This window comes from Gallinula chloropus (assembly GCF_964237585.1).
Source record: "Gallinula chloropus genome assembly, chromosome: 3".
Classification (NCBI taxonomy): Eukaryota; Metazoa; Chordata; class Aves; order Gruiformes; family Rallidae; genus Gallinula; species Gallinula chloropus.
Window position 1 is genome coordinate 74,026,445 of NC_140087.1, and position 144,179 is coordinate 74,170,623.

At 46.0% G+C, this 144,179-nt stretch overlaps 1 protein-coding gene across 1 annotated transcript; it reads right to left on the reverse strand.

The window, feature by feature from the left end:
- Nucleotides 1–43,737: 43,737 nt before the first annotated feature.
- Nucleotides 43,738–108,049, reverse strand: SYNDIG1 (synapse differentiation inducing 1; the record flags this gene model as incomplete). The annotated part of the gene is made up of 3 exons (XM_084261031.1): nt 43,738–43,896; nt 92,579–92,716; nt 107,570–108,049. 3 exons carry the CDS (start codon nt 108,047–108,049, stop codon nt 43,738–43,740), a joined length of 777 nt encoding a protein of 258 aa, XP_084117157.1.
- Between the last annotated feature and the right edge of the window lie 36,130 nt (nt 108,050–144,179).

A 144,179-nucleotide genomic window follows, 5' to 3' on the forward strand; every position in this document is an offset into this window, starting at 1 on the left:
ATCCCTTTTTTGGGTATTATCCCTCATTTTCAGGTAGTTACAGGAAACCCAGAAGATCATAAGTGAAGAGGTTTTGTTGAATTAGCTTTTCTTATCAACAACAACAAAAAATATTTGAGTATATTTTAGGCCAGTGGAAAGGATCGGGTGAAAAAAAACATAGTTCTCCATGGAGTTACTTTTCAAAATTGACTTTGTCATTGATTTCTATTTTTCAGAGGCACTTCCTGACCAATTTAAATTCCTCCTCCAGGAGCTCCAAGTATCTCTCTATGCCTGTTTGTGTCAGGTGTTGCCTCTGCAAGAAGTAAGCTTTGTATCGCAGCAACAGCATCCTAAATAGTTCAGTACACAGTCTTTAATCAGCCGTTACCTCAGGAGAGATTTTTTGGAAGGGAGGGGAAGGAGCATGAGATGGAAGCCCTTCATCCTCTTCAAGCAATGGGTCCCAGCAAATGGGGCAGGTAGAACCCAGCACAGGTACCACTTGTTGTGCAGGCACAATTGTGCACAACAGAGCAGTGGTTCCCTTCTGTCTGGTGGGCTCACCTGCCCTGTTCTGACTGCTGCCTTCCTCCAACCAGCCTGCAGTTCTTTGGATCCATTGCTGGTCAGGGAGGATTTGGACCATCCTCATCCCTATTAGTATGGTTCCCTGCTGCCCTAAGTCATTTTGAGGTAAGAGCTTGCCTCCTTATAGAGCTGCTGTGGGCTTCCCAGCAAAGTAGGGTGCTTGCTGAGACCTGGGGATCAATGTACTATGCATTGTTAATCTGGGCTTCAGCCTCCTTTTGCTCATCCAGTCTCACCCCTCTGGGCTTGACAGGGAGTGGCCTGGATGTCAGGCAAGACAATGCCCAGGACCATGAACAGTTCCTTTCCAGTCCCTGTGCTCCTTGGTCATTACTGGCTTTTGGTTTGGCTTGTTTTGGTGTTTTGGTTTGGCTTTTTGGTTTGTTTTGTCTGATTTCCTTTTGCTGCCTCCATGCCTCAGACCACAGTCAGGCTTTCTCAGTCTCTCACAGGCAGTTGAAAGGCTGCTCACATGGTGAAAGAAGAATGCCAAAGCTGAGATTGCTGTTGAATTTTAATTCTCTTATTGTCCAGTGGCAGGGAATTAGCCTGTGAAAGTCAATGGATGCTGATACTTTCCTGCTAGCCCAGCATTAAACTGATTGTTTTAGCAATGACAGCCAATCCATGCTCGGCAGTCCCCCAAATCTTACCCCTCTCTGCCTCTTTCCTCCAGCCTTGGGGCTGAAGCTGGCTGGATGTCCCTTCCCTTCCTCTGTTTGGGTGCTGGTTCCCCGCTAACCGTAGTGTGTGCAAGTGTGGCAAGTGTGGGCGACCCTGAGGAAATTCTGGGGGCACAAATATTTTCTATTTAATTTACTGTTGTCCACCAAGATTTGGTTTTGTGTTAATGCAAACTAAAAGTCACACAGTAAGGAGTAAATAAGAGGAGAGCAGAGGGTGTTGTTCTTGCACCAGTGGCAGCTCCTTCAAAGGAGGAACCTGGGGTAACATCGTAGCATGCAAAGCCATGGGAACAACAGCATAGAAAGAAAACATGTAGAAAACACTGCCCCAGAGGCTGTGGACAAGGCTGCTGTGGGAGATTTGGTGAGAGGCTGCAGATCTGGGAAAGGCAGGCACGCTGCAGGACTGCAAATGGGAAGCCCTGAGTGTTGCCAAGGTGAAGGCACTATCCAACCCCCTCCCAATACTGCATCTCCGCTGCTCATTTGTGCTCACTCTGGTGGCTGACAGGTTCTGAAGAACAGCCTGACTTAATGAGCGTGCCAGGAAATGGCCATGTCCCAGGTGCTTTGCCTTTCTGGTCTCCAAAAGCATCAAGTTGATGCACATTGAGAAGAGCAGTACTGGGTGTTACTCTAGTTAGTGATGCCACCCTGGTTCTTTGCTTCTGACTTGACTTGGCTTTTCTCTGGTTCGTGTAAACAGGGCTCTATTGTATCATCCCCCGTTTATGTTCCAGGGAAGGATGTGGTCTCATTAAAATCCAGCTACCTATTAACCTGTATTAGTAAACCCAGCACCTCCAAATTTCTCATGAAGCCAGGGAAACTTTGTGCATCCCCAGGACATAATTGTGCTCATAAAAAATAGCAGCCAGTGTAAAATGGGACGCACATGAGAGTATTCCTGTGCAATGGGCCATTCTTTTCCTGCTCTGCCATGGCTTGCCACAGTGCTTTCCCAGGCCCGCTCAAGCAGTGTGCAAAACACGCTGCCACAAGCAAGCAAATACCAAAACACAGAAAGAAAGAAGGAACAAAAATCTCCTCTCCTGACCCCAAAGCAGAAATAATGAACTGTGCTAATGATTTCTCAAGAAAATGAGGGAGAATGGAGATGCCAGCTTGTGTAAGCAAGCAGACATCAAGATTCACATTTTTGGGGGCCAGAGAGGAATGAAATTGCAGGACTGTTGAGAGACAGGTTAAATTTCCTAACCTGTAGAGCAGCTTACTGCACAGAGACTGTGTCATTACACCATAAATGATGCTACAAGAGAGACCAACGGACCGACACCAGAGCTGCTCTGAGTGAATATAATGAGCCCTGCATGGGTGCCATGCCTCTGCTCTGCGCTCTGTGCAGCAGGGAACATAAAAAGATGATTGAAAGAATATTCCATGCTTCAACATCCTCTTCTGTTAAAGCACAGCTAATGTGTGCCTGATGCAGTACGCCATGCAAACGTTTATAAGACCCAATAATTTGTTATGCACATGGCTAGGTGTGTGCGTGAGCACTTCAGAATGTGAAGTGCTTTTCACTGCCCCTCTGGGCTATTTGGGTACTCCCCCTTACCTTCAAACAGGGCAAGGGATTGCTCAGTCCAGCTGACAAAAGGTGACTATAGTGTTGAATGTTTGTTCTGTGCTATTGATTTTATGTAATACAAGCTCTGTTTAGAAGTAGGAAATAAAACAAGGTGAGAAAAGGTTTTATGAAAATATCTGAAGTACCTATATGCTGATGAAAATACAAAATGGGGAGGATTTTTCGCAGCTTTTGTCTGAATTGTCCTAAATCAATTAGGTACAGAATTGGACACTGACCTTTTTTCCCCTCTTTGATTAAATAGTGACTTACTTAATTTTGATTCCAAATCAGAACACAAAGGATGAAAGGGAAGGAGTGGGAATGGCACATGGCACTAGTGATATCAAAATGGCCTCTTTTCCTAAGGAAAATTCTGGTTTGCCATAAGTGGAGGGAGGAGTATGGAAATAATTTCCTGCCCAGCTCTTCTTGTTTCCATGGAGAGAAGCCACAGAGGGGGAGCTGTGTCCCAAGGGTCAATGTGCCTTATGGATGCCCACTCAGAAAGTGGTCACTCAGTGCGGTGCCCCCGCAGTGAGAAACCTCTTTGTCTTGCTCTTCATGGCTACTGTAATCTTCTTGCTTGTCACACTATTTCTATCTCTTTTTTTCTTTCCTGTGCCCTGTGGTTGCTTCCTGCCCACCCCACACACTTCTATGACCAGTTGCAGTGGTGGTGACACAGATCTGAAGACACATGGGGTGTAATCATTTGTGTCTCAGGGTGGCCTTTCACAGCAGCTGCAGAGCTTATCAGCTTGGTTATGTGCTTCCTCCACCCGCTGCATTACAGCTGGGACTCTACAGCTCAGTGAGCTGACAAAAGGCCCTACGTCATCCGTTGTACTTATAACCTATCCTAATTCAAATGACAGCTCCCCATATCCCAACATGCTTCAAGCAAGAGTGAGGGAATGCTTTGTTCAAATGAAAGACCAAAAAGAGGACACTTCTCAATCTTTCCGTAAGATGCCAATGAATAGATTGCCTCAGAAAATGTATTCTGGGCTCCACGAGTAAGTGCTTTAATTTTGGGGTGGAGACACACATAAGAATGAGGCTGATTCTCTGCTTCCAGTGCAAATTCCTTCGTAATTGAGCTGCTATTAGCAACTCCGGGGCGGCGCACTGTGTGTTTTTATGGACCAATAATAGATGTCTAGGGTGATTGGAGGCAATCAGCCTTCAGCCTAGAATGTTACAAAGCCCCAGATGTGTAAAATGATAGGCCACTGAAGTCTTCCCTTCTGAAACTTATAAATAGCCCATGCTCTGGGAAAGCAGGCCAGCTGCTGACTAATGGGGAGCAGGCAGAAGACCTGTGGTCATGGTGTTGTGTATGGCCTGGGTCACTGCCAGCTGAATCAGAAGGGTTGTCTGTGATTCAGCTGGCTTATAATGTCTGGCTGGAGTTCATTGTACCAGTTTGTGAGTAGTGGTGAATGGACGAACTTAGTGGAGTGTGGTAGATGTGGTAATGGTTGGTCTGTGAATCCCTTACAGTGGCAAAGAGGTTTTGTATGTTCAAAATTAATCCATTTTCATAGAATCATAGAATGGTCTGGGCTGGAAGGGACACCAAAGTTCATAGAGTTCCAAGCCCCTGACACAAGCAGGACCACCAACCTCCAGGAATGATCTAGACAAGGTTACCCAAGGCCTCATCCAATCTGGCCTTGAACACCTCCAGGGACGGGGCATCCACCACCTCTCTGGGCAGCCTGTTCCAGCACCTCACCACTCTGTCTGTAAAGAACCTCTCCAATAATATCTAATTGAAACCTTCCCTCCTTCAACTTTAATCCATTCCCCCTTGTCCTGCCATTGTCTGCCCTTTTAAAAAGTTGAAGCCCCTCCTGTTTGTGTGCACCCTTCAGGGACTGGAAGGCTGCCATGAGGTCCCCCCACAGCCTCCACCTGGACATAAAGCCATTGACCACTGCGCTTTGTCTGTGTCCTTTTAACCAATTTCTTATCCACTGGATGGTCCACCTGTCAAATCCACATCTCTTTTTTGCCAGAGCAGGGCATGGCCTGTCACAGTGGTGACTCTCCTGGCCAATCTGGGACGGTATGTAAATGCATTTTACAAGCTACCTTTCAGGGCTGGGTACTACCACTGAGCCTGCTGCAGAGGTATGCTCTTCTTGTGCCGGAGAATACGTGGTTTCATGGCCCTGGAGCTCAGCCATGCAAAATAGTATTGAATCTGGAGGTGCTTTCTCTGCTAAAAGCAGTCTTTGTGATCTGGCATTGCCTGGCATAAATCAGGGCATGTCTTGCTGCTGCCTTTCTTCTGGTGCCCAGGAATGGGTGAAAAACATAGCTGTCTTCTCTCTGTGTTCAGCTGCCATGGGCACACACAAACCTGCATGTTAGGAGGGGAGCTCAGCTGTGGTGTTCAGAGATGCTGTCCAACAGTGCAAGTGAGCAGTGTGTACAGCAAGGGCAAGCAGGATCCTGGGTTGTATCAGGATGTGGTGGTTCAGCCCCAAGCAGTGGCTGAGCACCACATGCCGCTCAGTCACTCCCGGAGGAGAAACAGACAGAACCTCTGTGGGTTGAGATAAGGACAGTTTACTGACAAAAGCACCGTGAAAGTAGAACGATGACAGCCCACCAGTGTAAATTTCACTCACACCTGGTGATAACAGAGTACCTTATTGAGCCAATGATAACAGAGTACTGCACAACATGAGGACTGACCCAATGCCCCAGCTGCACTAGGACTGCCCTGGAGGCACCCAGGCCCCTCCCCAACCAGCCCCTTTTATTGGGGAGTGATGACATATGCCTGTGGAAAACAGCCCTAATTCAGCTCACCTGTGCTGGATGCTCGGGGAAGTTAACTCTGGCCTGACCAGAACCAGGACACAGGAATCCCAGTGCTGCTGCCCTGGAGCTTCCCAGAAGACCCAGATGCATTCCATTCTCTCACAGGCAGTGAGCCTTTTGACTTTGAACCCATCTAGCAAATGGGAGAAATGATGGATGCTAATATAAAAAAGATTCATCTGATGGAAGGAGCAAAATGGGGATGCACTTAATGTTTCTCAAGTGAGAAATCACTAGGGAAAGAGTGAGCAAACTGTGCTTGAAAATAGATGCTGAAGTGTTTAAAGCCAGAGGAGAAACTCAAATCAAGGCATTCTCCATTTTGGAAGTGCAATGAAGACAAATTTCCAATACTTTAATAAAGAAGAGTCTATTATCCATAGCCTGTGCTTACCAAGGGCACTCAGTTGTGCTGGAGCGGTGTGAGATGAATAGCTTTGCGGTCTCTCCCTGAATTGATATTGCACAGTGTTGCTAGATGCAGAGCTAAGATACTCCTTTCCTGGCGGTGCTCTGCTTCATCCATGAAGGGGCTTGTGCCTCTGTTGCTTTGTGCTTTCTTTTGTTTTCCTAGCTGAAATCAGGTTTTAAGTGAGACTGTGGGGATGTAAGAACAAGCAGAGGTTCCTGGTGTATTTCATGCCTTGGAGCTGTGTGAGATGATGAAGGAAGATGTGCTGTGAAAACCTTACCTGGCTCAGAGCTGGGCTTTCTCTTGTCAGATGTAGAGATGTGGGGATTTCTCTGTGAAAAAAATAGCTGCTGTTTTAGAGGTATTCATGCTATTAAGAGACTAGTTAAATAAGAAGGCTCACAAATCTGATCTTAGGCTCATTAGCCTGTAGGGTTATGGTGACTGGGAGTTTTCCTTTTTTGACTCTTTTCCCTTTTTTTAACTATTGTATCTCTTGGCAAAAGCATTTGCTCAGTGTGGAAATGCACTGTTATCTATGGCTTAGCAGCTGTGTTTCTCCCCATGTTGCAAGGGAGCTTTTGGTTGGTCGGAAGAGAACTTTGGGTGGAAGGCAGCATAGAAGTGCCTTCTGGTTGAAGAGCAGAAAGGGGCCAAATGAAACCTGCGGTGGTCGCTTTAAGACATAAAAACAAATGAAAGCATAAATCTGAGCCCATTATGGATTTGCAGTAATGTGGTGATAAATCAGAGGCAGCTGATAATGTAAGAGTAATGCATGTTTGCAATACAATCACCACATGATATTAAAAGATAAGTGTCCATTTACAATGCAATGATGAAGCAGTTCTGGATGACTTGAAGATCACCTTGTAAAACTGCTAGGTAAAAGGAAAAGGTCCCTGTGATACAAAAGAAGTGTCAGAGACACTGGAATATGTGAAAGGCAAGGCTGGCCTGAGGGATGAGGATTCTGAGCTGATGTCTCCAACTTGCGATTCCAAACCTGTCTTGGAGGTGAAGTACCCTACCAAGTGGGAAGGACAATGGTTTGCTTGCCAGGTTGAAACTGTGCCTAAAAAGTACTGTGAAACTCTCATAAAGCATGTTGTAAATATAAACATCAGTTGTGATTGTGATGAGATGAAATGAAAGCAGTAACTAACAGCCAGGATTAACAACCAAAAATTTTGTGTTGCTCTATAAACCTTGGGCTAGGCAATGAACAGGGCTGCATAATTACAGCCGTAAAAGTGCAAGTGTTCTCAACACACTCAGAACAGAAGAGTCAGATGAATACTGCTGAGCTTGGGAAGATGTTAATTTGTTTCATTTCTGTAAATTTCCATCCTGTAAACTGTATCCTCAGCTGCTGTCCTCACAGCATAAGCAGCAGAGTTCTGGGCACTTGCATCCAAGACAGTGGCTGCTGCAAAAACGAAAGCAGAAGTAACTGCTTAGGTCTTAAGGCTGGATGGGTTCATGATGAGTCTTATATCCTGCCCTTCTCTAATAAATGAAGCCTTGAAACTTTACCCAGTAATTTCTATGCCTAGCACATAGCTTGCAACTTACTTGGGATGCATCCTTTAGCCAGCTCTCTGTAGACCTCAGGTGATGGTTATTCTACTGTGTCCCAAGGGAAGTTGGCAAGGGATCGATTTACTTCACTGTTAGATATGTTCAGCTTTCAGTGTTGAACTGTATTTTGCTTTTTTTGGAGACAGAATAATTCATACTCCTCAGTAACTTTTATAACCCACATTGAAATAATTTAATACGGGCAAGAGCTTTGCAATACATTTTTCTTTGCCAGAACTCTGATGGAGTTTTTTGCTCTTTTTTGAACCATTCTTTTTTCTTTAACCTCCATCTGGAAACATAGAGACAGGATATGTTACAGCTTTGATCCTATCTGTTGTTACTGATGGCTGGACATAAAAAAATTTGCCTGAATTATTATTTTTTTCTTTTAATTGAATTTATTTCTTCTCTTCTGTAGTCAAAAATGAATCTGAGGATGGCCAAAGGTTTTGCTGAAAACTAGTTCTGTGAAGACAGAAATATTTTTTAATGAGTTCTTTTGCTCTCCTCTATCTCCTTTCTGTTTCTGTCATGTTTTGCAAGACACTGTCTATTAGAAAAGTGAAATATGTGGGTCATTGTTTTCCCTGTCTTGATCCATTCATTTTGCTGTCTGTCTTTGAGGTAGGCTGGCACCTTACCAACCAAAGTAAATAGCTCATTAACAATCTTGACAACATTAGCTAATGACCTTGGGTTCTTCTGGAGCAGTTGGAAATTGAATTGCTGCGTGTGATCACAGCACTAGTTGTTCCTCTCTCATTACTTTGTGCTCTGGGACCACACTTAGTGGTTAACAGCACCTAAGAGAGATGCTCTGATCAAACTGAAGTCTTATATCTAGATTTTCTTTTCCCTTGTCTTCTCTGTTCACTAGAAGTGTTTGGCCTTGTATTCGGTGTCATGTTGTGGCCTGATGGCAGGCACATGGAAGATGTAGAACTGGAGAACGTCTCCAGTGTCACTGTATCCACTCCATGTTGAGCTGTGTTTTATGTTCACCAGTTGTGTTGAAGGGCTGCTCCAAGCTGGTATTAAGATGATACATAAAACCATGAGGAGAACCTGTGCTTAGTTTACAGCTCTGATCAGTCAAACTTTCTGTTGCAGTTTTGTGTGGCTGGGTTCTGGTGGAGAAGAGGGGGCTGCAGAGATGGCTTCTGCGAGCAGCAGCTAGAAGCTCTCTGCAAGCCCCAGAAAGAAAACATCGGCCGATTCGAGGCCAGAGTTGTTGCTGACCAAGGCTGAGCCAGTCGGTGATGGTCACAGTGCCTCTGTGAATCACATTTAGGAGGAAAAAAACCACAGGCAGCTGCACTTTGCCACCAGAGAAGGGAGTGGGAAGATGCAAGGAGCTGTGCAGACACCAAGGCCGGTGAAGGGTGGGGGAGGAGGCGCCCCAGGTGCCAGAGAGAATGATGCCCCAGCAGCCTGTGGAGAAACCCATGGTGGAACGGGTGTCCCCCTGCAGCCCACGGAAAAGGCCGAGACCCCACCTGCAGCCTGTGGAGAGGCCCCACGCTGGAGCAGGTGGAGACATACAGGAGATGCTGTGATCCGCATTGGAGCAAGCCCCTGCCAGCACTTGCAGCCCATGGAGAGAGACAGAGACACAGAGATGAGCAAGGGTGAGATTCACACTGGAGCAGATTTGCTGGGGGGTGGGGCTGGTGACCTATGGATGACTGGGACTGAGAGGCTCAGAGATATTGTGATTTATGACTGCCCACCCTAGCAGTGACCCACACCAGGGCATCTGGTGAAGAGCTAAAGCCCTGTGGGAAAGGACTCACTTTGGAGAAGTTCGTGAAGGACTGTCTCCCATGGGTGGGACCCCACGGTGCAGCAGGGGAAGGGTGTAAGGAATGAATGCCCCCCTGGCCAAGATGGAAACCAACTTCTGAGGAACTGACTGAACCCCCATTTCCCCAGTCCCTGCCCTTCCTCATGACACAATGTGGGGGGAAGAAGGGAGTGAAATCCTGACTAAAGTGAAGTCTGCTAAGAAGAGAGGGGTGGGGGGAAGGTGCTTTAAGATCTGGTCACGCTTCTCATTATCTGACTCTGGTTTCACTGGGTGTGCAGTGTAGCATAATAAATTTGTCTTCTTTCCTTTATTATGTGTTGAGTGTGTTTTGCCCATGATGCTGATTGTGGAACGATCTCTCCCTGTCCTTATCTCGACTCCTAAGCATCTCAATATATATTTTCTCCCATGTCCAGGGAGAAACTCCAGGTGGGAGTGATAGGCTGATTTTGGTGGGCATCTGACCTCCAGCCAGGCGTAAACCACCACACTTTCAAATTTCCTCAGTTTACTCTTGTAAATAATAGGAATAATATCTGTCTTCTCCTTGAGGAACTTTGAAATTAGAGGGTGGAAAAGGTTTTAGAAAATGTACAGTCTTATGCATATGTATGAAGACTTGACAAGCGTCCCTTGGTCAGATTAGACATGTTTTGAGCAGATTGATGGGCTAGCTGACCTCTGGAGGTCCCTTGCAACCTAAATTGTTCTAAAATTCAATGAATGTGAGTCATTTGAGGCTGTGTTGTTATTTTAACGTGTATGTATATTTTTATTCTGAGACTAACAGTTGTATCTACTGGATTCGCTTAAGCAACTGGCTTGACATTTTTAATAGTCTCAAGTTACTTTTTTTCAAGTGCCTTAGTGAACCAATAAGAATAAATTTTAAAAACAAACAGATAAATCATAAAACATAGTGGAGCCTTGCCCCATGATACCCAATAAAGCAACCAAGGTGTTCAGTTCTGGGTGACCTGAACCAGTGCTGTCTCAAATAATGAAACAGAGGGAACCTTTGAGATGTAGGTTGGCCTCCTTTCTCTTCAACCTGGATCATTCAAATCCAGAACCACTCTGTATGCACATATACCAGTCCCCAGCCCTTGGTCTTTCCTGTTCCTTCTCCTGAGGACTCTGTGTTAGGAACTGTCTGTTTGCCCATGTCACCAGGTTCCCACCCATTCAGCAGCGGGCCCACATTTCCCCTAATCTTCCTTGTGCTGCATACATGCTTGCAGAAGACCTTGTGGCCTTTGACACCCATTACCACATTTAATTCTGTGTGGTATTTGACTTTCTTAAGCACATCTCTGCATGCTCAGTGTCCCTGTATTCCTCCCAGGTTATCAGTCAATGCTTCCAACTTCTGTATACTTCATTTTTCTGTTTGCTGTTTGCTGGGAGTTCCTCGATTATCCATGCCGATCTCCTAGCACTTTGCCTTGCTTGTCAGGATGGACAGCTTTTGAGCTTCAAGAATCACAGAATCATAGAATCGTAGGGGTTGGAAGGGACCTCCAGAGATCATCAGGTCCAACCCCCCTGCCAAAGCAGCTCCCCAGCTCATATTGCACAGATAGGCATCCAGACGGGTCTTGAATATCTCCAGAGAAGGACACTCCACACCCCCCTGGGCAGCCTGTCCCAGGGCTCTGCCACCCTCACTGTGAAAAAGTTCTTCTACATGTTGGTGCAGAACTTCCTGTGCTCCAACTTGCAGCCATTGACCCCTGTCCTGTCTCCACAGACCACTGAAAAGGGGCTGGCCATTTCCCCCTGTGTTCCATGCTTAAAATATTTATAAACATTAATTAGGTCCCCCCTTAGACTTCTCAAGTCTGAATAGTCCCAGCTCACTCAGCCTTTCAAAGAAATGAAGTCAGATTAAAGAGTTCCTATACCCGTAGGTTTACGTTTTATATTTCTCCTTTGTTTGAGTTCTTCAGGTCAAAATTTGAAATTGCTTGCTCTCCATGGCAGTTAAGCACTTACCTAGAAGAACACAAAATTGTCATCTTGGACTTAGTGGGCTCCAAAATGTGGGACTTAAAAAAAAACCCAAACCCAACCAACACTACAAAACAGCAAATACAGATTTCGTCATGAGATGGCAGTCCCATTTGTGGTGAGTAATTTATGCCACTTTTAAAAAGCATTTTGACTCAGTTTTGTTTTGATGGTCAAATTCAAGCTTGTCCAAACTTACCCTGAACTTTAACCAGGCTGTATCAGTTTTGATCAACTCAGGATGTAATTTTCAGTTCCTATACCCTAATGCAGTGTGTTGATTGTGGGTATAGCACAGCGTAAGGGGCATGCATCCTCCATGTCTAGATTGCCTTGTTTGAACTTTTGTACATTTTTCTTGAGAGCTTATTTGGAAGAAAGTGGTTCAATAATTTAAATGTGGATGAAGCTATCTCTTTCTGGCAGGTCTGATCTTTTCTGCCTTCTTTTTTAGCGTTCAAGATCTACTACAAATTAGTTTCTCTGGGGAATGTGTGCCTTAGCTCCACTCAGAAAACTTACTTGTTGAAAGAAAGAAACTGTGTAAATAACCTTCCAGCTCAGGCACCCTGGCCAAGTGCCTTACAGCATTTTTCTCTTAGAATTTAATTTGTTCTAGTGATTTAAAGTGCAGCATTCACACTGAGCTCAGAAGCCTCCGTGCTTCCTTTCATCACTGTCTTTATCACGATCAAATGAGCCCTTATGGTGTACAATGAGACTTCTCCGCATTTTTAATAACAATTCAGACCTGTAGAGATCCTGTTTGTTTCTGGCAGGGGAAATCTATCTGCGGTGGCTTAGGAGCAATCGTAGCCCTTTGTGCTTGTAGGTGAGCATCAGTCAGTTTTATACACACTGCAGTTTCGCACAGCCCCTGCCTCCTCAGCCAAGGAAGAACACCACAAAAGGCAGGAACGTGTTTTTCAGCTTGGCTGGATGTGGAGCCTTCAGGAGGTGTCGGTGCGCCATTGCAGGAAGAAAATCTGCAGTGCAGTCACTTTGAGTTGTACCTGATGTTCAGACAGTTAAATACACTTAATTAGCACTCTGCTTTCTTTAGCTGCTATGAGCACCCTATAAATCTCTTTCAAACTGGAAATTTGGGCTGACTCTCAAGCCGATCGACTGGCAAACATCCAAGGAGGATTTGCAGGGTCTTTTCACAAGTAATCATGGCCAATCTCAATAACTGAAGTGTGCAGGGTTTTTTGATGTGTACATTCATGTTTCATAAATGTGATCTACTTGCAAGAGAAGTATACATTAAAAGGCTCTTGGAATTCAGAGGTATTTATAGTGTTTTCAGGTTCTTTTTCTTTGAGATGTTGAAAAAACCATCCCAGCCTGCAGGAGAGTCTACTGTTGCTGCCTATTAAGTATACTAAACCATACAGTCGTTTAAGATTTTATGCATGATAGATGGCTGCCTTGAGTAAAGGAAAATAATTTCCCTCTTGTTTTTCCCCTATTAAAATGTAATACGTCTCTAAAGAATTTTTCTAATGTGAATATTGTTGGCTAGATGTAAATCTGAGCAAGACGTGAGTAAAGTAAGAAGAGATCCGGGTTACAGTTATAGTTATCTTCAAAATTTCCACTATAAACATAGTGATGAATTTTTAATCGGAATTTTGAAAGTAGGGGACAACATCTAGTTTCAGTGTTGTGAGTAGTACATTTTAGGTTTCTGGAAAGATCTGCACCATGCATTTTAGAAGTGCAAGGGTTGGCTGTTGGGCACATGTTTATTCTCATGAGAAGTAGGAAAAAATAACAGATTTCATCCAAGCGATGCTTCAGGTTACGGGCATGCAGGTGTAGCTTGCCACATCACACCATACAGCTGCCCTTTCAACCCTGCTGACCCATACACAGGAGAAAAAACATCTTGGCCATCTACATAGACAGTTTTCCCACACTGTGTGATTTGAGATTTAATTTCTGGTAGTTCCCACCCAGACACCTCCTCACAGCCAGCCTTGTTACCTTCCCAGTCCTGATGGAATTCCCTCCTGAATCTTCCATCCCTGGGGTGCTGGGGCAAGCTTCACTTGCTTTAGCTGGATGAAAGAACACCCAGTTGCATCCTAGTCTATGAGGCATGTGGACAGGGGTAAGGCAACTGTTAGCTTCCTAAATGTTTTTTAATAAAGCCTCTTATTTGATCCCCCAGATAACGGAGAGAGATTTTCTACACATGCCCCAGTGTGATGAGTTCATTGTTCACCAGCAATGAAGGCCTGATTGTAATGAGTATGTGATGCCTGGTACTTACTGTGGGGCAGCAAGCATGTTTGTTTCTGCACATCCCACTGCAATTTAGCCTTCCCTGAGATAGTAGCTGTTGTCGGTGTCTGCTGAAAAACATGGCCTGCATAAGTAATGCTTGCTGCAGCATGGATGCTGGAGGGGGAAATGAGACAAAGATATGGATGGGAGACAGCTTGGTACCAAACAGACAGCTGATGAGGAAGGGCTAAACAAGAAAGCTTCCTGAAAAGTCTTGTCCTTGGTCGTGCTGTTAAAAGAGCCTGTTGACCATGGTCTTACTGATAGTAAAGTTCCTTGGCTCTTTCACCTTTTCTGTTGTCCAGTTCTATGACAAGTAGGTTAATTCTTGAGTGTTTGAAGAAGCAGCAAATTGGATATATAGTGCCCGTTTTATCTTTCACATTCACTGGTTTTATTTCAGACTCCTTTGGTTTGCTTTGAGCCATTTTGGTTGTTGGGGCCAGTTTGCAGCAGTAATTGCATGTGCTGCTTGATATCTCATTTAGCTTTGTTTGCTGTGTAAGCACTGCATCTGTTGAGCCCATGTGCTGGGTTGGGCTGGGGTAGAGATGATTTTCTTCCCAGCAGCTGGTACAGGGCTGTGTTTTGGATTTGTGTTGAAATCTGCGCTAATAATATCAAGATGTTTTCATTGATGCTGAGCAGGGCTTATATGGAGCCAAGACCCTTCCTGCCCTTCACACAGCACTGCCAGCAAGCATGCTGGGGCTGTGTGAGGCACTGGCAGGGGACACAGCGACCACAGCTGATCCCAACTGACCAAAGGGATATCCCATGCCATATGATGTCATGCTCAGCCTATAAAGCTGGGGGAAGAAGAAGGAAGGGAGGACTTTCAAAGTAATGACGTTTGTCTTCGCACATCACCCTTAGGTGTGATGGAGCCCTGCTGTCCTGGGCACAGCTGAACACCTGCTGATGGGAAGTGATGAAATAATTCCTGGTTTTGCTTTGTTTTCACATAATGTTTTTCCTTAGTTATTAAACTAGCTTAATCTCAGCCCATGAGTTTCCTCACTCTTCTGATTCTCTCCCCATTCCCACTGGGGATGTGTGCCGAGCGAGCAGCTGTGTGGTGCTTAGTTGCTGTCTGCGTTTAAACCACAACAGCCCAAAAGGAGAACTGTAGCATTATTGCCACACTAACCTGCAGGTTTTTGGGGCAGAAGCTGGCCTAGCAGTAGTGACATGCATCCCAGGTCTTTGGTGAGCTTCATCTATGCATGGGTGAGCTCTGAAAAACCAGCCTATCTTTTTAAATGCACTGATAACCAGCTTCCCTATGCATAAAGTGTCCTGCTTCTGTGAAGAGGAGCACCGAGGTCCTAATTTTCTTTATGTCATCTTTGTCAGCACAATGGTCCTGGAACAGTGTATTGCATCCATGGGGCCTACTCAGTGGAGTGGAAGATCCATCTCATACACAAGGACCATAAAGGCTTATTCTCTGCAGCGTCTGGAAAAGGAGAGAAGGCTGCTCCCCAGGAAGGGTCATCCATGTGGGAAGATGGATGTCTCATCACAGCTGAGTTTTCATCTAGCAGAAAGGGGGAACGCCATCCCAAACAACCAAAACAGGCAGGCTCTGTGTTGGAAGATGATGGAAGGACACACCCCCCCTCCCTGCCCTGCAGCTTCTGCTACTGACAGCAAAAGAGTCTTTTTTCCTCTCTCTTTGTGGACCTGGGGCAGGGAAAACACTTCCTGAAGGGCATATAACTATGAAGAGTGTGTGGGAGAAGCGAAGCCAAAAAGCTGAACAGCAGGATGGACAGCAGAGGGATACATGGTCTACACTTGTGATGATGTTGTGCATCCTCCAGAAACTTTCTTGTCTGCCTTTTTAGGAAGGAGCTGCAGCTTTCTTAGTGAAGGGCTACAGGTTGCTATTTCCCTTCTCTTTTCTTACTGTATTTCTTATTTTATCTTAGGGCTTGGGTTTGTTTTTTTTTTCCTTCTTCCTTAAAAGAGCAACAAAAGCAAAGAAACAACAAAATCCTCAAAGTAATTCAGTCTGGCAGTCTCACGACGGCACTGCTAAACTCACCTTGGCAAGCTCCACTTGGTTAAGAGACACGTTTGGCAGCTTCTTGCTGCTTTTTTTTTAAAGGAAACTCTGCCCTTTTTGGTTTGTTAAGCACCTAAAATGCCCGGGTGAGATTACAACACTGGCTTTTAATGATCCCAGTAGAGGCTTATGCTACTTTTTCAAGGCATATACTGCCCGTCTTGTAATTGGTAGCAGACAATTGACATGCAAGTGTCTCATTTGGGGAAAATTGCAAATTAGAATGGTTATGATGCTGCAAATTAGAGAGAGGTAGCAGAGCCCATTATTTCCAGTCCTGCTTGTGTGACACAGTGCACTGCTGAGGCTTGAATATCACCAAGACACTCTGAGTGATGTCTGCAGATCTCCCCTACCTGCAGTGAGGAGCTGTGTGTGAGAGGCTGGGTCTGGTCTGCAGAGTCCATATGGTCACAGGGCTGTGTCAGCCCAGAGGGGCTTGGTTGTGGGTGGACATGGCCTTTGCTCACCATCTTGTCTGTCCATCAGGTAGAATGAGGAGTCCTCGAAGCTGAAGGGCAATGCTCAGGAGAGATAAGGATGCATAGGGGGAGGGTAAAGGCCTGCTGCAAAGCTCTTGGTAGCTCAAGCTTGTCTGAGCCTGTCTGCTGATGCATAATTCTCCCTGCCCCCAGTCCCTAGATGGTTCATGGAGCCCTTTTCCTCACTCTCTGCCTTTTCTGTCCTTTCTTGATCTCCAGATGCCAGAATGCTGCATAGTATCCCCGGATTGGTCTCATCACAGGATGAAAACCACAATGCGGTCTGTTGATAGACAAGGATTGTATCTCTTTGCCAGATCCTCATCCTGGGAGGTGACATTGAGTCCTACAGCCATTGCAACCCCAATTTTGGGGTACAGTCCCTGTTCTATGTGTTTCTCCTTGCTAGTTACATGGCTTTGCATATCCAAACTGATTCTGGGTGAGGGGTGCCCACTCCCTCAGTGACCCAGCTGCTTTGGTAAGGCAGCCTCAGCCTTATCACTCCGAGCTGCTGGCATTTGTGTCATCTGCCAGTTTTATCTGCACCAACTCCCAGAGCACAGCTGAGAGTGGCAAACCATTCCAGGCATAGTCCTGCTCCTTGTGCCACCTGACTGGAGCTGTTCCTGTTTAATGCTGGTTGCCCCTGACTGGTTGCTTCTTGTTATCCGTCAGGTAGGCAGTTCTTAATCTGTTTAGTTCATGCTTTATTGATGCTATATCGTACACATTTTTTAAAACCAAATGTCATTTGATACTAAGTCAAAAGGCCTCTAAAGACCTAAGCCTATTACATCTGGACAGTTCCCTTTATCAACCAAATTTGTAATCGCATCACAGAATGAAATCAGGTTTGTTTGACAAGCCCTATTTTCCATAAAAACAGATAGATTTGCCTTGTTGTAGTCCCTTCTTTAATTCTTCAGAGAATGGGTCCTGTATGGAGTTTGCTACAACATTGTCCTGGATTGATGTTAACATCCCTTTCCCTCTGCTTGTGTTTTTGCAACATTGGCAAGACATTACTGTTCTCTGAGGCTATTCAACTGGCTGTCCTGCTCTGGGAAGATCAAAGAAGTGATTTCTCAGAAATCAGACTCCCTGTTGTGCCTCAGTGCAGGGGAGGAAGAGCTCCCATGTGAGGCAGTTTGAAGGGCAAAGGAGCTTAGGAAAGGTGACAGATCTTGATGGACATAATTCTCCAAGTGCAAGAATGGGCCACTGTGCTATTAAAGACCCACAGAACACCTCCCACCAAGGCACTGGGAGCCAGGTGGCAGAGCAGGTAGTGCTCTTTCTTTGCATTCCTTAATGAGTCCCGTACTCCTAGGCAGTAACTCCCCTTGTGACACCCAGAGAGGGTTGCCTTCTGGCTCATGGGGCTGATGGCTCTTTTGCAGCTGTTCTGGGAGGAACTGGGACAGGGATTCAATGTTCCTTACCTGACACTCTTCCTTTACAAGCTGGAAGCAAGATTTTGTCATGTAACCTACAAACTGACACTCAGAAAGACGAATAGATGTGTCAGGAAACTGGCTTATCTAGGCAGGGGAATCATTATCTGGCCTGTTTCATGCTCACCAAAAATAGAAAGGAACTGAACTGGAACCAGTTGTTTTGTGGGAAGTACAAATTCTGAGATGTGTTTTTATAGCACTGAGCACCCTGGGTCTTTGGGCCAGGCTGGGGATAACGGGTGGTTACTGCAGTACAGACAACTCACCTGACTACTCTCTAGTTTATAGCTGTCCTTAGTCTCCTGGAGTGAGTGAACCAGAAAAGCCCAGATGAAGGAGCTCACATTGATGGGAACCAAGGTGTTAAATACAGCTTCTTGGCATCTTTACCTTGGTTATCAGCTCAGAATAAAGCCAAGCCTAACACATTAGCAGTGACAGTGGGAAGTCAGCCTTAAGGAGACCTTATTCTAAGAGCTGTCAATAAAGATTACCTTTTGTAATGCCTCACAGGTAATCTGCTCCCTGCCTGCCTGCTGGATGATAAGGCAGCACAGGGAAGATCACAGTGTGGTCAAAAGTGATACCCTGATGAATGCAGACTGCCCACCTGTCTGATGCAAGACAGCTTTGATAAGCAGTGTAGGGAGGCTTGGTGAGTCTACATACCCCTCTGCTACAGGGCACACTTCTTCAAGCTTATCTGTGACCATGTCTTTTTTCCCAGCTTTCCCTGGAAATCCCTTGTTAACCTCACCTTTTCCAATGTGCTATTTTGTCTACTTGTGATGGCTTCCTTTTGGATCGCTCCCCAAGCTTGACTAAAAGCTGGTGTTGGGGTAATGCCTCCCAGGGCTGAGCAGAGAGGTTGCTTTCCCCACTGTGCTGGCAGTTTTTCAAAAAGATGAAGAAGGCAGATGTGCTTGAATGCAGCAGGTCAGATGCTGATGCTACACAGAGCTGCTTCAGTGGAGCAGCTTCTCACCCTCCTTATTGTCCCTGCCTGCCATCTCCTGTAACCAGATGTAATGGCTGTCAGGCAGATAGGTGTATTCAGCTTTCAAGTAGGGGAGGGGAAAAGATGCTATGGGGAAAACGCACTTGGAAGACTGGCCAGGGATGTGGGTTTTTTCTGCCAAAAGGCCATCAATTTTTGTCCATCTTACTTAATGGATAGGCTTGTATGTTATAACCCTTTCTCACTGCCAGTGGGCTGCCAAAATTTCCAGATACACAGCTTAGGGAAGGAGAAAGGCTCACAGTAGAGGAGATATGAGAGGGTAATGTCTTGTGGCAGGGCTGTGCTGGATGCTGTTTATGCTGCAGTCAACTGCTTTTGCTATTCAGCTTCACATAGAGCTTGCTCAGGTGGGCTGGGTCAGTCCTGAATGCTGAGGCCCATTCCCAGACATCCAGCCAACTTACAGAGCTGGACACATGTTAGAGGTAACCTCCCCAAGCAGCCAGCCCAGGTGAACTGAGTTGGCTCAGGTGAGCTGAGTTAGCCTGGGCTGTTTTCCACACCACCTGTCATCACTCCCCCATAAAAGAGGCTGGTTGGGGAGGGACACTCCTGGGTACCTCCAGAGCAGTCCAAGTGCAGCTAGGGTGTCAGGTTGGTCCTTGCATCATGCAGCACTCTGTAATCATTGGGTCAATAAGGTACTCTGTATTATCACAAGGTGTGAATGTAGTTGGCTGTTATTGTTCTACATTCACAGTGATTTTTGTCAGTAGACTGTCCTTACCCCAGCCCATGGAGGCTCTGCCTGTTTGTCCTTTGGGAGTGAGTGAGTGGCATGTGGTGCTCAGCCATTGCTTGGGGCTGAACCACCACAATGTGGTGTGATGGAAAGGAGGTCAGTGCGGAGTCCTCCTCAGGTTCACCTGCTCAGCAAACAGGAGATGTCAGAAGCAGAAAATCTTCCTACAGGGTGTAGGAAAAGTCTGGGGGAGAGGAAAGGCATTTCACTGCAAAATGAGACATGACTATGACTGGTTGTTCTCCACCACTGATGAATATGGCCTAAATTACTGTCACACAGTTTACATTGATGATGATGAGCTCAGTTTTAATGACCTGCACATCATAACTTGGGCAGTAGCCACACAAAACAGAGCTAGAGGACACGTCACCAAGAACAGCTAAAACTGGGGCAGCCACCCCCAAGGCACAAGGTGTTGGACCAACTCTGTTCTCCTCCTGCTACCTCAGCCCAGGACTTTAAAATCTATTTTCATTCCAGTTTGCGGATATTACTGAAAATGGGAGGTCAGTAGTGGCTCCATCCAGTTAACCCTGTCATGTACCCATCTACATCCAGATGTCTTCCTTGGCCTTGGAGAGAGCAGAAACCCAACCTGTGGGAAGAAGACCAGAGCCAGAGAATGGCAGCAGACTGATATTTGTGGGTAACCCCCCCAAAACCACCTGCCTTCAACCTCAGAAGTCCTGTTAACTCATTGTTTGGACACAGTAGCTGCAACTTTAGCCACCTTGGCCAAGACAAATATCAGAAACAGAGCTGCAGGTGAATCAAAATTCTTTGACTGATTTTTCTGGGTTTTTTATAACTCTCTCCAAGTAACAGGTTGTCTGTTGTTAAATGCTTTGTGTCTGTCTTCAGGCAGCCTTGGTGGCTAATATACATCAGAACTGGGTGTCACCACCACAGAGGACACAGCTTTTCTCCTTAACACTCAGGATGGGGTTGGGGGGTGGGGGGGGGGGGAGGGAGGGGTGAGACCTGCAGCAGCCAAGCTGTGTTTTGTGTGGATATCCACATCTATATAGATGTCTAGATGTCTATAGAATTTTCACCATATCTGTCACCACGTGTGAGCAAATCTGGACTGTCCTTGCTTGGGAACGTCCCTCTTCCCCAACACACATCTGCCACAGCTCTTTACACTTCTAGCAACGCACAGTAGCTAACGTCTTCTTTCTGAAGCGTTTTGTTTGCTTTAGTGACTCTGACACAGGGTCTGCTCCTTGCTGTGCTGACATACAGCAGCTGTTACAACCAGGGTGAAAGCCTGGCAAGACTCCAGCTGGCCTGTGCTATCAAAGATATTCCCACCACCTCACCTGGTGCCTGAGCCAGCTCCATTTGGCCCTTGTCCTCTCACAGTATTTATCAGCCAAACATCTTTTTCATGTGGCTGGGACTGCTCACACAGGCCTCTTTGGAGATAGAAAATTGATATAAATAACCTCTGAATGAAGCTTAGCTGATTTGCTATTTCTCTTGGCATCAGAAAGTCATGATTTAACCAAAACAACTGCAATTCTGCTTTTTTTCTTGGCAGCAGTACTGAGAACTGGGTAGCAGAGCAACTCCTTGACTGACTTTGCACAACCAGACCTTTGTGACCTTTCATCAGAGAGAGAAAGGTGGGAGAATGTGTGTGTCCACAATGTGTTTTATTGGAATTTATAGTGGAAATTTCCTGACTGGAAGTTTTCGTCTCTATTTCACTTTTTTGCTTATGTGTGGCATGAGAGTAGTAAAGCAGAGGAGGGAAACTGGGGTGATGTTTTACAGCAGTCTAAGTGACTTTGGTGCCTCTATTTCCTGGGGTCCTGAGACTGCAGACTAGAGCCTTAGGGTATCTAAGTGTAAAAGGAGGCTGCAACATACTCCTGGAAGTGCTTGCAAGAAGTTTTGCACCCCCGCTGGGCACCTACCTCATTCAGGTTGGCTCTTGAAGGACTTCTTATGACTCTAACATGCTTAGGAAGTGCTAAAAATACTGCTGGGAAGGGAGCTGCACCTGTAAGTCCCCACAGCAGTTAAAGAGCAGATTGCTCTTCACTGCAGGAACTGAGACAGATGTGTTTGAATCAACCTCCTCTTGGGAAAGAGGCTTCAGTTTCAAACTTTGTATTTCTGAAAAGAGTATCTGTGACTGGTGCCTCCAAGCACCGACTACAACACTTGAGTATTTTGAATTCATCTCTGTTTTGCTTTTCCTGGCTATTTAGAGGAAGATACAGTCTCTACTAAACACATACACAGCACCAAGCCCTCAGATCTTGGTGGGTGCTTCTGTCCACACTCCCTTCTACTGGCCTAAGCTACCAACAGGATTTGCAGGTTTTCATGTAGTTTGAAGTTTTGCCACAAAACCACAGTGAACTGTGTGACTTCAAATATCTAAACTTTGAAGATCTACCCAGTACTGAGCACAGGATTTCCTGGCAGCTCCAAGGTTGCAGAAATCTTGGTGAAAGTTAGGGAAATATGTCAGGCTTTTGAGAAGTATAACTTTTGGGCACAATGAAACACAACAGATGACTGAAGAAATAGGTAAGTATGCAAAAACGTCTTGTGTGTGTGTGTATTTAAAGGATCCATAGAAGGCACCTTTGTCAGTTCCTTTGCTATACTCTGCTTATTTTGTGTTGCATTTACTCTTTGTCCATTTTCACTTCAAGCTTTACCCTCAATGACATCATTTCCCTGAGTCTTTCCCCCCACCCTTTAAGAAGTAAAGCATGACAGAATCAGGATAAAAACAAACTTCCTCATCTCAGGAAACTGTGCAGCCACAAATTTTGGAAAACATGACTCCTGACTACTCCTCTATAATTTAAAAATAAAATTAAAATAACCTAACAACAGACTCCTGTTTATAGCTTGAAATTAAGTTAGAAAATTAAATGCTGCTTTTTTGGGCTAGATTTTCAGCCAATTTAAACTGCTCCATCAGAGTCAGAGAGATATGCTAATTAGCAGGAGCTGAAAATCTCTGTCTCTGCCTAAAAGCATATAATGCTGTTAGCTGAATTTTTAAACTAACTTCGTACTTTTTGTTTCATTAGCTAAAAATACATGCATATGTAGATATATATATACACACGTACATATATAAACAGAGAAAGAGACTATTTCAAGAGAATAAATTAATTTCTCAGTAGCCTTATCATATTCAAACAAAACCTATGTATCCTAGGAGATAAGAAGACTGCCTCCTGTAACTGGATTTTTACAAAATAGTGTTGGGATGAATAGCCATTATCTTAAAGAGTAAAATCACTAAGCACAAGTGCATGGAAATAAAAATGAGCATTCCAAAGTCCTCTGCAAGCGTGGGCTGTTTTAGCTTTGGAATTTGTAGGATTCAGGATATAAGGATGCTCAGAGGCTCCCTACAGTTTTCCCTATAGAGCTGATGGCTGGAGAGTAAGACAGCTCTCCCTGAGTCTGATACTATATGGTTTACTCAAAATTCCTAGACCCCCCCACTGTTACATGGCTGTCTTTAATCTTCCTTGTTTATTTTCCTAAATGATACTTGGGGTTCTTAAAGACAGAATCCAGGCTGTGCCCTTGGTCCTACTCATCCCTTCTCCTTTTTTCTCCTTACTCTCCCATGAGCACAGCCCCAAAAGCCTCCTCTTCATCCATTCCTCAGTCTTGGGTGTGGGAAGTACTGCTTTGTCTTCCTCCCCAAATATGCTTCCCCCCACCTCTGTCTCGCAGGAGGGAAGGCACAAGAAGAGAAGCCTGTTTGTCCTCCTTTCTGGCATCAGTGAGAGATGGCAGCGAATGGATCCCTTTCTATACTGTGTGATTGAATGTCTCATGTAACCCAAGAACAGCAGGAAAAACCCAGGCCAGGAGCTCTCTGGCTGCGTAGCACAGATGACCATCTAAATACTGCTCAGTGGCAAATGGCTTTCCAGCTAAGTGGAAGCTGCTCAGGAAATCATCTCTTTCTATAACAGCAGAACCGTTACTAACAACATAAAATACCCCAAACCCACCTCAGAAAAGCCAAGCAAGCAAGGTATGATGGTATGCACTAGCATGAAGCAAACTATTTCATGCCAGGCACCTACACCCTACAGGTATCGTGGTTTGAGTTTCTGGCTGTCCAAGCTCCATGGTGGGATATTCAGAGCTTTCTTGCTGATGCAACCCACATCAGCAGCAGTGGAGGAAATCAACAGAAAGGAAGAAAGAAAAAAAACCTGAATCCTGAAGAAAGGAACAAGGTATAGAAAGAGGCAGAAGATGCTGAGATATTTCAGGTCCTGCCTCCGTTTCGGCTTTCAAAATTCATAAGGACTCAGCTGACACTCTACAAACAAAAGTACATTTCCCTTCACTCAATTTTTAAATTCTCCAGAGGTAACAAATGTTGCAAACAGTCAGTTCTTGGTATTAGCTCTATTGTACATGGTGAATGCCTAACTGCACTCCCACGCTTGTGCAGAGAAATTGAACAGTCAAAGCAGAATCTAGTTATACATTCCAGATATATCTACTGCTCGGTTCAATATATTCATTACCTGTTATTGTTCCATAGTCGCTTTCATCAATAGACATGAGCAGTGCAATATACAATAACGGTAAATTGGGATTCATATGGTTATGTAGATTTGATAACTCCCTAAGCAAACTGTCAGTGGAAGTCCTCTAGAAGGGATGAATCTCCACATTTCTCAACAGACTGGGTGCAGATGGGGTCAGAGTATGCAGAGGCTGCCCCATTCCCAGGAGAAGCTGGGAACCTGCTTTATCTGCTGCTCTGCCTTGTGGGTTTGGGTCCAAAATGCATGGTGAGAAAGGAAGCCACTGAATTTTCCCATTCACCTGTGGATGGTGGTTGTTCACCTGTCTTTTCCCTTGCGTGGGTTTCAACACTAAACCTGAGAAGAGCAGCCTTGCCCTAGGGAGTGCCTCAGACTACTTGCAAACCAGAGTGCAGGAGGCTGGGAAGCTTTTGCCTTTGCTGCAGGACCTGAGCTGGGATGGGAAAGAAGGACTAAATCTTGGAGGACCTCAAGTCTGGGGAAGAAACAATTACCATGAGAGATTTGGTGCTTATAAAGAACAGTGCATGCCTGGAGTTTGGTTGGCAGCAACTTTTGCAGAAAGGTGTGTTCTGAAGGGGGGCAAAAATAGCTTGCTGGTGGAGCACACATGAGGAACACGGTGGGAAGAGTGTTGCAGCTGCCCCGTTTTGGCTGGAAGCTGTATTTGGGATTCATGGGCTGGCTGGTTTTACATGGTTCAAAGGAGGTATGTGGCCACAGCACCACTTTGATTGCATGGCAGAAGGGCATGTGGTAACTTTTGCTATACCAATGATAGGGGTGAGACAGACAAGTTGTTAGGTGCGTATTTGGCCTTTCCCAGGTCTAGAGCACCAGCAGCAAGCCTTAAGCCAAGAGAGTTTGGAAACAATTCTGCTGAGTTTCTGCATCAGGTTTTGCCATAAGAAACATCAAATTACACTTGTCTCTCCCCTGCCTCAGCATCCAGGGTCCACCAAGCATCGCTGAATGCACAGGCAGCCTTGTGCCAGGCACCTGTGCATGGCTGGGCAGTGGCAGTAACTCCCCAAATTTACCCTCATGGGCTCACCCTCTACTTTCTGTGCTCTGTGTCTGCCACAAGCTGAGGTGCACCAGAGCAGGGGTATCTACAGCCCTACTTTACCACCGAGGTATTGAGACAAAGTGGCAGTCCAAGGGTTTCACAGAGATGTGGTAGCAAGAGATAATGATAAAAAAAGAGCTATAACTTCTGATATAATATACAAGTAATCTCAGAATAGACCCCTCAGAACATAAGATGATCCTTTCACCTTTTGCTAATGACAAAGACCAGATACTACCTTTCTTGGCAGAAGAGTTGGCAGGACAGGGGGTTACAGTCTTGGTGGGCAGACATAGTTCTTTTGCTGGGGTGCAAACTGTGGCAAATACCTGGAATATCTGAGATAATTCATCCTGCAGAGTGGTGTAATTACAGACTTGGCAAAGAGTATCAACACATTCTTTGGTGGTATCACAGGCTAGCACATGCCAAACTCATGGTGAAGTTCTGCAGACCCTGGTTGTATAGTTTTGAAGTTCAACATTTTGCAACTCTAACATTGTGTGCTTCAATTTAAAAATGTTGAAGTAGGATGTATTAGACAATGGAGTGATCAAGGTTGCCTGGTGTTATTGGGAGCTTTGGATACTGTCCAGGATGTTGAAAGGATCAAATGCTTTGCAATTTGAATGAACTGGAAAAGGAAACTAAGCAGCTGGTCACACAGGACAAAAAAGAGGCTGCTGACCCAGAACTGTAAAATAAGTCTGAGTCTGAAACAGAACCAAGGTGTCATGCAGCCTGAACAGGGCAGCTTTCCATCAGGGAATGATGTACTTTCTGGAGAAATAAGGGTTTCCAGCCCCCACACCTGCTCTTAGAGGACTTTTGCCTGACATGGCTCCCCTCTTGGGCTCCTTCCAGATGGGCTGTCCTTTAAACCAGCAGCACTCCACTTCCTTCTTGCTCACAGCCCAGGGGTTCTGTCTTCATATCTCATCAGCCTGGAGGAGATATTTGTAGAGCAGCAGGATCCAAGCTCTGGATCTGCCTGTACTTCACAAAAGGTTGTACCAACTTTGGGTTTTCCAGATTTTCCCTAAAATTAAAGAGTCAAGCCTTCTGGGTGTGTTCAGGCCAACAGAGAAAGATTTTTTAAAAAATGACAATAAAGAGTAGGAGTTGATACCATCAACTGCATGACACTATTTCTACAATATACTGTGTAGTATGTCTTGGGTGCCATCTAAAACTTGGTACGTTTCACAGGAGGCGTAGAGATGGTGTAAAGGGATGGATGCCTACCAGTTCAATTTCTTTTCATTCAGGATGAAGACCTCACTATGGTACTTTCTTTCTTCATTTTCTTCTATATCTATTCTTCTCACTACTCCCTGGAGTGCTATTCCTAGTCTCAGCTCCCATGGTTGTTGTGGTAGGAGTGTTAAAGTCCATCCTGCCATGAACTGGGTTTACTACAGCTTGGAGGAAGACACAAGCAGGTGGTATGCCTGCAGCTTCTGTGGTGGAAGGGAACAGGCAGAAGCAGAGGACCTGGCTGAGCACTCACCTGCACCTTGTGGTCTGTGATGAGCTGTCTTGCTCCAAAGAAGATGCACCTGTTATTTTCCTTCCCTTCATTAGTACTGACAAGAACCAGGAGGACAGATCTGCAGCACTAACACAGCAACTGTGAAAGCTCCTGTCTGTCACTGCAACCCTTGTCAGAAGAATGGACTCACACAATGCCATTTCCCCTTCTCTTTACAGTCTTTTTCAGAAGAAAAACATTTAAATCCATAATGCAGCCTGCTAAGAGATACTGGAGTTGCTGAGGACTCCAGTTTGCTGTGGTCTGAAACTTGCTATTGCAAAGAGAGAGGAGCCAGAGAGAGCTGATGAGTGGAGATGGAGTTAAGCATGTGGCACTGGTGGATTACAGCCTAGCTCAGTGCTGCCTGGAAGGCAGAACCTCTCTTTCCCCAGTGGTGCTTGTCCTTAAAGGATTTGGTTGTACTGGTGCTGTACTGTGGGGTCACAGTGCTGCCCTGAGTCATTGCAGTGCTGAGATGGGATGGTCTTTTGGCAATGGATTCCTGGTTATTCTGGCAGCACCCAGGACTAGGAAACATGGTGGAGTCCTGTAAAATCATGGCTACTGGTAGAATGTGAGCAGGGAACAAGCCATTCAGCATCTGTTCCACAAAGAACTTCTGGACTGCTCTCTGAGATGCAAACATCGCAAGTGATTGAGCTGTGGCGTGCCCTTTAGAGAGGCTCCTCAGAGTTAAACTGCTAGAAGAAAAGGTCCAGTGCTGTTTCCCTCCTGGGCTCATGTATAGAAAGGCCATGCTCCATTGCAAACTTGACCATAGGTTCCTCCTTTCATCCCAGTCAGGTCTCTTTGAGGTCCCTTGGCTTTCCTGCCTGCTCTTCTGGTTCCCTACTCGACCAAACCAGAAACAAAGGAGCGCAGCGCTCAGCTCTGCAAAGACTGGGATAACCAGTAAAGCCTGTGTTGAGGAAGATGTGGTTCTAGGGACACCAAAGGCTCTCAGTTTTTTCTTCTTTGTTTGTGGGTTGGATTTTTATTTTTTTTTAATTTAGAGGGAAATGGTTGATGGCATCAAAAACCCTTCTAGATTTGATGACATCTAAGTAATAGAAAAATCCATTTGGAAAACTGACATTTCAAAGTCTTTTTTCACTGAAAGGCATTCCAGAACAACCACAAAATCACAAGCTCAGAGTTGAAAGCAAGTATTGTGGCTGACCTTAAATTTTTCCTTTTGCCTTTTAATCCCCTGGTAGTTAGAGGATGAAAAAGGGGGATTTCTTGTAAAACAGAACTTTTTTTTGCCTTGTGTCCTCTTTGATTGGAGTTGCCTGGAGAGAAAGGGGCCAGTTTCACAACTAGGTCAGTTCTTTTCCTCAGCTTCCATGCAGTACATAAACCACAAACATGGACTGCAAAGCAAGGTGACTGATAGAAAAAGGTTTACTTAGCTCCAGATTGTCCAGGGACATTTAATTGGAATTCAGCCCTTGCCAGTAGGAAGGAAAGATGCTCTGCAAGCATGGGCTGAGGCATGAGACCTTGCATGGGGCTAATGGATATGTCAGGGCACCTAGATGAGATGCTCATCCCCTCAAGGGGTGGCTTGAGGATGGGTAGGTCAAAGGAACCTGATGGGAGCCCTGCCAGGGTCTCATCCCTTGTCCCCATATGACACAAACCCGTCACACTGCCCATTGTCCTCCTAGCTAAAGTGTTCCAGCTTAAAATACCAGAGAAAAATCAGGCTTCATTGAGGGTCACTGTCTTTGGTGTAACATATGTGTCAGTGCTCTGTCCACCACCTTACCAAGTGACTGCACTGCTACTTCCCTCTAGAAATGTCTCAGAAAAGGAAGTTAAGCTACAGAACAGCTTCTGCAAAAATGTAACTTAAGTAGGGTAGATCACTTCAGCTGTTAAAATAAAAAGACAAAGAATGATGAAGGGCAAAGAGAGGCCATAAAGTTCTACGTCCATCAAAATACCCAGCTGTTGTCAAGGTCAGAATGAACAGAGAGAAATGGTTCTTCATAGACCATGTAGTTAAACTATTTGCTGCTAGACAGTGTAGAACTTAAATAGTGTAGAATCACAACTTTTCTTGTTTAAAATCCTCCCAGGAAGAATTCTTTTTAAAGGCAACCACACCTGGGAACTGTGTGCATCATTCCCCTACCTGATTTGTGACAACTGCCCATCTCTTACTGCACAATGGTGTGGAGCCACAGCTTTTTTCTCTTCCAAGTTTGGCTCTCATACAACTGAATATAGAAAATGGGCTCATATTAAAATGTGAACATTTTAATTTATGCATCTGATTGATATTATGCTGTAATTAAATTATATTCCCGTGGTGCGCATAACATCAGGGTTGTAGTAATACAAATAATTAGTAATTAACTCTAATCAGATCAGTTAGTAAATGGCAGATTCCAGATGAATAAGCTGGCCAACAGTGTGTGTGGTGAGGAAAGCTAAGGATGAATAAAGAGAAGCTAATTTATGCTGATACATAAAGGGAGAAGTGAAAATAACAGGAAATTTATTTTCAAGAGAACTCCCCAGCCAAAGAAAACAAGTATGCGATCTTAAAAGACTCTCCAGGGAACCATCTTCACCCTGCAGCTTAGTTCTTGGAAGACATAACACTTTGACCTGTTGCACCCTGCTCTAAGTCCCTCAAAGAGGCTCATGCCTGCACTTTGGTGCTGAAGTATATGGAGAGCCAGTACAGCAGCATGCACAGAGTACCTTCAGCCAAAGGGACCTTCCTAAGCTGCCTCCCAGCTGACAATCCCTTGATGATGACCAGTGACAATGGCACTTCAGTGCTGTCCTCAGCGTGCCAGCAGCACCTTGGTATGGGAATTTGGGAATGGGTTCCTAACCAGCTGCTCCCACTAACCTCCAGGTAACTTCAGGGCTTTAGAGGCAACTTTCAGCAGCAGAAATGGCTGGAATAGGAAAGCCCAGAGATGTGTGGTAGGGAAGAGCTGTCTGAAAATGCACTTGGGCATGAGACTCGGGAAGTGCTGCAGCACAGGTCGTGGGAAATGGGAGTAAGTATCTTGATGGTGCTGCAGACACACAGAGTCCAACTTGAGCACACCAGAGTATGTTTCCCTCTCTTCTTGAGCCAACAGGAAATCACATCCCTCCAACAGAAAATTCAGAGCATTAATTTCTTGCTCTGCACTACCCCCAGAAGGCACTGATACCTCTCTGTTAATGACTGTGGGAGTCAGCAGAGACTAGTCCTCCTGGGCTGAGTTTGGTTGTTAGGAATCCCTTTCCCTGAATGAGTCCAACAACATTTCAATATTGTGCTGCAGCACAGGCCCCAGAGATACAGGTGTGATCTTCATTTCAGCTCCACAGATGCTGAACTAGCTCCTTGGCAAAATGAGCACTCAGCAAATAGCTGCAAGTGGTTGGAGCTCAGGGTCTGGCAAGATCCTGATGGCAGGAAAAAAGATGCTGCCTGGTGACCTTGCAGAGCCAGGGCGTCATGTCTAACCTTCAGAAGGTTGAAGTCAGGACTGGATGGGAGCCAGGGTGGGAAGCATGGACTGCACAGAGGGAATGTGTGTCTTGGTGTCTGCAGCTTCTCTTCTGAGAGCTGGCGCTGCTCTGCTGTGTCCTCAGTGCCATGAGGCCCCAGCTCTGTCCAGTGTGAGCCCCATCAACCATCACTGAGAGTTTTTTCCTCTGAGCTTCTGTTTCTTCTCCAGATGTGTAAGGGGAGACTGGGGAATGAGAAGAGTAGATGAGGAAGACGTGACCAAAGGATTCAGCTTGGAGCTTTTTCCACATAGAGATAATTCTAAGGCCCTGTTGGCAGGGCTACATCATCCCCTTCAAACTTGGACAGTCTTTAGGGTAGGGGAAATTTATGGAAGGTATGTGTTAGCAAGCAAAGAGGTTCTGCCATCGCATGCACTAGGGAGTCTTTCCCTGGCAGAAGTAAATACTCCTGGAGACATGGGTAGCAGAGGCCAAATGCCATCACAGGAAGTCTTCTCAGTGCTTCCCTCACACTGTTGATGAATGCTACCTCAAGATGTGTTTCCACTAAGAAATTCACCCTATTGCTCTTTCTTTCCTGATTCCCTGCCTGTCTCTTCACCAGGTGCAGGCTGAGCCTGGGCAGTGTGGTGTGGTCCCATTGCCAGCTTCCCTTCCAGATTTTAATGCACAACACAAGGTGTTAGGAGACCATCCTGTGATCCACACTACAGTGGCACGAGGAGAGTAAAGCACCTGTGCCTTTGCTGCTGTCCATAGCAGAAACTCAGCTTCATGTCCCTGCTGAACAGGGGGCAATCTGGGTCTGACGCAGATGACTTGAGACATTCTCTGCTTTCTTCTCAATGTGGTGCTTCAAAATGTTTTATCTGTCCTCTTTTGCCTGACTTTATCAAGAGTGCCTCTGTACCTCAGTCTGCTACAATGTTTAACCCTCCAGCTCTAGGATCTTCATTGCAGAAAAAGAGGAGTATGTGCTTCCAAGGATATAGATTACTCAATGCAGAGGGCTTAGGACAGCTATTCTTCATGGGACCAGGGAAAATTTATCTACAGATCAATGAAGTATAGAAGACCTGGGAATGGGGCTTCCTGTGTGGTAGATAATACTACAATCTGAGCATCTGTTTCTGGCTCAACGCAAAATATTGCATTTTGGCAGTTCCCTCAAAAAAACCCAACACCCCCCACCCAACCAAGCAAACCCCAACAAAATATTTTTAACAATTTCAATTTGGATCTGTCAAACAAAGTTTCAATTAAAAGAATATTCAAAGCATGCCCTTGCCAGCTGAAATACAGTTTTATCTGCATCAAATATTTTAGAGGCAAATAATTTCAAAAGAAAATAGTCGGTGTTATGTCTCAAAAAGGTCAGTGTGAAATATTCTGCCACTGTGAAAGGGTTTTGCTTTTTATTTTCTCAATTATAAAATGTCCTTGAAACCGACATCTTCCTGCAGCCAAGCTTTCCTTTTGATTAAATGGCATTTGCTGATGGGAAATGTTCTAAGCAAACATAAATTGATTAGAAAATGTGACCAGCTCTAATTGCTGCTGTGTGCCAAGACTATGCCAACAGGTTCTTTCTTGGAGGGCAGCAGAAAAAGGGATGTTGCCTGGTTTGGTTTATTTTATTTTATTTTATTTGACGACTCAACAAGTCACTGGCTGCTCAAAAGTTACTGGTAAGAGTTCACAGGCAAGTCTCTAGAAATGGTTAAATGAACTAATTATCCAAACAAAATAATGAAGGAACGTGAAGACAGGGCATGATGGGTTCAGTTCCTTTCCAGAATCCTACTAAAATACAAAGAAATGGGACAAACAGGCACATTTGTGTGTAGCATTTAAAGCAGGAGCAAGGCTCAGCATGCCCATATAACATGATAGGCAGTGGGGTTTTGAGGTGTTTGATGATACTACAGAACAAAAAGAAGCCTTGTACCAATGTGTCTATGTGTATCGCTCTACCTGTACGTGCAAAAATTTATTGAGCAATCTGCTGAACCAAGGGCCACCTGCATTTTCATGTCTGTCTCCTTTCTTGGCTAGAGAGGGTCTCCTTTGTCTGCTTTGAAGGGGTCCTTTGATTGGGGTCCTTTCCCTGCTTTGATGTGATGCAGGAAGGTGGCATAACATCAATTTGCAGTACCTCAGTCTCATACCAGATTCAATGCCAATCATTGTTCTCAAGGCTCGGGTCACCTAGATACTTTCAGAGATGTCTTCTTCTGCAGCTTCTACTTAATTGTTTTCAGAAGTGCCAGTGTTAGGTGTCCCCTTAAAGGTTATTTTCCTCTTGTATGTAAGCAAGTGTGAAGTTTTCATGAGGTGTTTTGGGTTACTTATTTCATGGCTCAGTTTTGTGGGTTGACGTTAAGTACCAACAACATTTCTCCCTTGCAAACCTGTGGTATGGGAATTTCTTGGGGCTACTGGAGCATATTGTCCATGGGCGCCCTCTTCAAGGGCACAGGGAACCAGGGCTTGGGATTCCCAGCCTTCTGACTGAAATCCAACAGGTCAACCCCTCCTGGCTTTCCACTGTTTCAGAAAAGAAATCAACAGTAGTGACAGAAAATTCCCTGGGTCACCCTTCCCACAGGGATGCTGGTAGACTTTTGCCTTAACCATGCATGCCAGGAAAGCCTGAGGATAGCAAACAATGCAGTGGTTCATGACAACCGTTGCTTCAGGGATGGACCACCAAGCACTGGAGAAAGAGCTTTGCTCCTGTCTCTAATCTACACAAGGGTTGTGTCTGTCATCCAGGGAATGGGGTGGGGCACACAGCCATTGATGGGGTCCTAGATACTTTCCATGGGGTTTGGCAACAGGTGACACAGGTGATGTAGGACACTGGCTCTGTGATGCTTCTCATCACACCCAGATTGGCTGGCTAACAGCTGCAGCTGATGATATTCACTGTGCTTCAACAGGGCTTGGGAGCAGGAGGGAAATACCCTTTTAATTGTGCTATAGACAAGGGAATTTGCACCTTCCATGAGAGCAACAGGGCATTATGCAGCTGAGAGATGGCCTGCAGTCTGAAGCCAGCCCAGCCGAAGAAGGGGGGAGTGATGTGCAGAGGTGGACCTTCACTGTCAGGTACAATTTTCTGCCAACTCCCAAGGGACTGTACAGGCCTCGCACAGAAAGTACTTGGGTAGAGTCCAAGAGGAAGAGGAAGGTCCTGCCCTACCTAGACAATGGGAATAAGGATGATTTTTCTACAGATCATTTTATTTTACCCTCTCATGTGAGATTTTCTTGTTTGACTAGTCCACCTGTAGTCACAGCTGGGGACACCCCCAAAACTGCTTGCTGTGGCCCATGGAGGTGGTTGAACACAATGCTGTGTGACCACATACATACTTAAGAAACTTCTGAGAGCGCCTTTTCAAGCCCTGGGTGCTTGCTGACTGACCAGCAGCATTTCTGCATGCATGCTGCTTCCTTTATGTCAGTGTAGCAGGTGTATCCATGTTCTTTCTCCTCTCCACATGCTCTCACTTCCTTGATGAGGCTGTTACTCTGTCGCGGCTATTAAGCTGCTCACAACCAAAGCACTGTAGTAGTAATAATACAAGCTGTTGCTTCATGAATCTGTTTTTAAAAGAAAATATGTATTACTTGGCCTGCATATTGGCTCATTTGAATAAAAATATACTCTGATCAGTCTTGCCTTTTGGGTATGTCTCAAATGCATAGAAAATAATGAATATTCCAGCATATAGTAGGTGTTCTTAAAATATAGTGGATAAACCAGTTCTAGGACAGAATGAATAAATCTGGCCCCAGTTCTATATGTGAGTCAATCCCAATCCCTTGGGTGCTCAGATTATCTTTCAGTTTGGGGGAAATTCAAATAGAATAGTTGTAACTTCTTCTGGAAGAGCACATGGTCAACCTACGTGGTTTTTATCTTTTTGTTTGATTTGCACAGGAAAATTATAGTTTCTGTGGGCCACACAACAGGTTTGTGGAAGATAGAGGTTTGGGTAGCAGGTAGGACAGAGCTGACGTTCAAAAAGACCTGGACAGGCTGGAGAAGTTGATTGATATGAACATTGTGAAGGTCAGTGAAAGCAAACGTGAAGCCCACATCGGGGACATAATGACCCAGTCTTGTGGAGTGGGTGGAATTAACTAGGAGTCAGGAGGCATCCCTGCAACTTGGGACTGGTGAGATCCCACCCAGTCTGGAGCTCCCCAGTACAAGAAACAGAGGAACAAACTGGAGTGAGTCCACCAAGTGAGTGGAAGTCAACAATCCACTTGTAGGCTGCAGCACAGGGCATTGAGCAGGAGGCCAGAGTGGAGACTTTCAGAAGTCCTTGAGAACCCCACTTATCCTATGGTCCTAGAAGCCATCTCCAGGTCCCAGAGATTTCAGGTGACAGGGTGACTCCAGAAAGCTGGTAGACAGCTCAGATGAGCTGTCAGTCCCTGGAGGGCAGTACAGATTCTAGCAAGGCTTATCTAAACACATAAAGGAAATCCATGGTAAAGCTGGATCAAGATCTGCCTTCCTAGGGGCTGGGTCCTTTCTGCTGCAAAACAGTGGGCAGCAGGCTGCTCAGGATGGGTCAGTACTACCTCCATGCATGACCATCATCTTCCCCCAACCCTCAGTGCTAGCAAAGATGAACTGGGCAAAGGTGACATGGAGAAAAAAGCTACAGAGCTGACTGAAAAGCATGTAACAGGGAAGCAGTGAAGCCTAGGTCTCATGGTCTGCAGTCCATTTCATAGACAATTATCAATCAATATTGTTGGGGGTTTTTCTTTTGAAATCCACTGCAGCATTCTGCTTGATGGAGAATAAGTCAACTGATTTCTCTGTGTCCTTCTGTTCAGTACCTTGCATATACATGCATGTGAGATATGTATATGTATGTATACGTGTACATCTGTATATGCATATGTATGTATACACCTGTATGTGTATGTATGTTTGTATGCACATATATGGCACTGACTAAGAAGTGGCATGAGTCTGAAAGAGGGGAAGCACCTCTGAGTTTCCTGAAAGGAGAAATTGAATCTGAGAGGTATGCAAATACCTGACCTTGTGCTGGGAAGGGAGGGCTATTGTAACTCCCCAGGTGCCTCACTTCCCATGCTTTACCTTTGCACAAGCACAGTCTGCTGCAATTTGACAGGAAAGTCTGTAGAAGGAGGGTTTTGACCCACCATTGATTGAGTAATTGGCCAAGAGAATGTAGCTTTCTCCTCTTGCACATGACACTGTGGTGGTGTCCAATTGTAGATTCAATGCAGTAAATTAGAAATTCTCTCCTACCTGCCACATCATAAAATCTGTCTCCCAGAGCCATTTCCCACCCCTCTGCTTCCTTCCACAGACAGCTATACCCCACAATGGCTACAGCAGCCTGTTGTAAGCACACTTGGGTGTGCCCAAAGAGGAAAATATGGTGGCAGAAACAAGTAGCACTGCCACTCAGACCACTGCATGCAGCAGGGTCACCAGAGCTGCCTCATGATCAATAAAGGAGACATGTAGTCCTCATCCTACCACCATAAACTGCACCAGTGTTGGCGGCTCCTGCTTTCTTTCCCTTGACACGGCTGTGATACTGGTGCCTGTAACACCGAGTCCAACCTGTGATGTCCGAAGCAAAACCCAATACCCTGTGTTCCCCAAGAGAAATGGGACCATGGGCTACAATGACCATACTGCCTGGGGAGCCATACCATGTTGGTAATGCAGCATCTGTAAGCAAAGCCACAGAGCTGGCAAGGAGCATCCTTTGTGCTGGCCTTTCTCTATCAACAGAAAGCAGAGTTGGTGCAGGATGCCGAAAAAGGCTGGATTGGTTTAGCTGAGAAAACTGGCACTGTTTTTGTTGTCCATCTCCATCTCTGCCTCTTATCTTTGATCTGAAGTCGTCTGAGTGCAGGGCTAGCTACTTGGACTGCAGCTTGCCCTGAAGGAGCCAGGCACATAACAAGGTCTCTTAGGTGCAGCCCTTCTGGCAAATATTCACCCTGTGGTCTCGTGCTGCTAACAGGCAAGTGTAACAATACCTGAGACTAACAAAACCTGTTCTGCAGACTGTGCATCATGGCCTGTTGTGCACTCAGAGAAGCTCCACCACTGGTTGGGGCTTTTAGCAGCCTCAGTGTGTGTTCTCTGGTCTCTAATACACAGTGCACTCCCTTGAAGTTGTCCACACCCTCTGTAAAGTACTGTTGAAAGTATCTGCTAAACTGAAAAGTCCCTGTGGTTAGAAACACCCAGTTTCTAACAGCCAGTCATCACTGTATGTGCTGATGGGGGAAAAAAAATAAGGGGAGATTACAAAGGAGTTGCTGATTGTTGGTTGCCTCTGCATTTGCTTTGCAACTTACCAGGTGACATTTCCTAAGCTGTGAAGGGTGCATGGCAGCCAATGCATAGAGAAGGTGGTTGCCACTGCCTTGGGTGGGCTGGCTGGTGTCAGCCCTCCACCTGTTCCAGCCTTGGTGAACAGTGATGCTCCTAAGCAGCCCTGCTATGCCCTCTTCTTGCCCCAGCAGGGAGCTCTTTCAAACCAGCCGTATGGTGGGTGTTGTGTGGATGGTGGGAGAAATTAATTTCAGTGACAGAGCAATATAAGATGCTCAAGGCTAGGAAGACTCCCAAATGAAGCCACTGAGAATCAATGGAGGTATCAGGGGGTTATGAAATCCCGTCAGATGGCAGATGTAATGTGTAATTAGTCTCTGACCCAGCACATTATTTGCTCAAAGTCTCTCTGTTCCCTTGAGGTCTGAGACTTTCACAAAGAGGGTTTTTTTTTCCTTCTCTCTCAGTGGCTCTGCAGCACTCCCTGTGCATCTTTTGAGGTTAATCCACATTGGCATCCTACATTATATGATTAAGTTGGAGCCTTCTGACCCTGGACTTTACAGCTTCATATTTTTCCTTGTACTAAATCTTCACAATCACTACAGCTTGTCATCTAGTGAAGATATCAATGCCACTTCTTTGACACCTCCTGATTGAGCCAATATGGGATAAAGGTCTCACTTCAGTGAGGCAGCTGTAGTCTTCGAGAGAAGGGCTTCTCTCCTTTCTGTCTGGGATGGCAGAGCTCTTTTGTAAACTAAACAGGATCTCCTTGTGTCCAAACACAGGGGGGCTGAGCACTTTGCTACCCCAAAAGTGATGTTTATTAAAAATAAAGTTACCTTTAAGCATGGAGAGAGCATATAATGAGCAGTAGCTTCTGAATAACAGGTAAGTTTAAGGGGAAGTTCAAGTCAAACTGAATGACAGGCATGTTAATTCAGTTTCGAAAAGCTGCTTTGAAAAAGGAAAGTGCCCAGAGTAATTTTCTTGGTGTCAACTCTATTGCCAAGGGTCTATCTTTACTTGTCAGTATTCCCTTCTGACTTCTTCCAATTCATCATTGACAGCAGATGTAGGACCCTTTCTCTTTGTCCTGGTCACACAACCCTTCCTTTCCCAAAGGTGGTACAGAGAAGAACCATCAGAAACAAGCATCCAACAATGAATAATGACCATCTAGAGTGCTGACTTGGTTCGACGACTGCTGACAACATTTCCTTGACAGTCTTGAATGGCACGGCTCTAAACAGCAGGGGGAACGACTACAGTGATTTATGAAGATACATCCCTATCTGACAGTGATTTTGCAATTCATACAGGTTTATACACTGTGGCTTCACTCAGAAATACCACTGTCATAGTGGTCAGGCAGATGCACATACTGGTCTTTCTGCCAAATTTGCCCAAGCACACCATGGGCAGTTTATACCAGATTTATTCTGGCTGGGGGAAGGCAGGTGGGACCTGCCCTGACACAGAGCTTGTATGTGGAAAGATAACACAACAACTTATTTTTTAATACATCTGATCCAGTGGAGCAATGGTCAGAACCATGTCCTGTAGCAGTTTGGAGCTGGAACTCAGAAAACAAAAGCTGGTGGTGTGGTTTCAGTTGCAGTGTCAGCCAGGCAGGCTGGTCTCTGTGAATAACAGGACACGAATCTCACATGGCTACTCAGCTTCACAGCTGTGTTTCCAGTATAAGCAACAGGGACTTCATTGTGATTTCACTTGCACACAGACCCTCCCCCCTTCTACAGCTGAAAAAGCATAGAAATCCCCATGTGTGGGTTTGAAAAGCTGTTTCCTGACTTTTGCAGCCTAACATTTTCATTAACATCAAACAAGGTCATGGGCAGCCCAAGGCATCACTTTTACCTTTGGTTCTTGCTGTTCCTCTTGCTCTCAAGATATCTGATCAGAACTCAAACCACGTTTCTCTCAGGTCTTCCTAGCTGGGCCCATCAGGACAGCAGGGCTTGACACACCCCCTGAGTTTACACAGAAAGAGGCATTGGTATGCAGTAGAAAGAAGTATTTCCACAGCTGGCATCTTCCTGGAGCATCACTGCAGATGGTGAAGATATACAGCACACCTAAAACTGGAAAAAGCCTCCCTTCCTTCAGAGAGGCCATGTACACATGCAGACTTGAAAGTGTTTGTTGTTCCTTGTATGTCTGTGGATGTGCACTGACTTCTTGTGAAACCACACATCTCTGCAACGTCACCCCACTCTGCTCCTCCAGTTCTGTAAGGGTCAAGCCCTCCTCTGGCAGGATCTCCCCACTGCTGTGTTGGCCTGAGGCTGCTGGCCCAGGACACACCACAAATCTGCAAGGAAGTTTGTTTCAGGTACACAGGTAAAGCAAAGAGAGAGACCCTAAAATTTGTCTCTGCAACAGGCTTCTCCAGTGTCTCGGGTGGTAGTTTATAGCATCCTCCTCAGTCTGGTGAGGTGATGTGGACAGTGTTTTGAGAACCAGAGTTTAGAAAGGCCGCAGCTGAAATGCTGTATCAGCTCTTCACAGCTCACTGCAGACCCAGCAGAAGATACTCTTGCATGAAGAGAATCCTCCAAGGCAAATGCATCCTCCTGCGAGCAATGAGACATCACCAGCACACCCCATGTCATTCTTCTTGCTCTTTCATGTGCTCAGAGGTCGTTCCTTTGCTCCAGCCACATCACAGCATGTGGCTACTCCAAAGCCTGAGCTGAGGAACCCCCAAGTCAGATGCTGCCTCTGCAACATTTCCTTCAAATTTCTCCTTTCTTCATCAGAACCTTTTTGACACTGAGAAACAAACTTGTTCCACCCAGCTTCAGGGGTCCTTGCTCAGCAGAAGCTCGCACTGTAGTGCTGGTGTTGGTGACACTTTGTAGTCTTCATGTCATTGATTTTTCTTCAGAGGGTTATATCTGTTCTGCTGCAGTGGGCCATGCCAGAGATGCTGCAGTGGGCTGTGCCAACATCACTTACCTTAGAAAGAAACTGGTCCCTGACCCACAGCCGTGGGTAAATACCTGTGCCCCAGTTCAGCACACCGGACCCATACTAAGGCATGAGAGCAATCAGCAGGAGCTTTATCCCCACTTTGGGCTAGAGTGAAGCCCAGGTTTGCATCCCTGGGACACTGCTCCCCTTTAGGTTCCTTGCTCACCCCACTGGACTGCCATGCAAAGTGCTACCCTCATGGTGGGTTGCTCTGGCACGTGCAGAACAGAGGCACATCCTCAACTTTCAGCCAGGTCTCAGGAGTGCTAGGCAGGTCTTTCCCACAGCGCTGCTCCTGTTAACTGTCCCTTGGGAGTTTCTAGAGGCAGGTAAGCCTGCACTCCCCAGTTTAGGATGCTATTTTTAAGGCTAGGTGCAAGGCCCTCTACCACATTTTTAAGGCTGTCCATCTGTGAAAATTTCTTTTAGCTCCATGGTTGTCTTTTTCATCTCAGGTCAATATTTAGCCTGCACAACCATCATCAAAAATCCCCCTCAACCACAAGACTGGTTTAAAAATGACATCACCGTTATTTTTGTTGAGCATGTATAACCACAGAGTCTAATATTTTGAACTCCAGCTCAAGTTCAGATTGGGGATTGGAAATATTAGTTCCTTTCTTTTTAAATGAAAAATTTGAGTTTCTTCTTCAATATCATGTGCTCCAAAGTTCAGGCTTTGAGAGGAAGAGCTAAGCCCCCACAAATCATGCTGACAGAAGGGAAGAGCACATGACACATGGCAAGCCACTTCCCTGGCTGTGTGGGTCTTTGGGCTGATGTGTGTCAGGGGCAAAGCACAGGACCCCGTAGTAAAAGCCAAGTCCTAGCTGAAATGTCTTACCTGGCCCAAATTCAAGCTCACTGAGCACCTACATCTTGCAAAAGCAAACATGTGCCTGCAGGGCTCACTGCACATTTTGCACACTGTGGCTTTTAGGGTCTTCACACAGGACTGTAGGATGGTGTCCGTGGAGTGCTAGCTTGAATCCCAGTCACCATTCTCCATTCTTGGCGTGAACCACACCCAAATACACTTAAATATGAGTTATTTAGCATATGGATTAGTTGTTGACATGTGGTACTCAGCACCGGGGTCTTGGATGGCGATTATATGGCCCCCAAAGACTCCCAAGGCGGTGATGGATACCAGGAGTCCACGCTCCCCGGCCTGGATGTCACCCGTGGGCTGAGACAAAAGCTCTGCTCCCAAAGCATGGGGCTTCTGCTGAAGGTTGATCCCTCCCATTGATATGCAGCTCCCAAGGACCTCCAGCCGTGTACATCACCCACCCGGCTGACTGGCACAGGAGTCACCATGCAGAAGGGCTGCATCTCTGCCCCATAACAGTGTGAGACCTTGGCCTGGCTGCTGAGGAACATTAGGTAAGGGGTGATACCCACACCTGAATGCACAGGCCCAGACAGCCCTGAAGGGTTCCTGTGGTGTACCTCAGACCAGACAGCCACGACAGTACTACTAGGAGTGCAGCTGAGGGTGAATGTGCCCCATACTGCTGCATATCCTCCCCCTCACCCACAGGTCTTTCTGCTTATTTTAGATTTTAAAAAATGGGAAAAGGCTGAGATGCAAATCTCCTAATTTAAATAAAATAACTAATCTGTATTTCCAATCCTTGTCTTTGCTTGTTAGATACAGGCTTTCCTAGCATCAGACCAAGTTTTCTCTCAAACAAGGCATTACTACACTATAAACTGAAGCAAAATAAAACTTGGTCTGAAATACATATGCATGACACAAGCCCAGGCTGAGAGTACATCACTTTGTGGTCATCCAAGTCCACCAATATTTCACCCCACCCTTATGAACAGCCAAGAAAGAAACCTCACATCCTTCCTGAATGGGAAGAATAGTTTGAAATGACTTCCACTGGGAAGTGAGACGAGGCCTGCAACACACACACACACACCAGCTTTTTTTTCAAAGGCATGACACTGCTTTGAAGAACTTGCTGTAAGCACTGTAGTTGGAAACCCTGTGCATCCTCCTGGAAGAACAAGGAGGCAGCAAATTGTGCCCTTGGCCCTCTCCCACCCAAACCCAGACGCTGCCCACTGGGCAAATACAGAGTGTGGATTCTAACTTGCCTGCTCACTACTGCGTTCCTCCAAAGGGAAGGTGTCTCCACAGCAGCTGATAGAAAAAAACAGCTGAAGGGAAAACCCACAGAATTTAATTTACCTTAATAGGTAAATTAACCTGGCCAAAGACATTCACTGACTGGGCCCTCAGCTTTAGCAGTGCTTGAGAACAGATGAAGATGACTACAAGTACATTGCTAGCCTCCAGACCTGGTTTGAAGCCCAAAAAATCCGTGCAAAATAAAAATAGTCAGTGAGAGCAATAGGCTTTTGGGTCAGGTACAGTATGGGATGGTCCATACAGGTTCTTCTCTCGGTAGCTGAACTCAGGGGACTGAGGTAATTTTTGCTCAGTCTAACACTTCACATCCATCCAAAGAAAGTGTCACACGGACCAACAGCAGCTGTATACCATGTCTTTTAATAAACTGTATAACTAGCAGAAAAATAGTTTTGGATGTGTTTGTCCTCCTCCCCCCCTAAAATAATAATAATAATAATAAAAATAAAAAATCAAGTTCAAACCAAAATAAAGCCAACCCAAAAAGCAGAAGGAAAAAATTGTCCCAGAGCAAAGCTGACACACAATATAATGTTTGAAAAAAAGATTTTAGGTAACATTTTTGGGTAAAGAAACTATGTTTGTAAAACACAAGGTACTGAATAATAAAATGCTTATTGTTTTGGTCAGTTTTTCTCTCTCTATATATATGTAGATACATATATATCTATCCTGATACACCATTGGTGAAATGAAATGATACATCTGTAAGACAAAAGAAAAGGGTGCCTGTGGGGAAGGAGTAAAGAAGAAATTAAATGTATCGCTTCAGTCAGTGAAGTAAGGACAATGCTCAATTCCCTTACAACGTACCATTGCACTACTTCTCGAGGGACATGCTTTTCTCTTCATGGCTGTGCTGTGTCCCTGGTCCACGGATGAGCTGTGAGCTTGTAATCTGAGTGGTCTCCTTCACCGCTCTGTGTATGAGCAGTACCCCAGAAATGTATGAAGCATTCCTTCCCCTGGTTAATTCCCATGCTTTACCATGATTTTTACTTTAAAATTGATTAGCATTTCAGTTTGCATTTCCCCCCTGCCAGGTTTCTTGCACTGACTGCTAGGCACACCTCCACGGTAAGGTGGGGCAACCCAGACAAGCCACGTGCCACAGGAATGTGCCGTTACCACGATGGAACTGGATGGAGGAATTCATTGTACAACGGGTCCCGTGCTACTTCGACCTCACACTCAGTCTGCGGAGCCAAGTCATGCAGTAACCTCAGCTGTTCTGCATCGGGTGGGCCTGTGGGTCACATCTTAACCCAAAAACAAAGATTAGGAAAGAAAAATATTTTTTTTTTTATTTCCTTTTCTCCTTCCATGGAAACCTACCCACACGGGAAGAGTAGGCAATACGATTCTATGCTGAGGTCTCTGCTTCACTTAGGCAAATGAGTCCTGCATTCAAAAAAAAAAAACCAAAACAAAACAAAGAAAACATATTCTTCCTCCTGTTGTTATATTGCTCTTTCAGAGAACCAGCCACTGTCCATGCTTTCCCAGATCTCAGTGCCGTGCTTAACAAGCAGACTAAGCACAAGCTCATGCTGGCTGCAAAGTTCAGGTGACCAAGAAGGTATTAAGAGAACAGCTCAGTTTGCCAGCTTCTTGTAAACACCATATTGCAAAGAAGGCAAAGGCAAAACACCCTCCACACCTCCCCCAGCTGCCTTCCAGGTTTTTTTTTTTTTTGGTTGGTTTGGTTTTCCTCTCTTTTCTTTTTTGTTCTTTCTTTTGCTCTTTCTTTCTTTCCGTCTTTCTTTCTTGTACAGGGGTTCATGAAGAGAAGCAAGACTTGTGCATCACAAATGATGGAACTATCCCCTCCCAGCCAGTATCCCACCCCAGTAATGCACAAGCCCCTCTTATCCGGTACCTTTTCCCCAGAAGGTGTTTGTTTGTCTCTTGATCTTTCTGGAAAATCATGCAGTCTGATCTGCTGGGGATTTCTGCAGTGCAGGTGCTGGGTGGCTGGTTCTCCCCCTTTCCTGAGGCTCATAAGTGATTGTTCTTGGACAGATAGGCAATAAGAGCCACAGCCACCCCAACGTAGATGCCAGTTCCAATTGTGATGGACAGGACAGCCAGGAAGAGTGCTCGCCGGGAGCTGGAGCTTGCATGGTGGAAGTCCCCCTTGGCTACTGCTTTGTTTGTCTGCAAGATATACAACAACAATGCAATAATTTTATTTATTTCATCTGGAAATGAAGATGTGACACTCATTTCTTGGATGAAACATGATTCTGGGATAAGACAGTAAACTGGTTGGAAATCAAATACTTTTTTAGTCAACTGAGTTTCTTTGCACAATTAGGATGATGATGAAACCAATGGCATCTCAAGTGGTACTTTTAATTGTCTTAGAGCTTTAATGTATCCTAGGATTTAATACTATGCATCATGATGATCTTGTGAGGTGGCTCAGCCTCCCCTGAGAATGTGGACAGATGGGCTGTGAGCCAAGGATCTGCCACATCCCCTCCAGACATAGCTACAATCCAGCTTCTGAGAAGTGGCTGTAAGGAGGCTGGATTCCACCCTGACTGGGAAAGCTAACAGGGGAAAAGACCTTTAAATATGTTCCTTGCACAAAAACATTCTTCCAGGTCAGGTGAAATGTTCAGTCTGTTCTTACCTGGACAAGGAGAAGTTGAGGTCAATTTATCCTTCAAGTGTAGTGCTTTTGAGACTAATAACTAGGTGGAACAACTGGCCTAATTTCATCACCACAGAGATGCCAGACACCACTTGCTACCTTGCATCTGCCTCAAGCCTGAGCTTTAGTGCAAGACAAACACCTGTAAAAACAGAGTCAGCAGACACCCTTTCAGCCTTGATTCAGATCAACAGTTATGCATATGAGCAGGGCAGTTCCCTTCATTATCAGAAGGATGACACACATGCTTACTGTGGCTATTAGTGTGGGAACCGTGGCCTTCTTTCTTGGGGGCAAGGCATTCAGCTGGATGTGTCAGCTAGAGGAGGAGTTTCCATTCTGATTTCATTAAAGTGGCTTTTTGCATCCCTTGCTGTGGTTCCCAGTAGCTCAGAAGACTAATCCAAAGCTTTGGTAATTGTATCACATCTTCTAGATAGTTTTGCGTACCCTGGCAGGTTCCTTGAATTCAACCTGATTGGATGGAGTTCCCAAAGCTATATGCATGGCATTTAGGCTTGAGTTACAGCTCATTAGCAGAGCTTTCAATAATGAACACAGAAAGCAGAATTGCAGCTGTGTGGGCACTGTCTCCTGTGATGATCCCACAGTCACACTGGCATCAGCAGGATGGCCACTGCAGCAAGCTACATCTGGAGTTTGAGAAGTGTTCAAGCATCAGTTCTTCCAACACAATTTACAGGCACCTTTAAGACCAGGAGCCAAGACAAAGCAAAATCCCTGTTCAAAACAGGTAAAGGAAAGCTAAAGTTGTATAGGACTGATCTGCCCATTGACAAGAGCACCTAATGCCTTTTCAGTGGCTCTTAGTCCTGCAGTGTGATGAGAGAGTTATTTTTAAAGGCCATGGTGTGGTATCAGCAGGCTCACCTGGCAGCTGCTAACAGATCTGTTACCTACAAGACACATCTTGTAGATGCATATAAGCTCCACAAGCACTGAGACAGCCTTTGTTCCCTTGTTACAATGATTGAGGAATTCATAATGCTTTAATTGTATTTCTCCACAAATGCTCCATTTGCTGGGACACTTTCTGCTTCAGAGTCATCTACTGCTCTATTTTTGTCATCTTTTCACTATTGTGCTACTCAGAGCAATTTACAGCAGCCAAATGACAAGCTTCCATGCTGAAAAGAGGGCTTCTGGCCTTTCTGTCAATGACTTTATTAGGAGAACCGTCTCTTCTCATTCATCAACCTAAATTTTTAAGCATAATGCCTTATAAATGTTTCAGGCAGAAACCATGTCATACAATACATATTAAAAGAGAGAGAGGATAGGCTGCAGGCAGGGGAAAGTGATCATTTCAAAACCAGCAACATATAAACAACTCCCAGGTTTACACCTAGTGTCACAGAATCATAGAACAGTCTAGGTTGGAAGGGACCCCAAAGATCATAGAGTTCCTACCACCTGCCACAGGCAGGGACACCAACCTCCAGGCCTGGATCTACACAAGATTGCCCAGGGCCCCATCCAACCTGGCCTTGAACACTTCCAGCGATGGGGCATCCACCACCTCTCTGGGCAGCCTGTTCCAGCACCTCACCACTCTCTCTATAAAAAGCATCCCCCTAATATCTAATCTAAATCTTCCTTCCTTCACCTTTAATCCATTCCCCCTTGTCCTGCCATTGTCTGCCCTTTTAAAAAGTTGATTCCCCTCCTGTTTCTCTGCTCCCTTCAGGGACTGGAAGGCTGCAGTGAGGTCTCCCCACAGCCTTCTCTTCTCTAGGCTGAAAGAGCCCAGCTCCCTCAGCCTCTCTTCAAAGGGGAGGTGCTCCAGCCCTCCGACCATCTTCGTGGCCTCCTCTGAGCCCTCTCCAACACTTCCACATCTTTCTTGTATTGGGGACCCCAGATCTGGACACAGTACTCCAGATGGGGCCTCATGAGGGCAGAGTAGAGAGGGACAATCACCTCCCTGTCCCTGCTGGCCACCCCTCTTCTATGGAGCCCAGGATACCATTGGCCTTCCAAGCTGCTGGAGCACACTGCTGGCTCATGTTAACTTTCTCATCCACCAGAACCCCCAGGTCCTTCTCAGCAGGGCCACTCTCAAGGAGCTCTTCTCCCAGTCTGTAAATACGTCTGGGATTCCTCCGGCCCAAGTGCAACACCTTACACTTGGCAGTGTTGAACCTCATTAGGTTCATGTCCTTGAGTTTAGATGGGGAAGCCATCCTACTTGCTTTGCAAAGAATGTCTGTCCAGGCCCCTCAGCATGGTGACCAGGGATTTTGTGAGCTTCTTGTCTGGGATATCCAAACACTCGAGCCCTTTCCAGAAAAATACCAGGCGCTTTGGGGATCATGGAAATATTCCTTAGGGTTGCTATAAAGTCTTGGCAAGGAAAGCAGAGAAAGCTTTAGAAAGAGCTGGTCGTTGGGCTCTCCTCAAAAGATTTTCTTCAGGCATCTGCTACCCACCACAGCACTAATGAAAGGCTTGAACAGAGCGGCTCCTATTTGCAGAAGTTAGGCTGGATTTGTCAGGCAAAGGTAAATGCACAGCACTGAAGCGTTTTGAGCCTTTGGATAAAGTGAAGTAAACAGTTTCGACCCCCAAAATGAAGGGAAGTCTGAAAATGTGGGAACATTTCAATTTGACAGTTCTGAAATGTGGTGCTGTGTTATGGGAAATTCTGCAACCTTTTCAGTTGACCTCTATGAAATAAAACTTTGTACAGTCTCAAACCAGTATTTTTTCACTTGAAAATAGATGGAAACTCAAAGGGAAAAGAAACCATTAACCAAAATGTCAAATAATCTGAAAACTTGACAGTATGTCTTGACTGGATTCAGTAGGAGAGGTTGGATCTACCCAAAATGATGTGTTAAGCAACCCAAAGGAATTCAAAAAGCTGGTTTGTCAAGCACTAATAGCCTTTTCTCTGATAGGATCTTCAATGTAGCAACAAACTTGCTCACAAAGAGCAGCCTTTTTTCTTGATGAGCTTTTTGAGGACAGCCCTGACCTTTGTGAAAGGATTGGACCTATGGTGAAAATCCAGTTTCTCGTTAAAATGTCCAGCCCAACCAACACCAGATGTCTTGTGTTAGTCACATGCTGCCATAGCCTTGCTGAATTTTGCAGCTCCTGTCATTACAATTGAATTTGCTCAGGGAACAGACTTGTGCTTTCACAGAAGTTCTAGTTTCCAACAAATTACCTAATCCAGCTGTTTGGGGTCTTAATTTTAACCTAATGCATATTCTGTAACTTAGAAAAATCAAATTCTGAACACTGAGTGAACGTTATATTCCTCCTTCACTCCATTCAGAAATCATCAACACATAAACCACCCTCCATCAGTGTAAGACTAGTCTGAAAGGATATGCTTATCACTAAGAAAACTCTTTGTGGCTGTTCCCTAATTAGCAAAAGCATCCCATTACTTCTCAGTGTCACTATACACAAATTGCAGCATTTCTGCAGGTTTAAGCTAAGCAGATTTGGAAAACAGTTACTACACAAAATGCAACTGAGGCCAATTTTAATAGGTTAGCATATGGTAACTAATAAGCAGTTTTTCTTGCTTTTCTTTTTAAGCAGGGATCAGATCTTCGGTATCTCTGAGCACTTTGAGAAGTCCCTTGGTTTTGGTACCCAGCCAACAGTTTATGACCCAGTGCATTTGATGCCTGACACAGAGAAAGGACACTGTTTTGGGACTTCTACACCAGGGTTGCCTGTGCTCTAGCAAACTCCATGTGGGAAATGGGGACAAGAAAGGTCATGTGTAGATCAGAGAGACAAGTCAGACTCAGTCTCACCAGCTTTTCCTTGATGTGGTAGAAAAGCTGCAAGCAATGGTCATTAAAAGGAAAAAGAAACCAAGACATCTAAGTGCAGACAGTGGTCAGGCTGCTCTCTTGTCTTCACAGTGTCTCCATCTCGAATACTGCTAGGTGAAAGATAAAACTTACCTGTTCAGATAAGTCCAGTCCTCTACTCAGGACTGGCCACCTATGCCCATGATCAAACACCATAGACAGAGAAGCAGATGTAGTGAGCCAAAACAGCACTGGGACTTCAAGCATCGAAACAGACTCAGCTTTCCTTTCCAACATGTGTTTTTGGGTCAAATGATAAATGTTTTCACAGTGCCACTGTGGTTAAAATCGCTCAGAAAAAAAAAGCTTATAAAAAAAATGCAAATAAATATATCAGGGAAAATAACACAGCAAATATTGGTTAAAAATGAGGTTACATTTTTCTAGTCTGCAAACTAGTGTAAGGCAGGTTGTTAAGACTGGTTCTGTCTCCACTGCCCCATCCTGGATGCTCACAGTGCCTGTGGTGGACATGCTCTGTGTACCCCATAGGTGCCCCAGGCTGGTCAGAAGCCTGGTCTGAAATGACAGAGCCCTGCATTCATCCAGGCATTTCTGCTCACTCAGTGGTGGGGATGGGTTGACGTGCACCACCCAGGGCCCTCGCCAAGCCCCCGGGGCTGACATGCCAAATGGTGCAAAGGCACTGCTAGTCCAGCCATTCATACCCAGCCTGGAAAGGGATTTTCATGAGCTCCTCTTGGCAGACTCAGCTCTGGCCTCATTAAAGCACCATTTGCTTTTTGTTACTTCTTTCCTTTGAAAAGCAAAGCTCCAGCTATGAATATTACCCCTCTGAATACACAGCTGGTATTATTCGGTCGGTCACACTTGACTCTGAGGGTAATGCAGCCAGGACTGGTGCAAGAATGAAGATGCAAATACCCTACTAACAAATGGCTTGATTCACTACAGCCTCTTCAAGCTAAGTGCCTTAATTTAAGTAGTAAGGAATACAAACAACTATTCTAATGGGCTGAAAAGTGGCTGCAGAAGCAAGCACATTTCCTAATCAGAATTATATTATCTGTGGAGTTTTACGGTACTTCTATCCATTCGTTTCTTCCTTTCCCTGGCAAGACTGTGGCTGGCAGCCAGATGATTGATGAACCAATTTAATACAGTCTTTGGGCAGCAGCAGGACCAACAGGTTTGATAAACAGACCAGGGGACAAGTGCAAGACATGGGGTGAATTATGAGCAGGGGATAATTTATCACATAGCACCAGGCAAGTTCCCTCACTGCACAGCCCTTCTTGCGAAGGGTTTGCATTGCTGGACTACTCCTGTCTTTTGGTTTTCCCTTGGTCTGCATCCTCTGGATGCCTATATGTGACTACTGACTTGCCAGGTGCTGGCACAGGTTGTGATCAAGGCTGGATGCGAGCAAGTCCCCAATCAATCCTGTCTTCTAGATGCTTTGGAAGCAAGCCAGGAAAGTGAGGTAGGGGGGGGGAAGAAGGGGCAAGGAGGTTTATCTTCGTTTAACTAACAAAATTAATGTCCTGTTGTTTAGAAACACCTTCAAGGAACTTCCCTGGAGTTTCCACTTGAGCTTCAGCAAAACATATTCATCATGTCTCTGGGCTGTATGTTTTATAGGCCAAGAGAAGATGAATACTGCACCTCCACAGCTGCAAGGCCAAAAAATTCTGCTGCATCCCACAGTGACTCATATATCATACTCACAAAATACCTTCTGGTACTCTGTATGTGGAAACAAGAAACACATTGATCACAATTATTAATCTCGCCTCATCTCGCTGAGGCTGGAGAGCAGGAATGGTTCCATGTAGGAGGAGAAGAGGGTATCCTGACCCCTTTGGTCAGGTGACAGGAGGATTTCCTTTCACTTAATGGATGAAAATATGATGCATGGCCTCCATTCAGCCACTGGACAGATCCTGAGTGTTACTGCTTCAAGTGGCATGCAAAAAAGCCACAGAATGAGGAGTAACTCATACAGAAAACGCTTCTGCTCCCCTGTCTGCCCTTCCTCTAGGCAAAGCTCTGGCCACTGTTTTTAACTAGCCCAACTTGTACTTCTTCTGGTCTCAAAGTTATGGGCAGTATCTTCCACCTTCAGGCTAACACCACTTATTTTCAGTGATGGCGAGGAAAAGACTCCAGAGTCTTTGCTAAAGATACAGATGGAAAAAAAGGGTGAAGTCAGGATTTCCCTATGGACCATGAATAACAGCAGGAGGTGCCAGTCAGCAGGGGAGAGCACAGGCCTGGCAGACACCCAGCCCAAGGGTTGGGATGTGGCAGAAGAGCTTTCAGTCCTGAGGAGAGTGTCAAAGAGACGATGGAGTCCCATCAAACAGCTCCACAGGCAGAAAATGTGATCTAAATAAATGACAAATGGTTCTTTGCTGTCAGGCTTTTGAAAATTCCATTATGTCCCCAGTATAATAGAAAACTTCAGCCTGTGACAACTTGCCTTTCAGGTACCAAAGAGCTCTTCTGGAGGTTTCCACCATTTCTGCTGCTCCCTAGGCACCATTATAGGAACTTCCAGCCTGACCAAAATCCCACAAGCTCTGGCGTGGTGAAGTGGCCTGAGTAAAGGGATTGCTACTGCCACCAAATGAAATGATGCTGCGTTGGTGAAAGGAGTAATATTTATTCCTGGAAACCCATGAAAGACTCATGAGAAGAGAGTGTGAATGGGGAGAAGAGAGTGTAAATGGAGACCAGCATGAATTTATATCTTCTGCATGATCAACTTTCGTAACATCTGGGTTTGAGCCGTCATTCTGGTATCAATGTTTTCTGCTGGAAATTGAAAACATGACGTTGGTAAGGACATGATTTAGTCCCTGGTTGGTGCTGCCTGTGGTGTTTGATTGTGTATTCAAATGCAGATAAAACTATAAATGTCCGAGTGAGATTTCAGCACTTGGAATAAACAAGAGCATAATAATGAGAACAGCAGGCATGAAAGGCCTGAATGAGCAGAATGTTTTTAGACGAGCTCCACAGCAACAGCAGTTCATCTGATTGCACTTGAGAGAATGAGACCTCAGCCTGCGGTACGAGGGCAATTCTGTTTTCCTGGCATACACAGGAATTTGGATGTTTATGGTAAAGAAGATGATTTCCCTCCTCCACTTTCCTTCCAGCCCTTAAGCAGATGTTGCAATTTAGTGAGGAAAGAGAAGAAAAATTGGGAAAGGTGACATGTGGTGAAGCCTGGTTTTTACACACACACACACACACACACACACACACACACACAACTTGCCCACACAGACTTACACACAGCTGACATGGGTTTGTGTCCACACACACAGGCATATGCATGATCTGCCTGGAGGTTGGGTGCAGCTACCTAGCTACCATTTAAGTCTATCAACTAAATATTAGCGACTAATTCAGTCTCAACATGCTCCTTTCTCACTTAGATGTCTGTTTCTTCTTTATTTGAAGATAGAGAGTTAAAAATCTGAGTTTCTCTCAGGAAGGGAAATCTGGAAGTGATTCCTAGTTTTCAGATTTCATTTTGTGAGTGGTGAAAAGGTGCCCTCAGCTCAGGGGACATCTCAAGGTACTTTTTGCCTGTGATCCCCCTGCCCCTGCCTTAGGATCTGGATTGGGAACAGTTGGACAGTGACACAGATGAGTCTGCATTTCCTGACTGTCAGAGCCTCCTGATATTGAATCTGGTGTGTGTCAGCACCAGAGGTCACCAAGAGGCTGCGGAGTCTCAATTCTCTGACACATTCAAAACCCCACCAAACACTGAACTGAACAACCTCTTCTACCTGTCCCTGTTTGAGCAGGGAAGATGATCTAGATGAACCCTCAGAGATCATGTGCAACCTGAGCCATTCTGTGATTCTGTGATTCTGTGAAGACTTGACAAAGTTGTGCAAGGTTATTCAAGTGTCAGTTTCCTTACACACAAGCACGCCAGGAGACGTTTCTCACTTGTTTCACAAGCAAAAGCAGGGCTTTTAAAGCCCTGTGATGGCTTTGTTAGGAGTTCACTGAAGGACCAGCTTCCTGAATTGGGAAAAAGCTGCATTCATATCTTTCTACCTCTGTGTTGCTTTACAAGGTTGGTGTACAGAGTGTATTCCATCTGTCCACATCCAACCCTACAGCCCCATGACTCTCCAACTCCATCTGTATCAATGTTCCTTGTACGGTCCCAGCCTGGGTAGTTGTATATCTCAGACCTTACTTTTGGGACCTTTTCTGTCCACGAGGATGGCCCTATGATCCCACACATAAGCCATATGCGTATGTGTCTCATGTGGAGTGATGGCATCAGTCCCCAGCTACAAGCTGTAGGCTCATCATTTTGGCCTAATTTGATATGCCTTGGGACAGATGAACAGGCCAAATTCAAAACATCCACAGTGCTAAGTGAGAGGGACAGTGTGAGGCACCAGCTCTGAGCCATTTGTGGTGACCTGTCTTTGTTTTGCTCTAATTTTTCCTATCTGCCCCTGGGCCTGTTCCTCGTTAGTGATGGGAGGAAGACTGTGTTGCTGGGTACTCTACATTCATTGTAGCGGCCCTTGTCTCTCTTCCTGCCAACACAGCAAAGGAAAAGGCAGAAGATGCTGTCTGGTGCTGCCAGGAAGGATCTCAGCCCCAGACCCCCACCCCCCATCCTGGAAACAGACAAGAAAGGGGTGATGGGACAGGGATGTGATGGGGGTTTCTCCCTTGGGCACCGAGTCACATTTGGGAGAGGGCAAGAATGGGGAGAGAGTGTCAGAGATACTGCAGTTTTGAAAGCGTCTCTGGGGTGGTTTCTTCTCCTGACAGGAAGAGATTTGATCAGAGAATGAGTTCCTCCGGTTCCAAACTCGCTCTTGCCTGTAGGTGTCCCTATTCGAGCTGAAGCTAAATTTCTGGGTTTTAAGGGAATTATACAATCTCCTATCTAAAAGGTGATAAATGACTTTCTGAGGTAAGGTTAAGAACTCCTGAGGTACGATTCACTCTCGTTTGCTGATATCAGGAGCTTCCTCAGCTTTGTGTCACAATCGGCCATGATTTCTCCACATTTAATCTGTGACACACTCTTCTTTATCTACCCTGTTTCACATGCTGAGGACATGGAGAGCAGCTCCTTCTGATCTGTTGTCGGCAGAGCCTGGTTTCCATAGGACATGTTTTTCTATTTCCCAGGTTGGTTTCCCACCACATGGGGGGAGTACCACATCAGTTATATGGGAGTGTCTTCCTAGGATTGCTTCTGGGGCTACCATTTGTCAGACTGTCCTGCAAACTCTCCAGTTCCTCTGATCCCCACTGATGCTGTGATGGCAACTTTCTAGGCAGAAGACACAACCCAAGCTACTTCTGAGGAACATTTTGTCATCTGATATGTTAATTAGTACGGCAGGAAGTTCTGTAGAAAGCTAGGAAGTTATGAGGTAGTGTGGACTCTGCAGCATCCAACAGTAAATGTGAGGTCACTTACTCCTCTTCCTTCAAGGAACATGTTTACCTTGAATGGACTCTGCTCTTCATTAACAGGGTACTTGAGACATGTCCTGAGTGTCACCAGAGATCAAATGATGAAGACTACCTCTTTCATCCAACAAGACCCTTTCTCCCTTTTCCATTCCTTTCACTTTTTCAAAGCCAATGAGAAACCCAGTATTGGGAGGGGGAGGGAAATCCCAGAACTGTATTTTTTTAACAGTTCTTTATTCTCTTGTTTTAAACCTTAATGCTCTTTCAGACCCTCCTTCAGACCAAATGCCCAACAGGGTCAGCTCAGTAGGGCTGCTGTGACCTCTGCTGGCTGAGGATTTGTATCTCAACAGACAGATGGTGATGCTCGATGTCAAGGATATTCAGAAATGTAGCCCTGCTTGTTGCTGGGGAGTTGCTCAAGATAAGGAGAGAGACAGCATACTGCTGCATGGTGCCTGCATCACTTGCTGGCATTAACCAAACTCTTCATTCTTCACCCTAGTCCCTGGTCTTAATTTAAATTAAAGTATAATGCCCAGGTTTCATTCAGGTTTTTAAATCAGCCAAAACACCTTAATGTAAAAACAGGGAAACTGAGGCAGGGAGGGAGAAGTGGGATAATCCTGCAATGGAAGGCAGAAGCTGCAGCAAATCCTGGTTCCTAAAAGGTATACTGATGGCACTCATTTTATTTGATTTTAGTATCATAAATAAATCTAATTAAATCACAAAGGCTTCAGACAGTGTCTACAAAGAGTATCTGCTGGTTTAATTGTATTGCTTTAAGAGGTAAACCAGTTTACACTCCCAGAGCATGTGGGGCAGTGGGAAACCCTGAAAGAACCCACACACACTGGGAAACACTGAAGGAACACACACACACACACACACATACACACACTTTCAGATCTGACCAGCAGCTTGGATGGTGGGGAAGAGTGGTCCAAGGTGAGGAATGGGATGGGCTGAGCCTTCTGCTTATCTGGACAATGAACAGACTTCATCATCTAGAGGAGCCCTACTGCTCTGCTTACTTCATGTGCAGAACTGGCCAATGGATTGAAAAGTTGTCAGTGAAGGCTGATGGACAGATGGACAGACAATTACAAAGGCCACCAAAAAAAACCCCAAAACAAGCTGAAGATGTCTCTTGTGCATGGGTTATGTGTCTGTGGTGCCAGCAAGGAAATGCCAAGCCTTGACTTGCTCCTGACTGCAGCAGGAATGCCCCCACAGACCACAGAGCTGGACAGCAGCTGGACAGCAGCGAGCCGTAAATTCGATCCCTGCAAGCTGCGGCAGGTCTGCTTTCCCAAGGGGAGCAGGAGGTGCCAGCTGTGGCCCTACAGAGCCCAGGGCGAAAAAAACAGGACCCAAACTGCAGAACTGTCTCTTTCTACCCACCACCCTTTCCCAACAGTAGCAGCATCTCACTGCTCTTGCAGTCAGCACTTTCCTGGCTCCTGGCTTTGGCTCCAAGCCCAGATGACAGTAGCAAACCCATTGGGGTGTCATGAAAGTCTTGTTTCAGGTGTCTCAAAGCTCTGGGATCCCCTGTGAGCAGTGCCAGAGATATAAACAGCCCTGGGCAAAATTAACTCTTTCTGGCAGACACTGAGGTGTCTTGCTTTGATTTAAAAACCTGATGTGTTATCTTTCTCTTCGGATTACAATGATGATTTTTTTTTTAATGCTTGCTTCCCTGAAAAATGCTGAAGAAGACCCAAAAGGACACTGTCATTTCCATATCCTGCTACCTCTGACACTTGTGATGTAAAGCTGTAATTTTTTTTTTCCCTATTGAACTCAACAGCAAAGTGTTTTCTTTCCAGGGACTGTCTCAGAGGGGAATTTCTTAATTCATCATTAAAATTTCACCAATGCACATACCCTGGATATAATCACATCAAGAAAGTATTACAGCAGTATATTCCTGCTCTGTCCTTAAAACTCTCCCTTCCCATCTGCCTACAGCACCGCCAAAGAAAGGCTGTTGGGCTGGATGGACCCCTGGACTGAATCAGAATTGGGTGATAATGCAGGGCGATGCTCTGAGTTAATCCATTATGTTAATATGCTATTCCTGTATTCATTTAAGAAAAGATTGTTTGTTTTGCTGACATAAAAAATTCATCTATTTAATGTAAGAGCTAAAGTCACTGCATTTTGATTAAAAAAAAAAAAACCCCAGTCTGTTTATTCTTGATTGAAGTATACAAAAGGGAATCTGAACTACTGGGTCCCTTAAGATTTCTGCTCAGACTTCTGTTCCCACTCTTACCAGAAACTTCTCAGTGGATGACAAGTATGGGAATAAGGCAGTGGGTTTCTGTCTGTCTAACAGACATACTTCTTTTAAAGCAACATGCAATGAATTTTCTTTCTCTTCCTCTTCGTTCCTCCACTTTTTGACTCCTGTCTCTGCTAGTACAATGGATTCTAGATTTACATGGGAAAAATCCCCATGCTGATTAAAGCCCCATGGAAGACACAACTGTGACATTTCAGAAGATAGGAACTTGGGAGGAAGGTTTGAGAAGTTCTGGGGGAGAAAAGAAGAAGGAAGAGATCCTTTAATAAATTTAAAACAACTCGAGCTGCATTTAAGACTAAACAGAAATACAGGCAAGGAACTAAGCATGAAAAGTAACACTTCTTTCTGATCAAGAGCAGGACAGTGTCAAAAAATATGTTGAACACAAATGTGTTCTATTAGAATAAAAAAAACCCCATTAATTTAAGCACTTTATGTAGACAGTTTTGAAATATTTCACATTGCTTTTGAGATTTTCTTCGTGGTTTTAATATATATATGTACACACATATACATCAGCAAACCTTGCAGATGGAAAATTTATTTCCAATTGAAAAAAGGGATTTGTTTTGTTCTGCTTGAAAATGTATTGATATAGGATGCTCCAAGCTTTTCAGAATATTTTTTCAAAACTGTCTGAGACACAGAAGTTCTCAACAATTATTTTCTGAAATGCATACTACACACAAACACACAATCTTATCAAATCAGCAGAACTTTGGTGGATAAATTCTTATTTGACTCCAGTATCAGACATTATGCATTCATTTTTAATTGCTTTTCAGTAATCAACACGTTGCTGCTTCATAAACGTGGCCCTTTCTGAGGAAGCTGTTTGGTGCTGGGATGGCCTCAAGTGAACCAACTCCTGTGGTTCGGTGACCCTCCTGAGGTGGCATGGCATGGTCAGGACCTACTGGGTATTTTGTGCCTGCTGCTGCTGGATGCAGACCTGAAGCTGACTCTGATGCCCTGGAAAACACCTAGAAGGGGGATACTAAGGAAATTATTCCTGGATAGTCTGCTTGTATTGTGAGAGAGACCTGGATACTGTAATCGGTAGGTGGTGTGTTCACTGCAGTACAAAGAAGATATTCTCCATCCTGGCCCCCAAAACCGCCCTTGGATGGGGAAAGATTGAATAAGGCAGAAAAAAAAAATGTGCTGTAAGACAGGCAACCTACCCAGACACCCACCAGCAGATACTAATGCCAGCAACACCTCTGCACAGGCTGAAGAATCTGGCGGGCATGCTCATCTCTTGACTCAACTCCACACTCTGTACAGGAGGACTCAAGATCTCTGTTTTTCTACCACAGGGAAAGATCATCAGCTGACCTGAAACAATTCATTTGTATTTGTCACCATTGCTGTTGGCATGGAAATGGAAGGTCTAACCTTGTATTAAACTGTCAACACCCTGAAATGACTGCTCTATCTTTTCTATGACTCAGTGTCTGCAAGACAAGAACTCCATGTTCTCCAGCAATAACACACTGCAGTGTTCTCATGCCAGGAGATACCAGTCCCTAATCTCTTGTGCACCAAAGTCCTCCCTCCTGTAACTACAGGTCCTGTGTTTCAATGGCTTCCATGTGTGGGAACTTTATCAAAGGGCTTTATCCCAGCCCTTGCTCTTCCCCAGTAGACTTCTTCCCTTTCCACCTCCTATAATTTCTGCTTCTCTTGTTGCTCTTATGCTCCTGGTTCACCCTCTCTTTCTTCTATCCAAACAGCAACCCTGCTTTTGCACTTTGTTGACATTATCTCCACCCTTTCAAATGGGTGCAGGCAAGGGTGGGAGGTGTGGTACTTTGTATTCTTATGCTGAGTGTTTCAGCAGGAAAAGAGCTCTTTCCAGAGCTGCGACGTGGGTGTACAGAAGACACCCAGGCAGCAGCACTACCTTCCCAGGGGTGGGCAGCTGGAAGGATCCCAGAAGCAGCCAGAGAGTGCTGGAAAGGCTTTGCTCATCCTTCTGCTGCTCAGTGTGTAGGGCAGAAAGTTGGTGAGGGATCAGGGGAGCTCTCCAGAAAAGCTGCTGCTGAGGATTGAGTCATCTGCCCAAGCACTAACAACAGACACTCCCAACCCAGTTTGTCTGCTGGCGCCACAGGAAGACCAGTAAGACCCCACACCTGCAGTGCTTTAAGCAAAAGAGTAAGTGAAGGGCCCCTGCAGTTCTGGCAGCACAGAGATGCTGCTTTCACCTCCTTGATGGCAAGAACATCCTGCTGATGTGCCATGACTGTGCCTGAGTCAGCTCCTATTCCCGCGCCAGCTAAGAAAGCAAACCGGTTTGAGACATGTATCCCTGAGATTCTCTAGCTTTGGTGCTCTCTTTTCCTCTAGCATCTTACTAATATCTTCAATAACCACCTTATAATATTGTTTTCTCACTGCAGGCTTGCTTCCTGAACCTCCTATAGCCATACGAAGAGAAAGGAGCAGGATGGCACAGAGCTGCAGCAATTCTTACATTGGCGTGCTGGGACCGTTTTATTTGTGATTCATGGGGCCCCCAGTCAGATTATTTGCTGCTTTGATGATAACTGGTGGAAAGAAAAGGCCATCCCAAAGGTCTCTTCTCCCTTTAACAAACTGCTCTGCAGGGGTCGGGCTCTTCCTCAGTGGAAAGCCATTAGCATACAAACATAAGTCCTGATTGTCCAACAGGGAGAGCACAGATTGCTAATAAGCATACTTCTTAATGGCTCTGAGGGGTCACCAACAACCCAGCCAAGTTTTTTCACATCAAATTGTTCCACAGTGTACGAGCAAGAACATGAAGTCTGCTTCTTCTCTCCCCCTCTCCTTCATTCTGCTGCACACGCAGAGCAAACACCTCACCCCGTGCGATTGAATCGGCCTCGCTGTGTCTGCTAAAAGTAACGATTAACGAAAATCAAAAGCTCCCCTCTCCAGACAATTGGCTTGTCTAGCAGCAGGCAGGTCAAGCCTGAACAGCAGCTGCGAGAGAAGGCAGGTCCCTGCCAGCGGGAGGGCGATGTATTTCTGTGTGTGTCTCTGCCCGCACATCCTGCGCCGAGCGGGACCGCTGCGGAGAGGCAGGGAATGCACAAACACGCTCACTGCAGGAGGATGTGGCCCATATGACACACTCGTCCTGTGAAGAGGGATAAAAGCACAGGCAGGATGCCCTGGTTGAACAGAGGACTCCTCCTTTTGTGAAATTCAAACCTCGGGAGTCAGACCGGGGTCCCTTTTATTTTAAAGGACTTTGCTTCTTGCTCTCCAGTCCTTTCCCTTTAGAGTACTGTGAGCAGAATGTGCTACCCTGGGTGTCTGACAGGATGACAGCCACTACAGAGAAAATCCCTTTCACATCTAAATCCCTTTAGTTTGGGGATCTTGTGTCCAGGACTCTCCCATCATGTACAGGCCAGCAGAGGAATGCTGTAAGCCTGCCTTTGCTTTTCCTGCAAAAGCCAGTTGAAAACCCTTCTTGCCCCTTAAATACAGGACTCCACTTTTCTTGGTAGGCATCAGCATCCCACACTGCTACAGCATGAGTACTGCTGTCCATCAGCTGTGCAAGAGCCAGTGCCTTTTGCCTGCCCCAGTTTGCCATAGTGGGTGTACAGGGGAAACAGCCTGCATCATGGGCTGAGCTAATGGGCTTTGCCACAGCCTGGGGCAAGCTAGGAACCTATCTTAAATTTACTTGAGCCAGGGTTTTCCCAAGCAAATCAGCCAGCTGGGGGAAGAGGGAGGGTGCAAGTGATGGCACACTGCTGTAAAAACCTTCCTCCTGCATGGATCCCTGAGTAAGAGTAGTGAAAAAGATCTGGTCCTCTCTGAGGAGCAAGTCTTCAGAACTCATTTAGAGCCATTTCAACCATGTGGTGCAGGGGGTTGAGGAGCAACCGACCCATCTCATTCATGCAGCAACAGTTATACACAAGAGGATATGGGAGAAAACAGACCATGTCCAGATGTGGTTCCCAAATGAGCAGTGATGCCGGGATACTGGGCAGAAGCTTAAACATCTTCCACACTGCAACAGTGGAGCTACAAAAGGAGGGCTGCGCTACTAAGGCACAAAGCCTACCCTGGTCTGATATCTCTGTTGCATTTGTCCATCAAAAGATTTCAGGAGTCATTTACACAGGGAGGGGTTTGACAATTAATTATTTCAGAGCTTGATCATTCTCCTCTCCTCCTCTTCTCTTTCATCTCTCTGTGCCACTGGGCTGATACATTCTTCATGATTGAAACACATCCTTTCTGACAATATTCCACTAAAATATTCATGAACAACTGTTTTCATTATTTGCTCAGTACTAAATGACTTCATGATAGTTATGCAGCCAGAGGTCTAAACCAGCCATCTGCCATGGCGACCACTGCCCCCCTGCCCCACCTCCTTTTGCTCCCTCCCTGTCTCTCTCTCATTTTCTCTAAGCTGTAAGCCCTTGGGGACAGGATGATGCATCTTCCTTATAATTTCCAACGTTATCTTTGGTTTGTAGAGCTTCTAGTACTATAGGGATCCTTGTCCCAGACAAGAGCTGGTGCCAGTAAAAAATACAGAGGTGTTATCTAAAGCATTGTGGCAAGACTAAGTTAACTGTCCACTTTTCTCCTCCACTAGAAAACAGCACAAGGCCAGGCTCTAAACCTTTTTGGAACAGGATACAAATGCTATTACAAGGTGCTCTGTGAGCCTTTGTTCCCTTTCAATTCAGAGACAAGGGTCTCCCAGTAGCAAGGAGGCTAACCACAAAAACACTCCCAATCCTAGGGTAACAGAGAGTGCACCTTTCCACCACATGCAAAACTTTCAGTGAGGGGAAATCACTCCCACAGGGCACAGCTCCACCCCTCCTGATGGCAAGTGTCTCTTATACATTTCAACCCTCCAGCTGAAACAGATTTAATGCTCTGTGGTCTCCGCAGGCTGGAGCGTGAATGAAGTGTCCACTTGAAGGAACCTTTGCAGGGGATGTAAGCAAAAACATCCCACTGGCTGTTACTGGGCAGAAAGAGGGACTTCAAGTGTCCAGAGGGATGATCTTGAAGGACTGGAGCATCAAGAGATGCCAGAAGGCTTCCTGACATCTCTGAAAGGTGATGTGGAACAGACACAACTTTGCAATTTTAGCAGCACTGGGCAGCAGGAGAGACTGCTACAGGTGTGCACACCACTAGAGATGCCTTGGTGTGTGTTGGACTCCAGAGTAGGCTGGTTGTGTCCCCCACCTCTCCACTGTGCCACCTCCTCTCTTGGGCAGGACCATACATTGAAGCTTCCCTTCTGCAGTTCAGTGTTAGGCAATATGGCGAAGAGCCCTGGGCAGGGGAAGGGGGATATTGTGGAGACTGGTCACAGCAACCTGCAGAAAACCCCCCAAAAATCTGTATCACTGTCTCTTCAGTGCCTAACACAAGGGGGTCCCAAGTCCAGCAGTCTTCCAGATATCATAGAATGTCTCAGATTGCAAGGGACCTTTAAAGGCCATCTAGTCCAACCCCCCTGCAGTAAGCAGGGACATCTTCACTAGATCAGGTCACTCAGAGCCCCATCAAGCCTGACCTTCAATATCTCCAGGGATGGGGCCTCCACTACCTCTCTGGGAAACCTGTGCCAGTGATCCACCACCCTCATATCGAAGAACTTTTTCCTAATGTCAAACCTAAATCTCCCTTTTCTAGTTTAAAACCTCTACCCCTTGTCCTACTGCTACATGCCCTTGTGAACAGTTCTCCAGCTTTCTTATAGGCACTTTTCAGGTATTGGAAGGCTGCTATAAGGGTCCCCCAGAACCTTCTGTTCTCCAAGATGAACAAGCCCAACTCTCTCAGCCTAAATATGGGTGAGGTCAGGTCCTTGACCTTCATGTGCCCATACTTGGCCCAGGTATACAAGGATGATGGGGGCCACCAGTTCATTTGATGGGAAATAATCACAGCCAAGCAGGAGCTACCCTGCTTACCCCTGAGGAAGGAGGTGTGTCTGTGAAATGTGCTTTCCATGCACAAACAGGAGGAGCAAGGTACAGGAGCAGAAGATGGGGCTTTGGGGAACATCTTTGCAAGGAAGGCAACTTAGTCTCTCTCCCAGTGCTGTGTCTTGACTCAAGACTCTCCAAAACTCCTTGCTCAAGTTCTGTGATGCTTCGAACTTGCACGAGATGCTGAAGCTGCCAAACTATCCATGGGAGGCTGCTAATGTTTCTACTGTTTCTTCTCCTGAGAAAGCCTAGGGGGGCAATATGTTCTAGTGGGTCTGAGACACACTTGAATGTTCACCTGAGCGGAGAACAAAGGACTCAAGGAAGTGCTCTCCAAGCCTCTGGGAATGCAAACAAAGACAGGGATGTAGCGATGGGCATAAGCAATCCAGGTTCATGCAACAGTGTCTTCTGCTGGATGAAAAACTGGATATTGGGTGTGCAGGGTCTTCATGGAGAATGAGAGAATGTGTTCATGGTTTGGTGGATCAGCCAGGCAGCAAAGGTATGTTACTAAGCTCTTCACTGGGTGATGAGTGACGAACGGGGCACCCCACATATGTACCAAAGCAGGGAGAGGCTTGCTGGCACAGCTAGCTGAGCACTTCTCTGGTCATCACCACTGGACAGTGGTTGAACTCTTAACCAGCTGAGACACATGGCTCCACAGAAGGAAAAACATCAATACTGAAAATAGAAGAAGCTGTGTCACCAGACTGGAATGAACCCCCTTTCAAATGAGCCCTTCACTAGGGAGAAAGAATGGCTTTATTATTTGCAAGTATGTGGCTAGGAGCAAAGCACCAGGTCACGACAGCAATCTGGAGCGTGTTTCAGTTGCCATTGCTGCTGTTGGAGCAATTAGGCTGAGTCACTTCAGTGCTCTTTAAAAATCATCTAGCTTTCTCCAACTTCATAGGAGAGAGAACTAAGGTTCTGGCCCTTGCCCGCAGTAAGAAAAGTAATGAAAGGGATGTCTACAGCAATTTGAGGCTACCTTACTCTCTGCTTTCAGAGTCCCAGTGCTTTTGGAGAGCCTTAAATTATTTCTAGAGGAAAACACTGGCTTTCTTAAACACCTGAGTGGTGCAATGCATATATTCTCAGACACTTCTTTGCTTTATTTCTCCCTCTCTCTTCGGTCCCTAAAGGTTTCAATTTTGCAAAAATGCCATTGGGAAGGTAAAGTGAGGGACCTGTTCTTATTTTAAGTGGAACAAGGCTGATTTACATCCATCACTGTGTTGTCTCCCTGCCTTCCATGCAGTAGCCTATAACATCTCTATGACATTCTGTCCCTTCACAGAAGTTGGATGGAGGGGTGGGTGTGAGTTTACATCACCAGTCTCATAGCCTTTGAGGATAGTTGGTTTTTGAAACTTGCCAGCAACAGAGCATATGAGGTCTGCTGACTGGCTCTGAGTGGGGTCCCAAGCCCCAGCCCCTTTCCCAAGATGCCCTGTTCAGTTCTGGCTTTTCTGGGGTCTGTTCTGTAGCTAGGTGTAATGGTTGGGACACTTCCCACTGCTTTGAGAAACTTTAAACAGGTTCCTTAGAGAAGCCCTTTACATCTAAATTCCTTGGTAGGCTTGTGCTCATTTTTGGCACAGCTCTTTTGGCATCTCCCAGTTTTGGTCTGGAAAATCATTGTTTATTCTGGCTGGGGTGACAGAGAAGAGTTGGTAAAGTGTACATAGGAAATTATAATCCTCTTAAAACTGTCCATGTGTGACTTCTTATAGCCTGGGATTATATATTGATGAGAATGCCTTTGGTCTTCAGCATTAATACTAATTCCTTCCTTCTTCAGCCCAGCTGCTCCTTTCTAATACTGGAATTCCTATTTCAGCAACTGCAAAGGCAGACTGACTAGGTCAATTACAGATGAGAGTAGTGCTCAATTTTCCCCTTTCTACTGAAGAAGTGCTTTGCTTTCATAGTAGCAAGGGCAATGTGAAGCTTATCCATTATTGTGTCTTGCTGCTAAGGTTATTCCAACAGGATATCAGCCTCTTCATGTCATATGGGCATTCACCTAGGGACAGCGTTTCCCATGCCCGACTTCTTGCTTTGCTTTCATTAACATTTTACTGTGATTTATTGTGTTTGCAATTTTCAATAACAATTCTTAAGTTTTCAATGCCTTGTCAAAAGAGCAGAGGCACTGGGGAGAATACGGAGGCTAAAGAGAGGGGACCCAATGCATTTACATAGACATCTCCACTGGGCTGGAAGTGTTCATTCACAAGGAAGTCTCCCACTGAACTCCACTGAGCACTTTCTTCTGTAGTGTATGGGCAGATGAGGTAGGACATGCACATGGTGCTGTCAAGGATGGGAAGTGATGCCTACAGCATCTTCACGAGGCACCAGAACGCTTTCATGGTTTGGTGGATCAGCCAGGCAGCAAAGGTATGTTATTAATCTGTGCACTGGGTGATGAGTGATGGACAGGGCACCTGTGACCCCCACATATGTACCAAAGCAGGGAGAAGCTTGCTGGCACAGCTAGGTGAGCACTTCTCTGGTCAATCACTCCACTACTGCAAGGTGGAGGGTTGCCTACAGCAAAGCATCAAAGCTGAAACGCATCTCATGAGACTGTGCTACAAGGTCCCACTGGCACTTAGAAAACAATCATGTATTTAAAAGGGAAAGGAGTAAATACAGAAAGTGGGACAATGAAATGTGCCAGTCTTCCACTCTCCCCCTTACATAAAACATCCCTGTGCGCATTCTGCATCAGTGCTTATGATGGGATCCTCCTCTAAGCAAAGTGCTGCCATCCTAAAGGTGAGTGGCAAAGCATCATTTTCCACGTGTTGGAGGATGGAGATGGACTTGGTAAAAGCAGCTGCACAATAGCTTTATTCAAACATGCTGAACAGCCAAAATATGGCTACTAGTACCCAGCAAAATGTAAACACATGCTGTGGTTTAACCCCAGACAGTAACTAAGTCGAATGTTTGCAAAATCAAGACTTTATATGTTTTATTGGCTGACTGTTGCCACCATTCTGTGGCTGGATGAAAGTTAGGAGCATTTCTGCTCCTGATGACTGACAACTTTGTAGAGACATCAGTTTTAAAAGCAGCATTTTTTAAGAAGAGAAGAGAGCTCATGATTCAAGTTATGGTGAGTGGATGGAATTTCAATAATTTATCTTTTTTCCACCAGTTTTTACAAATTACGTGCATTTGTATAGTTGTGGCTCTCAAGGCTAGAAGGCATATTTAACCAGTGCTGGGCTTTGAGAGGTAGAATAACTGCATCTCACAGCGTACTGATTTCAGGCCAGCTACACTCAAGAGTAACATTAGGAACATTCCTGGGCCTGTATCTTAATTAAAGGTCTGAGTTTTTATATTGACTGGAATTACATTCAAATGAATGATGCATTTATGGAAAGAAGGAACAATTTAGATTCCTCTAAAGGCAATGCTTGTCTTGAAGTGAGTGGATGAGTGACAGATATATCAGCAGCATAAAACCAGTGTCACTGTAAACACTGGGCAAATGATACAGTTGGTTAACAATACATATTGGTTTCCTTCTTGAAAAGGATACAGTTATTTAAGTTGCAACTGCTGCTAACATTTTTCATTATTCTAATTGACTTACTAATTCCAGGCAAGCTCTTTTCTAGCTTATAAAGGGCCAGAGCACAACATGTACTTTGCCTTACACGCTACCAAAGAACAGGTGAGCAAGCAAGAAAGCTCTTGGAAGGGTTCCCCAGGGTCTGAGGATGCACAGTCTGCCAGCTCTCAATGTTTCTGCTATTAAAAATAATGCTAAATTACCTCAGTAATAACATTTTTTTTTTGTATGCCAGGTGCCACAGGATTGCTGAGGAATAGAAATTAAGTGGCATTTTTGGAAGATGCGTGCCTTCCTCCTCTCTCACCAAGTCAGGCTTGTCACCAGTTTCTGAGAGCAGGGCTGTATGACAGCACCAAGTCATGCTTCAGCAGCACAGCCTACCCATGTGGAGCCAGCCTGAGCACCCAGGATGTATGTCTGCAAACCAAAACCATGTGAAGGTCCTCCAGGCAAATTCAGGAATGCATAGGCTAGAAATCAAGGCTGATATCCTGATGTGGGAAAGCAGAGACTTTGTCTATTACCAGAAGGTCTACTTCTGCAACTGAGTTAACATGATAGATGGGTGGTAGTTACTGCATTGGAGAATGGGTTTGAATTCAAAGATGTTTAAAACCTGTCATGTTACCAGCATGTGAAGCTTTTTCTACTACATAGAGATACCCTGATATCACTCCTTGCAAGTAAAAAGTGGAAAGGGGAGGGTGGGAATCTTGCTGACAGACATCCCACTAACGTGTGCTGTTTACTCCACTCTCCTGGGACAAACAGGGACTGGAACTGAGTCTCTGAGAGAAGAGCCACCAAGGAAGACAAGTCAAGGCTGCTCCCTAAAGACCAAGCCTGCATTTGTACCAATCACTTGCGAGGTCAATATGCAGATAGTTGGGTTAGTGTCTGTATTTTCATTTTAGGCATAGCTGCTGTTGATCAGTGCCAAATAGAGAGAGGACAGGGGTGGCTAATTGCTTATGCCAGCCAAGATTTTAGCAAAGGAGAAAGTTAAAGAGAAGGGGGTGTGTGTGTCAGAGAAGAATCAGTTTACAAGCTGTAGCACTGAGGAAGTACTCTGTAATTGCAAGAGATTGGAAAAAAAACCCCGACAACCAACCCTGCTACAATTGAGGGCGCAGAATTAGCAGCTCTCCTAGGTGCCCCTTAACTTCTCTGGAATTTGAAATTTATTGTTATTTGTATGTTATATAAAAAGATTTCCTATCAGCAAGGATGTAGTCAGTGTGGCCTACTGCAGTGGTTCACAATTCACTGGATAATGGCCCACCACCCATCCTCAGAGTTTCTGAGAAAGTGCCACTCACCAGTTTGGTCATCACTGGCCTTGTGGGCACAGTGATCTAGGAGACCAAGGACCTGGCTTGTACAGTAGATTCAGCAGCCACTTCACAGTTTTAAGTGCAGCTCCCTTCAGCTCTACCCACGCTTGAGTCTTGAGGCTGTGTCAAAGGACACATCCAACCCTTGCTTGAATTAATCACAAGGGGACATCTTGGGTGCATACAAACCTATGCACGCTGGGACAGACAGACAGACACACATATGATCTGCTGTATTAGTGGCTTGAGAGCTGCCTGGAGGAGAAGGACCTGGGGGTGTTGGTTGATTACAGGCTGAACATGAGCCAGCAGTGTGCCCAGGTGGTCAGGAAGGCCAATGGGATACTGGCTTGTATCAAAAATAGTGTGGCCAGCAGGTCCAGGGAAGTGATTGTGCCCCTGTACTCAGCATTGGTGAGGCTGCACCTCAAGGACTTATCACTGCCTACAACTACCTGAAAGGAGGTTGTAGAGAGGTGGGTGTTGGTCTCTTTGCCCAAGTGACAGGTGACAGGAGGAGGGGGAATGGCCTCAAGCTGTGCCAGGGCAGGTTCAGATTAGACATCTGGAAAACGTTCTTCACCAAAAGAGTCATCAGGCACTGGAACAGGCTGCCTGAATCATCAACCCTGGATGTATTTAAAAGACAGGTAGATGAAGTGCTCACAGATCTGGTTTAGTAGAGGACAGGTATGTTTGGACTCAATGATCTCAAAGGTCTTTTCCAACCTAGTGATTCTGTGATTCTGAAATAAAATCACTGTAAATCAGATACTAGCACTGAAGAACCTTTCTATCAATTTTTGAGTGAGGATCATTCTTGTTTTTAAAGAAGAAATTACAGCTTTCCTGCCATTGTCAGCTGATCTCTGTGCTGAGCGGGGGTGGCACTCGCGTTTTGCAAATGGGCCTGGGCTATTTGCATGGAGCTGCAGCTCTTCTCACTGTTGTTAAGCTTCCTTTGAAACTTTCTGAAACAGTTTTTTTACACCCACCCACACAGAGAATGACACACTCCCAGGGCTGTTTGGGGAACTTAGCAACACACTTCTGCGATGAAGCCACACAGGCAGCAGCAGCCTGATCTGAGACACCTCTTGGTGCCTGCACCAGCTCTTCCCACAAACCTTCCCTTAGACAACTGCAGGGACATGAACGTGACTGTCATGGATCTTGCCTCAAAGAACAAGATCTATCCTTTGCAACAGTCAGAGTGCAGTGCATGGAGGGAGGGGGAAGCAAAATCTCGGGTCACACAGAAGAACCAAGAACAGCTTTGGGTCCCTTAGTCCCAGCCTTGAGCTGGGGTACTCTGGTTTGTGTTTGAGCATCCATGACTGGAAATGGCAGCTCCTCAGAGCAAGGATACTTGGTGATGAAGCACAGCCAAGGGATATAAATGTGATAAAGCACCAGCCAAAACTGCACTGGAGTTTGTCCATGTCTTTGGTGTGCAATGCAACCTCTGCTTGCCAAAGAGGCACATGGAGGAGGGTTTTTCAAGCTCCTTGGATGCACACAGAAGTCAGGACAGGCTTCTGCTGAAGTAGGAGGGAGATGGAGGGCCAGTGTGCATAAAATCTTCCAAGAGCTCTGGCAGATATAGGGGAGGTCTCTATCAGGGTCCCTGCTAAAGAAAATTAAAAGATGGGTCCTTGAGGGATAACAGAAAACTTTCATGAGGTTTGGGGAAGACAAAGATGGGACAGGCAGACAGACTTTGCAGGTGCAGCAACCATGATAAAGCCCACTCTTGCCCTAGTCTGCACAGCCTGCCTCTTCCAAGCAGCAATCTCCCTGAGCCCTCTGCCTGCGCTCCCTTGGTTTCCCAAGTGGTACAACTGAGATGTGTCAGCTGTGGGGCAGACCTGAGGTGGCCCAATGACAGGACACCTCCAGGCAGATCTTACAAAACAAAGGACATACGATGTTCAGGCTGCTTTTTTTGACATTCAAGAACCCAAGTGAAGATTGAATGTAGTGCTCTTATTTCATATGTGTTGGTCTGAATCCTTGGAAATCTCATCTCTCATGCTATCAGGCTTGGAGCAGAGACCAGACTTTCAGATACAAAGAAGTGGGAGATTGCTGCTTACTCCATCAGCAGTACTGCTGTCCTGCAGCTCGTCTGAACCAGGGAAAACTAAGATCCTGCATAACATGAAGAACAGACACAAGTGAGGCAAGGCTCCCCTATACCTGGTCTCCTGCAGTGGGAAACAACTCATACTCTGGGAAGCGTAAAAGGGCAAGGCAAGAACATCGTGCTATTTCCCCTGAAGAGTCCTCTTGTTTTCAAGGGAGGTTGCCATGGAACAGGAGTGATTTAGATACCTTAGATCCCTTTGTTCACTTTGTTCCTTTGTTCGTTTCTTTTTGCAGTCAAGATCTCAGCAGAACCATCAGCCTGGTTAATACAGTCACTGACAGATCTTAAATATTAATAAACATATCTGTCTTCTGTAATAGGAAGCAATGTTTCAGGTAGTGATGCTGCAGAAGCAGCTGTTTGCTGGCATGATCTGGCTGAAGAGGACGTGCATGTCAGGAGGAGGGGGGTGTGCAGAATGCAGAACTTGCAGAAGAGGGTGATGAAAATAGCTGTGACTGGTGGTGGAGCACACGCTAAAAATGCTCCTGTTCTAAGTGGGTAAGTTGCAATGGAGGAAATAGCTGTCAGCTGGCATCGATATATAGCCCCAACAGCCCAGAAATACAGACCCCTGAGGGAGAATTCGTCATAGCCCTTTCTTCACCAGTAAACTTGCAAGGCTGAAACACAGATTTACAGAAGCAAGCAGCAGGCCTGGCTGGGAGTTTTCTCTCAATGTGTTTTATAATTTTTTTGCCTGTATATGGGATCTGACAGAACATGACTGCTCTCTGTGAGAAGATTTTCCTGGGGATGTGTAAAAATAAGTGCCAAGGAAAGGAAAACCCTTCAGTTCCAATACTCTGCTGAGGTGCTGCTCCAAGGCAGCTGCAGCTTCCCTGCCCAATGTCTCCCTCTCCTCCGAGGACCAGTGTCCCCACCGGTGCTGCCTCTCCCCCAGGATGTGCTATGGCTGGGAAGCCCCAGGATGTTCCGTCAACACTCAAGAACACAGATATAAAGCAGGGTATTAAGCCTGAATGTTGCCTTTTAGCTGCAAGCTTGGTCGCCTTTTGTTTTGCTTTGCTTAGTGCACTCTCACCAAAATGTTTTGGGTTTTTTCTTGTTGAAACCTTTTTTTGCAGGGAGCTAAGGGAAAAAAAAACCAAACCCAAAAAGCTCTGCTCTTGGATGAGCTGTCATGCTCTTGTTGTCTGTAAATGTATCAACACAGCTTTCTGGTATGAACCCATAACTATTCTTAGTCATTCAGTATGGGTTTACCAAATATTAAGAAACGCACAAGACAGTTTTCCTCCTGCTGCAGGAAACTACTTTTTATTTTCAGAATACTGGGGGGTTAATATAATAAAGCACCAAATAAGTAAATGTTACTCCAAAAATACACAGTCTTGAACTCAGCAGCCCTGCAACAGCAGTTGGCTCACCATCCAGAAAAGTCACCAAAATAGTATGTTATATATCGTTTCCATATGACATCAGACCAAGCAAGTTACAAATGTGATAGAGCTCTCATGTTGATTCAGTGATGTTACCTTCACCAACCAAAGGATGCAAAATATGGTGGAAGAAGTGAGACATGGAGTTCCATGCAAAGATGGACACTATACCCAGAAGAAAAGGAATCAGAGTCCTATGCAGACAGGCTAAGAGAGTTGGGCTTGTTCAGCCTGGAGAAGAGAAGACTTTGAGGAGACCTAATTATGGCTCACCAATACTTAAAGGGGTCCTACAGGGAAGTGGGAAAGGGACTGTTCACCAGGGAGTGTAGTGATAGGACAAAGGAGAATGGCTTTGAGTTGAAAGAGGGCAGGTTTAGATTAGACATTAGGAAGAAAATCTTTCCTATGAGGGTGGTGAGGCACTGGAACAGTTGCCCAGAGAGGCTGTGGAAGCCTCATCCCCGTCAGTGTTCAAGGCCAGGTTGGATAGGGCTTTCGGCAACCTGATCTAGTGGAGGGCGTCCCTGCCCATGGCAAGGGGGTAGGAACTAGATGATATTTGAGATTTCTTCCAACCCAAAACATTCTATGATTCTATGAAGTCTGACTGTGTAGATGGTTCAAAGAGCAGCTCACAGCTAAGAAGTAGTCAGAAAGAACCAGCCCAGTGTCCTGATCTGTCCCATTACTCAGAAACAGAGTGTAGAACTTAAGTTGAAGAAAACCCCCTAGAATCTTAAATGCACTTTTTATGGCAAATGGAGAACTGTCACCTGCTAAGGCAGGGTCTGCAGATCTGCAGATTGGAATTTTAATCATCAGACCCGCTTCTTTCCCATCTCTTCATGAAAAGCATCAGAAGTCCCTAACTTTCACCCTAAGGCAATTTTTTGAAGTCTGTGATGTATGGATGAAATTTTTTGTTTGTTTTGCTCCAGCTGTTGGAGAAACTATTGGTGGAAGGAGGCAGGCACCAGCGCTCCACCAGAAGCTCTACTCTAGTCCTTGAAGAAGTGAGCTACTTTTCAGTTCCATCCACTTGCCTCTGTGATGATGATGATGCTTTTAAACAAAGTTGAGTGGGAGTCTTGAAACAAATAGTATCTCAATCCAGGATCTGCAAATAAACTAGTTTGGAAAAGTTATCAAGTAGCTAGTGAACTAATTCAAGACTGAGAGATTGCTGCTGTGTGAAAATAAACACTACTATGGTGTTTTATTTTTTTTTCTCTCAGCTGAAATTAGTTCCAGAGTATACAGCAGAGGCACGTTAATAAATCAGTTCCAGTGTATACCAAACCAGCATCAGAGAAGATTTTAGCAAAACCTAAAAAAAAAAATAAATTATAAGCTTGTAGAAGTCTTAAGCTCTGCCTGGAAAAGTTGCAAAGCTGTTATTGACTGTTCATTTAAACTGTTCTCCATCCTCTGCCCAGGTAAAGTGATTATTTCCCCATCTTTACCTCTAGAAAGCTTTTTCTAAAGCCAAACCCAGACCCACCTTGGTGCAATCTAGAACTGAGGGGGTTTTAGCCATCCTGGAGTGGATGTGGAGAAGAGTTTATCCCTTCCTTGTTTGTACCTGCCTTTCACACACTTGGAGAGTGTTCCTGCATTTCTCCCTGTTCACCTCCTCTCCAGACTTTTCCTCTGTTCCAATCTACAGCAGCAAGGAGCCTTAGCTGACATTTAGGAGCTGGTAACACTGCCACACACTGAAAATGTAGGCAACAGCAAGAAGGAGGGGCTGGCACAGGCAGAGATAATAACATGTATTATGCTGAATTTTATGTCAGGACCAGAAGGCTCTTTATTACATGATTTTCTTCTTTACAGCTCCCAACAGAGCAGCAAATGCATATATTAGACTGTAAACCTCTACAATGCAATCTATGTAAATCACAAATATAAAGCCATGCGATGTTCCCTCATGGTGATCCAACATCAGCATCATCAGCACTGTCAAAGCCAAGGGGGGCCCATTATTGCCTCTGCTGGCATGTCTTCACTAGCAGAGATAACAGACGGGACTTCTCCCTCACTTGGGTTGCACCCCCCAACACAAGTGGCCTAGACAGCCAGTGTCGGCTGAGGTGCCAGCAGCGTATTTTGTTGCAGAGAGCATGGCATGAAAGCTGACCCACAGGACTGTGCAAACAAAACCCTGCAAAATCATCCCAAGAATTTCCTCTGTTTCCTTTCGCTGGAGACACCTGTGAGCTGGAGGCTGAGCTAAGCCTGGGAGAGTGGAAACCCCAAATGCTTCAGTGGGAACCCCAAATGTTTGCATAATGGCTAGCCAGTGGTTACTGCTTTGAAATTTCCTTGCTGGCAGGAGAAAAAGGGATTCAGTGAAAGGGGGTGGGACATAGAAAGGACCAGGGGTATCTCTGGGCAACAGCCATTCCCAATATAAGGAGACTTAACTCAAGAAATTTTAGAAGATGAACAAAGGAAGCAACAAGAGAAATGTTAACCTTGACTTGAGGGAGAATGAAGCTATGACAAAATGGGTTTAACAATCCCAGCGGACCTGCCTTATTCCCAGCTGGGGTTTTGCACCAGAAATTAGGTCCCTGACCTTAACCTGGCCTTCAGCCTATTTCTTGCCCATTTTCCCACCTGGGGCTTGAAAGGTGGTGTAGAGGAGGCAAACCAGAGGACAACTGAGGACACAGGTGGCATTTTTCCGACACTGGGGATGTTTGTGCCTCTTGTAGCACCTGCTGGGAACCTGCGTGCAGAAAACCCATTTCACACTTCCCTCTGAGGAAGTGGATTCACTTGCTGTGAAAGATGCTGTTTGAAGACATTTCATGGGAGGAAAACCGACTTGTGAACCAATCAGGAGCCCTGGGTGCTGAAATGATCAGTGGCACATAATTTCATGTTAAGAGGCATTTGCCTCCTGAGGGCAGCGTTAATGGAGTCTGACGGGGTGTTGATTTGGTTATCCTTCGCTGCCAGGTATAAAGACAGCATTTTCCACAGGCAGGCAGGTTGCATGTTGATGATCCCTCCTCGCACAGGCTCAGAGTCAGGGAGCTCTCACAGAGATCCCTGCCACAGACAGCTAAGCAGAGATGTCAGGGCATACCCATGGGGGAGGCTCAGCAGGAGGACAGTTCTTTGGTCACTCCTGCTACAGAGAGAAGGCTTTAGCCCGTGTCCACACACTGCTTAGGCCACAGCAAAAGTGATCCTGGGAGCTGAGTGGTCTGGTCCAATCCCTTCCCCCTTGTCCTGAGAGCAGAATAGATGCACATCATCAGAGATCATAGAGTCACAGAATGGTATGAGTTGGAAGGGATCCCAAGGATCAGAGAGTTCCAACCCCCCTGCCACAGGCAGGGACACCAACCTCTAGGCATGATCTAGACAAGGTTCTGCAGGGCCCCATCCAACCTGGCCTTGAACAGCTCCAGGGACGGGGCATCCACCACCTCTCTGGGCAGCCTGTTCCAGCACCTCACCGCTCTCTCTGTAAAAAACTTTCCCCTAATATCTAATCTAAACCTTCCCTCCTTCAGCTTTAATCCATTCTCCCATGTCCTGCCAGTGTCTGCCCTTTTAAAAAGTTGATTCCCCTCCTGTTTCTCTGCTCCCTTCAGGGACTGGAAGGCTGCAATGAGGTCCCCCAATAGCATTCTCTTCTCCAGGCTGAATAAGCCCAGCTCCTTCAGCCTCTTTTCACAGGGGAGGTGCTGCAGCTCTCAGACCATCTTCGTGGCCTCCTCTGAACCCTCTCCAACAGTTCCACATCTTTCTTGTATTGTGGGCCCCAGATCTGGACACAGGACTCCAGCTGGGGCCTCACGAGGGCAGAGTAGAGAGGGACAATCAGGTCCCTGTCCCTGCTGGCCACCCCTCTTCCGATGGAGCCCAGGATACCGTTGGCCTTCCGAGCTGCTGGAGCACACTGCTGGCTCATGTTAACTTTCTCATCCACCAAAATATTAGGTCTTCACGTGCTGTCCTGTGGATAATGATTTGGAGTTGGTTCTCATGACGTCAGAGAACACATGAGCCAGAAAATAAGCCAGTTGAAAAGGTGACTTTCCAAATGGATGAGATGATCTTCAAGGTCCCTTCCAACCCAAACCATTCTGTGATGGCATTTGCTGATGCACAGCTGTATTGCCAACTTATGCAAAAACACTCTAAGGACAGAAGCTAGAAGACCTGGGCTTGCAGTCAGTAGCGACAGCAGAGATGTCAGAAGAGCAGTAATGAGTGAGGAGGAAAGGCAGGCAGCATGACTGGCTGTTGGCTTGTGTGTGATTTTAGCTCCTGACTGAGAGGTACTGTTGCGATGCACCTGCTGAATAAATATACCAAATGCCTGTACTGCACTTAGGAGCCCCAGATCTGAGTTGGGATACACAACCCTGTAGTCCTGAAGGATGGTCCTTACCCCACAGAAAGGCACTGATGTGCAGGGATTTGACATGTGTCCCTCAGCCTTGTCTTAAGGGTACGGGCTCCAGGTATCAGATAATCACAGAACAGAATGGTTTGGGTTGGAAGGGACGTCAAAGTCTGTCAAGTTCCAAACCCCTGCCATGGGCAGGGACACCCTCCACTAGACCAGGTGGCCCAAAGCCCCATCCTATCTGGCCTTGAACACTGCCAAGGAAGGGGCAGCCACAGCTTCTCTGGGCAGCCTGTGCCAGGGTCTCACCACCCTCACAGGGAAGAATTTCTTCCTAATATAGAAGCTAAACCTACCCTCCTTCAACTTAAAGACATTCCCCTTGTCCTGTGTCTCCATGCCCTTGTAAACAGTTCCTCTCCAGCTTTCCTGCAGGCCCCTTTAGGTACTGGAAGGCTGCTAGAAGGTCTCCCTGGAGTCTTCTCTTCTGCAGGCTGAACAAGGCCAACTCTCTCAGCCTGTCTTCATAGGAGAGGTGTTCCAGCTATCTGATCATCCTCATGGCCCTCCTCTGGACTTACTCCAATTTACTCCGTGTGTATACCAGATTCTGTACAGAAATGCAGTAACAGACTCTTTCTGCTCCAGCAGCTTTTGTGTCAAGGCATATCTCTCATAATTCTGGATTTTCAGCAAATTAACTTTCTTTCTAGTAGATGTATTTTTGACTGCTCAACCTAGGATGTTTCTAGTTACAGATCTGCCCCCATCTGGCATGCGCTGGGGATCTACTCCTCCCTGTGATCTCAACCAGTGGTACATGATAACTAGTAGCTCTGAAAATTAAACCACTAAATCTAAAAGAAAGTCACCAAAAGCAACACATGACAACACAGTAGTGGGAAGTGATGTAAGCAAGAAAACATGGGGTGGGAGGAATGGGCAGGTGTGGAAATAGCTCTTTTCATGGAAAGACACTTTCAGCCCAGAAAGGTGAGGTCTGTTTCATCCTGGTTTGATGACATGTGGTGTTGACTTCATTCACAGTGACTTCACAGTCCCTGGTCTCAAACCCAGAGTGACATACACAAATGGCTAAAGAGTATCTTGGTACTCCCATTCTTTAAGAGAACATTGTGTCTGTCCCTAACGTGGTTTTCTTGTTTACCATTCTAAATAACAACCCAGTGGTGGCAGACAGATGGGCAAGATGAACTTAAAGGTCCTTGCCATGCCTAATGTCCATGACTTTATGAGTCATTTCAGTCAGAAAAAGAGGAGATGAAACATTTGAATGGAGTTAAAAAGACATGACATCATGGTTCTGTTTCCTTTCTTTGGAATTAGCAATAAACTGAATTATGCTCAGCCACTTATCATTAACAAAAAATCTTTAACTTGCTTTCTCAAAAATACGTTTCCCCTCTTCCCTAAATCAATTCACCAGAGAAAAGGAAGAGATTTTCTCTTGTATACACAAAGTAGAACAATTCGGTCTTTGAGCAAGTAATAGAATTTCAGGCATCACAAACGAATCAGCAATGTCTTGGCCATGCATAAGTCTGAACAGCAACTGAAAGGCTTAACTGCAGCCTTTAGCAGCACTTTTTGTTCTGGCTGCTTAGTTGAACATCCCGTCCTGCTGTGCTGGCTAAAATGCCCTAGTGAGATCCTCCTGGCATGGCCTTTCAGAGAACTGCTCTCTCTATCCTACTTCATTTTAAGGTGAGAAGTCAGGATTTCCCTCAGCAGACCTTATGGCACAGTGAAACTTCACATGAAGTGGTATTCATCCACTAAGGGCCTGAGCTCGTTCACGGACTCCGCATCATTCACGAGGGCTCAACTCCCTCCCAGCACACACATCTCCTTTGTCCACAGCCTTCGAGCACGGGAGCTCTTCCTCCCAGCACAGCCTTCTCCCTCCTGACAGCTTCTAACCCCAGCCCTGCTCCTAGTCTTTGCTGCAGAAAATGAGGATCACAACCTGCCAAGAAAGATGGAAGGAGGGCCATTGCCCATCTTCTGCTCCTTGCATGCTCTGATGCTGGCTGAAGCACTGCCCGGTTACAAGAAGGGCTTTGAGACAGACACAGGAGCATATGATGGCAACCAGCTATGAGCTGCATTTTCACCTGTAAATGCTTGTTATGACAGTATGGGGGTTTTGGAGTACAATTCACCTCCTCTTGAAAGACTCCCCCTTCACTTCTGACAGCTCGATGACCCTTGAGACTTTACGTGAGGAGAGAGGAGATGGAGCTGCCCAACACAAGCACAGGTTGCATTAGTTCACTTGCCTCTTTTAAAGTGATTAAAATGCTGGCAACAAGGAAAGAAATTCCCAGCTCACGTCAAGGTTGCTGCTTTGATTTTTCTTCTCTGCTTATCTCCCAGAAGAGATTGCATGGTTCTGCTATGCACATGGTGCAGAGAATAAATAAAAACAGTTACTGTACTGTATTTGGTTCAGCTGCAGGGCTGTAAAACCAACCCCAGAGATGTCGTACCTAAAAATCTCACCTTACCTGGACTTGTTTTCCCCACATTGCCTGAGCTTCCTAATCAAAATGCACAGAAACTCTTTCCCCACACAGGAGCAGATTTTCCTTTTTCTCCTTAGAGAAGTCTCCCTTTGCACTTGCTGCTTTGCACCATTCACCCCAACGCCCTTCACATCATTCCTGCGCCGTCCCTCACCCACTAGCTGTTGCTGATTGGAAAACAATGGGCTGACCCCATCTTGTCTGGGTTTCTACCACAAACTCTCCCACCCCAGTTAAAAAAGCAGTTTGGTTTTAGATGCTCGCAAGCACAGGCTGCAGGTAAAAAACAGACAACAGCCACAACACTCTGTAAGGCCTCATCTTAATCTACCTCCATGACCAAGCATAAGGATATGCCCAAATGGCAATATAGCAAGCAGGTCTCCTCTTAGAAGGAGTAGATGGCCATTTTCTCCTGCTGCTGAATAACTGTTCTGAACTATTTGTTGCCAAGCAGGTTTCAGGTCTTATGATATGTGTCATCCTGTGAAAGTGCAAGCATTACAATTCACATTATGTCTACCCTCTACACACATGAATGCCTTTCCAATCAGTGATGCATGTCTCCAGGAGAACTCATGCTCTAAATATAATTTCTCCAGTCTCTGTGAAGGTAGAAGGGTAGGCACCTGTTGTCAGGGCTTTGAGTGCAGCAAAGAAGTTGGGTGCTGTGGGACTGCTTCATGTGACGATGGGGACACTGCCCTGCCTTTCTGTCACCATTGGCTCCCTGTTTCCCTTCCCTTAGGGGGTGGCCCTGATCTTGCTGATCTCTGATGTCTCTGAGCAAACCGACAAACTGTTTTCATGGAATAACTGTTTTCATGGAATAACTGGAAATATGTGGGGGAAAAGGTATTATGTATCCCACCAAAGTTTTACCCTCAGATTTACCTATGCTTGTGGCATCAATCAGTGCTGAGATGAGTATAATTGCCTGCTCCATCTGGTCATCCTAACCTGAATCTCTGGGATCCCTAGACTAGATGCCTGAGAAAGACCCAAAACAGAGATTTCAACGAAAGAAACACCAGTCAGGGTATCTGGCTGTCACTACTTGTAGTAGCAGCACTGCCTTCAACCTCCCAGTTTTCTCCTGATGAATCATGGTCACACATCACAAACACAATCATTCCCAGATACCCCTGCAGTGGTACAGAGCCATGACCCTTCAGGAGCAAGGAAAGCACACATCCTCCTGGCACAACAAACGTCCCCAGACTGGACACCTAATACAGTAAGTAGCTCATGCACTTGCCAGGGTTTACAAATGGTGGCATTTCTACGTTTTACCCTGATCTTCAACATAGCAATTTCTGGGAAGAACGATCTTACTTGCTTTGCCAACAGATACAAGCACATATGGTGAAGACTCCATGTTGGTGAGGTATGGGCTGGTAGATTAAAAGAGAATCTGAACACACTGGAAGGGTGATTTAATGCCAACAATACTGTCACCACCCTGTGCTCATACTGGAGATAGCAGATGATGCACATTCTGCCAAAGAGATTTCACAGAGGTTGTGATTTTCCTTTGCACAGAGCTATGACAGCAATCTCTCAGCTTAATTAGCAATTGCCGAAATATGTCACACTTGGTAGGAGGCAAATTATTTTGGCTTTATCAAATCATTTTCAAACATGCTGTTTCCTTTGTGGTCACAAAAACATTACAGCCTCAAATCGGCAAGGGAACTGTTATGGGGGGGGGGGGGGGTGGTGGCGGGGGGAGCTTGTTGTGATAATAGCAGGGCTCTGTAACAGAACGGTGAATGCTGGGAAACAGGAATCTCAGCTCCAGGTATCACTGTAACATTGCTCACTGTGAGATTGTTTAGCTCTGGCTCACTTCCCAAAATGAGCGGAAGGAGCCATTTCCCCCAAATCACATTACAGCAAACAAGTCAACATAATCTTCACACATATCCTATTTCAAAAACAAAATACACACACATACATACACCCCTCCCAGCTCCAACTGGAGCTGCAAGTCTGATCTGCAACATTAAGAGTAGTTCAGATTCCCTCTCTGCCTGACCCTTTTTTTTTCCTGAAGACATCCTGAATTTATAGGCTTGATGCCAAATCACAGCATCCTTAACAACTAAAGTTAGAAGCATCAGATAGGACTCTGATGCCTGCATCGCCAAGCCTGGCCTGTACAGAGAACACAGCTGCTTCTCTTCCTTCCCACTGTTCACCCACTTGGCCTTTTTTAAGAACTAGCTTGGACATTTGGTCATTGCCCTCATGGCAGGACCTGTCCAAATGCTTCTATTGCCTTTGCCGGGCAGTAACCTTCCTGAATCCCTACTAAACACCAACAGACTCTTTCCTCCCTCTTTTCTAGGAGACCCCTTCCGATGTGTCAGGCGATCAGAGAGAACAACAATCTCTCATCTTCAGTGGGTTTGCTTTTGACATTTTTTGCCTATGAGGTGGCTAATGAACATGGGGTTGCTCTTTCAATGCTGATGAATAACTCAGCAGCTTGAATCCCACTGGCTTTCGATGTGATTTGTGTTCCTCTGCTCCTGTGGGCTTTAAAGATAAGCAGGAAGGTCCCTGGCACCAAATGACACATGCTGGTCTCAGCACTGCAAGCTGCATGCCCTGACATGCCAGCTCCTCACAGGGCTCCTCAGCTCCATGGGCTGGTCTGCTCATTTCCCCTGAAAGAAATTAATCTTTGTATGTGTCACACATCATGAAAGGCAGACTTATTTCCCCTCTGACACAGCCATACTCTGGTGTCCTCATTCCAGCAGTGTCATTGACATGGTTTTCACCCATCACCCCAGCAGCATTTGGGACAGCACAAGAAGAAAGGAAGTTCAGCCTGCAGATTGGCAGTGGTATGACTGTACCCAGCAGGACACTGTTTTCTCCTTCAAGTTAATTGTAGCAGAGTGTGCCACCATATTTGTGCTTCTTGCAGGACAGATTACTCCCTTCTGTATGTTCTATCTGGGAAGATCTTTTCTGGCATAAAGGACTATACTAAGCCTGCTTTACAGGGATGGTCTGTCTGAAGTATGCTGCTTTAATTAAAACAGTATAACTTCTGCTTGTAATTAATCCCTAATGGGTTTGAAGATTGCATCGTTCATTTGTCCTGGGCCACCGTAAATGGGAAATTTCTAATTCAAGAAGCGCTGGACCCAAGGGGCAGAGAGAGCAACAGCAAAGAGCTCTGAGCCTGACTGCAAGGATAGCAACACAGGGAAAGCGAGACTGGACCATGGCCAGCATGTCTTAGACATGGTCCCCTTCTAAAGTCATCCTGGAGATGTCCCTCCTTTTGTCCTCTGTAAATGAAGAGGACAGGCTCAGTCCTTTCCGAGGCAAACTGGTACCACAAGCCACCCTGATGTCAAATCTAGCAGAGGCACAGGCAGCCTTCAGATGTACTTACTGCTGCTTTATGTACTGACGGAGAAAAGAAACACAGCTGAAACCTGTGCCATTATTAAATGCATCAGAGGTCAAATCACCATATAAATTTGGGAGAGTACAGGCACTTCCAAGAGTGAGTGAGAGCTGTTATTGCGGTATTCCTGCCACAGTTTGTTCTTGTAACCAGGAGGAAAAATGTCCCCTCTCAGTGTATTGGAAAAACGGCTTGATGAGGTAAGGAACCTCCAGTAGTAATGAACATTGCAGAAATTCACTGGGTTTACTAGCTCCCTTTCCTTGAATATCGGAAATGGTCATCTGCCCAAGCACAGGGTGTCCTGGATACCCAGTAGTTATGGGTGAGAAAGGCATCATCCACAGAGAGCTGCATTGTAAGAAGGTGCAGTAATGCTCTTGTAACCTTTCCAGGATGAAGGCCTTTCTGCTCCTGAGACCCAAGTTCTCTCAATGAAGGGAAGCCACTGTTAAGCCCCATTAAGACATACTGTGTGTGGAGCAAGGGTTAATTTGGGTCTTGTGTGCACACAGGAACCCTGAACTGAAACACCCATCCCGTGCCACAGTGAGAAGCTGCTCCTTGAGTTTACCTTGACTTTTGTTTAAATGCCTCTTCATTCTTCTCTGTTTTTAACATTTCTGCTAAGTAATTTTATGGAGAACATAAACCCCCACTTGCAGTTCATGAGCAAAAACCAGGCAAATAACATTACTAATTCCCCAGGCTGAATCCAATGCCCTGAAATACTTTGAGATTCCTTGATGTTAATAAAGAAATGAAGGGGAACTAATGCTGCTCATTCCTTTTCCAGCATACACTGGAAACTTCTATCATGATCTGTTTTCCAATCAGCAGATACATAAAGTGTGTATTAAGCTTTTGTTGTTATTATACAACACAGAAGTTATTAAAATGGGTGAGGGAGTCATAAGGCATCATTTCTATGACACAATTAGAATCAGAATATCTGAAGGCTTGAAAGAAGGTTGACAGGGGAAAAAGTGCTGAAGTGTTGACAGAACAAAGTGAGATACAGAAGAATAAGCGCCAATACCCATGTGATTTAAATATTCACTATCATCACAGGAATACTGAAAGCCCTGGGAGACAGGAAATTTGTGTGCACCACAGTTTAGGAATAGCCACTGAAAGTTACAGGACAAGGTGGCTTACGCTAGGAAGGCATCAAATATAAATGATGCATGCTGAAGACACATCAGGAATGGCCCAGATGAAGTTCAGGGTGAATCCAGTTTAACCTGAGCCAACCTGTCACAGCTGTGGTTCAAACTGAGACTAGGTGGATGCACTGAAACTTTAGCAAAGACAATCTGGACAGTCTTTGGACCAATGCTGTGGCAAGGTCCCATAAGGTCACTGAAGTTATTGCTTTACAATAGCTTTGGTGTAAGTGCAAGCTCCTAATTAATTGCTTAATTAGTTCTAGTCTGTAGAAACCTGCTAAGAACAACGCCATCTGTGAGACAAGGTCAAGGAATGAGGACATATTCAGCACAATTACTAAATGTGGTGTCTTGAATGAAATCCAGAAATCCCAGACTGGGACAATTACTGTTTAAATTAGTTCAAAGGCTTGCATGTCTCTGGACATCAAATCCCACCTCCTGGGTAATCATACCTTGGAGGATTTGGAATTTACTCTGTCTGCCATTATCAGCCAAGGAGCACCTTCAGCTTTTGTTGCATGTCCTTGCCACAGCAAAGGGAAGTGCTGGGAGCAGCTACTTGCTCTGTACCATAGACAGGGAATTCTCCACCAACCTTTGGTCCCTACTGTGAAGACAGGATGAGATTCCTTCCAGAGATCCCCCATCAGATGACCGAGCAACAAAAATTCCAAATCCCAGCCAGAGGTAGCTCCCTGAACAGACTTGGGAAGAAAAGGTTTGGTCTTTCCTGCTCCCACCATCATACTTTTACACCTCTTGTTAGAGTGAGTAGCTGTAAGTTATAAGAAGAGGTCCCTCATGGCAATACACCTCATGATGCTGGGACAGACACTAACATCCATTGGCCATCTGGGAAGTCTGGTTAACAGCTGGTTTGAATTTAATCCTTTCTCCCAGAGTTCATGATGGTAAAGTACATGGTCAAGCAGGGATTGCCAATTCCATCTCTCCTGCTCAACCTCTTATTTTTTTTCATCCTGGCCTCCCTCACCCCCAAGCAACCATGACTCTTTCACGCTCCTTGGAAACACAAGAAATGCCAAGATGTGAAAATGTCATTCATAACTGATTGCTCATCGTGACCCAGAATGAGTGTATTTTAATACTAAACTGACACGAGGGAAGGGAGAAGAAAGATTTTCATAATATGAAAAAGTTGGTGTTTTTTCCCTCCAAGCACATAAAGTATATTAGCTTTATTACCAACAGTACATTAAGATCATGTGTCTTGAGAGGTGCATTTTAATGTCCTGCCTACCTCTGTGGATACAGCCAGAGGCAAAGCATCCAGAAAATGCTATTGTTTAGATTAGGAAACACAGTTTGGGAACACTGCAATAATATTAGATAATTAACTAATGTTTCACTTCTTAGAGAAAGATTTCAACCATTTTAAGCACAAATGAACAAGGGCTGGAAGCAGAGTACCACAGAGACTGGTAAGAGGTAGGCTCAAGACTGTTACAGATTCAGGACAGAGCTATTGAAGGATGAGACCATCTGTGTATGCTCCTGGCAGCCTGAATTTCTAGCTGCTGCCTCAGGGAAGCTGTTCCTGGTGGGCTCAGTATTTTCTCCAGAGTCATGGGAACAAAGTGCAATCTCTCCATCTACTTTAATGGGGCAGGTTTATTTCTTGTTGGTCCTATTGGCTTTTAAGCTTTTTTGGGTGGCATGGAGCTCAACTTTACAAAGGTCCTCCTGGACTCTGCCACTTTCACTTTCCTTTTCAAGGGACACTGCCCTTCCTTTTCAGCTGGTTCTTGTAGTTCATCTGAAAACAAATATGTAAAAAACTTTATTCCTTTTCTGCTGCTGGGAAGTCAGTCAATTCAATGAAGACTTACAACTGTCTGGCAGGCATCTTTGGGTGTCTAGAGCCCTAGACTCAAGTCTTCAAAGTGTTTTTCTGTAGCCCATTTGAAAGAGATATGCAGATTGCAATCAGAAGAGATCAATTCACTTTGCTGTGCATCCAAACAAAGTAGCAATTCAGTAGCCCTCATCATAACAGCTGCTGAGAGATAGCAAGCTGTATATTAAGATTAGAATATAGCCCTAGGTCTCTGGTACATGATGTTGATCTCTGAGAAGAAGAAAGAAAAATACCTGAGTATTCTGCAGACTGATAAAAGGTTAACCTTATGTCTTTGCTGTTGAAAACATCCATTCATTTACTGCTGCATACATTAAACTTCAGATGTGAGTGCCTCCTTTCGCTTGTTTTTGTTTTGGAAAAGGGTGCTGTCACAGTGTGAGATGAAAGAAAGGTCTGTTACATAAACTGCACCCGAAGAATGACTTTAGATACACACTACGTTTTCCTTGCCACAGAGAATTCCAGGGAGATCATTTACCACCTTGGATGTGAAGACCTTCATCACGTCGCCAGGCTTCTGAAGCAGCATCTACAGCTTTTTGTTTTTTCTGACAAATGAAGCAGACATTGGAATGGCCAGACTAGGGGGACCATGTTCCTTTCCCAGATCTGCAATTGGTCACTTCTTTTCTCATGCCTCTTTCATCAGGGCAAACTACTAGGGAGGTGCAAAATCATGTGCCCTGTCTTTGCCCTTGGACTGGGAGCATGTTCCTTCTGTGTACTCTCCTGGAATGGAATATGATATGTTCTGGACACTCTACCTCTGCAGATGTGAAAAGTCAAGTATTTAGCTGGGACACATCAGAATTACTAACAGGAGGCCCCAAATGCCCCTTCTAAAAATTCTAACTCCATGTCCCTGCTAACAAAATGCTAAAAAAACACCCTAAAAAACACTGTTTAGGACTAAAAAGTTGTTTAAACTTAGTGAGAATTACCTAAATGTCAGGAGGCCTGAAACCCCTGATCAGTTGCAATGCAGGATTTATTTCTTTGCTGTTCAGAGGCCTACACCAGACAGGCCTTGGAGTGATTTAATGAATACTACAGACACACCAAGCTTAGTGGCAGGCGTACAAGCAAGCTGTCAGAGGTGTGTTATTCTGCACTGAAACAATCATCACTGTCTCGTAAGGCGGTGAAATAACGAGCTAATAGATGAGCAAAAAAAAGTAACAGCAGGATGAAAAGAGAATGCCAAGAGGGAATATACCCTTGGAGCACAGCTGTATTGATACATACCTGGACTCTGTCTGGCACACCATAATGTGCAAGGCATAAATGTCTGGCACAGAACAATTCATGTACAAAGTTTGTGATTGTACGGGATGTTCTTGCTAATAAAAGAGACCCCCCCATCTCCAAAAGCATTTCTATTTGGCCTCTCTTCTGTCCCAAAACTTCCTTGTAATTAACACCTGCATAATGAATTGAACTCTCCAGGGAATGTTATTTGCTAGCTACCTTTCCAATTATTTAAAATTAGCTTAAGGGCTAAAGCAATCAGGCCGTTCATTAATCTAATCCCTTTTTGTAGCTGTAGTTCGTGACTTGGAAATGTGACCACAAGATCAAAAGGACAAAGAGGAATGAAGAGGAAATTATACAAGACACTTATAAAGTTCCCTGGCCCAAGACCTCACCCACAGCGCACTGAAATCAGCAGCTGCTGACAGACAACACACTCTAAAAGGGCATTTTCTTGCATGCACAAACATCTCTCTTCTCAGGGGCTGTCTACCCTGAAGGGAAAAATCAGCATGAGCTAAGTCTACCCACACTCAAACCACTGGCTGGGAACCAGCTCACACCTGGAAAGCAAAGAACTAGAGGTGCTGGTAGTTAACAAACCTCACTTCAGCACAGACTGTGCTGTTCAGTATTCACTGCCATCTTCTGCCTGGCAAACCTGCCGTCTGCCTGGTGGGAGCAAGGGGAGGAGTGAGGACAGGCAGCCATCAGTGACCTTCCACAGACCAGCCCTTGTGATTACAGGCTTGCCCTGTGCCTTGCTCATGCACGTGCTCTACAGACCCCATGGGCTTTCCTCACCTGGGGTATCACCCTCTGGGCTTTTGCCTTGAATTCTGAGCCTGCACAGCGACACTCTGTGCCAAGGGAGAGCTCCATCCCCACACAAAGCTGTCCTAGTTAGGGCAGAAGTTATAACGCAAATCTATTTCATGCCCATGGATGCAACCACCTGTCTCATGAACATGCCCACACGTAAGCCACAGTGACAGAGAAAGCCTCTTGCAGTATTCATGAAATTTTATATTTAATCCTTTTTAACAGGGGAAATCCCTTAAGCTGCCTTTCTTCAGGCAAGACCTATCTGGAGGAGTAACCTGGCACTACCAAAGCTACCATACCCCATGCTATGCTCCTAAAGTAATTCTGCTCATCACAACCTCTCTCCCACTCTCTACCTCTGTGTTTAATGAACACATATCATCAGCAGTTTACTGGGCTTGTGTCTGTTGTTTATGGACCAACTTGTGCTGCTCAGCCCAGGGAGACCAGTGTGCTCTCTCCCACAGGGGCAGCCTCACCTTCAGCTTAGTACCAATAGTGTCTACAGATCTGCCAAGGGCATCACACACAGGCAGCTCCTGCCTCAGGCCCCTGAGAGGGTAGGGTAGAAAAGGAGTTAAAGCCATCAGCTAGAAGTGATCAGCATAGGCCATGCTGCTTAGACCTAGGTTTGAGTATACACGCAAGTCAAAGCACAAGATGTGTATGTCTGAAGAACCATATGCAAGTACAAGTCAGCTGTCTTGTGGCAGCTAAAATTACGGTGTCATTCGATGATCCTGAAGAGCTTATCCTTGCAAGCACTGTGTTTTAACAGAAGCACACACATATGCACTCATACAGAGAGGCAGTTTGCAAGCAGAGCTGTAAAAGTAGTTTGCAAGCAATGTTTCACCCCACACTTCCTCATATAAAACCTTGTTTTCAGTGGTTTCAATCTCTTGCCAAACTTAAGACCTGAAGTTTAACATGCCAGTCCTCCACAGCTATTCATCTGTTATGAATGTGGCAAGAAGAACTCATCACTTTCTTAAAGTGATCACCAAGGAAGAGTCACATAGCATACAGCTCATCCCAGTGAGAAGCTAAGCCCCGTGACATGAGCATCTGAGAGCCATAGGCACCTAGAGGTAGCATCATGTAAGCATGGACTGCCCCAGCACCGGTCAGACGACCTGACCCTCTGTGTGAGTGCCTGGCTTAGTCCCCTCCTTGTTAAGACAGAGCTGACAAAGCAGGATCTTCTGCACAGAAGTGAGCAGAGAGGGGGTAATTTCCACCAGCTGAAGAGTTAGCATGTTAAGATGTAACAAATATTACCTAAACAGAATTGATACTCATCAGCTATTAAAAGACTGAAAGTGTCTCAGAGGAATGCGTAAGTCTGCCATCCACCTTGCAACTGGGACATAGCCTGGTGAGTGTGGGACCTCCCAGGGCTGGGGCTCTCATGCAAGGACAGCGGTTCATACCATCAGCTCTTGGCCACCTCAGCAAGACACTGGAACAGAACTCGCCTGGGATGATTTCTGCCACAAAAGCCCTCAGCAGCTCCATGTGAGAAGGAACCAGTTTTGACTTATTTTGACTTATGCCTGGCACAAGAACATTTAATTGTCTGGAGGTTTTATTCATAATGTTTTACAGCTCAAGGGCTACAAACTTCATCAGCAGGCTGCCTGCATGTGCCTGGACTCACATGCACACACAGAGCCAAAGAATGCAGAGATTTGCTTTCTGAGCAATAAGCACAGAGGGTGCAAGCTTTTCATGGCCACTAGCAGAGACAGGGCTGGGCAGCCCCAGAACACACCCTGTACCCTACATCCAAGCTGTGCAACCCCAAGCAACAGCCCAGCTTCAAGTCAGGATTGTGTGATTTGGTATCCTGGTCCAAGACACCAAAAGAAAAGGACTCTTTCATGTTACATTAAGAAGGTTAAAGCTCATCTTCTTTCAAACTCAGATCTTTTGTACAGGCACTGCTTAGTCCAAGAAAGGTTGCAGTGCTGAAAATCAGCAACCTTTCTTGAAAACCCAAAAGCCCGCTGTCTGCTTTGCTAGTATTGCTTCAGCTATGCTGACCAACAGACCCTGCAAGCACACAGCTTGACCTGTTACTGCACATAGAACAAGTAAAGAAACATACTCCACATTTTTGTTTTTTCTGTGCCTTTTCATCTCAAACACAAGGGGCTGCAGCATCATCGGTATGAACACTCATGGCTGGGGATGTCAACTTCTTTAAAAGCTATTATATTCTGTTTTCTGATCGAAAAAGGAGGGGCAGAGAGGAGAAGAAAAAAAGGTGGGATGATGGAGCACGGTGGACTATGGCACGTCGCACCGCCGTCCTGTCTACGAGCCACATTTCCAATGAATAAACAACAGATAACACCTGGCTGTTATTTCCCTGTCCTTTTCAGCAGTGGCTAGATGTCAAAATCTGGTGCAGAAAAGCAAAGAAAGTGAAATACATTCATGTGTGCTGAGCATCTAATCTCTGTTCTCTGATAGAGGTTAAGTTCATTCTGCCTTCCCCATCCCAGTGGGGACACAAACATTATTTCTTTCTTCTCCCTGGTGACTACTGAAATGTGTCAAAATACAGTGTTTTCAAAGGCTCTATCTCTGAAAACTGAAATAGAAAGTAACCAAATAGTTCAGAAGTCATCGGGAAGAAAGACAAACTGAGCATGGATGCTTCGCGTCCCTACGAAGACCAGAGGGTTCTTCCCTAAAAGGGTTCTTCCCTTTTACCCAGTGCACAGTCCCTGCTTTTCTGTAAATACAATCTGAACAACAGTACTTGGAGCTGTGCTCACTCAAGCAATCCATGGGCTGGGGAAATAATTACAGAGCTGTACATCCCTCAATCACCATGTGAGGGAGGTAATTACATCGCGGAGTAAGCGCAGCAGACGAGAAGCAATTGCTCTCATGTGCTTGGATTGCATTCTGCTGCCTGGTGGGTCTCATGTGCTGCCAGGAGGTTACTAGAGCACCTAAGCATATTGAGATATGTCCAGTGGGATTTTTCAGGTGTTTGTCTATGCCAGGCTGACACAGCTCCATGCAGGTTGCAGGGAAACTGGTTAGAGGTGTTGTACATACTCTTGTTTCTGCCTGGCCCAGCTGGCATCTCTTGGATGCTTTGGTGGTGATTTATCAGGGCTGAAGGTCTCCACATGAGCACCCACATCCCACAAAAGAAGAAATAAAAGGAGAAGCTCATTCATGCCAGCACAGACTTAGGTCTCTGATAATGAATTCCTTTTTGCAGGAGGCAAAGAAATGTGTGCCAAGGTATTGCTCTCTTTCCTAAAAATAAATGCGGGGAGAAATAGAGGATTCATACAAAAAGACCTTGCAGGATTATCAACTCCCAGCAAGCAGAAATGCTGACAGGCCCCGATAAATCACCTGATAGGTTTAATGGTAAACTTGACAAGACAAAAACAATATTTTTTAATGTCTTTCTGACTTACAAAGCTTCAGACTTGTCTACAATCTACAAAGGCAAAAACTAAGGTACATGCACGACTCCAGAGGGCGGAGATTTATGAAAAAATAAACGTCATGAGGTATTTTTTTGATCAGACACTATTTTTGGTGGAGAGTTTTATGGCAAAAGGCATACGACATTGATATTTTAATCTGCAAAGGCTTCCCTGCCAGCTATACATAACCCCCTTCAGAACCCCCTACAAGCTGTTAGGCAAGCAGCTAATCCAAAACATTGCATGTATAGAAACTTACACGCCCCATTTGTAGAAAAGTGGAAAATTTGCCAATAAACACTGTCTACTGCTAAAAATTAGAGTACTCAAAGATATTATCCCTCCTGAGTGGCTGATGTGTGCAAAACCCCTGTATTTTAGCTGTGGCTGCTGAGGCGAGCAGCCTGCTGGCACTTGGACATGACTTAGCATGATGCCAGCTTGACCAGGAGAACACTTTGTGCCTGTGAGGCAGTGGGAGTCACATCCTGAGCTCGTGGTCCAAATAAACAAGCATGATGGAAGATGGGATGAAAATGGCCCGGTGCTGACAGTGATTTACCAGTAGCTGAGAGAGAGAGAGAGGAGGACTGAGCAGCCAGAAGCAGTGGGTGCAAGTCTCTTGTGGGAAGGAAAAACAGGTCAAAACAGAAGCAAGTAAATGAGCGAAGGTACAACACACCCATGGTGAGGAGTGTTAGACTACCCCTTTGTATTAGTAAGAGATCTCAAACATTATTTAGGAGTTTAAAAGACCTGTATAAATAGAAGTCCCATGCTAGTTAGGATGTAATGTTTTATGTAATGTTTTTCTCACATCATTCTGAATGGCTTATGCTTCAAGGTATGAATTGATGCCACTGTCGGCATTAGCTTAGCTAGGTGTAGGATTTCAGTGGTTTACACTGGCTATTTTACCCAGTTCTCAGCCATAGAAGATTTTGACCTGAATTTCAGTTTAATTTTTCCACTGGAAAAAGACAATTTGTTGGATGTAGGGCTTTGCAGAAGAGTCGGTTTCAGTGAAGGCTCATGGTTCCTCAGGGCTGTGATGGACCTGCTGGAGGGGAAGGCAGGCAGCAAAGGTACCTGTCTGAAAACTCAGGGAGTAGACAGACTGATGTGCTTGTGCTGGGCAAGCACAGGCAGGGACTTCATGCTGTGGATATAGAGACCAGAGAAAAGAAACATGCAGGGGTGCTGGTATTATTATTATTATCATTTTTTAGTGGGGAGAGATGAAAAGATTTTTAGTTCCAATGCATAAAAAAAAAAGCAGAAGTCAAAATTCCTCAGAAACACAGTCCTTACTCCTGGCTGGAATTAGCCACAGCTTGCCTTGGTGCCTGCAAGGGGTCAACTAACAAAGATTAATTTACTGTCTCTCATCCTAATAAAAGCAAAGCACCTGCTTGACCTTGCTTGCCGACAGCTCCTAGTTTTAAGCAGCCACATTCAGCTGCTCTCCATCATCATGCTAAACCAAACAACGCCCAAGTTTCCATTTTCCAGTGCCCAAGTCCTTCAGCACAGTATCATCATCTTTCCCTGCCTTCGTGTGGCCTTTTCCACCTTCCTCATGATCCGTATTGAGGTAGTACAGTCATGGATTCATGCTGGCCACTGGGATCAATTCACAGCTAATGTGGATGCTCTGTCCCTCATACACTGGCTCTCAGCACGTTTAGCTTCTCAGCCATACTGCTTTTTAGTACTTAATTATGTTGTTTGTTTTGCATTTATTGGACTGTGCTGTGCTTTCCCTGCTTGGATAAAACTAGCTAGCAATCCCCACGCTTCCTGAAGGAGCACTGCTGCAGGAAATTAATGAATGCACTGTTTTCCCCAGCACAGAACAACCACGCTGCTAATGGTAACAAACTCTCAACCTTTCCTTGGCACTGGTGAAAAATCCTGCCTAGTTCACATACATGAAGAGACGTGGCCATAGAAACTGCAGGTGAATAGCTCTGCCTGAAGGGCCAGACAGCAGGATACTAAAGCAATGTGTGGATCCCACCTGACACTTTACTTTTTATTGTCATTGTCATCAGGCAAATCCCTTGATCCAAATGAGAAATCAATAGCACTCAAACAAGGAAACGTTATTTTCCACTGGACAAACTTTAATTGTCTCAGAGGCTTCCAAGTTCCACGACAGGCACTTCATTTAAAGCAGAAAATAGCAGTGCTGTATCTCTTTCTTTGATGTTGAAGATTATGAGTCTTCAGATTTGAAGTGCCTGCTCTGGCTTGACAAATATCCAGTGCTGGTAGATGTTAAGAGCAGGCAGATGGGAAGGACAAGTGAGATTTCGGTGCTGTGGAGTGCAGAGTGCAGTTTGCAATAGGCATTGCTACCACCAGTGGAAAGGAATATAAGCAAAGGTTTCCTTCAGTCACTGATGAGACTTTCAGTGTGACTCCTTTTCTGTCACATTACATTATCTGCCATGCTGGGAAACTCAATAATCACTCTGCAGCCACTTATGAAGACATACTTGTCGGAACAAATGATGGGGCACAAGGTGATTGTTAGTTAGGTACAGGCTGTGTACCAGCAAAGCCCATCTCATGAAGGAAACAAACCAAACCACTGTCACTTCTCTGGTAAAAAATATTTCCATATTCAAACTGAACATGAAGAGCAGACTGAGCAATTTTTCAGGATGAAAGGAAATGGCTTCTGAAAAGGAAAGATGCTTCTGCAGAACAGAAATTATTTTTCTTCTCTTGGAAATGTTACCTGGTTTGATTTTCCAGATGATTGCTGGTTCCAGCTTGGGAACCAACTGATCAGTTTTCTCAATGGGAAATACAAATTTTTGAGATAGAAAGCGTGTTTCCTACTCAAATGTCATGTCCACAGAAAATCCCTATTTGGACATTGTATAACCTGACATGGAACCAGACCATTGTCAACTAAAATCTAAAATACTTTGTAAACTCCTTCAGCAAAGTATCTCACAAGACAACCACCACTATCACAGAGACATGTCAAGGTGGGGAATGCGCTACCCTGTTTAACCACCTCTCACTACCCTGGAGAATGTCTTGCCCACACTGGTGTTTTGGTGAACCTTCCTTGCTGGTGTGGGGTGATGGCTGGCTAGTCAGTGGATGCAAAACTCTGAATGAGCAGGAGATGTTTTAACATTACCTCGTGAGACAGGTAAAAGGCAGCAATTCCCAATGGCCAGAAGCAGCAGAGCATGGAGAACACAGTGAGGCCAAGATGATCTCTTGGTGGCATCATCAGGAAATTGTCTTCACTTTCGGTGTCACTTGAGTAATCGCTCTGGAATAGCAAGGGAGAGAGAAATGTAGAGGTGCTGGTTAATGGTATCATTATTTCTTCTCTGCCATGGGTCAAGGCTGTGATCATCTGCCCATAAAACTCTCTCCAGTCACACCAGGGCAATTCCTCAACATCAAGACAGGCCTCCAGCACTCATGATTGAAGGCTTCTGGTGGCCCACCCTGGGGTCTCTACCATGTAGAGGTCTCCACACAGGACTGGCTCTGGGGGTGCTTGTACTCTATTCATCAGGGCCTGTGTACCTGTTCTGTTCTGCTGTGGCCCCACAGTGACAGGACCACAGGAATAAACCTGCCACCACTAATCCCTATTTTAGCAGCACCCTAAAGGGAGGCTGAGAGACTCAAACCCTTACATCCGCACCAAAATCAAACTGGAGAGAAGTGGGAGCATGGATCAGAGGCAGGGTTATCTCTGCAAGCTGCAGGTTGGGACTGCAGCTCTCCTGTCAGCACCAATGCTTGGGGAAGCCACCCCAAGGAAATTAGCACTCCTCTTCTCTCCCGCTGCATGCACAGCACTGGCTAGCAGCTGTCCACCTTAGGAGCAACGGGGGAACCTCCATTCACCCGCTGTGTCACAGCCTCCATCACTTCTGCATGAACCTGAAAGCAAGAAATGAGAAATGACAAGAGATTCCAGAAATCACCGCAGGGAGCTGAAAAGGGCCCGTTTTATGTGTTCATCTTTCATGAATGAAACAAACTGACTCTCTAGCCAGATGAACCTGGGTGGGCTGGCACTTCAGAAACATCATAATAGCATGGATGTAATGCAGGAGGAGCTGTGAGCATTGGGTGCTCTGCACCTCTCAACTCAAACGTCGGTCTTCTGGGGTGTCACTACGCAGATGGCCAGGAGAAGGCCAGCTAGACATTACCCATGGGGGACAAGGTGACAGATGTGGTACAAACCAAAGCATAAAGAACCAAGGTAGCAAAAGCTGATGGAAAAAAAAGCACGAGTTTCTTCAGCAGCAATGGGATGCTGCAGATTTACAGTGTGTAGGCAGAAGCACCTGCCCAGGCATGTTTCTTAGATGCTCCATGGACCAGCTGCAGCAACCCTGATGTAGTAGAAGTTTCTTTCATGGTGATTACTCAGACTGGTCCACAGGGGACCTGACTGCCTGGCTGCTGAGCGAGTACAATTCTCCAGCAGAGCAGTAGAAAAGACCCTGCTCTCTTTTCTACTTCTTCCTTCTACTGCTTCCTCTTTGCCTGCAGGGTCTACAGGCACCAAGGCTGTGGAGTTACAGCTTTGGTATAAGAAGGATTCCACAAAGCTTTTTAACCCACTCCGGGAGCACCTCCAGCCTGAGATGACGTGGCCAAAAATCTCAACAAACCCTTTTGTAGTTGCATGTTCTTCACTGTAGGAGAAATGCTGTGCAAAATCTCACTGAAAGGAAGACATCTGTGTCATGTTTAGAAATGTACCCTTTGGGGCATGGGTTTTGTGTCCCTTTTGGAGACCTTTGAGGCCTGTTTGGGAGCTTTCAGCCTCTGGGCCAAAACAACTGCTGAACTGCTCTACCAGTGACCTCTAAGTCAGAGACTCCTGAACAGGCTGCTAAGTGTGCAAGACAGGAAAATTAACCCATGCACATGAAGGGAAGTTTCCAAACATGTCACGAGTGAGCCACGACTGAGGAGGACCTAGGAAATGCTGGCAGCCTCATGGTATCTGGGCAAAGTGATTGCCTCCCAAGCTGATCCATTTGGGGAACCCATCAGGTGGCATGACCCATCACTTGCTAACATGGAGAGTCTGCCTTGACAGACATCAATGCCAAGAACCTGCTACACACCAGAAAGCCTGGGAGGGACAGGTGGGGGTACCAGGCACTGAGACTGTGTGGTCCATGTAGAGCACCCCAGGACTCTTGTTGCCTCAGCAGAAGTGACAAAGCTCCATTTGTCACAAACTCAATAAAATCCCACCCTGAAGGGATGCTTGCTGATGCTGGTGTACAGTGTTTGAACTTGGTGACTTTCCTTTCTGCTTTAATTTTTATAACAGGCCATGTAAGTAATTTTTAATACCAATAATATTTCCTTACAAGAGTAAGAAATAGAGAGGAGGAGGGAGAATATCCACAACACTGCTGAAATGGTCCCTTGAAACAGTGCCCTTCCCTAAACGTCATGACAGCTAAGATAGAAAAAACAAAAATGGTTTTGATTTCTCAGTTCTTGGCTGAGTAATGTGCTGGTATTGCATCTGTGGAGACTACCTCTCTGATATTTCAAATCATCTTTTCTTGCAGATGAAGATTAAACAGTGCAAAGATTCTCTAGATAGCTTTGATCATGTGCTCAACCAGAAAATTGTCAGTTATGCTGCTTCCCAAAGGGACTAACCATTCTCAAGGTGATGGTGTCACGACATCTCAGAGAGCTTCCATGCTGACTGGTTGTTAGATCACAAGAAGGTAATTGCAGAAATTTTCTTAGTTATGCTAACATAAAAACCCTTAGTGGAGAAGATTAAGTCACTATTGACTCACACTAATTGAGTCTTATAACCACCTTCCAATACCTGAAAGCTGGGGAAGAACTCTTCATGGCAGTATCAAGAGACAGGACAAGGGGTAAAGGTTTTAAACTAGAGAAAGGTAGATTTGGGTTGGATATTGGGAAAAAGTTGTTCAGTGTGAGGGTGGTAGGTCACTGGCACAGGTTTCCCAGAGAGGTGGTGGAGGCCCCATCCTTGGAGATACTCAAGGTCAGGCTTGATGGGGCTCTGAGTGACCTGATCTAGTGAAGATGTCCCTGCTTACTGCAGGGGGGTTGGACTAGATGATTTTTAAAGATCCTTTCTAACCTAACACATTCTATGATTCTATGAATAATAAAGTTGTGCTGTGAATGCCATTCTGATGGGCAAAGGCCCATAGTACACATTGGATCAGATGACCTGACTGTTGATCACCAAGAGTGACTGAGCATTCTGGTCACAAAGCCTTGACCATGTAATCCAGATACAAACCAGAAGGGTAAAGAAAGGAAAAAAAAAAAAAAAAACCAACCCCAAAAAGCCAAAGGTCATAAACCACAGAAAGAAATCCAACATCCTTACATCTTCCAGCTAAACACTCATTTCTAACCTTCCTCCTAATGTTTTCTCTTACAACATGATACCCAATCCTGAGCTTACTGAGAGATCCTCCCTACACAGAAACCTTTCTGACATTGGGAAGCTTTTGACAATCTAGCTACCTATCTGGCTGTCCTCTGGTTGTTCCTGATTCTGCAAGAGCTGTAGCCTGACACCAGAGGAGCTGGACCTTAGAGGTGCTGAGAAGTCAGAACTACTTTCACCAATTACAGCTGCTTTGGGTTAGCAGACTAATCCTACATAATCACTAATATTCTTGTCTGCAGCACCACTCCTTTCATGATTAATAGTCTCTTCATAAATTTACAAGGAACCTTTCACAATCACATCATAATTTCACTAATCTGACTGAAAGCCTTCAAGTCTCACAGAAGTTAAGGAACAGCATAACTAATTAATTTTCAAGGTTTAGGTAGTGAACAAGACTGCACAGACAAATTAAGCTAGATGAGTTTAAGCAATCTGAAATACCAAACTATCAGTTTTTTCTTTTTACAGGCATACCACCAGTGAGTCCTCCAACCAAATAATAAGCCATCGAAATAGAACTTGTACACCCATTAAAAAAAATACCTGGCAAAGAACATCCCTTTTTTGGGTTGAGATATTCTGCTCTTCAAAAGAACAAAGATTCCTCACAGTTACTCTTATGACAAATCCCAGTTATCCTCTTTGAACAGAGCTCTCCTGTCCTGTCAGTCAGATGGTATCACTATTTTCACAATGGTAGAAAAAACCTTAGGAAGAAACAAGGCAGAACACATCCTGATGCAGCTGCAATCCTGTAAGTGAAAAGAAACAAAGAGGATCGTGGGGTGTCACGGAACAGCAGCAGCAGCTAGACAAGTCTCTTTGGGAAGTGGAGGGATTCACCCCTTTTCAGACGTGACAGCTTGCTTCAGCAGCTTCCAGTGTAATTGCACAACCACTTCCAACCTCAACTCACAGAGAATTGTTTCAGAAGGCAGCATCTCTCTGCTCCAAGTCAGACTCTGACTTGGAGTTGCATCTTTGTGCTTTAATGTGAAAGATGTAATCTCAGCAAGGTCCACAGTTCTTCCCCTTGCGAGGTGCTGCTGTGGGAACAGATACCTGTGCAAATAGCCCTGTAGCAGAAATTACACACTTCTGAAATTACTGAGCACGCAGTGGGGATCCCCTGCTTCCAGTGGATCCTTCGTAGCAAAAACAGTTATTACAATGACAACAACCCTTCTCATCCTTGCTGGCTACTGATGTGTTTCCCTCCCCTACATACTTGGGAGTTCAGCTGAGAAGACATTAAGGGACAAAAAATAAGCCTCAGTTTATCTGCAAACATTTTCGTGGCTGTTACGAGGAAGAGGTGACCTCAGGAGTGCAGGCAAGGCTGGAGTTACCAGGAGATGAGGCCCCAGAGGACATCTCCTTGGAACATGAATTCCTGCAGACAGCACAGCCTCCTGCCCAGATCAAAGCTGATTACTGTGAGTGAGGAAGAATGCAATCACTCCCCTTCCCAATTTGTGAATGGTGCATATCTCTCCAGCCCATGAATGCATTCAGCACAGGCAGTGTGGACAGGACATAAACTGGATTTCTGCAGAAGCTGTGGATCTGACAAAGGATGAAGAGGAGAAGTGAACTTTGGAGAAAGGAGGTGTCTGTCTGCTTCCCAGCCTTGGAGCATGTGGGATTCTGCAGCAGCTGGAATGTGCATGCTAGACAATTCAACAGGAATCCTCGACCTCTGTCTTCAAGGGAGCTGCTTCTGATGCTCCCAAATGACCTGCACAAGAAGTCAGCCTTGAACATAACCACAAATACAGCCACCATGGAGACTTACAGAATGAAGCTGAAACATCAATATATTTTAGTCTGTGAAATTCAACTAGCTGCTTCAGTAATGCAGCAATGCTTCCTCAGCAAAGCAGTGCAGAACGGAGGGCAGGGAGAAAAGGATATTTAAGATGGGGTACTGAATCATGCAGATGCTCCATTCCTGAAGGGACTGTGGTTTGGGGGCAGGAATCACCTGGCACAGAGCAAGGCTGTCTGTACACAGGGCCGGATGCAGGGCACACACTTTGGAATGTGTTTCTCAAGGCCTTTCCAAGAAGGACCACTGGACCAGTCTTCAGTCAAGAGCAAGCTGAAAATAAACCTCCTCTGTGAGGAAGAATGAACAGGATCCACAGAGAAGGAAGGGAAGGGAAGGGAAGGGAAGGGAAGGGAAGGGAAGGGAAGGGAAGGGAAGGGAAGGGAAGGGAAGGGAAGGGAAGGGAAGGGAAGGGAAGGGAAGGGAAGGGAAGGGAAGGGAAGGGAAGGGAAGGGAAGGGAAGGGAAGGGAAGGGAAGGGAAGGGAAGGGAAGGGAAGGGAAGGGAAGGGAAGGGAAGGGAAGGGAAGGGAAGGGAAGGGAAGGGAAGGGAAGGGAAGGGAAGGGAAGGGAAGGGAAGGGAAGGGAAGGGGGAGGGGAGAGGAGGGGGAAGGGAAGGGGGAGGGGAGAGGAGGGGGAAGGGAAGGGGGAGGGGAGAGGAGGGGAAGGGAAGGGAAGGGAAGGGAAGGGAAGGGAAGGGAAGGGAAGGGAAGGGAAGGGAAGGGAAGGGAAGGGAAGGGAAGGGAAGGGAAGGGAAGGGAAGGGAAGGGAAGGGAAGGGAAGGGAAGGGAAGGGAAGGGAAGGGAAGGGAAGGGAAGGGAAGGGAAGGGAAGGGAAGGGAAGGGAAGGGAAGGGAAGGGAAGGGAAGGGAAGGGAAGGGAAGGGAAGGGAAGGGAAGGGAAGGGAAGGGAAGGGAAGGGAAGGGAAGGGGGAGGGGAGAGGAGGGGGAAGGGAAGGGGGAGGGGAGAGGAGGGGGAAGGGGAAAGGGAAGACACGTACATAACAGGTCCAGTGCTGGCACCACCATTTTCCCACTGTGTTGAGGAAAGCAGGAATCAGAAGGCAGGTACATGCATCATGCCACAGAAAATCATCTACATGGGAAGAAAGTAGAGAAGCCAACTTCACTTGTAAGATACATTTAAGATGCAATTTCATCACAGTCTGTAAGTGCCTGCATGAGTAGTTAATTTCTGATCAGAGACAGCTCTTTCATTTGGCAGAAAAGCAGAAGAAACCCCAGTGACTGAAAGCAGAACAGATGAAGAGCAGACACAAGGTGCAGATTTTTAACAGAGATTGTGATGAACACTTTTCTGCAGTTGTAATGGATTTTCTATTACATGAAGCCCTTTCTTAAATTGAGGCTAGCTACCCCTAAGAGCTACGTGCTTTATCTCAACTGAGACACTATGAGTGAGCACAGGCTCTGCAGGCAGCCATACCAGAGGCTGGACTTGATGGCCACATAGTCTCTTCCAGTATTAAAACGCTAGGCACGCTGGAGAAGACAGACAGCAAGGTCTGCTGTGAACCACAGCTGCCAGTGACCTGTGATGGATCTGTGATGGATATTCAGGAAACAGCCCTTTTGGTATTGCTCCTTTTTTCCTTCAAAGCAACCAATTCAGCAACATGCACACACTGCATACAAAACAAGTATCTGGTATGGCCCTGTGGGATCTGCTTCAAACCCAGATGGTCCGGTGGTCTGTTTTTGACAGAGACCAACACATGATGCAACTGTAAGATAATATGTGCTCTGTTTCCCTCCACACAATGCCTGTTTCAGTAATGCAGTTAAACATAATGTCCTGGTCTGACCAGCACTCTACATCCCTTTGCTCTTCAGCAAGCAACCCGAGTTCACCTAAATGCAGCAGATGTTGAAGGCAGCATGCTGGATGGTAGCGCTCTCACCAAGGGCTGTAATTTATCACCACTCTGCCTCTACACACTTACTCATCACTGAGCAGCATCTGGTGAATGCTTACTTAGGAGGTGATTCCTCTAAAACCTGTTGCCATCATGGATTCTTTGTCCTGGTGATGTATTATCTATTTATTTTATTTTGCCCGCGTTATTTCTTTTTACCATTTTGATTTTTGCAATTGCTCCTTTTTAATTTTAAAGGAATTTAAATAATCTGTAGTCCACTACCCCTTAACTGGTCCAGCTCCTTCAAATGGCCTTGTCAGTCAAGCAGCCAGCCTTGCAGAATGGGCTCAGAGATCTCTCCTTCCTTGGAAAGCTTTTCATATATAACCTTGCAAAAAAAAAAAACCACCAAAAAACCCAAACCCAAAAAACAAACTCACCACCAGCACCACCAAAACGTGTAACAGACAAAAATCCCTGGATGCAGCTGCCCAAACCCATTCTTCCTTCTGCCCCCCTGGGTTTTGATCATTTCACTTGTGCTGTTTTCTGAACACCCACAGCACTCAACTCATTGCCACTGGAAGGGGATCACTGCTGACAGCAATCATAGAATCACATAATCACAGAATGGTCTGGGTTGGAAGGGACCCCAAGGGTCATAGAGTTCCAAACCCCCTGCCACAGGCAGGGACACCAACCTCCAGGCTTGGATCTATACACGGTTGCCCAGGGCCCCATCCAACCAGGCCTTGAACACCTCTCCAGGGATGGGGCATCCAACACCTCTCTGGGCAGCCTGTTCCAGCACCTCACCACTCTCTCTGTAAAAAACTTCCCCTAATATCTAACCTAAACCTTCCCTCCTTCAGCTTCAATCCGTTCCCCCTTGTCCTGCCAGTGTCTGCCCTTTTAAAAAGTTGATTCCCCTCCCGTTTCTCTGCTCCCTTCAGGGACTGGAAGGCTGCAATGAGGTCCCCCTGCAGCCTTCTCTTCTCCAGGCTGAACAAGCCCAGCTCCCCCAGCCTCTCTTCGTAGGGCAGGTGCTCCAGCCCTCTGATCATCCTCATGGCCTCCTCTGAACCCTCTCCAACAGCTCCACATCTTTCTTGTATTGCAATAAACGGATCCATACTAAAAGGGGACAGCTGCCACAGCCTCCTAAATCACACTCTTTCTCTGGGAGAGCAGTAATGACCACTGTAAACATCCCTGATCTTTGTGTGAGCAACAGGGTCTCCCAACGACCCTTCACATTCATGGGGAAGGCACGTGTATATCGCAGGACACTCCGAACGTTGCAGGTGGGCCAGCAGCCACCAGAGACAAGTGGCTGGAGCCCAAGGACTTCACTGCACAGCATTAGGCTGAAAACTCAGGGAAGAGGTGACAGGAAAGAGAATTGCTCTGAGCCCTGGCCGCTGTTAATAAGATTCATAGTAGGGCCCATGGGGACCGCTGAAGGTGACTTCCCAGCCATGCTCCCCTCACTTAGGGCTCACTAATAAAGGTTAATATCCCTTGGAAGGGCTCAGTTTCTCCAGTAGCTTCTCCTTTAAGGAAGAAGAATAAATCAAATGCAAATGAAGTATAATCACTTCTGTAACCTGTTAATAAAGTGCCTGTGAAGGAATCCAGGGACATAAAGTGTGTCCTATGAGGTCAGACCAATGGCCCAGTGAGCACCATGCTCTGCCTCTGGCAGCAGCAGCAGGACATAACACAAACCTGGTCAATTTGCAGTCCATCCCTTGTGCTCCCTCAGCACCCACAACAGTTGTATAAGAGGTTATCAGAAAGAAAAACGCTGCCTGTTCCTTTTAATACTTGTTTATGGATTCCTCATCTACAAATCTGTCTAATCCCTTCCGAACATGCTGATCTGCTCTGACCTCCTGCGACCACAAGACACCAAGGGTTCACTACCCCATGTGTGAACAACGATTTTCTGTTACCTGTGTTAAGCCAATCTCTCACTAGCTCCCTCAAGTGTCCTCTGCTCCACAGTAGGAGGGAACAGCGAGTCTGCATTCACCTGATGCTTGACCTACATGATCTGGAGCAGCTGGCTCATACACTGCCTGGCCACCTTCTTCACAAGGTGAAGAGTCTCAACCTTTTGCACTGCTCCTAGTACGGAGGCTGCTACTTCCACTCCATAATTTTCCTTGCCCTTTTCTATCTCCACAATGGCCTTAAGTAGCTAAGACCACAGTCACCCACCCTGCTTAAGAAAGTAGATTGCACCAAGTTTTAATACAGTGGCAAAAGGTGTCATGTTCTCAACACTACCCTTTAAGACACCCATCATTTTGGTGACTTATTGGCTTATGGGACTTCATGGTGCCAACAATGATTTCTCCATGGTCTGTCTCCTGAGTTGTAGCTCACAGTTACAGGCTCAGCCTTGAGCTCACATGGATGAAATTATTTTTCCACAAACATACCAGTTTCCATTTATTTACACTGAAACAAATTTGCCAGTGGGTTTTGTACAATCCTTCCACATTTCTTCTCCACTGAGCACACAAAAGAAACTAACACAATTGACAAACTTGGACTGGACAAAGAACCCAAATGCTTCCGTATTTCCCTGTGACCTTATGACATGTCCCTGTGTTCTTCTGAGCCTGTGCCATGGACAAGAGAGACCAGAAGGACATTCCAGAATCCACAACACATCCCTAGGTGAGCTTGGGCAAGACATTTATTGCACCATTTTCTTCAGTTCCCCAGGTGCAGAATGAAGAAAACACTGTTCTCCCAGCTCACAGGAGCACTGTGATGACCAATGAATTCTTTAGTGAAAACAAAACTCAAGGCCCTGAAGGGAAGTGACCACAGAGGCAAGTACCTAAAGCATGCAAGATCTGCCTCGGATGTCATCTTTGTCACAACTTCCCATGTTTGCACTAGACTGCCTCTTTCCCCATGCTGCAGAGCTCTCTGGAAAGGGAACCCCACCATGCTCAGCTCCCCAAGGGGGTGTAGAAACAAGCTGCCTAGATACCTCCTTCCAGGGGAGGCTGAGGACACAGAAGCTTAGGTCTTATCAACAACAATGCAGGACCATCCGAGCCTGTGCAAGCTGTAAACATTGAGAAAAAGGATGAATGTTGTGGGGCTCAACATGCATCAATCCTTCCAGGGCCTTCTCTTCACATTGCAGAAGAGATGTGGCCAGGAGGCACTAGGGAATGTTAGCAGATAGGTTAGATGGAACAGGACATGGCTTAGGATCCACCTTGTGTCTCTACACTTCCATGCCCGCATCCAGGGTATGAGTTTCACAGCAGCATCCAGCAATTTGCAAGGGGGGTGGGAAATAAAAGAAGGAATGTTTAGCTTGAAAGCACCACATTTCCTTTCTTCTTTCTCTCCCCAGAACATTTTATTTATTTCGTTTTCAGAGACTGTTTCAGACGTTGCTGGGAAAAAGAAAAAGGGTTTCAAGAGAGCTCTTTGATGCGACACATATGAATAATTCAATTTGCTGCCATCAATAGCTTGGGTTTCACTAAATAAGCCATCTATCTAGGGGTTAGGAGGAAAACTAGCAGAAGTGTAATATGACAAATGATGTTTCTGGATAAAAGATGGCACTGCATTTACACATGAACTCCAACAGGAGGGTATTTCAGCTAGCAACTCAAGTAATATTTCACTGCTGCCACATTTGACAAGTTGTCTGTCCATTAGTTGTGGCGTGAAGAACTCATAAGATATTTATAAGCATTCCAGAGACACCTAAATAGGGAATCATTTGATTTCGGGGACGGGCACTGAAGAGAGAAATTTAAAGCTTTGACAGAACGCACAGACTTCTGCTTTCATGACTGGTAATTGCTGGAGCAAAATGGGGCTACATATGCTAATGAGAGCTCTTTCAGAAATATTTTCCCTCCAGACAATTATGATTTTTGTAGGTAGTCTGGATAACATTGCACCAGAACCTGAGAAATAACACTAGGAAAAAAGAAAAAATGAAAGAAAAGGGAAAAAAAAAAAAGAAGATAAAATAAACACAGCCACTTGTTGCAGCAACGTGCAGGACCCCTGCTTAGGATGTCTTGTGCTCCTCTGCTACATCTCCCAGGTTCTTCAGCGTCCCCAGACTTGGGGAGGGGAAGAAGTTGCCTCCTTCTAGCCAGCTTCCCAGAGCCTGATAGACCCGTCCTGAAAGGGATGACAGATAACAGAGCAGCAACCCCTGTGACCTGGCTGGGTCATCTCTTCAAACCAAAACCAAATCACTGTCAGACAAAATAACTGATTTTTTTTCCAAAACTTTCTCTGTGGCAAAGTTTTGAGAAGGCAAACAGCCTTTCTGGTTACCCAGAGGCCAGCTCCCTTCAAAAATGAAACCCTGACAGAAACACACCGACCAGCAGTCAAGCTATTTTCTTCAGCTGTCCATAGGCTCCTGCAAGCACCACATGGACAGGGTCACTACAAAGGGATGAGTTAGATTTTCTGCATTTCTAAGGCATTAAAACACCAATCCTGAAAATCCCTAGGCAGGCGTTCTGCAATGAGACCAGCAGTGCCAGAGACACATGGAGAAAGAGAAACAACTCACAACCCCAGGACTGTTCTGTCTCCCAGAAGGTATTTAACCGAGATGCCTGAGCTGGGAATTCACTTGCCTTGCCCTGGAACGCAAAGAACAGGCGGCAGCTCTCAGTTTTCAAGAGACAACAGCTCTTCTGCACAAAGCTCCCCTTTTTGATAATGTTTTCAAGAAGGGGTTATTTTTAGAGTCTTCTCTGAGAAAGAAGTGCCACAGCAGGTATGTTGTAACAAAAAACCCTTACAAGAATGCAGCTCCCATCCCTCAATGAGCTCTGGCATGACAATCTATGTGGCAAGATACTTAGCAACGTGCTGTGCATCCTCAGTGGCAGAATCAAATCCTTCAAGGCTCTCACGGTGGGGAAGCAAAGCTTTCCACCTCTGCTATATGATCTTCTCTCATGGCTCTGCTTTTAACTTCTGCTCCCAGGTACTAACTAACCCTTCACACCCCAGTTTGGCTCCATTAGCAATGTTAAAGGCATTTGTTTCTTGTCAGTAACTTGTGGGGTACTGCATTCTAGTGGGCCAGACTCATGCTGTGTGGTTCAGGTCCTGCTCTTCTCATTTGGACAGATAGGCAAATGTTTTTGTAATTGACAATCTGGCAAGGATCATTCCCCTACTCAGTGACTACTGTCCTCAAATACTTTTCTTCCATTCCTGGACTCCCAACACATGAAGTTACATCTCTAAGTAGCCAAGCCCAGGAGGCCCTCATGCATCTGTCCACATGGGAACCTGAGGAGCACCACACAGCAGTCACCCTTTTTTGTCGTCTTGTGATGTCAAATGCATCTCTCCTCCCCATCTTTCTGCGCGACCAACTGCATCCTCAGAATTTGGACCTTCCTGGGATGGAAGTTATTTCCCATCCTGAGACCCCTTGTGCTGAGTGCAGCTGCTCAGCAGGTTGGTCATTTGGGTCTAGTTCATGAAGAGATCTGAAAATTACAGTGCTGCACAGGGTGGGCCAAGTAGCACAACACTGGAGACTGACAGTAGGCTAGAAGCAAAGGTTTCTAGCCATTCCAGCAGTGCACCTGTTTCCAGGCAGGCATGTCCTTCCCAGACCTTGCCTCATTTTCTCTTCCCTTGCTCCATTCTCCTGGAGGAGTAGAAACCCCAATACAGGAGAGAGCAAGATAACATGGATGTGTACTTTGTCAATGTGCTGTTCCAAGCACTTTGTACATGTAGGTCAAGATGTCAGTCTAGGCGGCGTAGCAGGTTGCTAGCAATTTCCCCTTGGATTGTGGGGACTTTGCTCTGCTCCCCATCCTGGTCTTGCAGCTCAGGGAGAGAGAACCACTGGTCTTACTGTTAAAAACTGAAGTAAAGAAGGCAGTAAGAACCTCAACCTTTTCCTAAGCCTTTTGTCAGTATGCTTCCCCCCACATAAAGGATGGAGATGCTCCTTAGCCCTCCTTTTGTTTTTAATGCATTTATAGAAACGTTTTTATGGTCTTTTATAGCAGTAGCCAGATTAACATCTAGTTGGGCTTTGGCCCTTCTAATTTTCTCCCTGCATAATCTCATGACATCCTTGTAGTACTCCTGAGTTGCCTGCCTCTTCTTCCAAAGGCTACAAACTCTCCTTTTCTCCTTAGTTCCTACCCAATTTCTCTGTTCAGCCAGGCCAGTCGTCTTCCCCACGGGCTCATCTTTTGACACATGAGGACAGCCTGCTCCTGCACATTTAAGATTTTCTTCCTTTAAGGTTTTCAAAGACTCCCTCCTTTCTCCCCTTGAGATCTGGAGAAGGGAAGGATGAAGTCTTTTAGACCTTACAGGTTGTTTCCTAGAAACAAATTTTCTCTACGAAAACTTCATCAAGCTCCTACAGTACCACTCTGCTGAGGTACCCAGATTGAGGGGCCCTACATTGCAAAAGCACCTTAAACACCCCACCAAGAAAAGGGAAAATACTTTCAGCATGAAACATTTTTTCCTTCCTGCTTATTTTCCCAACCTCTCTTAGCCTATTCTCTAACAGTTGGCTAAAGAAGGTCTTGCTGGATTTGGATTGACAAGAGGGAGACTTTATTTTTTTTGGCTGCCTAAATGTCAGGCCAGATGTGTCAATAACACCATTAGGCAATTACATGCCTGCTGCAGTCACCTGCATCACCATGCATGAAAGAAACTAGGGCAAAAAGGCAGCAACTGGGGATTTTGTTTTGATTAAGAAAACAAGACTTCCCACAGCCAATTTTGAAATGCTGTAGAAGGGTGTGATTTGAGCTAACACCCTCACATACCTCAGAGGGAAACTTTTGTCTCCCTGCGGAGCCACTGAATACCACATTACTGGCACACACTGGGAAAAACACCTCTCTCTTCCTACCTTACCAATACAGAGAGAAAAGAGAATAAAATAGAAGTCGGGCTCTTGTCGGATTGCCCCCATGCTGATCACAGAGTGAGACACTGGTATTACAGCAGGTGAGAATAGGAGTTTTAGGACTTGTTAGGTCTCAGTGGCAAAAAGACCCTGCAAGACAGAAACACAAGTAAATAGTCTCTCGATCTCATCTTGGGCATTTGGGTGGAAGATACATGGCTTTGCTGCAGGCAGCCAAATGGTCTTTGCTAGGTTAGGAGTCTATGACCAATGCTGGAGAAAGTTTTGGGATCAACTGAATTATGCACACCTTCTGTTCCCACACAAACAGGCAAACACAAATCTGTGCTGCTGTGCTTGGGCAGCTGGTTTCAGCCAAAAGCAGACAATTCTATTTTTTTTTAAAGTAAAAAATGCATCATTTAAGAAAGAATGAAGTTGATTTCCATAGCCTGGCCCATTTGGAGAACAAAATGTATGATACTTTACTGTAAGCAATCAATGAAGCACGGGAACCTAAAAGAAAACATTGCATTCAGGATCTAATGAAGTGTTTCACTCCATCAGAAAAATAAATAATCTTTTATTTCAGGGACACAGAATTCACTGCAGCTTGAAACCAAAATACTTTGATTTTGTGCTCATTTAGAGACAGAAATGTTTTGGGTTTGAGCTGGTACGCAAAACATTCTGCTCAAGCCAGGAAAAGGCAGGAGTTGATACTGGCCTGCTGAGTAAGACCGATGCTCCTGGCCCCAACCTTACACAGCATTTAAGCACACGGGTCTTTCTTACCAGCCTGTTCAGAGACAGGAGGTAAATACTCATCTGCAGTGGGAATTTCACCGTTAGTGTCCACAGGGTTGGGACCTTACCTAACAAGCAAAGATGCACACTCACTGTCCTGGCCAGAGGAGAGGGTGATACAGCTGATCACATGCAGATCAGCTTCCAAAGCAGCTGATCCCCTGCAGACCAGCTCTTGGAGGCTATACACTTAACTCCAAATATGTCCTCCTCACCATCCCCAGCCTTCCCCATATTTCCCAAATGACTTCTGACCTCAAGCTCCTGGAAATCCTCCTCTTCCTCCACATCGTAGGAGAGGGTGTGAATCTTGATGTCATCCGCTGAGAGGTCGATGAACTTGCTGTCCGGGTACTCCAGGCTGTCTTTGGTGGGCGAGCGGTCCTCGATGAAGGTAGTTTCACAGCACTCTGAGCCAATGCTCTCTCCCCATGAGCGCAGCACGTTCTCCGAGTAGAGGATAATGTTGGGCCGGTAGTGAGACTCCACTGTTTGCTGCAGCATGTTGGGGTCCAGGAGCTGCTGCACAGGGTCATTCCTGCCATTCTCCAGGCAGCTCGGAGAGGAAAGGCTGCCCGCTCGGTGGCTCTGGTACTGGGGGGTTGGGTATACAGAGACCAGACCATCTCGGCTCTCTGCCACTAAGTTCCTTGTATTAATTAAACCATTCCTTTTCCCAGCTTCAGCAATCTTATTGTGCATTAGCACACTGTTCTGCTCGACCAAGCCATCCATACTGGGGGGTGTCTGAGGGAGTAGGATGGGTCTTTACTCTGTTGTACCTTAGGTCACGCTGGGGCAGTGGTTCCCATTTTCCTGATGGAAGAAAGGAGAAACATACTGAGGTGAGGACAAAGGCATTGAGTAACATATTAAGGCACCCAAATCAGCTTGTCTTCAGTATCACCTCATGCAGAAATACAGCTCCACATATATGCGCACCGTGCTCTAGCTCTCCCAGTATGTCCCTGCTTGGAGAGGCAAAAAACCCCACCCCAAATCCATGGGGTGAGCAGGAGTAGATGACAACGTGTGCTGAGAGAGGACAAGACCAAGACAGAGATGTCTTGGTAATGGTGAGCTCCATCAGAGAAGGGCTACACCACCTCCTCCAACCTCACACAGGTATGCCACTGTCATTGTGGGGACAATGTCCCTTTCCTCTGAACACTCAGATAAGAAAGACTGGGGGGAAAACCAAAGATAAAAGAACCATTTCCCATTCTCAGAAATCCACAACTGCAAAGGGTGAGCAGCTGGTGTGTTCAGCTGTCAGTCTCAGCAGCCACCCTTCTCCCTTGGCAAGTGCTTTACCACCCTTTGAAAACCTATCAGAAGGAGAAGTAAGCAGCACTCTTCAGATCAACTGAGAAAAACAACACCTGAAGGTGAGATCAGATCTGACCCAGAGGAATTAAAACTCCTCTGGATGAGGTCTCAAATCCCCTGTGCTGCTCTTGAACCCTACTTCTTCTGCTGCCTTTGAGGCTGCCTCAGGGTGACAGGCTGAACGGCTATGATGGAGCTAGTTAGCATGACGATCACCATCCAGATTCACCTGGAAGACATGGAGGCACAGTTGCTTGAGCCCAAGAGCTAGTTGTCTCCATCTGCACAGGAACAACACCTGTCCTGTGTCTCACTAGACCACCAGCACCAGCCTGGCTCTCTTTTGTGTCCATTTCACTAAGGCATGAGAAGTTAAAGGGACAGTTCAGAAGGCTAACTACTTTTTTTTCCAGCCCAAATACTTTCTCACCAGGACACCAGTTTTGCTCAGGTGCAGCCACAGGAAAATGCTTTTTGAAATACAGATGCATCAACAATGAACTCAGGGTTTTGTTTCTGGGTCTGACCACAGAAATCACAGAAATGCTCCTGGCTTCAAAGAGCTTCATACAAGATCCTCTAAGGCCAAATTCTTAAGGTAGGATTATGTGTCCCCAGTGTGCTGCCTAAAGGAAAACAAGAATTACACATACAAACACACATACACACAAATTATTTGTACTTGATGCTTTCTGTTTCTCTTCTATATCAGAGATCCTCTAACAGAGCAATGGCTAGCAAATGCTTGATTTTTAGTTCCTCTAAATACCTCCAAACATCTGCGGTCTCCCTTTTTTCTTGCAAGAGAAACTTAAACCATTGCTAAGAGCTGCTGTTCCTATGCTACAGATGAATTAAGAAACTTGTTTAACATACAAGAGATCTTAACTAAGCATGCTACAATGTTGGCATTCACAGCACCTGGTTGAACACATCCAAACCCTGTTTTACTGTGTGGTCAGAAAGTTCAGTGCTTGTCCTAAGGGAGTGGGAAAGAAGGTTACACAAGTGAAAATACCCCATGGTGGGATCCTGCAGAATTTACATTACACGGCTCTCAGCCCCAAACCTGGGGAACATGCTGTCAAAATTAAACCAATCTGCAGATTAGCTCAGAGTCGGTTTCACCAAAGGATTAGTTCTAAAGCCCTCAATCCCAACAGATAAGGCTGAGAACAGGCACCTTGCCTTTCCAAGGAAAACTCCTTTCCACATGCAACCATACCTGTGCTCAACGAAAAGAGGCCCCGCTCCTGGCAGGGTAACACCAGGCTGCGCCAGCACATGCGCAACAGCACGAGGTGGAGCTGCTTTTGGAGGAAGCAAGTGAAGTTCAGCAGACAAGAATGGATGGGGAGGCCAATGTGTTAACATTTGCCTTAGGAGTGGTGCTTGCAGAACAACAATCTTCCATCTGCCACTCCCCACTAAGTGCTGGCACCCTGCTGGAGTTCTGTGTGCTGCTAAACTCTCTCGCTTCAGCTGTCTGGGAAGGTTTCAGAGACTGGTTGGGACCCAGTCTCAACTGTAGTTGAGGAACACCCAGTGCTTTACCCAGGTTGGGTGGCACCATTTGCATGGGAGATCATTCTGCTGTTCCTCCAGCAGCTTGCTTGCAAATCTTCCCCTTCTTCCTCCTACCACTCCCAAAGAAACCAAATTGAAGTACATCACCACAGGCACAGGCTGACATAAACTCTGCAATTAAAGAACAAGTTGTCAAGAGACTTTGCTCAGTTTCCCCGAGGTGGCTTGACAAACATTCAGGCTCCCTGACATCTCACACCAACCATCAACCTGACTGAAGCCAGGGAGACTTCACTCAAAACTGTAACCATCTCACAAGCATTCTTACCCTGACGTTTTTCTGAGTGAAATGGTCAGCAGAAATATGCCATGGATGTCATCGAAACTGGAAGAGGATTCACAAATCAAACAGGTCCCCTCCCAGAGAAATGGATGATGAGGTCAGTAGTTAGTCACTGCATCAGTGCTTGGGTCAGGCCTTGCACCTTCATGCAGTCACATCATTCCAGCAAATGGGTATTGTCTGGCTTGAACAGCACTGGGGAAAATGCCATTTTAAGGCAGCTTTATTGCATGCCTTCAAGCTGTGCTGTCAGATTCCCTTCATGTTGTCTTTACATTTGCCTATCATCCAGGTAATGCTTGGCTCTGGAAATGCAGGTCCCACTGCAGGCATTCCTCTGACAGCTGTAATGCCTTCATGGAAAATGTTCCCTGTGAATGGAGCAAATGAGGGTCTATAGCCACAGTGACACCAGAGGCAGCTGGTGTGCAGACTCGTACATGCTCCTCATGCAGTTTCAGTTTCTGTGATTCTATAAGGAAGGATCATTCCCATCTCTTTGAAGTTGAATTGCCTGGAGACACTCCAAAATCATGGGAAACGAAAAACATCCTTCAGTTCTTCTCACACGTCTCAGCAACAAGGAGAAAAGCAAGCAGAGGACAAAAAGGAAAATTCTTTAGCATGCCCAAGTGACCTGAGACCCAGGAGCACTTAAGAATGTCACAATCAGTGCTGTCGGGAGTCAGGACTGCCCCACACCATCCCTTGCTCCTCAATGGTCATGAGTTTATGTGATGCAGGAGCCAAGCCCCTCATGGACTTAGAAGACCAAAAAGGTCACTTGGCTACAGAGCATTTGGAGTGCTGACAGATGAAATACCAGCAAAAGACCTAAACCAGGACTGCTCATAATGGCTTTGGTACTCTGTGGCTGATCTCTCTACCAATGCAAGGAACTGAGAACAGCTACATTACAGACTCAATCACCCACACCAGAAAAGTGTTAGCACACCCCACAGCCGGGCTTCAGCTCGTGCCCTCTTCCAGACAATACCTATGCTTCAGTAAAGAGGTGCCATGCGTGTTCCTCAGAAGCCCAAAAGAGAAAGCCAACCTTGTTTTGTCAGGTAAGAGAGTTTAGCAGCACAGACACAGCCAATGTTGGGCCATTCAGTTTATGGGCAACAGGATGGATCCTGGCACACCTCACTTAATAGACAGGAGGGAGCCCATGGTATTGCTCAATCCTATGCATCTATCTGGCCAGCGCTTACCTGCTGTGCATTTAAACCAGTCTTGTAAACCAATCTTGCAGATGCTGAGTGACACTTTCCCCTTGGGATGGGTGGGTGGGGGGTAAGAAAACACCCAAAATGAACCAAGGACAAGTGCATACTTCTCACACAGAGCTCCACTGGCAATAGGGCTACTGCGTTGTTCAAGACAATGTCTCTGGAGTCCAAAGCAGCAGCGCAGCTTGTGTGCCTCAGGGAAGGTCAGCAGAGAGGGACGGATGGCAGCATGTAATCAGGGAAAATTGTTCAACCCTCCAGACATTTCAGTGCTGGGTGGCCACCTTTCCAAAGCCTGACCCAATGTTCTTGGCCCTGCAAGTGTATCGCTTAACGGTAAGGAGCTGGTGAGACTCTTATGCCTTTTCATTGTCTTAACAGAAAATAAAATAAAATAATAATAATGATGTGGCATTGATTTTTTTTTTTCCAGGTGAAATTTCTGAGTTGCTGGCCATTAGTTTTAAATCAATAGCACCTTGACTGCCACTCCATTTTGATGCATAGCTGAAACAAGGTCAATTACTGTCTAGGGAAACTGAGAAACTGTTGAGGTACCCAGAGATTCTTCATCAATAAAAAGGCAGGATTAAGAGTGCTGTCAGCCACAAATGAAATTTCACATCCTCAGGGATAAGAGAGAACCTCCCATGGGCCTTTCTCTTTCCAGTGACTGGCTAAAGAGAGTTAAATCAGCTTTCCAAGGCCTTTGTAACCTCCCACCATGTTGGTGGGAGAATTGGATACAAAGGCTGGACTTCATTTCACCTACTGCAGACACCTGTGGATGTTTATTGGGAGAAATTAATTGCAGTTATGCAAGATGCACGGGACCAGTTGTCTCAGTCTCTCTTTGGAATAACAAAACCCCTGTAAAATACAGAGGAGATGCTCTCAGCTAAATAGTAACCTTCAGATGAGCAGAGTAGGTGAGTACCCCAGGTTCAGATTGAGGAGCAGTAGACAGACAGTGGCACATGGCTGTGAGTGATGCTTAGGGAGAACAGGCAGCAAGTGTTTGTCCAATGGCTCAGAGCTTGTATCCTGCCTGCAGGGACACCTCAGAGGTGAATTCAGTCACCATCCTTTCAGTAAGAGCTTTCACTGACCTGTCATGGGCCAGGCTCACAGTCTGCGACTCACAGGCAGGTCCTAAGATTAAGATCACCCCCGTTTCCAGGTCAGTCTGCAGCCCAGAGGATCCCGGATGGCAGCAGGACTGAGCAGATAACCCCTGATAGACCACTTAAGGCAACTGGAAGATGCTTTCTCTGCAGGGGGGCAACACTCAAAGAAAAAAAAAAAGAAGGAAAAAAAGAAAAAAAGAAAAAGCCACTCTCATTACCTAGGACCACAGTGAGCTTTCAGAATGATGCTGACAAGAAAATGAAACTCATCAGAACCCTTTAAATAAGAGACCTGTTCAGCCTGCTCCAAGATGCAGAGTTAATTTCACTGGTTTGATTCAGGTTTCATTTGTCTTCAGGCAGTTTGAATTTCTCCCCACAAATCACTCACTGCTTCTCAGGCTGACCAGAAATAATTCTGCATTTTCAGACTTGAGGCTGGAACCAGAAATGAAAACCAAAGTTCAAGCCACTGAACATCACACAGGACATCACATTTCAACCTAATTTTTTACCTGGAGGACTAGGCATTTTTATCCAGCTCTCTGGTGTTAAAAGTGAAGCCCTTAATTAATATAACAATCATTCTTTCCAATTTCTTGCATTTCTTTCTTCCCTTCCCCCCTTCTTGTTTTAATAAGAAGCTGCAACCAGTGCCAAGACATTTAGTCTGCAATGCTGTGGTTTATTAAGCTATTACTTGTGCTACAGCAGAGCCCAGCTAGGGTAGCTGCAATGAGAGCTACGCTCTGCTAGGTGTTCTGCAGCCTCCTGCGATGATGACAGTGGCTGACAAACTAATTAAGCCAAGGGTGTGAGACAGAGAAATGCCAGCTGTAGAGAGGGCAGGGAGAGAACAGCTAAATGCTGCGCCCAGGGTTCTGGCAGACGCCAGCACACGCCAGCTCCACTACTGCTCACTATCCCAAAGCTTCTCCACTCTTCTGTGACCCGGCAGGACAGCTGTCCTCCTGCCTCCATGGGGCTCTCCCCTTTGCATGGCCCTAGCACAGCCTCAGGGTGTTTCAGCCTTCCAGAGACTGCTGCCAGGTACCAAACGCCCGGTGTGAACCAGCAATTCAGTTACCTCTGAAATGCCAGGCCAGAGTTGAAGAGCCCCAGCCCTTTCCTCATAACAGATCTGAAAGATCTGCACCAGGCAGGTGGACATCACCATCCCAAAGGCCTGACTTGCTGGCAGGAAAAATGAGAGATGAAGGCAAGCCATGAGGCTGAAGGCAGAGTCCCCATCCACTACTGAGGCTTATGGCTGTGCCTGCTGCCATTCTCTGCGGATCTGGCAGAGCATTAGCCAGAAGAAAGGGCTCAAAGAGCTCACCTGCCTCTGCACAGGAATCTGGGATATAAATGGAAATCTCGTCCCCCTGCAGACAATCAAGCGCTGCCCAGGGAGGTTGTGCAGTCTCCATCCTTGGAGGTTTTTAAGACCCAACTGGATGAAGCTCTGAGCAAACTGGTGTGAGCCTGTAGTCAGCCCTGCTTTGAGCACGAGACTGGACTAGAGACCTCGTGAGGGCCCTTCAACTTGAGTTATCCTACAATCCAAATGTCTCTGCTCCCAACAGATACCCACCTGTCCCCATGCTCCCAACAAGACATTCACTGCTCCCACATCCTTCTGCCAACCCTTCAATGCCTCTAAACCTAATGCCAGCATACCAAGAAGGGACAATAACCACCATTTGTGGGGCTGTGCCACCAGCAGAAGCTCATGCAGCCTCATGACTACCAGATTCAAGAAAGTGCTGTTGGGTTTGATGCTGGTTCCCCCACTGCCAGTGCAGACGACGCTGAAGGGGGAAAGTTTTCTTGAAGAGCCAGAAAGCCAAATGCTAAGAGTTGCAGCCTGATAAAAACCACTCTGTGACAGGTTTAGAAGCTGCAGGTTTTCTGGTGCAAGCTTTCAGGTATGAGGGAGATTTTTTGCATAATGCAATATGCTTATCAGTTTCAGGTATTTCCCACATTTTGATACTGCAACAACACATATGGACTTTTTGCTTGAAGAAAAATCACAGGCGATGTATGGATCTGGAGACCTGATTACAAAGTGAAATATTTAAGGAAAGGAAAGGAAAGAACAAACCTTTCCCGCTTGTATTTTTCTTCTTTGATTTAGCTGGGCTCATTAAAATAGGTTTTGTTTGAAGGGAATGCTGCTATTTCAGCAGCTGAAATTCCTTTTGACCTATTAAGTAAACTACAGGGAGCTTCATAAGGCGATGCAACTAACTCACATTGGGAGAATAAGGAATGCCTGCATTAATGGTAGCTAAATGTTTAATTGCTAATAGTGGAAGTAAAAAGACCTCCATGCTATTTTTGTATTGGCGATACACAGCAAACCCACTGTGAGACACGGGCCCGTCCCACCCTGGGAAGGAGGACTCCAAGGTACAGTGAAACATCCAAGGTCATGTCAGACACAGTAGCAGAGCTGGAAATAAAATCCAGGTCTCTTGATTGCCTGTCCGGAGGTACATTTAAATGTGGAAACAATTACCATATGCATATTAGATCTGCCTGAATAATTGATTGCTTGATTCAGTAGCTGAACCAAAGAATGGGAGGGAGACAGGAGGAATTACCTTGTGTTGACCTAAAACAGAAAATGTTATCCCTGCAACAAAATATTTCCTTTTGAGCAGATGGAAGCATCTTGCCTGAGCCAAAACGGAATGCAGTGTTTCATTTATTTATTTGTAATTGAACGAACTGGCTTTTAGTTCCATTTGCCTCAAGTTGCCTCCAATAAAGAAATGACACATTCAGGCTTTTCTAGCAGTCCTCCTTCCCCGCTAATTTTGACAGCCTCTACACTCTTTGTTGACTTTAGTCCAAATTCACAACTTTTTTTAATCTGACAACAAACCTGCCCTTTCCCGCCAATAAACAACTGACCCGAGTAACAGCACCTGGCTGTAATGTAAATAACCCAGTCTGTTGTGGAAGGCACCAGTATAAAAACACCTTGCCACCTGCACAGCCTGTGGCACTTAATTTGCAAAGTGGAAGCAGCCAAAGATCAGGATCCAGGCCTTTTTAAGCGAGAAATTACTTTCACCACCACAATCAGGGAAAACTGGGGTGTCAGAAAGCCATCAGGAGCTACCTGGCTGCATCCCGACACATGAATGATACAAACCACCCTTGACCCAGTTGCTGGTGAGCTCAGTGTTGGGCTATAGAACACGTGGAACCTGACTTAACTCTGCATCTCCACATAAGCAGAGCCTTTCGTGCACATGCCCAACACACGCTTCGCGCATGCCTTCTCCTCTCCTGGCTGCAGATACGTACCCTCCGCTCAGAGACGGACTATCCAGTAGCATACACAGCAAAGGATGCCTTTGCACCAGCTCATATCACTGGTCTTTCGCAGCACCGCTCTTCAGAGGGTCCCAAGTACCCCAGAACAGGACCATCTGACAGCCCCAAATGCATCCAGCTTCATCATACCACCCTGAGCCTCCTGCCTCCATTTCAAACTGAGCTTTACAAGACATATCTGGAGCATCTCCCCTGTGAGGAAAGGCTGAGTGAGCTGGGACTGTTCAGCCTGGAGGAAAGAAGACTAAGGGGGGACCTTACTAATGTTTATAAATATCTTAAGTATGGAACACAGGGGGAAATGGCCAGCCCCTTTTCAGTGGTCTGTGGGGACAGGACAAGGGGCAATGGCTGCAAGTTGGAGCACAGCAAGTTCCGCACCAACATGCAGAAGAACTTTTTCACAGTGAGGGTGACAGAGCACTGGGACAGGCTGCCCAGGGGGGTGTGGAATCTCCTTCTCTGGAGATATTCAAGACCCATCTGGACACCTACCTGTGTAATATGAGCTAGGGAACCTGCTTTGGCAGGGGGGTTGGACTTGATGATCTCTGGAGGTCCCTTCCAACCCCTATGATTCTATGATATCTCTCCCAAAAGAAGGCTAAGCTTATATTTCTTCTCCCTCCATCCATCTATCCCAAAAAGGTCGTTCTGTAAAACTCTCTGCTTGTGTCCAGGGCAATAAAACTAACCTTCATGACATAATAAATAGAGACACACATAATGAAACAGCTCAGGTCACTCCCTTCAGCGCTGTGGTCAGGGTGAAGGATCTGTTAGTCAACTTGAAAGGCAGAAAATTGTGCTGCCTTTCACTTTGGAAGCAAGTGAACACAGTCCTTCTCTGGGGTGGATAATTGCATTCTTAATCGTTCAGAGTGCCCTCACTGAGAAAAGCTTCATCCAAAGTGAGTCCCATGACTCTCCTGCACGGAGCAGAGAGCACTCCTAGCCTCTCCCCAAGAGCTGCTCCAGCTTCTGGAGAAAACTTGACTCAGACCCACACTTAACATGCCAAATTTGGGACCAGAACTATTGCTTTTGGGAATTTAACCATGACCCTTGGTTTGCAGAGTGAAAACTTCTGCACAGCTGAAATGTTTGTTCCACTGAGGGTTTACTTGATAAGCAAGCTGCATTCTCAGGTGAAAAAATGAGATATCTCATTTTTCTTGGTCCCTACATCAAAAACAGCTGCTCAGATTTAACAGCCTAGGAAGGACTGAGTTACCACCAAAACCCTCTGCCTAATCTTAGTGACACCTGGTATTGCAACAGAAATAACATTCTCCAGCCTAGAAGAAGCTACCAGATTCTCTGCCCCATAGAAACCTGCATCAAGGCAAAGTCCCAGCAGCACACAACAGAGCACCTAAACGAACCCCAGTAGGCTCAGCCAGGAACATCAACACCACAGCATCACCTGGCTGCCTTGGTCTGCCTGTAGACTGACTCCAGTGCCTCCACCTAAAATCCCTGGTTAACTGTGTTTGTAACCAGGCTGGCCCACAGACAGAAACACAGATGAGGCTCCAGGACTGGCCCTACTTAACCCACTCAAGTGTCATTCCTAATGGGCAGCCAAGCCCCCACAGAGCCCCATCCTGGCATACACCCTGCTCATCTGGCTCTACTCTCCTTCCCACACTGCATTCAGGAAGCAAAGCAAGACAAGATGCCTGTCTCACACTTGTTTGCATGTAACACATCGATGCTATGCTCTAGGCTGGCATTTGTGATATTCCTGAAGCAGGAACGATAAATAAAGAGGGGACAGAGGAGGAAGATGGGCTGGTGGTGCAGACTCAGTGCACAGTTAAAGTTTCTGTATTGCCTGCCCCAAGCAAAGCACCCCAGGGTTGTTCAGTCACTTTGGCAGAAAAACGCTTCTGTGACACTGTAAAATTGCTGGTGCCAGTTCATCAGGGCGAGGATGATTAGATTAAGCAGCCACTGCTGGGGCAATAAAATCAGCCTTGCTTCACCAGGCTCCAGAAGAATTGCAGAGCTAGGAACACTTAGCTTTACAGACTAAGTGATGTCGACATAGCGAGACTGGTAGCTGGAGGCAGACAGGGCAAGCAGGGAAACACTCAAAAGTCGCATTGGTGGGTGTAGGTTGACTTCTACAGAACTTTCTTAACTCCATTCTCATCCCTCCCTGCAGAAATCAGCATTGAAACAAACAATGGGGCCCATCAGACTCAGGGCATTTCCAAATCCCATACCATCCTCCCTCTAGGAGGAGAGGGCACCATATAGACATTTCTATATGGCAGGCACAGGCTGTTGGCTGACAGCAGATCTACTCAACATCACCTCTATGATCTTGCAAGCCACGTGTGGTGTAGAGACTGGAGATCATTTTGTTGCAGAGCACCCAAGAATAGGAGCAGGAAGGTGGGTGGCGCGGGGGCACCACACACTGGGAGGGGACTGGATGAGCCATTGCAAGGAGTAGGCAGCTGCTATGGGAAATGTCCTGAAGAAGCACACTGAAGACAGCTGTCCTACAGGACCTGACACCAGACTGCAGGTCTCACAGGACCAGGAATGACCAGTTCCCTTTTCAAAGAGCTGAACCCTTTGATTATGCCATGATTGTCTTCTGAGCAAATTACCCAGTTGCAAGCATCATTTCAAAGATCTTTGTTCTCCCTGGGGATTTTTAAGGGGTCTGAGCACTGAATCAAAGCATAGAAACCCCATTAAACCTCTGCTTGAATCAAGCCAAATTGATGCAAACAGTCAGTTCACGTGCCTCAGTGAACTAAAGTCTCAGACCTCAAGGACAGAAATACTCAGCACAGATTTGGATGCATGGTTTGTGAGGGAACTTGACACATCCAGGTTTCATGTAGATGCATACACACATACACACCTACAGAGGTGCCATGTGTAAAACTGGGAGCGCTAAGGACACACATGGACTCACACCTCTCACATACTGCACCACTATTTTAAAATGCAGTCTTTGCTGGTGCAATGACAACAACCAGAGTTTGTCGCTCTTCTGCTATTATGACACCAAATACAAAGCACAAAATCTTTTGATTCTTAGGTGCCACAAGTTGGACCAGCTCCATCTGAATCCTCAGGGTCACAACCATTTACATTTGAAGAAGAGCATTCTGCTGTGATCTCATTGCTCAAAGTAGTTTCCAACTTTTACTAGAGAAAGAGTATTTGGAAGCGTTTGATTCGATAGCCAGAGGATGTGTATTTAAACACGAGCAGACACACACTCACACACAGACACTATTCATTCACATCTGTCACAGCAAAGTCACTGAGCGCACAGAGCATTTTCCTCCTGTTTAAACCTCTGCAATTCTTTTCCGTTTTCCCCCAACAACACTAAACAAACAATAACCTGCAAAAAGCTGAGTCTTCAAAGTGAAGAAAATAAAATTTGGGAGTCCCAGTTGTAATCTGCAATCTTAACAACCACAGAGGCAGTGCTAAATGCTCTCCTGGACAGGAGCATTCAAAGCTGTTTGCAGAGACGAATTTACATTAGAGAGAAAGCAAAAAAACCCACCCTTATCCAGCCATGTTGCACCTTTTCTCTAATACTATCCTCAGAAGCTAAAGCGTTTTTAAACCAGAAAGCAGCCTTCATCAAGTCATTTATTGTGGTGGTGCCTATATACACCAGTACTGCATTACATCTGCATCTGTAAAACGAAGAGCCTTCCTCTGTGTGAGATTTTCTCCAGAGCGTGCGGTACCAGTAGTGTGAGATGCCTGGCTGTCCACTTAATAAAAGGAAACTTCAGCTAATTCCTACAAATGCATTCATCCTACATACACCCTGGCATGACCTGTAGTTACCAAACTGCCAGTAAAATGTCACCTTGGCCAGTAAAATCAGAAGTGGCTTATTCTTTGGAGGAGATAATTTGAAACTAATATGGAGAGCATCTAAATGCAGCTACTTTGAAGATGATAGCTCATTAACTATAATTAAGAGCAAGTCATTTAAATACATGAATGTAGAAAAGCGCATTCTCTGCTCTGACTGCATTTTATAATACACAATAATCCCCCTGAAAGTACCAGTTAACTCATCTTCTCGGGTTTAAGAATATCAAAGCATCTTTTAATTGTTGTTAATGCCCTGTTTACGATGGATTAATGTCTAATTATTTGTGATTTGAATATTTAATCTCCCTGGAAAGTTTAGATCTTTTTTTAGCTTCTTTTTTCTCATTACACACTGAGGCTGCAGCCTCCCCTCCAGTTATTTTGAAAGACAGTTCAACAGATTGCTTTCCAGAGCAACTCCTGCCACTAGGTAGCTCCATGTTGTTATGGGGGCACAAAACCCACCATCACCACCAGTCCCCCCCCAGACCTTTGCACCTAATCCTCTCGCAGCACAGCCTGGACCCGCAAGCACTACCAGTCCTGTTCCAGGAAGGCTCGCACTCCTACAGTGCCAATTCCAGAAAGGTCTCGCTGCATTTGCCAGCCTCTTCCTACTGAAGGGTTTCCTCCATGGTCCCTTGCGGGATGCTTCGATGATCGCCAGACCCAAAAGGATGGGGCAGGCATGGGGGACTTACCCAAGGTCACTTCTCTCTGCCACCAAATAGCAGGGACCACTCCTGTCTCCTCACCTTAACCATCCCTTCTCTCCAACTTAGCTATCACTGCCCGCCAACTAAAGGATGGGAAGGAAAGGAAATTCAATCCGGCACCTCTTGAGCAGAGTGGTGAGAGGAGGGGGTAGCTGTGGCTGCAAGGAGCCCAGCCTCCCTGCCGCCTGCCCCCCCCGCCTCGGGCTCTGCCCGGAGCCTGCACAGCCCATCTTCCCCTTCCCGGGGCACAGGCTGCCCTGGAATGGCGGGATGGTCGGGTGCTGGGAGAGAAAGATGCACAGTGAGCTACCTGAAAGGGATTTCTCCTGGAGAAGGGGAAAAAACAGGACCCCACGCACAGTTTCTCTTCCAGTGCTCCCAATCCAACCCTTGCCGCGGCACTGGAAAAGCCCGATCCCTCCCCTGACCCCAGCCAAGCGCGCCGTGCAAGATCGGGCATGCTAATTCCGGCTCTCAACAGGGCACCGGGGAAGCACCACTGCGGGCGTCCCCCCGGCTCCGCTCCGCTGCCTGGCGGGGACCGGATCCCAGCGGCCCCGGCTCGGGGGCGGCCCCAAGTCCCTGCGCTCCCCGGGGCTCTCCCCGGGGCTCCCCGCGGGACTCTCCTCCGCGGCGGCTGCGGGAGCCGCCGTATCCCCGCCCGCGCTCGGTGCCCGGCGGCCCCGCTCCGGAGAATAGGGGGGAGAGAGGGGAGGTTGCGGGGGGTGGAATTTGGTGCATTGCTCCCCGGAGGGGATGGAGCGAGGGGGAAGGGGGTCACTCACCTCCCTGCAAGGTGACCCTCAGCGCGATGCTCCCGCCGGGGGCTGCAGGAGGGGCGGCGGTGCTCCCGGGCCGGCGACGGCTCAGCGCCCGGGCGCGGCGCCCGCCAACATCCCGGCGGCGGGGGCGGCGGCGGCGAGGAACTGGGGCCGGGGGCCGAGCACGGCGAGCGGCCGGCGGGGCTGCGCCGCCTGCACCGCCTGCCTGCACTGTGCGCTCAACTCGCGGGGAGGAGGAGGAGGAGGAGGAAGAGGAGGAGGGAGAGAGAGAGAGAGAGAGAGAGAGAGGGAGGCAGGCGAGCCAGCCCTGCGTGGCAGCGCGGCCAACTTTCCTCCTGCAGCAGGAGCAGCCTCACATCCCGAACCATGTACCACCCCCCCGGGGGAGTACGGCAAAATCCTCCCCTCCCTGGCCCCGTCTCCTCCTCATCCCCGGGACTCCCTCAAGGCGGAGGGGGGGTGTCTTCTCTGCTCCCCACCCTCCAGAATTCAGCGGTCCTCAGCGGGCACAGGCTCCTCTCGCCGCCCCCTCCCGAGCGCCAGGCCGCCCCGCACACACCTTGCCCTGCCGCAGACGCAGCCGGTACCGCTCCCCCAGCCACCTGCGAGCACGGAGCTTGACACGCCAACTCCCCAAGGCAAAAGGAAGCTCCAGCAGGTTGAAAGAACTTTATTTGCGTGGTTTATTCTTCAGCGTAGAGAAGGGCATGCAGGGCTGCATGCTGCGGCATCGGGGTGGGGGGGGGGAGAGGGTCCCCGCTTTCCTAATCCCTCTATGTATTACGCCTGAGAGGGGTTCACTCATTGCTTGTGCCCAGCAGGCCAGCCAGCCAGGTCATTTGCCTAAAAGCTTCCCTGTCACCACTTCTTTCAAGGTGCTTCAACATCTATGGCTCAAAATGCTGTTGGAAGATGACATGCCCAGTTAGATCACTGGTTTCCTTTGCCACTGCAGGTGGGAGACATGAGGTCTTACAGACCCAGCGTGCTGTTGTTGCCTCCACCTCTCTACTTAGGTTAAGGCTGCTTTCCCTCCCTGCTTGCTTGTTGCTTTTCATACTCCTAAAATAATCCATGCTGAATCTTTGCTGAAGGAGAATGTTGCAGATTTCAAACACACGTTAACTAACTTCGGCATGTCTTGGGTATTTTCCAGCAGAAAATCCCTCCAGCTTCATTTTCCCTACTCTCACATTTTAGTTCTCTCCCAAACTCCAACTTAGTCTTCAGTATATCCTTGCAGTACTCACAAAAAGACTTTTCTCTCCATCTAAATTTGTGGTCCCTTGTTCATTCCTGACTTGCTCCAGACTTTGGGGAGGCTTTATGTCTTACAGAAAACAGCCTCTTCCTTAATGCAATAGGCACCGAGAGAGAATAAATATGTAATCAACAGGAAAAAAAATGGCCCCAAATTCTCCAAAGCGCTTTTCACCTCTCTTTTCTTGGGAATGGAAGCCTGTAAACTACACTTGCTATGCCTTTACCAAGTAAGACTTTTAGGGAAAAGACTGTCTTTTTGTTATGCTTGCATAGGAACAAAACTGGAGAGGGGCTGGCTTGCAAACAAATGGCTTCTAGCTGCTGCAGGGCGAATTCTTATTGTCAGGTGTTACCACTGCCGATTAGAGATATCAGCTGGCTTGGATGGATGATGAATTCCTGGTAAAATACAGTTTCTTAGCGACTACAAGTCAAAAGAAATAGGGGGAAATGTGGCAGGATTTCCAGAAGGATTTGTTAGATGTTTTTCATTGGAAGAAGAAGAAGAAAGACATCTATACAGCATGTAGCAGGGGAGGAATTTCTAGGTCACTGAGTCAAATCTTCTGGCTTCCAGGCAGCCACATCCTGTTATCCTGTTTGTTCCTTTATGACACCTCCACAATGAAGTGTTTTCCATACTGTTGTCGAGGTGGGGTTCAGTGATGTCAGGGAAGTAATAATTTTCTCAAAAACTGTTTCTCCACCTTTCCCATTCTCCCTGCACCCAACTAAACACATTCATCATTCAGTCCAGGAAGCTCATGGGCCTATGTGTCCATCAGGAAACTAGGCCTAGTTTGGTTTACTTTATTTTTGTAGCAGAACCAAGAAAATCAAAGTAGTGGGGCAATCACAACTCAACAACTGCAGTTGCTTTATCTGTCCTGTCCAGGACACAAACCTCTGTTGTCTTGTCAACTATTTCTATTGCCACAAAAGACCCAGGAAGGAGTTTACCAGTGTTCTAATTAGTGCTAATCATGCCACTTCCCTAATTGCACCAAGCTTGCTGTAAATTGGCCTATTCCTTACACTGGCAAGTGAATGACTGTGCCTGATCTGATTTTGGTAATTGCAGCTCTCAGGTTGCAGATTGATAATGTGTCTTGCATTGCCTTTGTCACCTTTGGAGAAGGGCTTTCAAAGACCAGCAGAAAGGTTGGTGAGGTGAATTGCAGCAGGCTGGTTTGTGATTTGGGGGCTTCTCTTCAGGTCTAGCAGCATCACTTACCTTCAGCACTAGGTAAATTTGCACAATGTGTCCTTAATACATTGTGCTCACACATTTCTCAGCATCTTGGTAAGAGCTGTGGGTGGGAAGAACTTGGGAAGATTCATACTATATATCTAGCAATGGTAACTCACTTTCTTTCTGTTTCTAAAGGCTCTTTTCATCCCACCAGGGCTGATGCAGATGCATCAGTAGGAAAGTTTCTGTGTAGACAGAAGTGCAAAGCACTGTGGTGACAGAGAGCAGCATGAAGAGATGTTTGAAAGGGGAAAGGCAGGGGAGGAAGAAACGTCCACCTCCTTTTGGTCTGATGACTGTTGGAGGCTTACTGCAGCTGCTTGCTATTCTAAGTATATGCCAGCAACCTACTAGGACAAACTACATAGCAACCAGGAACCCCGTCTTGCTTTGAGGACAGGGATCTGAGTAATTGCTCCCCAGGGCCTCTGAGCAGGGCTCTGCTGTGGCCTGAACTACTGCAAAGCTACTCTTGAAATACCTGCTGAATAATAAGAACAAGAATAATCCTTGCAAAAAGGAAGGGTGGAAGACAAGCCCACCTAGAAAAAAGAAAATGGGATGTGAGGGATGCAGGCCAGTGCAAATTGGCCTGGGAGCCTCCATGGGTCCTGTTGTCTCCTGCTGTCTGTGAGATGCTAAGGATTTGGGAGCCATCAAGGCAGGAGGTAAAGAGGAAAGGCCACCTGGAAGCAGAAGTTGTCAGAGACATACAGCTTTTCCTGCAACATGGGGTTTTGTGGAAGGTAAGGAAGGGATGAGTGAGACTTCGTAGGCATTCATCATTATAGCTCCAGGGAAGTCATTTCACTGCATGCTGCTCTAATCAGGGCTGTCACAAGGACTTAAACTGACCAAGAATTTTACCATTGACTTCAGTGGAAGCTTTGTGAGTAACAGCACCAGCCCACAAAGTCCCATGGTCCTGATTGACTGCCTGCTCTTTGCTCCTCTGGATGCTCTGCACCACTGTTAGCAGACACTCTCAGAGACAGAACTGGTCTGAAAACCTCCTGGTCAAAACCACCTGGGGGGCATCACAGTGTTGGAGCAGAAAAGAGCCCCTGTCTGGAAACCACCTGCCAAATACTGCAGGAAGTGAGGATGAGCTTTGTGGTAGCTCGAGGATTTAGGGAGCATTGTTAGCTGGTACATCTGTTGGTGTGCTAAAACGCTAATGGGAGCTGGTGGGAGAAACATTAGGTTGTGGTCCTCAGCTGTCCAAACAAAGTCTGAGGGTTTGTGGTTGGTGTGTATGCTCTTGCAGGCCCAGCACACCCTGAGTAGGAAAGTGGAAAGACAGAGTGCATCCCTAGCTCTAGGAAGAGCAGCAGCACCACCTATCACCAGAGAAGGAAGAAGGAGGGAGGACAGAAAAATTGCTGCTCCTTCTCTATTCTCAGTACAACGCTGGTGCCCAGGAGATGACCAAAAAGAAACTTCTTCCAGTAAAAGAATCTATCTGAAATCTTTCCTAACAAACTTTCTGCTGATGGCTCCTGCTGCTCTGTGGATGGCTCCTGCTTGTCTATGATTTAGCATCCATCACTGCAGAGGAACTCAGCTAACATGGCAATGCTTGTTGGCTTAAGTGAGGTTGCCCAGTTGATGCGCTCAGCCTTCACAGCTTGGGGGTGTAGTAGTGGAGTGGTCTTGCTGTGGTGCAGAACTAGCAGAGGGAGATGGAGGGAATGGAAAGGAGAGGGTTTTGGGAGAGAAGGGCTGAGAGCTGGTATTTACAGTGATACTGAGCTGAGGAAAAAAAACCCTGAAACAAACAGGTCTACAGGACTGCAAGAATTTTTCATTGTTTAGAGGACATAACTGTGCTCTAGGACCTGGGCTCCAAAGTGTGCAGGGCTTTTGCCTTGCAGGTTGGCACATAAGGGTTCTGTCTGTTGAAAATCCTGACACCACAGGTATTGCTGTGTACTGAACCACATTTTGCTTGATTATAATTCAGAGTGATGGTACAGAGCAATCAGGAAGTAGCCCAAAACCTGTAATCTCTGCCTGCCAAAGGCAAGAAGAATCTTTCCATTTAATTGGATCAGACCACAAAGGCATAGCCAGGAGTGCTTTTAACTTTCTGAGAAAGAAAAAAGAGTTTGCTGTGATGTCTGAGCTGTGGGGGTGCTGAAGTTTGGGTTGATTTGTTTGCTGGTAGTTCTGAAACCAGAATGGAAATGAAAGTTTGGGTTAATCCAAGCTGAGTGTTTCTGGTTATTTTATTATTCTGTATTTACAGCAAATGGAAAAGTAGAATATATAACTCTTTGCCTGAGTGAACCATGTAGCTTAGCTCAAAATGAAATGTTTCCTTGACTTGAAGTCTTCTTTACTCTTACAATCTGGATATACACAGTTACTTGCAATGGAGGCAGAATCTCCATGCAATCACTGCCGTTCTTTGCCTAACCTGCACCAAGAAGGCGTGACTGCTAGGTATCATCTGCTAGGAGAAAACAGAGGCTAGGACTTTACATCAAGAACTGAGTTAATCTGGAAGGACCTGTTAGCAAAAGTGTGACAGGACTGTCTTTTTACATACAGATGTCCTCAGCCCAGTCTCTGGAAGCATCGTCTGCATCTCCTGTGTGCTAGATGAGTTACAAGAATTCAGCTGAAGTGGCCCAGTTTCTCATATGTCCACGAGTTCAGAGACTCAGAAGCTTGTGAAAAAAAAGAAAAAAAAAAATCACATTACTTCTATTTTGCCATCTGTGCCTCGTCTTCACTGCATGCAGTTCTCATGTTTGGACTTTCTGGGGTTCTTCCAGGAAGCTTTACAGCAAGCTCTGGCACCCCCACTTGCCTATTTATGAGGCAGGTCCTTGACCAGTACAGATGGCTCCTGGGGAGAGGGGACTGTACCATTTCTGTGCTGCCTTGCATTACTGGCCTTCCAAGGTAGCCAGGAAAGGCATAGGTTAGTGCTAATTGAGATGTGGCCATCTGTCAGACAGGAAACATGCCAAGGCCACCTTTTGATTTTTTTTTATAAGGGAAGGAACCAGTGGCAGTATTTAGGTGCTATAGACCTTGAACAGAGACAGATACCTGAGATGATAAAGGTTCCCCTTGGATATGATATGGGAATCTTCTGAGTTGTTCAGCATTTTACATTAAATGCCTTTTCATCCACTGTGAAAGTGCAGCATAACCGCTTTATTTAAGACACTTCTGTAGAGCTGAGTGCAGTGGCAACTGGCCTCTTACTTGTCTTACATTATTGTTCCCAGTATGTAAGGACCTGTGGATGAACATGGTAAGAAACAGTCCTTTGCCCAAAGACCTGGTACTTCAAGGCAGGGACACCAACCTCCAGGCCTGGGCAGCCTTGTTTAGATCCAGGCTGGAGGTTGGTGTCCCTGCCTGTGGCAGGGGGGTTGGAGCTCTATGATCCTTGGCGTCCCTTCCAACCCAGACCATTCTATGATTCTATGATTTTATGATTCAAGTAGTCAGAGCAGCAACAGGGCTGGGGGGTGTGGGTGTTACCCACCTGAGGGTAGGCCTAGGTTTATATGGGCATGTTGATGTCTAACTGGGCAGATATCAAGTCAAATGAAACAAAGTTCAGATTGTCACTTTGGATTGATTCAGCCCCTTAAAAAGAGACAGCTGGGCCCATGGACAAGCCCTGCATCATTCAGGCAGGGTCAGTGGGCTCAGCATTGGAGAGCTGTACCTTTCTGGAGCAGTGGCTGGAGGATGCTCCCAAACAGTTCGGGAGCTGGGTCTCATGCTCCTGTGATTTCAGGAGAGTACCAGGCCCTTTTCTTGTTGCCTACAGCCTACATAGTGAGGAGCAAAAAACCTCATAGCTTAGTATCCTCACCAGCAGATGTGCATGAAGGACATGATGGTTTCCTAAATTCTCCATCAATCTGCAGATTTAAACCAGTCAGTGCCTGTCCTGTAACGTTAGGAAAGTGATTTGGGGTTGGTGAGAGACAAATGAAAAAGCCTTCTCCTTTCTGAACTAACAGGTCATGAAAATATAAAGAAGTTCAGATTCCCACCTTTGGTCTTCTGCTGCAGCTCCCCCATGCCAACGATTCAGTCCCACCACTCCTCACCTGCCAGTAGCTTGCAGAGCATGAGACCTATTAAGGCATGCAGACAGGTGACAGGACCTGGCCTTGGATTTGGCTACAGGCACAGACCAAGAGAAACTGCTGGACCTGACAAGAGAAGATGTTGACCATGAGAAATAACAGAGTGAGAAGCTGATGAAAGTTACGTAAACCTCCATGAGAAATAACCAGGTTTCATCAGTGGGAGGAGAACAATGCTGATACAAAAACTTGTGGAAGGGCTCCCTTAATGAAGGAGTATTCAAACACCACAAACATTTCACTAGATTCACTAAAGAAATTAATCCATCTGGCTGATAAATATGTAGTTGCCAGGAATGCTCATTAAATTAACTGATGCTACCTTAAAATGCAGAGGGGAACATAAATTTGTCTTTCTTATTAATATCCAGGTGTTTACCTGCCAGGGTTTTTCTCCCCTGCAGTAGCTGTTAAAGAGAGAGGACAGGTTTTTTTCACAAAGAAAACACACTTAACACATTGGCTGGACTTGCTCTGGTGATCCCCTGCTTGCCCTGTGCAACGCAGGAAGCAGGACTCACCCACATGCTGCCTTCAGGGTGCTGCAGCTCACCGCCTGGCTCGTGTGGCACCCTGCTCTGACTGTGGAGCTGCTTTTCAAGTGGGCATACTCCACTTGTCCTACACTAGCTGGTGCTTTCAGGCTCAAGGCACCTGTGGGTGAGCTGGGCTGTGTACAGGGAAGCTGCTCAGGAGGTCTGGACCCACAAAGATCCCTCTCATCCCAGGGGAAAAAGGCATGGTCTTTAAAAAAGGGCAACTTTTTGTCTCCTGTCCTAACTGTCCACTGAAGGAGGTCTGGATCCCAAACTGCTTGTCCTTTTCACCTTGCTTCCCCACAAGACAGTGAGGGGATCACCTATAGCTTGTGGTTCTCTGCTAACCTCTTTGTGTATTCTCGCAGGGAAGCAGAGTTTTGAGATCCCTTCTCATGAAAGAGATCTACAGTGGAAAAGGAAGACATTTCCCATGTAAAGACAATATTAAAGGTAGTCAGGGACAGATCAGGCCTTTTCCTTCAAGGAAAATCTCCCAACTGAAATCAATGAAGGGTTGTGCTTCCAAATTAATTGCATGCTTCTGTCCTTAGCATCTGGGCATGGAATCAAAAGTGATGAGCCAACAAAGCAGCACTGAGCTGCTCCTGCGAACAGTCACCATCAATAATGAGAAATACTAGGAGAAGTACTCTTTGAAATTCAAATCACAAGGAGCATCATTTAAAAGGGAACTCAGGAGAAGCAGAAATACCATGCACCACACATTAATTGTCATGCATGTGACAAAATGCTCTGTATTGCTGTTACTTAGCAGCATTAAATTTATTCTCATATTATTAATGCCATACCTGGGATGAAGTAATTAAACTGGCAGCCCATTTCTTCCGAACTGGAGGCCAGGCCTTCAGCTGGTGTAAATCAGAATAGCTCCACTGCGGAGACTTGGATTTACAACAAGTTGGGGAGCTGAGCCATTGTTTCTAAAAAGGGAGAGCTGAAAATGGAGTCGAACCCATCATCACTGTGTTCTTCCTTCTGCCCGGGGTAAGGGTAAGTGAGGCTATAGTCCCTGCTGACCTGGAACCACCCCCAAAGCACACTGCAAGCAAGCTGGAAACTCCTCCTAGCAGATTTAACAAATTAAATTTGGAAGGTTAAATATTTAATAACATGCTAGTGATTTTCTTCCAAATGGGCACACTTAGCCACTGCTATATCCTATTCCTTTTATAACCAAACTCATCAAAAAATGTTCACAGAATTGTTTTGACAGAAATGCTGTATTATATGTACAGGAAAAGAGCTGATGTAGAGCTCATCACCTTGTCCTCCCCTTTCAAGCCCTCTAGCCACAGCTGGCTTTTGCCCACCTTCCAGCCTGGCTCCCAACAGGCTTGTGCCTCTGGGACAGCTGGCCAACCCCACTTGCATCCACAGCACCTTTCACATCATGACCTCAAATGGCAGGTCTGGCCCATGGACAGGAGAAGTGGTCAAGCAGATACTGCAGTGACAGCATAGGCCTTTAAAACTGCGGGTGTCCTGATGCCAGACACGTCATTATTCAGTGGGCAGCACCTTGCAGAGTACAAGAGATTTGGGGAAACGCAGAATCTCACCTGGGCAATCTAAAGCCTGTCTGAAAAATCCAATGAAGCTGAAGGAAGGAGCTTACTGGGAAAATGAATTCATTTCTAATTTGTAGACTGTGCTTACCTTTCTTTTGTATGAAGGGAATAAAATATGCCTTTATGTGGGTACGTGGAAGAAAAGGTGAGGTATGCTGATTAAGTTCCTCAGGCAAGAGTGGAGCAAGAGAAGATGGGTTTTAGTACTAATTATGCTGATTTCTAACTACCATAGATGACATCAAATGAAGATCAGAAGTGGCAAGATTCCAAACAAACCGAGGGAAGAGGTTCTCTGCGCAAAGGTTGCATCTTGCTGAAAGAAATTGTGGATGAGACAGGTTATGTGTCTGTGGTGGTTTAAGCCTGGCCAGAGGCCAGATGCCCACCAAAGTCAGTCTATCACTCCCCTTTTCATCTGGACAAGGGAGAAAATATGCATTGAGAGGCTGAGGAGTCAAGATAAGGACAGGGAGAGATCATCCCACAATCAGAATCAGCATCATGGACAAAACAGACAACACAGAATAAAGGAAAGAAAACTCTCTAATTTATTACACTACACTACATACACAGTGAAACCAAAGTCAGATAATGAGAAGCACGACCAGATCTCAAAGCACCTCTCCCCACCCCTCCCTTATTAGCAGACTTCATTTTAGGCGGGATTTTGCTCCCTTCTTCCCCCCACTGTGGCACAGGGAGGGGCAGGGAATGGGAAAATGAGGTTCTCGGTCAGTTCCTCATGAGCAGTTTTCCTTCTCCAGATCTTGAAACACCTCTACTCCCCCCCCTCCCTTTCTTAGCAGACTTGACTTAAGTCATTATTTCACTCTCTTCTTCTCCCCGATTGTGTCATGAGGAAGGGCAGGGACTGGAGAAATGGGGGTTCAGTCAGTTCCTCAGAAGTTGGTTTCCTTCTTGGCCGGGGGGGCATTCATTCCTTACACCCTTTCCCTGCTGCACCGTGGGGTCCCACCCACGGGAGACAGTCCCTCACAAACTTCTCCAACGTGCTTCCTTTCCCACAGGGCTTCAGCTCTTCACCAGCTGCCCTGGCGTGGGTCACTGCTAGGGCGGGCAGGTATAAATCCCAGTGTCTCTCAGTCCCAGTCCTCCACGGGGTCACAAGCTTCCCCCCAGCAAACCTGTTGCGGCACAAATCTCTCCCCTGCTCATCTCTGTGTCTCTGTCTCACTCCTTGGGCTGCAAGTGCTGGCAGGGGCTTGCTCGAGCGTGGGTCACAGCATCTCCTGTATGTCTCCACCTGCTCCAGCGCGGGGCCTCTCCACGGGCTGCAGGTGGGGTCTCGGCCTTTTCCGTGGGCTGCAGGGGGACACCCGTTCCACCATGGGTTTCTCCACGGGCTGCTGGGGCATCATTCTCTCTGGCACCTGGGGCACCTCCTCCCACCCCCCTCCCCGGCCTTGCTGCCTGCACAGCTCCTTCCTTCTTCTCGCTTCCTTCGCTGGGGGCAAAACGCAGCTGCCTGCAGGTGTTTTTTCCTCCTAAATGTGATTGACAGAGGCGCTGTGACCATCGCCGACTGGCTCGGCCTTGGTCAGCACCAACTCTGGCCTCGAATCGGCCGATGTTTACTCTTTGGGGCCTGCGGAGAGCTTCTGGCTGCTTCTCACAGCAGCCATCTTGGCAGCCTCCCGTTCTCTGCCCATACCCAGCTACGCAGAACTGCGACAGTGGGTGCAGGACGAGATGGGATAGGTTTGTGGAAGAGGTTCAGTGAAGGATATTGGACAGCAAAAGATTATGTCTGCTTTGGAGAAGTCTGCAACTGCAAAGTGCTGGGGGCTAGGATAGGGTTTAGAAGTATCACCATGCTTGCCACATTCTTCTAGCTATCACTCAGCACCTGCTTTTGCACACGTTTGGAGAAAGACAGACCTTTGGTCTGATCCAGGTTAGCTTTTAAGGTCCTGTGGCATCCCAAACTGCCAGGGGTACTAGACATGCATCATCTTATTATATGGACACACAAAAAATGTGTGCATATGTTCAACAGCCACCTCTTCCAGATCACTTTTTGGGGGCTTTTTTTTGCATTTCTAAGGTAAAATTTTCTGAGGGTTATATACCCATCCTTAGTCCAGGCTGTTTTACAGGCACCATCTGGCCCTTAATTAAAAATGGCAATTTTTTTTCATTAAAAGTGCTTTTCAGCAGAAATTCTTTGAGGGTTTTGGTTTTTAGTGGTTTTGTTTCTTTTATTTATTTTTTTAGAAGGTGTTTGTATTCCTTGAAAACTTGTAAAAGGAGAATTGAAACTCTCTTCACAACGCTTAGATGTCTCAACTTTTCACATCTTCATTAATGGAAAACTGGAGTGTTGTGACATATTTTTGCTAGAAATATCACAACTTCTGATTAAGAACCCTCTTCTGTTCTGAATATTGTGTACAATGAGATACTGATGCAAATTAAAAAGTCTTTATTCAGTTTAAAGATGGGTTCTAGACAGGGGTTTTTTTTGCTTATTAAAAAAAAAGCCGCCTTGGATGTTTGTACAAGTTTTCCTATTGACCTGAGTAGAGCTGGTGTCCAGATCTCTTAGACAGCTTTGAAATTAATTCCCAGGTGTTTTGGTCTAAATACAACACGAGAAGTCTCTTAATCTTATTGCTCCTTAATGTACAAGGGAAAATTTGCCCTGGATTTGCCTTACCAAAATAGCAGCTTCTTTCTACATTAATGGGGCTCACCAATTAAAGCTACTTTGGATGGATGACCCAATGCTTTTGAAATCCAAACGTCTGGCTTTAGGTTACTGACAATCTTTTTTGCTGACATAAACATTATACCAGTTTTTATGTGCATCTTGTAATTTGTTCTTTGCTTGATTAGTGCAGGTTCTTTCTAATAAAATAATTGTCTATGTTAAACACCACTTGCTTGCAAGCAGTGAGTCTAGCAGCTTTATCCACCTCTTTTCATCCACCTGTACTTTCCTCTTCTCTGGCTCCAGATGGTGGAGAGACTACATTGGCTTTCTCAAGAAACGGAAGGAATTAAAGGTTTGTCCTAGAATTCAAGGCAGCTGCTGAATGTACTCTGCCTTCCTCTATTCTGCCAGGAGAGCAAGAGTATCTTTGTTCACGTTGCCATTATCACTTGTTTTTTTATCAGGAAGACTGACAGACGACTGGAAGCGGTGTGTTGTGGTTTTGCCTGGTGGGCTTGTGGTGGAGAAGGGCAGGGCTGCAAGGGGGGGTTCTGCAAGCAGCAGCTAGAAGCTTTCCCTAGGCAGGACAGAGTAAATACCACCCAGGCTCTAGGTCCAACCTGCTACCAACCAAAGCCCAGACAATCAGTGACTGTCATAGAGGCTCTGAGAATCACATTTAGATGAAAAAAAAACCCTGCAAGCAGCCACTTTTTGCCATCAGAGAAGGGAGTGAGAAGATGTAAGAAACTCTGTAGACACCAAGGTCAGCGAAGAAGGGGGGTGGAGAGGTCCCATGCTGTAGTGGGTGGAGACATACGGAAGGTGCTGTGACCCATATCAGACCAAGTTCCTGGCAGGGCCTGCAGCCTGTGGAGAGAGTGGTTGATACCAGAGCAGTTTTCTTGGGGAGCTGGAGGGGACTTGTGACTCTGTGGAGGACAAGTTTGGAGCAGTCTGGGCCTGAGAGACTGAGAGACATTACATGATTTATGACTGCACCCCATAGCGGTGACCCATGGTGGGGCAATTGATGAAGAGCTGAAGCCCCATGGGAAAGGGCTCACACTGGAGAAGTTCATGGAGAACTGTCTCCTGTGGGTGGGACCCCATGCTGGAGCAGGGGAAGAATGTGAGGAATGACCCCCCCTGCCCCTGCAAGAAGGAAAACAACTTGTGAGGAACTGACTTTAACCTCCATTCCCCCACCCCTTCCCACCCCATGCCACTCTGCAGAGGAAGGGAGTGAAATCATGAATATAGTGAAGTCTGCTAAGAAGGGAGAGGTAGGGCGAAGGTGCTTTGAGATCTGGTCACACTTCTCATTAGCCGACTCTGGTTTCACTGGGTGTGCAGTTTTAGTGTAACAAATTTGTTAGTTTTCTTTCCTTTATCCCATGTTGAGTCTGTTTTGCCCTTGAAACTAATTGCTGAATGATCTCTCTCTGTCCCTATCTCGACTCCTGAGCCTCTCAGTATCTATTTTCTCCCCTGTCCAGCTGAGAAGGGGAGTGATAGTGCGGCTTTGGTGGGCATCTGGCCTCCAGCCAGGGTCAAACCACCACACAGTTGCAAGATCAAAAAAGACAATTGTTTAAAAATTATATACCTTACCCACGTGGGTCACTTCAGGGTCTGGAAAGGAGTGAGATCAAGGTTGGAACTGTTCCTTCTTCTTTCATTCCCAATATGTTTTTAAGCACTGAATAATTTCCTTCTCCAGCGCATCATTAGATTAAGCCTTAGCTTCAAGGGACTGAGGTTACAAATCTGGTTAAGAAGCAATACTCTAAACAAGGAGCATTTGGATAGAGTCTCATCCATGTCAGTCAGTATTTTCCAAGTTGTGTCAATATGAGAAGTAGGACTGGGCAAGATGTGTCTTGGAAACGTTTTTCCTAGACAGAAAAGTCATTTTTTCACCTTGTCCTGGTTTCAACTAGCAGCCGGTGGAATGCCGTGTTTGGGAGTTGGGATGAGAGCAGTGATGGTTTAGTTATTGCCAAGCAGCCAAAGACTTTTTAGTTGTTCATATTGCCCCGCTAACGAGAAGGGGGGGGGGACCCCAGGAAGCTGGGAGGGGACACAGACAGGAGAGGTGACCCAAACTGGCCAAAAAGGGTATTCCATACCAATTACGTCATGCTCAGCATAGAGGGGGGCTGGTGGAGGGGGGAAGGCATGGGTCCAGGACACGTGGGTTTGGGGATGGTCCAGCTCCAGGATGGCTCTGAGCTGTATGGCCTGAGTTGTGCAGTTTGGTGAGAAACTGCATTGTGTAGCACCAGTTTCATTTATTTTTGCTGTAAAAGTCCTGTTATTATTATTTCTCTCTCTGTTGTCCTAGTAAACTGTCCTTATCCCAACCCACAAAGTTTGCCTTGGGTTTTTTTTCTTTCTTTCCATTCCTTCTCCACCCCCCACCCCTCCCCCCCACCCCCTCCCAGCAAGTGGCTGCATGGTGCTCAGCTCTGGCTGGCAGCAGAACCCACTTTTTTCCTTCTTTTTTCAAATATTTGTGCTACCTTTTTTTTTTTTTTTAACATCCCATTGGATTGAACAATCAATGCTTTCGTTGAAGTTATTTCCAAATCAGCTCCTTGTTACATTTGCTTTTTGTGTGCTCATTCTTTCAGCTGTCTTGACATCTAGCTCGTGGCTGAAGGTCAAGGGACAGCATAGTCTTCAGCAGTTCTTTGGGAGGTGATTATGCCATGCAAAAAACTGTTGCTTAGAAGCAACAGCAAATGAAGTATAAAAAACATTAATATTTAAAACATCTGGGTTGCACTGAATGGAAGATCTGATGATGCCTTTTTCTCCCCAGAGATCACATTAGAGTTCTGTCTGAGCCATGTCGGTCTTTTTGTAGTAGTCCACTCAGGAGAAACCAGGATGTCTCTTTGGGTCATACATGCATGAGGACAGCAACTTACGTGCAGCCCAAAGCCTGATGTGAATTGTCCTCTAGACACCAAGGTGGGTTTGGCTTGAATCCCTCAGTGCCAGCCTAGGAAGGCTCTTCCAGATGTGCTCTGATTCCTGGTCCTCCTGACCTTTGGAGAGACTTGGAGGAGAAAGGAAGACCATTAGATCATACCTGTGACCGTTCCCTTCATATTCAGCTTATTTTTTTTTTCAGGCAGACATTAGCTGTTCAGGATTAAGGATTAACAGTATTGGAAAGCTATCCAGACAAAAGAAAGCATCTTGAATATAAATATCTGGAAAGGATGCCTTTTGCATCCTCTCCACAAAGAGACAGTGGAGTTTGTACTTAGCCGCAGGACCCGGCTGGCATCGCCTCCAGCTGCAACAGCCCCAGGTAGATGCCTGGAGCAAGAGCTACCTGACTGACAGGAGCGACTGGCAGAGCCGGTGAGGGGCTATGGCTGCCAGCACTGGCTGGCCAGGGCACACCCGCCTGGCGGGTCAAACTGAGCCAAGGTGGGGGCAGGCACGGGCACGGCGGGTATGTGAGGCACAGAGGTGGCAGGTGATGCTGACATGAGTGACCAAGCGTCCAACCTGAGTGGCAGCTTCCCACTGAAGGCTTCAGCAGAGCATGGAGTGCATGAGAGAAAAGCTGGTGACTGGAGCGAGCCAGTGCCCTGGAGGAAGCAGTGTCCTCTGAAATATCCCTGCACATTTTTACGGACTAACAAGTTTCATTGAGTATGAAGAGGACATTTACTTTTCTTGGCTTGTTTTCTTTTTCATATTTCAGACAAAAGATCTGCAAGAAAAAGTACCCTGTGTGCAACACTCCTCATATGCCTCCAGTCCACCCTGTGCATCAGCAGACCAGTAGCACAATCCAGTGACTGGGGCAAGTGCTGAACATGACTAATGGAAGGAAAAAACAGATGTGCTCAACTGGAGCAAACCCCTGAGGTCTCTGATGGGGGCAACTCACTCATGCAGTGGCCATGGTATCTAGTTGATTCCTCTCTGCCTGACCTGAGTCACAGCCCTCGGCTGTCTCCCTGTGACTCAGGTCAGGTGTAGGAATAAACTGAGCCCTTGTCCCACCATGCTTTGACTCACCCCGGAGGGATGCAACTGGGGTGACCTAGCTGGGAGTCTGCTTGCCTGAATGAAATGACCCAATCAGCCCTGCTGAGCTGGTCACTGACATCATTCAAGACAATAAGAAAACCCAGATCTACCTTTTATGTACAAAGAAAGAACCAGGCCAAATTCAACAGCCAGTATTGGCTATATCTGTAACATATGGCCATCAAAACATAATTTTACTTTCTTTTCATTATTTATTTAAGATATCACCAGAACCACCTGAAATCCACCCAAAAGGTCTAAATGTACTGAAAATGCAGAACTATTCACTCTAGCGTATTGTGACTGCATAAACCAACCTCATCCTGGACGGATGGAAGTGGCAAAATGTGTTTGCTATAGAGCAGAGTGGTAGTAAACACAGGAACAAGCAGGATGTGTCAGAGAAAAGTTTACTAAACATCTTGTAAAATCTTGTTTTGGGGAGGACTTTGGATAACAGGGAGTTTTACTTGATTTATGTTTCTTAAAAAATTTTGTTGGCAAGGTCTCTCTAAACCATTCCCTTATAAATATCTCCCCTTCTTCTCATTGACCTGTGCTACCATCATATTCATATGGGACATGAGAAAGAACATATGTAGGGGAATTGAATCATAGAATCATAGAGTATACTGAGTTGAAAGGGACCCATAAGGACCATCAAGTCCCACTCCTGGCCAGAGAAGTCAGAGCATGTGACTGCCAAGACTGCAGATGATACAGAATTACCTACAGTAGAGCTTGCAGTTTAGAGTGGCAGAAGGGTGTTGTGAGTAAGTGGCTTGCAAAATGGAAAAGGAAATTTGTCAAGTGGAAAGAAATTATAAAATGGGAAAGCAATCCTTACAATATATGCTTACTGGCACTAATGGTGCACTAGCTATTAACACTCAAAAGGGCGATTTGGAGTTACTCTGCATAGCATGTTATGTGAAAATGCACGAGAGGTACATGGATACATCTGCACTGCTTTCTCCATGACATAATTTAGTGCACTTCAGTCTGCTTCAGCCCCAGGTATAGGTGCTGGACTCTGAACCAGGGTCTTGGAACAGAGCAGTGAGCTCCAGATTGCACATTTTGCTCTATGTGGTGAAAGAGGGTATTTTTTATGGGTTTATACTAAGAATAGTGGATCAGACTGAACATCTCTGCTTTGCTCCCTTGCTCCTCTCTGACTCTCCACTTTCAGTAGGGATTTTATCAGCTGTTCTGCTTCTGTGGTGTTGATTCATGAGGGCCCACTACGTTCCTCTTCTGCATGAATCTGCAGAGAATATAAGCTATCTCATCCTTCCAGTGCTGAGACGTGACCTTTTCAGCCTGAGCTGTCACTCTGTATGTTTTAGTTCTACAAGTTCTTGCCTTGGTGTTTGATAAGCTATAAAGGAAGACTTCCAATACTGGGAGTTACCTAGCATAAGAAGCATGTTTTGTCGGAAACACTGCACACTGAATGACACTTGGTTTTGAGACATTAAGCCAAGAAGAGTTAAAGTTTGAGCATTAGAAAGGACCAAAGATTAATTAAGAAACTGCTTTGCTTCCTCCTGCTGCTCAGTTGTCTTCTGCTGATTTCTTCAGCATCCAGAGCCTCAGATGAAACACAGTTTCCAAGATTCAGTTAACCTACACCAATACAACAATGACCTGGAAGTGTTACTGCCTTCCTAATGGCTTCCCTGCCCATCACTCTCCTATTTTGAAAGATATGTGGTCTTACATTAAAGCCAAATTCCAATTTACACAATGTTTTTTTACCCTTTAGCACAAAATCTCAGGACACTGCAGTCTTTTCTTTGTGGACATCATTTCATCTGCTAAAACTGTTCAGATTTGCCCATTGTTTCTTACAATTCCTTGTGCTCCACGAACACATTCTTCAAAAGATGAAGAAAAGCCCAGACTCACGTGTGAAGGACTGTGTCCCTCAACAGATGCCTGTACCAGTGGATGTATGTCTCAACATTGCTGAAATATTGCCCCTCCTGCTATTACTCCTATTTGTGATAAAGGGGACTTGCTAATAAGACGCTTGTAAAGGGATAAGGAGGACTTGCTAACAGGATGAAGTGCCATAGTGGTTATCTCAGAGATGACCTCGCATAAACAATGTCACACTTGAACAACTCTAGTGTTTCTAGTGTAGTTAGTCTTGAGTAATTAGTGTTCTTGGAACAATTTAAAGTGGACCCAGGACTGATAAGGAGGAAACATCCCAAGGAAGGTGGTGCCTGGGATAGACAAGAAGGAAACATCCCAAGGATAATTGTGCCCATGTGGAACAATCACAACTATGCATGTGCCAAGGGAAGGAGGTGAAAATTTCAACCTGCTGAAGACTTCGAGCCTTCATCACTGAGACCCCCTGACGCCCACCACCATGACACAGTGCGCAGACGCAGCTGGGAGGAGTTCATGGAAATCACCTCTTGGAACTCATTTTAATACGAAGCGGGGACAGGTTATGAATACGTACAGGTGTGTGAGGCAACCTGATGAGTAAGTATCATTGAACTGTCTACAACCAAGAGGAACTGGCCACGTTAGTGTGCGCGTCTGCGGTGGAGCAATGTCCTGTGCACCCAGCAACTAATGGAATCCCCCACCTGATCTGAAGTCGATTCTGACTGATGGGACACCTCAGCTACGTGGTGGTAGATGTTGCAATCTCTCTCTCTCTCTTCTCCACTCTTTTCTCTTTCTCCCACCTCCTCCTTCTCCTGCACACTTGTTGTAGGCCAAAGGCCAAGGGACTTGAACCTTGACTCCATTTTGAGTCTTAATTCTGTTCCTGAGAATTGCGAAGACCTGGTCATGACAAAACACCTAATTGGACATCACCCAGCAGTTAAGCCCAGCTGCCCCTAGCCACCCAGAGCAATCTGAGGTCGGTTGGAACGCAAGGGGGTTTAACCTCTGCCAAAGTAGTCTATCTGGTTGCGGATTGTGACACTTGTGCAGCATCCAGGCCTGGAGGTTGGTGTCCCTGCCTGTGGCAGGGGGGTTAGAGCTCTACGATCCTTGGGGTCCCTTCCAACCCAGACCATTCTATGATTCTATGATTCTATGATCCTGGCTTTTAACAAAACCTTTCTTTTTTGTGGGGTAGGCACATGTACCTCACGAACAGTGTCAAATGAAACATCCCATCTTAGAGTTTGGGGTTTATTTTAATTTAATTTACTTGTGATCCTACAGCTTCTTTTTTATTTCTGGTCCTGATTTCTTGCAGGCATCCCGAGTATATCAATTTTGTCAGTATGTCCTGCCCACGTATCTCACTCTGCCAATCATCTTTGCCCTAAAGAACCTCACGGCAACAGCCTGTTTCTTGTAGTACCAATAAAAAAAAACCTTTCCATCTTTCATTTGAGAAGTTATCCAAGGTTTTCCATCTTCATCTTAAGAATTAAAGAAAGAAATAAAATAAAGTAAAATTCTTTATCACATTCTCCTTTTCCAACACTTTTTCACTATGTACCTTTTTTCTTCTCTTTTTAATGTATCCCTCCAGCAGGGTTATTCTTCTTTACCAAAGTTTTGGCCTGTCGGTTTTCTACTATTTATATAGTTATCATTAAATTTCCCTGTCATATCTTAACCTTGCTGCAATATGTAACCTGCTCTCACTTGAGTACCTGGTCATTAACATACACAGCACGGCTGCTGCTGTTGTTATTCTCATTATTGCCATAATGGCTGGTACCAGAAAAGAGAAGCAGCTTTAGGCATTGCACTCAGACAATCTCTGCACAAAGAAAAAGCTCTAATGTTGCTCCAAATAATTCTGCAATAATTCCTGTGAATATCCCAGTTTTCATTTAAAATTTTCATTTTTACCCATTTGAAAGCCACTGATCAGAATGTGTTCATCCATCCAGTTTTTTGACAGAGTTAACAGTTTTGCGTTAGTTCTTCCTCACCACCTCACTTTCCCAGATAGTTTTAGTGTTCACATTGCAGCTCCAGCAGGTGGATCCCCACAAGACTCCACTTGCCAGAGGTTTCCTATGTGCTTTGAGGAATCCAGCCACATACCAAGTACTACAATAACAACATATGTGTTCCCAGATTTTTGAGAAACCTAGCCTTCATTCCATAGTTGTATGGTGTTGCAGTTTTGTGTAGCTGGATTCTAATGGAGAAGGAGGGGTCTGGAGGGATGGCTCCTGCAAGAAGCAGCTAGAAGCTCTCTGCAGGCCCCAGAGAGTAAATATTGGCTGATTCAAACCTAGAGTTGCTGCTGATCAAGGCCAAGCCAATCGGCGATGGTCACAGCGCCTCTTTGAATCACAGATAGGAGAAAAAAAACCAGACGCAGCTGCATTTTGCCACCAGAGAAGGGAGTGAGAAGATGGAAGGAGCTGTGCAGACACCAAGGCTGGGGAAGAAGGAGGCGGAGGAGGGAAAGAATGAGGTGCTCCAGGTGCCAGAGAGAGATTCCCCTGTAGCCCATGGAGAGGACCGTGGTGGAGCGGGTGTCCCCTTGCAGCCCATGGATAAGGATGGGGAGCAGAGACCTTGTACAGCCAATGGAAAGACCGACCCATGCTGCAGCAGGTTTGCTGGGGGACTTGTGACTCTGAGGGGGACAGGTTGGAGTAGTCTGGGCCCGAAGTTCAGCACCCCATGGAAGGGAGCTGCTCTGAGACAAGTGGTGAGGAGATGACACCCCAATAGAAAGAACTCATGTTGAAGTTCATGGAGGACTGTCTCCCATGGGTGGGACTCCATGGTGTAGCAGTGGGAGTGTGGAATGAATGCCCCCCCCCCCAGCTAAGAAGGAAGACAACTTGGGAGGAACTGACAGAAAATCCCCACTCCCCATTCCCTGCCCCTCCCTGCAGTGATAGAGGGTGGGGGGAAGAAGGGAGCAAAATTATGACTAAGGTGAGTCTGCTAAGAGGGGAGGGGTGGGGGGAAGTAGAGGTGGTTTAAGATCTGGAGAAGGAAAGTAGCTTGTGAGGAACTGACCAAAACCCCATTCCCCCACTCCCTGCCCCTCCAAGCACCCCAATAGGGGGGAAAGAAGGGAGTAAAATCATGAATAAAGTTAAGTGTGCTAAGAAGGGGGGGATAGGGGGAACGTGCTTTAAGACCTGGCCACACTTCTCATTACTGGACTCTGGTTCACTGGGTGTGCAGTTGTAGTGTAATAAATTAGTTTTCTTTTCTTTATTCCGTGTTGAGTCTGTTTTGCCCGTGACACTAATTGCAGAGTGATCCCTCTCTGTCGTTATCTTGAATCCTAAGCCTCCCAATATATATATTTTCTCCCCTTTCTGGATGAAAAGGGGAATGACAGAATGGCTTTGGTGGGCATTTGGCCTCTAGACAGGGCCAAACCACCTCCATACAGTCATCCATCTCCTTTGCCCACCCCTTGGCCAAACAATAGCCTTGCTGGATTGGCTTTTGTTTTATCAGCATTTGGGTTTTGAGGTCAGATCGCCACCTGGGAAATGCCTTTACTCCGAGCCAACTGCCGCTGGCCAGTGCCACACAATAAATCAGCGAGTTAAAGTCACACACTCATCTCACTCGATCTGCTGTCAGTAGAGAGAAACAGCACTGAGCCCCAGTGAGCAGGACATGGTTTGCATTTTGACATAATGGCAGAGCTCATCTGCATAGCAGATCAAATGCCGTGACTGAAACGTAGAAACAGCTCGTAAACAATCAGGTGGTGCCCATTAATACTGGTTGATTACATTGTTTTCTTTCTGCTTAATTCATTTGGAGGATTGTCCACTTTGAGAAGCATGGATGGGCCATGCTGTAGGATAGAGGATCATGCTTTTCAGTCTGAGATGATAATATAACATCAGGCTGGCACCCAGGGCAGATGTGAAAGCAGCATCAACAGGCCTACAGAGTAAGCAATAAAACATGAAATATGCATGGAGCATCTTTTCTAAACTTGGAGGTTAGAAGGCAGAAGTGCAGATGAGAGCTCCCTGGATGATTCCCAGAGAGACAGGGAAGTTTCCCAAAGCCCCATCCCTGGAAGAGTTTAAGGCCAGGTTAGATGGGGCTTTGGGCAACCTGATCTAGTGAAGATGTCCCTGCCCTTGGCAGGGGGGGGTGGAACTAAATGATCTTTGAGGTCCTTTCCAACCCAAAGCTTTCTATGGTTCTATCATCTCCAGGTGCTTCTGTCAGCAGGAGCTTGGCACCTCTGTGCCTCCACACATCCCAGCCTCATCTGACTTCTGCAACACTTCACGCACCTACAGCACATTCCAAGGAAGTCTTCATGTTGCAGGAGCAGGAAGAGAAGGGGCACTGAGTTACAGACAGCCCAGGACACTATCCCATCCTAACAGGAGGGCTGCAGAGCTGTATGGACAGCACATGACAAGGCATGCTTGTGACGCTGGTGATCATCATGGACATTCAGGAAGGTCCCCAGGCTGGTCTGTCCCCAGTACCTCTTCTAGGAGGTTGCTGCAGTAGTGCTGTTTGATTTTATTGCTTTGCATTATAATATTTCTTTTACTGGGGCTGGAAGAAAGGGGAGGTACACTAGGTAGGATGTGGAGTTTCCAAAACCTGGTCGCTGTCCCTGGTTAGGGAGGCATTCTCTGGCCAAGATGCTCCTTTTCACATCTGTGCAATGGTGATAATACTCCTGGCTGGTAGAGAAGGGCTTAATTGATTAATATATAGAAGACACTATATTAATAAAATGTTATCATCCCTGGAAAATAAGAGAAGGCTAAAAATAGTGTAGTACATTTTGACAGAGCTTTTGTTGTTTTCTTTTTATGTTCAGATCCTTTGAGTCTGTCTTTTTCCATGTTAGGAAATCCTAATTAACATTTTCTTTTTCATCTCATTGCCAGGTCCAGGTTTTGGTTCTCTGTAGGCAGCCACTAATCATTCAGTCCCCAAATGAGGTGAGGATTTCTTGGTGTGAGGAACAGACACAGAAGAACAGACCCTGCCTTCAGTGCCCTGGATGGAGGCAGCAGAGGGGAAGTGATCCACCTATAGCCAGACTGAATACAGGTTGACAGGAGTCCAGATTCCTACCCCCTATCACAATACATGTGCCCATCTGGTGGAAAAGACACACAAAC